Source organism: Fringilla coelebs (genome assembly GCF_963513975.1).
Source record: "Fringilla coelebs genome assembly, chromosome: 24".
In the NCBI taxonomy this organism is placed as follows: domain Eukaryota; kingdom Metazoa; phylum Chordata; class Aves; order Passeriformes; family Fringillidae; genus Fringilla; species Fringilla coelebs.
The window spans coordinates 1,018,153-1,161,802 of NC_140050.1; positions in this window are offsets into that span (position 1 = coordinate 1,018,153).

A 143,650-nucleotide genomic window follows, 5' to 3' on the forward strand; every position below is an offset into this window, starting at 1 on the left:
TTCCCTGGGAAAGAAAACTCACAAGCCACTGTTCTGGGTTTCAGTTTGCAGGAGCCACGTGGCACTCTCAAACCAGACCAAGTTGGCACTGGTGCCACCTTGCGTCTGGGAGGCATCCTGCGAGAGGCGCAATTCCAGGAGGCACCCGGCAGTTTAAGGCTGCAGGACCCTGAACCATTCTACAGGCTTTTTCCCTGGGAAACAAAACTCACAAGCCACTGTTCTGGGTGTCAGTTTTCAGGACCCACTTGAAACTCTCAAAGCAGACCAAGTTGGCACTGGTGCCACCTTGCGTCTGGGAGGCATCCTGGGAGAGGCCGAATTCCAGGAGGCACCCGGAAATTTAAGGCCGCAGGACCCTGAACCATTGTACAGGCTTTTTCCCTGGGAAACAAAACTCACAAGCCACTGTTCTGGGTGTCAGTTTTCAGGAGCCACCTGGCACTCTGAAACCACACCAAGTTGGCACTGGTGCCACCTTGTGTCTTGGAGGCATCCTGCGAGAGGCGGAATTCCAGGAGGCACCCGGCAATTTTAAGGCCTCAGGCCCCTGAACCATTGTACAGGCTTTTTCCTTGGGAAACAAAACTCACAAGCCACTGTTCTGGGTGTCAGTTTTCAGGACCCACTTGGCACTCTCAAACCAGACCAAGTGTGCACTAGTGACACCTTGCGTCTGGGAGGCATCCTGCGAGATGCGGTATTCCAGGAGGCACCCCGCAATTTAAGGCCGCAGGACCCTGAACCATTGTACAGGATTTTTCCCTGGGAAACAAAACTCACAAGCCACTGTTCTGGGTGTCAGTTTTCAGGACCCACTTCACACTCTCAAAGCAGACCAAGTTGGCACTGGTGCCACCTTGCGTCTGGGAGGCATCCTGCGAGAGGCGGATCTCCAGGTGGCACCCGGCTATTAAAGGCGACATTAACCTAAACCATTTTACAGGCTTTTTCCCTGGGAAAGAAAACTCACAAGCCACTGTTCTGGGTGTCAGTTTTCAGGACCCACTTGGCACTCTCACACCAGACCAAGTTGGCACTGGTGCCACCTTGCGTCTGGGAGGCATCCTGCGAGAGGCCGAATTCTAGGAGGCACCCGGCAATTTAAGGCCGCAGGCCCCTGAACCATTGTGCAGGCTTTTTCCCTGGGAAACAAAACTCAGAAGCCACTGTTCTGGGTGTCAGTTTTCAGGACCCACTTGGCACTCTCAAACCAGACCAGGTTAACCCTGGTGCCACTTTGCGTCTGGGAGGCATCCTGCGAGAGGCCGAATTCAAGGAGGCACCCGGCAATTTAAGGCCTCAAGCCCCTGAACCACTCTACAGGCTTTTTCCCTGGGAAACAAAACTCACAAGCCACTGTTCTGGGTGTCAGTTTTCAGGACACACTTGGCACTCTTAAACCAGAGCAAGTTGGCACTGGTGCCTTGTCACCCTGGGTTTTTGAGATTTCTAGAAAAGCCTTCTGATATTGACATTCTTGTAAAGAACTTTCCCACACACTTTGCTGTAAACAACTCATAATTTACATTCTTGTGAAAATGGACACTGTTGACGGACTGTTGGTTAAGCCAGTGTCTGTGGAGAGGTAGCACTGTCATCCTCCAATCCACTGTTACCTTTGTAAAACTATAAATAATAGAGTCAGAGAATAAACGCCCTCTTTTCCTTCTCACCTGGAGAACGGTGCGTGTGTGCGTTCTTTCGTGTCCTACAGCGACAGTGCCTCCTTGTGTCTGGGAGGCATCCGGCGAGAGGCCGAATTCCAGGAGGCACCCGGCAATTTAAGGCCTCAGGCCCCTGAACCATTGTACAGGCTTTTTCCCTGGGAAGCAAAACTCACAAGCCACTGTTCTGGGTGTCACTTTGCAGGACCCACTTGGCACTCTTAAACCAGACCAAGTTGGCACTGGTGTTGCTTAGCGTCTGGGAAAAATCTGGCGAGATGCAGAATTCCAGGAGTCACCCGGCAATTTAAGGCCGCAGGACCCTGAACCATTGTACAGGCTTTTTCCCTGGGAAACAAAACTCACAAGCCACTGTTCTGGGTGTCAGTTTGCAGGACACACTTGGCACTCTCAAAGCAGACCAAGTTGGCACTGGTGCCACCTTGCGTCTGGGAGGCATCCTGCGAGAGGCGCAATTCCAGGAGGCACCCGGCAATTAAAGTCCGCAGGACCCTGAACAATTGTACAGGCTTTTTCCCTGGGAAACAAACTCACAAGCCACTGTTCTGGGTGTCAGTTTTCAGGACCCACTTGACACTCTCAAACCAGACCAAGTTGGGACTGGTGCCACCTTGCGTCTGGGAGGCATCCTGCGAGAGGCGGATCTCCAGGTGGCACCCGGCTATTAAAGGCGACATTAACTTAAACCATTTTACAGGCTTTTTCCCTGGGAAAGAAAACTCACAAGCCACTGTTCTGGGTGTCAGTTTGCAGGAGACACCTGGCACTCTCAAACCAGACCAAGTAGGCACTGGTGCCACCTTGCGTCTGGGAGGCATCCTGCGAGAGGCCGAATTCCAGGAGGCACCCGGCAATTTAAGGCCGCAGGCCCCTGAACCATTGTACAGGCTTTTTCCCTGGGAAACAAAACTCACAAGCCACTGTTCTGGGTGTCAGTTTGCAGGACCCACTTGGCACTCTCAAACCAGACCAAGTGTGCACTGGTGCCACCTTGCGTCTGGGAGGCATCCTGCGAGATGCGGTATTCCAGGCGGCACCCGGCAATTTAAAGCCGCAGGACCCTGAACCATTGTACAGGCTTTTTCCCTGGGAAACAAAACTCACAAGCCAGTGTTCTGGGTGTCAGTTTGCAGGACCAAATTGGCACACTTAAACCAGACTAAGTTGGAACTGGTGCCACCTTGCGTCTGGGAGGCATCCTGCGAGAGGTCGAATTCCAGGAGGCACCCGGCAATTTGAGGCCTCAGGCCCCTGAACCATTGTACAGGATTTTTCCCTGGGAAACAAAACTCACAAGCCACTGTTCTGGGTGTCAGTTTACAGGACCCACTTGGCACTCTCAAACCAGACCAAGTTGGCACTGGTGCCACCTTGCGTCTGGGAGGCATCCTGCGAGAGGCGCAATTCCAGGAGGCACTCGGCAATTTAAGGCCGCAGGCCCCTGAACCATTGTACAGGCTTTTTCCCTGGGAAACAAAACTCAGAAGCCACTGTTCTGGGTGTCAGTTTTGAGCACCCACTTGACACTCTTAAACCAGACCAAGTTGGCACTGGTGTTGCTTAGCGTCTGGGAAACATCTGGCGAGATGCGGAATTCCAGGAGGCACCCGGCAATTTAAGGCCTAAGGCCCCTGAACCATTGTACAGGCTTTTTCCCTGGGAAGCAAAACTCACAAGCCACTGTTCTGGGTGTAAGTTTTCAGGACACACTTGGCACTCTCAAACCAGACCAAGTGTGCACTGGTGCCACCTTGCGTCTGGGAGGCATCCTGCGAGAGGCGGAATTCCAGGAGGCACCCGGCAATTTAAGGCCGCAGGCCCCTGAACCATTGTACAGGCTTTTTCCCTGGGAAACAAAACTCACAAGCCACTGTTCTGGGTGTCAGTTTTAAGGACACACTTGACACTCTCAAAGCAGACCAAGTTTGCAGTGGTGACACCTTGCGTCTGGGCGGCATCCTGCGAGAGGCCGAATTCAAGGAGGCACCCGGCAATTTAAGGCCTCAAGCCCCTGAACCACTCTACAGGCTCTTTTCCTGGGAAACAAAACTCACAAGCCACTGTTCCGGGTGTCAGTTTTCAGGACACACTTGGCACTCTTAAACCAGACCAAGTTGGCACTGGTGCCTCCTTGTGTCTGTGAGGCATCCTGCAAGAGGACGAATTCTAGGAGGCACCCGACAATTTAAGGCCTCAGGCCCCTGAACCTTTCTACAGGTTTTTCCCTGGGAAACAAAACTCACAAGCCACTGTTCTGGGTGTCTCTTTGCAGGACCCACTTGGCACTCTTAAACCAGGCCAAGTTTGCACTAGTGTTGCTTAGCGTTTGAGAATAATCTGGCGAGATGCAGAATTCCAGGAGGCACCCGGCAATTTAAGGCCGCAGGACCCTGAACCATTGTACAGGCTTTTTCCCTGGGAAACAAAACTCACAAGCCACTGTTCTGGGTGTCAGTTTGCAGGACACACTTGGCACTCTCAAAGCAGACCAAGTTGGCACTGGTTCCACCTTGCGTCTGGGAGGCATCCTGCGAGAGGCGCAATTCCAGGAGGCACCCGGCAATTTAAGTCCGCAGGAGCCTGAACAATTGTACAGGCTTTTTCCCTGGGAAACAAAACTCACAAGCCACTATTCTGGGTGTCAGTTTGCAGGAGCCACCTGGCACTCTCAAACCAGACCAAGTTGGCACTGGTGTCATGTTGCGCCTGGGAGGCATCCTGCGAGAGGCAGATCTCCAGGAGGCACCTGGCAATTTAAGGCCGCAGGACCCTGAACCATTTTACAGGCTTTTTCCCTGGGAAACAGAACTCACAAGCCACTGTTCTGGGTGTCAGTTTGCAGGAGCCACCTGGCACTCTCAAACCAGACCAAGTTGGCACTGGTGCCACCTTGCGTCTGGGAGGCATCCTGCGAGAGGCCGAATTCCAGGAGGCACCCGGCAATTTAAGGCCTCAGGCCCCTGAACCATTGTACAGGCTTTTTCCCTGGGAAACAAAACTCACAAGCCACTGTTCTGGGTGTCAGTTTTCAGGACCCACTTGGCACTCTTAAACCAGACCAAGTTGGCACTGGTGTTGCTTAGCGTTTGGGAAAAATCTGGCGAGATGCAGAATTCCAGGAGGCACCCGGCAATTTAAGGCCGCAGGACCCTGAACCATTGTACAGGCTTTTTCCCTGGGAAACAAAACTCACAAGCCACTGTTCTGGGTGTCAGTTTTCAGGACCCACTTGACACTCTAAAACCAGACCAAGTTGGCACTGGTGCCACCTTGCGTCTGGGAGGCATCCTGCGAGAGGCGGATCTCCAGGAGGAACCCGGCTATTAAAGGCGACATTAACCTAAACCATTTTACAGGCTTTTTCCCTGGGAAAAAAAACTCACAAGCCACTGTTCTGGGTGTCAGTTTGCATGAGCCACCTGGCACTCTCAAACCAGACCAAGTTGGCACTGGTGCCACCTTGCGTCTGGGAGGCATCCTGCGAGAGGCCGAATTCCAGGAGGCACCCGGCAATTTAAGGCCGCAGGACCCTGAACCATTGTACAGGCTTTTTCCCTGGGAAACAAAACTCACAAGCCACTGTTCTGGGTGTCAGTTTTAAGGACCCACTTGGCACTCTTAAACCAGACCAAGTTGGAACGGGTGCCACCTGGCGTCTGGGAGGCATCCTGCGAGAGGCGGAATTCCAGGAGGCACGTGGCATTTTAAGGCCTCAGGCCCCTGAACCATTGTACAGGCTTTTTCCCTGGGAAACAAAGCTCACAAGCCACTATTCTGGGTGTCAGTTTGCAGGAGCCACCTGGCACTCTCAAACCAGACCAAGTTGGCACTGGTGTCATGTTGCGCCTGGGAGGCATCCTGTGAGAGGCGGATCTCCAGGAGGCACCTGGCAATTTAAGGCCGCAGGACCCTGAACCATTTTATAGGCTTTTTCCCTGGGAAACAAAACTCACAAGCCACTGTTCTGGGTGTCAGTTTGCAGGAGACACCTGGCACTCTCAAACCAGACCAAGTAGGCACTGGTGCCACCTTGCGTCTGGGAGGCATCCTGCGAGAGGCCGAATTCCAGGAGGCACCCGGCAATTTAAGGCCGCAGGCCCCTGAACCATTGTGCAGGCTTTTTCCCTGGGAAACAAAACTCAGAAGCCACTGTTCTGGGTGTCAGTTTTCAGGACCCACTTGGCACTCTCAAACCAGACCAGGTTAACCCTGGTGCCACTTTGCGTCTGGGAGGCATCCTGCGAGAGGCCGAATTCAAGGAGGCACCCGGCAATTTAAGGCCTCAAGCCCCTGAACCACTCTACAGGCTTTTTCCCTGGGAAACAAAACTCACAAGCCACTGTTCTGGGTGTCAGTTTTCAGGACACACTTGGCACTCTTAAACCAGAGCAAGTTGGCACTGGTGCCTTGTCACCCTGGGTTTTTGAGATTTCTAGAAAAGCCTTCTGATATTGACATTCTTGTAAAGAACTTTCCCACACACTTTGCTGTAAACAACTCATAATTTACATTCTTGTGAAAATGGACACTGTTGACGGACTGTTGGTTAAGCCAGTGTCTGTGGAGAGGTAGCACTGTCATCCTCCAATCCACTGTTACCTTTGTAAAACTATAAATAATAGAGTCAGAGAATAAACGCCCTCTTTTCCTTCTCACCTGGAGAACGGTGCGTGTGTGCGTTCTTTCGTGTCCTACAGCGACAGTGCCTCCTTGTGTCTGGGAGGCATCCGGCGAGAGGCCGAATTCCAGGAGGCACCCGGCAATTTAAGGCCTCAGGCCCCTGAACCATTGTACAGGCTTTTTCCCTGGGAAGCAAAACTCACAAGCCACTGTTCTGGGTGTCACTTTGCAGGACCCACTTGGCACTCTTAAACCAGACCAAGTTGGCACTGGTGTTGCTTAGCGTCTGGGAAAAATCTGGCGAGATGCAGAATTCCAGGAGTCACCCGGCAATTTAAGGCCGCAGGACCCTGAACCATTGTACAGGCTTTTTCCCTGGGAAACAAAACTCACAAGCCACTGTTCTGGGTGTCAGTTTGCAGGACACACTTGGCACTCTCAAAGCAGACCAAGTTGGCACTGGTGCCACCTTGCGTCTGGGAGGCATCCTGCGAGAGGCGGAATTCCAGGAGGCACCCGGCAATTAAAGTCCGCAGGACCCTGAACAATTGTACAGGCTTTTTCCCTGGGAAACAAACTCACAAGCCACTGTTCTGGGTGTCAGTTTTCAGGACCCACTTGACACTCTCAAACCAGACCAAGTTGGGACTGGTGCCACCTTGCGTCTGGGAGGCATCCTGCGAGAGGCGGATCTCCAGGTGGCACCCGGCTATTAAAGGCGACATTAACCTAAACCATTTTACAGGCTTTTTCCCTGGGAAAGAAAACTCACAAGCCACTGTTCTGGGTGTCAGTTTGCAGGAGACACCTGGCACTCTCAAACCAGACCAAGTAGGCACTGGTGCCACCTTGCGTCTGGGAGGCATCCTGCGAGAGGCCGAATTCCAGGAGGCACCCGGCAATTTAAAGCCGCAGGACCCTGAACCATTGTACAGGCTTTTTCCCTGGGAAACAAAACTCACAAGCCAGTGTTCTGGGTGTCAGTTTGCAGGACCAAATTGGCACACTTAAACCAGACTAAGTTGGAACTGGTGCCACCTTGCGTCTGGGAGGCATCCTGCGAGAGGTCGAATTCCAGGAGGCACCCGGCAATTTGAGGCCTCAGGCCCCTGAACCATTGTACAGGATTTTTCCCTGGGAAACAAAACTCACAAGCCACTGTTCTGGGTGTCAGTTTACAGGACCCACTTGGCACTCTCAAACCAGACCAAGTTGGCACTGGTGCCACCTTGCGTCTGGGAGGCATCCTGCGAGAGGCGCAATTCCAGGAGGCACTCGGCAATTTAAGGCCGCAGGCCCCTGAACCATTGTACAGGCTTTTTCCCTGGGAAACAAAACTCAGAAGCCACTGTTCTGGGTGTCAGTTTTGAGCACCCACTTGACACTCTTAAACCAGACCAAGTTGGCACTGGTGTTGCTTAGCGTCTGGGAAACATCTGGCGAGATGCGGAATTCCAGGAGGCACCCGGCAATTTAAGGCCTAAGGCCCCTGAACCATTGTACAGGCTTTTTCCCTGGGAAGCAAAACTCACAAGCCACTGTTCTGGGTGTAAGTTTTCAGGACACACTTGGCACTCTCAAACCAGACCAAGTGTGCACTGGTGCCACCTTGCGTCTGGGAGGCATCCTGCGAGAGGCGGAATTCCAGGAGGCACCCGGCAATTTAAGGCCGCAGGCCCCTGAACCATTGTACAGGCTTTTTCCCTGGGAAACAAAACTCACAAGCCACTGTTCTGGGTGTCAGTTTTAAGGACACACTTGACACTCTCAAAGCAGACCAAGTTTGCAGTGGTGACACCTTGCGTCTGGGCGGCATCCTGCGAGAGGCCGAATTCAAGGAGGCACCCGGCAATTTAAGGCCTCAAGCCCCTGAACCACTCTACAGGCTCTTTTCCTGGGAAACAAAACTCACAAGCCACTGTTCCGGGTGTCAGTTTTCAGGACACACTTGGCACTCTTAAACCAGACCAAGTTGGCACTGGTGCCTCCTTGTGTCTGTGAGGCATCCTGCAAGAGGACGAATTCTAGGAGGCACCCGACAATTTAAGGCCTCAGGCCCCTGAACCTTTCTACAGGTTTTTCCCTGGGAAACAAAACTCACAAGCCACTGTTCTGGGTGTCTCTTTGCAGGACCCACTTGGCACTCTTAAACCAGGCCAAGTTTGCACTAGTGTTGCTTAGCGTTTGAGAATAATCTGGCGAGATGCAGAATTCCAGGAGGCACCCGGCAATTTAAGGCCGCAGGACCCTGAACCATTGTACAGGCTTTTTCCCTGGGAAACAAAACTCACAAGCCACTGTTCTGGGTGTCAGTTTGCAGGACACACTTGGCACTCTCAAAGCAGACCAAGTTGGCACTGGTTCCACCTTGCGTCTGGGAGGCATCCTGCGAGAGGCGCAATTCCAGGAGGCACCCGGCAATTTAAGTCCGCAGGAGCCTGAACAATTGTACAGGCTTTTTCCCTGGGAAACAAAACTCACAAGCCACTATTCTGGGTGTCAGTTTGCAGGAGCCACCTGGCACTCTCAAACCAGACCAAGTTGGCACTGGTGTCATGTTGCGCCTGGGAGGCATCCTGCGAGAGGCAGATCTCCAGGAGGCACCTGGCAATTTAAGGCCGCAGGACCCTGAACCATTTTACAGGCTTTTTCCCTGGGAAACAGAACTCACAAGCCACTGTTCTGGGTGTCAGTTTGCAGGAGCCACCTGGCACTCTCAAACCAGACCAAGTTGGCACTGGTGCCACCTTGCGTCTGGGAGGCATCCTGCGAGAGGCCGAATTCCAGGAGGCACCCGGCAATTTAAGGCCTCAGGCCCCTGAACCATTGTACAGGCTTTTTCCCTGGGAAACAAAACTCACAAGCCACTGTTCTGGGTGTCAGTTTTCAGGACCCACTTGGCACTCTTAAACCAGACCAAGTTGGCACTGGTGTTGCTTAGCGTTTGGGAAAAATCTGGCGAGATGCAGAATTCCAGGAGGCACCCGGCAATTTAAGGCCGCAGGACCCTGAACCATTGTACAGGCTTTTTCCCTGGGAAACAAAACTCACAAGCCACTGTTCTGGGTGTCAGTTTTCAGGACCCACTTGACACTCTAAAACCAGACCAAGTTGGCACTGGTGCCACCTTGCGTCTGGGAGGCATCCTGCGAGAGGCGGATCTCCAGGAGGAACCCGGCTATTAAAGGCGACATTAACCTAAACCATTTTACAGGCTTTTTCCCTGGGAAAAAAAACTCACAAGCCACTGTTCTGGGTGTCAGTTTGCATGAGCCACCTGGCACTCTCAAACCAGACCAAGTTGGCACTGGTGCCACCTTGCGTCTGGGAGGCATCCTGCGAGAGGCCGAATTCCAGGAGGCACCCGGCAATTTAAGGCCGCAGGACCCTGAACCATTGTACAGGCTTTTTCCCTGGGAAACAAAACTCACAAGCCACTGTTCTGGGTGTCAGTTTTAAGGACCCACTTGGCACTCTTAAACCAGACCAAGTTGGAACGGGTGCCACCTGGCGTCTGGGAGGCATCCTGCGAGAGGCGGAATTCCAGGAGGCACGTGGCATTTTAAGGCCTCAGGCCCCTGAACCATTGTACAGGCTTTTTCCCTGGGAAACAAAGCTCACAAGCCACTATTCTGGGTGTCAGTTTGCAGGAGCCACCTGGCACTCTCAAACCAGACCAAGTTGGCACTGGTGTCATGTTGCGCCTGGGAGGCATCCTGTGAGAGGCGGATCTCCAGGAGGCACCTGGCAATTTAAGGCCGCAGGACCCTGAACCATTTTATAGGCTTTTTCCCTGGGAAACAAAACTCACAAGCCACTGTTCTGGGTGTCAGTTTGCAGGAGACACCTGGCACTCTCAAACCAGACCAAGTAGGCACTGGTGCCACCTTGCGTCTGGGAGGCATCCTGCGAGAGGCCGAATTCCAGGAGGCACCCGGCAATTTAAGGCCGCAGGCCCCTGAACCATTGTGCAGGCTTTTTCCCTGGGAAACAAAACTCAGAAGCCACTGTTCTGGGTGTCAGTTTTCAGGACCCACTTGGCACTCTCAAACCAGACCAGGTTAACCCTGGTGCCACTTTGCGTCTGGGAGGCATCCTGCGAGAGGCCGAATTCAAGGAGGCACCCGGCAATTTAAGGCCTCAAGCCCCTGAACCACTCTACAGGCTTTTTCCCTGGGAAACAAAACTCACAAGCCACTGTTCTGGGTGTCAGTTTTCAGGACACACTTGGCACTCTTAAACCAGAGCAAGTTGGCACTGGTGCCTTGTCACCCTGGGTTTTTGAGATTTCTAGAAAAGCCTTCTGATATTGACATTCTTGTAAAGAACTTTCCCACACACTTTGCTGTAAACAACTCATAATTTACATTCTTGTGAAAATGGACACTGTTGACGGACTGTTGGTTAAGCCAGTGTCTGTGGAGAGGTAGCACTGTCATCCTCCAATCCACTGTTACCTTTGTAAAACTATAAATAATAGAGTCAGAGAATAAACGCCCTCTTTTCCTTCTCACCTGGAGAACGGTGCGTGTGTGCGTTCTTTCGTGTCCTACAGCGACAGTGCCTCCTTGTGTCTGGGAGGCATCCGGCGAGAGGCCGAATTCCAGGAGGCACCCGGCAATTTAAGGCCTCAGGCCCCTGAACCATTGTACAGGCTTTTTCCCTGGGAAGCAAAACTCACAAGCCACTGTTCTGGGTGTCACTTTGCAGGACCCACTTGGCACTCTTAAACCAGACCAAGTTGGCACTGGTGTTGCTTAGCGTCTGGGAAAAATCTGGCGAGATGCAGAATTCCAGGAGTCACCCGGCAATTTAAGGCCGCAGGACCCTGAACCATTGTACAGGCTTTTTCCCTGGGAAACAAAACTCACAAGCCACTGTTCTGGGTGTCAGTTTGCAGGACACACTTGGCACTCTCAAAGCAGACCAAGTTGGCACTGGTGCCACCTTGCGTCTGGGAGGCATCCTGCGAGAGGCGGAATTCCAGGAGGCACCCGGCAATTAAAGTCCGCAGGACCCTGAACAATTGTACAGGCTTTTTCCCTGGGAAACAAACTCACAAGCCACTGTTCTGGGTGTCAGTTTTCAGGACCCACTTGACACTCTCAAACCAGACCAAGTTGGGACTGGTGCCACCTTGCGTCTGGGAGGCATCCTGCGAGAGGCGGATCTCCAGGTGGCACCCGGCTATTAAAGGCGACATTAACCTAAACCATTTTACAGGCTTTTTCCCTGGGAAAGAAAACTCACAAGCCACTGTTCTGGGTGTCAGTTTGCAGGAGACACCTGGCACTCTCAAACCAGACCAAGTAGGCACTGGTGCCACCTTGCGTCTGGGAGGCATCCTGCGAGAGGCCGAATTCCAGGAGGCACCCGGCAATTTAAGGCCGCAGGCCCCTGAACCATTGTACAGGCTTTTTCCCTGGGAAACAAAACTCACAAGCCACTGTTCTGGGTGTCAGTTTGCAGGACCCACTTGGCACTCTCAAACCAGACCAAGTGTGCACTGGTGCCACCTTGCGTCTGGGAGGCATCCTGCGAGATGCGGTATTCCAGGCGGCACCCGGCAATTTAAAGCCGCAGGACCCTGAACCATTGTACAGGCTTTTTCCCTGGGAAACAAAACTCACAAGCCAGTGTTCTGGGTGTCAGTTTGCAGGACCAAATTGGCACACTTAAACCAGACTAAGTTGGAACTGGTGCCACCTTGCGTCTGGGAGGCATCCTGCGAGAGGTCGAATTCCAGGAGGCACCCGGCAATTTGAGGCCTCAGGCCCCTGAACCATTGTACAGGATTTTTCCCTGGGAAACAAAACTCACAAGCCACTGTTCTGGGTGTCAGTTTACAGGACCCACTTGGCACTCTCAAACCAGACCAAGTTGGCACTGGTGCCACCTTGCGTCTGGGAGGCATCCTGCGAGAGGCGCAATTCCAGGAGGCACTCGGCAATTTAAGGCCGCAGGCCCCTGAACCATTGTACAGGCTTTTTCCCTGGGAAACAAAACTCAGAAGCCACTGTTCTGGGTGTCAGTTTTGAGCACCCACTTGACACTCTTAAACCAGACCAAGTTGGCACTGGTGTTGCTTAGCGTCTGGGAAACATCTGGCGAGATGCGGAATTCCAGGAGGCACCCGGCAATTTAAGGCCTAAGGCCCCTGAACCATTGTACAGGCTTTTTCCCTGGGAAGCAAAACTCACAAGCCACTGTTCTGGGTGTAAGTTTTCAGGACACACTTGGCACTCTCAAACCAGACCAAGTGTGCACTGGTGCCACCTTGCGTCTGGGAGGCATCCTGCGAGAGGCGGAATTCCAGGAGGCACCCGGCAATTTAAGGCCGCAGGCCCCTGAACCATTGTACAGGCTTTTTCCCTGGGAAACAAAACTCACAAGCCACTGTTCTGGGTGTCAGTTTTAAGGACACACTTGACACTCTCAAAGCAGACCAAGTTTGCAGTGGTGACACCTTGCGTCTGGGCGGCATCCTGCGAGAGGCCGAATTCAAGGAGGCACCCGGCAATTTAAGGCCTCAAGCCCCTAAACCACTCTACAGGCTCTTTTCCTGGGAAACAAAACTCACAAGCCACTGTTCCGGGTGTCAGTTTTCAGGACACACTTGGCACTCTTAAACCAGACCAAGTTGGCACTGGTGCCTCCTTGTGTCTGTGAGGCATCCTGCAAGAGGACGAATTCTAGGAGGCACCCGACAATTTAAGGCCTCAGGCCCCTGAACCTTTCTACAGGTTTTTCCCTGGGAAACAAAACTCACAAGCCACTGTTCTGGGTGTCTCTTTGCAGGACCCACTTGGCACTCTTAAACCAGGCCAAGTTTGCACTAGTGTTGCTTAGCGTTTGAGAATAATCTGGCGAGATGCAGAATTCCAGGAGGCACCCGGCAATTTAAGGCCGCAGGACCCTGAACCATTGTACAGGCTTTTTCCCTGGGAAACAAAACTCACAAGCCACTGTTCTGGGTGTCAGTTTGCAGGACACACTTGGCACTCTCAAAGCAGACCAAGTTGGCACTGGTTCCACCTTGCGTCTGGGAGGCATCCTGCGAGAGGCGCAATTCCAGGAGGCACCCGGCAATTTAAGTCCGCAGGAGCCTGAACAATTGTACAGGCTTTTTCCCTGGGAAACAAAACTCACAAGCCACTATTCTGGGTGTCAGTTTGCAGGAGCCACCTGGCACTCTCAAACCAGACCAAGTTGGCACTGGTGTCATGTTGCGCCTGGGAGGCATCCTGCGAGAGGCGGATCTCCAGGAGGCACCTGGCAATTTAAGGCCGCAGGACCCTGAACCATTTTACAGGCTTTTTCCCTGGGAAACAGAACTCACAAGCCACTGTTCTGGGTGTCAGTTTGCAGGAGCCACCTGGCACTCTCAAACCAGACCAAGTTGGCACTGGTGCCACCTTGCGTCTGGGAGGCATCCTGCGAGAGGCCGAATTCCAGGAGGCACCCGGCAATTTAAGGCCTCAGGCCCCTGAACCATTGTACAGGCTTTTTCCCTGGGAAACAAAACTCACAAGCCACTGTTCTGGGTGTCAGTTTTCAGGACCCACTTGGCACTCTTAAACCAGACCAAGTTGGCACTGGTGTTGCTTAGCGTTTGGGAAAAATCTGGCGAGATGCAGAATTCCAGGAGGCACCCGGCAATTTAAGGCCGCAGGACCCTGAACCATTGTACAGGCTTTTTCCCTGGGAAACAAAACTCACAAGCCACTGTTCTGGGTGTCAGTTTTCAGGACCCACTTGACACTCTAAAACCAGACCAAGTTGGCACTGGTGCCACCTTGCGTCTGGGAGGCATCCTGCGAGAGGCGGATCTCCAGGAGGAACCCGGCTATTAAAGGCGACATTAACCTAAACCATTTTACAGGCTTTTTCCCTGGGAAAAAAAACTCACAAGCCACTGTTCTGGGTGTCAGTTTGCATGAGCCACCTGGCACTCTCAAACCAGACCAAGTTGGCACTGGTGCCACCTTGCGTCTGGGAGGCATCCTGCGAGAGGCCGAATTCCAGGAGGCACCCGGCAATTTAAGGCCGCAGGACCCTGAACCATTGTACAGGCTTTTTCCCTGGGAAACAAAACTCACAAGCCACTGTTCTGGGTGTCAGTTTTAAGGACCCACTTGGCACTCTTAAACCAGACCAAGTTGGAACGGGTGCCACCTGGCGTCTGGGAGGCATCCTGCGAGAGGCGGAATTCCAGGAGGCACGTGGCATTTTAAGGCCTCAGGCCCCTGAACCATTGTACAGGCTTTTTCCCTGGGAAACAAAGCTCACAAGCCACTATTCTGGGTGTCAGTTTGCAGGAGCCACCTGGCACTCTCAAACCAGACCAAGTGTGCACTGGTGCCACCTTGCGTCTGGGAGGCATCCTGCGAGAGGCGGAATTCCAGGAGGCACCCGGCAATTTAAGGCCGCAGGCCCCTGAACCATTGTGCAGGCTTTTTCCCTGGGAAACAAAACTCAGAAGCCACTGTTCTGGGTGTCAGTTTTCAGGACCCACTTGGCACTCTCAAACCAGACCAGGTTAACCCTGGTGCCACTTTGCGTCTGGGAGGCATCCTGCGAGAGGCCGAATTCAAGGAGGCACCCGGCAATTTAAGGCCTCAAGCCCCTGAACCACTCTACAGGCTTTTTCCCTGGGAAACAAAACTCACAAGCCACTGTTCTGGGTGTCAGTTTTCAGGACACACTTGGCACTCTTAAACCAGAGCAAGTTGGCACTGGTGCCTTGTCACCCTGGGTTTTTGAGATTTCTAGAAAAGCCTTCTGATATTGACATTCTTGTAAAGAACTTTCCCACACACTTTGCTGTAAACAACTCATAATTTACATTCTTGTGAAAATGGACACTGTTGACGGACTGTTGGTTAAGCCAGTGTCTGTGGAGAGGTAGCACTGTCATCCTCCAATCCACTGTTACCTTTGTAAAACTATAAATAATAGAGTCAGAGAATAAACGCCCTCTTTTCCTTCTCACCTGGAGAACGGTGCGTGTGTGCGTTCTTTCGTGTCCTACAGCGACAGTGCCTCCTTGTGTCTGGGAGGCATCCGGCGAGAGGCCGAATTCCAGGAGGCACCCGGCAATTTAAGGCCTCAGGCCCCTGAACCATTGTACAGGCTTTTTCCCTGGGAAGCAAAACTCACAAGCCACTGTTCTGGGTGTCACTTTGCAGGACCCACTTGGCACTCTTAAACCAGACCAAGTTGGCACTGGTGTTGCTTAGCGTCTGGGAAAAATCTGGCGAGATGCAGAATTCCAGGAGTCACCCGGCAATTTAAGGCCGCAGGACCCTGAACCATTGTACAGGCTTTTTCCCTGGGAAACAAAACTCACAAGCCACTGTTCTGGGTGTCAGTTTGCAGGACACACTTGGCACTCTTAAACAAGACCAAGTTGGCACTGGTGGCACCTTGCGTCTGGGAGGCATCCTGCGAGAGGCGGAATTCCAGGAGGCACCCGGCAATTAAAGTCCGCAGGACCCTGAACAATTGTACAGGCTTTTTCCCTGGGAAACAAACTCACAAGCCACTGTTCTGGGTGTCAGTTTTCAGGACCCACTTGACACTCTCAAACCAGACCAAGTTGGGACTGGTGCCACCTTGCGTCTGGGAGGCATCCTGCGAGAGGCGGATCTCCAGGTGGCACCCGGCTATTAAAGGCGACATTAACCTAAACCATTTTACAGGCTTTTTCCCTGGGAAAGAAAACTCACAAGCCACTGTTCTGGGTGTCAGTTTGCAGGAGACACCTGGCACTCTCAAACCAGACCAAGTAGGCACTGGTGCCACCTTGCGTCTGGGAGGCATCCTGCGAGAGGCCGAATTCCAGGAGGCACCCGGCAATTTAAGGCCGCAGGCCCCTGAACCATTGTACAGGCTTTTTCCCTGGGAAACAAAACTCACAAGCCACTGTTCTGGGTGTCAGTTTGCAGGACCCACTTGGCACTCTCAAACCAGACCAAGTGTGCACTGGTGCCACCTTGCGTCTGGGAGGCATCCTGCGAGATGCGGTATTCCAGGCGGCACCCGGCAATTTAAAGCCGCAGGACCCTGAACCATTGTACAGGCTTTTTCCCTGGGAAACAAAACTCACAAGCCAGTGTTCTGGGTGTCAGTTTGCAGGACCAACTTGGCACACTTAAACCAGACTAAGTTGGAACTGGTGCCACCTTGCGTCTGGGAGGCATCCTGCGAGAGGCGGATCTCCAGGTGGCACCCGGGTATTAAAGGCGGCATTAACCTAAACCATTGTACAGGCTTTTTCCCTGGGAAACAAAACTCACAAGCCACTGTTCTGGGTGTCAGTTTGCAGGCCCCACTTGGCACTCTCAAACCAGACCAAGATGGCACTGGTGCCACCTTGCGTCTGGGAGGCATCCTGCGAGAGGCGCAATTCCAGGAGGCACTCGGCAATTTAAGGCCGCAGGCCCCTGAACCATTGTACAGGCTTTTTCCCTGGGAAACAAAACTCACAAGCCAGTATTCTGGGTGTCAGTTTGCAGGAGCCACCTGGCACTCTCAAAGCTGACCAAGTTGAGACTTTTGCCACCTTGCGTCTGGGAGGCATCCTGCGGGAGGCCAAGTTCCAGGAGGCACCCCGCAATTTAAGGCCGCAGGCCCCTGAACCATTGTACAGGGTTTTTCCCTGGGAAACAAAACTCACAAGCCACTTTTCTGGGTGTCCGTTTTCAGGACCCACTTCACACTCTCAAAGCAGACCAAGTTGGCACTGGTGCCACCTTGCGTCTGGGAGGCATCCTGCGAGAGGCGGATCTCCAGGTGGCACCCGCCTATTAAAGGCGGCATTAACCTAAACCATTTTACAGGCTTTTTCCCTGGGAAACAAAACTCACAAGCCACTGTTCTGGGTGTCAGTTTGCAGGACCCACTTGGCACTCTTAAACCAGACCAAGTTGGAACTGGTGCCTCCTTGTGTCTGGGAGGCATCCTGCGAGAGGCCGAATTCCAGGAGGCACCCGGCAATTTAATGCCTCAGGCCCCTGAACCATTCTACAGGCTTTTTCCCTGGGAAACAAAACTCACAAGCCACTGTTCTGGGTGTCACTTTGCAGGACCCACTTGGCACTCTCAAACCAGACCAAGTCGGAACGGGTGTTGCTTAGCGTCTGGTAAAAATCTGGCGAGATGCAGAATTCCAGGAGGCACCCGGCAATTTAAGGCCGCAGGACCCTGAACCATTGTACAGGCTTTTTCCCTGGGAAACAAAACTCACAAGCCACTGTTCTGGGTGTCAGTTTGCAGGACACACTTGGCACTCTCAAAGCAGACCAAGTTGGCACTGGTGCCACCTTGCGTCTGGGAGGCATCCTGCGAGAGGCGGAATTCCAGGAGGCACCCGGCAATTTAAGTCCGCAGGACCCTGAACTATTGTACAGGCTTTTTCCCTGGGAAACAAAACTCACAAGCCACTATTCTGGGTGTCAGTTTGCAGGAGCCACCTGGCACTCTCAAACCAGACCAAGTTGGCACTGGTGCCACCTTGCTTCTGGGAGGCATCCTGCGAGAGGCGCAATTCAAGGTGGCACCCGGCAATTTAAGGCCGCAGGACCCTGAACCATTGTACAGGCTTTTTCCCTGGGAAACAAAACTCACAAGCCACTGTTCTGGGTGTCAGTTTTCAGGACCCACTTGGCACTCTTAAACCAGACCAAGTTGGAACTGGTGCCACCATGCGTCTGGGAGGCATCCTGGGAGTGGCCGATTTCCAGGAGGCACCTGGCAATTTAAGGCCGCAGGACCCTGAACCATTGTACAGGCTTTTTCCCTGGGAAACAAAACTCACAAGCCACTGTTCTGGGTGTCAGTTTGCAGGACCCACTTGGCACTCTCAAACCAGACCAAGTTGGCACTGGTGCCACCTTGCGTCTGGGAGGCATCCTGCGAGAGGCGCAATTCCAGGAGGCACCCGGATATTTAAAGCCGCAGGACCCTGAACCATTGTACAGGCTTTTTCCCTGGGAAACAAAACTCACAAGCCACTGTTCTGGGTGTCAGTTTTCAGGACCCACATGGCACTCTTAAACCAGACCAAGTTGACACTGGTGCCACCTTGTGTCTTGGAGGCATCCTGCGAGAGGCGGAATTCCAGGAGGCACCCGGCAATTTAAGGCCTCAGGCCCCTGAACCATTGTACAGGCTTTTTCCCTGGGAAACAAAACTCACAAGCCACTGTTCTAGGTGTCAGTTTTCAGGACCCACTTTGCACTCTCAAACCAGACCAAGTTGGCACTGGTGTTGCTTAGCGTCTGGGTAACATCTGGCGTGATGCGGAATTCCAGGAGTCACCCGGCAATTTAAGGCCACAGGACCCTGAACTATTGTACAGGCTTTTTCCCTGGGAAACAAAACTCACAAGCCACTGTTCTGGGTGTCTCTTTGCAGGACCCACTTGGCACTCCTAAACCAGACCAAGTTGGCACTGGTGTTGCTTAGCGTCTGGGAAAAATCTGGCGAGATGCAGAATTCCAGGAGGCACCCGGCAATTTAAGGCCGCAGGACCCTGAACCATTGTACAGGCTTTTTCCCTGGGAAACAAAACTCACAAGCCACTGTTCTGGGTGTCAGTTTGCAGGACACACTTGGCACTCTCAAACCAGACCAAGTTGGCTCTGGTTCCACCTTGCGTCTGGGAGGCATCCTGCGAGAGGCCGAATTCCAGGAGGCACCTGGCAATTTAAGGCCTCAGGCCCCTGAACCATTGTACAGGGTTTTTCCCTGGGAAACAAAACTCAATAGCCACTATTCTGGGTGTCAGTTTGCAGGAGCCACCTGGCACTCTCAAACCAGACCAAGTTGGCACTGTTGTCATGTTGCGCCTGGGAGGCATCCTGTGAGAGGCGGATCTCCAGGAGGCACCTGGCAATTTAAGGCCGCTGGACCCTGAACCATTGTACAGGCTTTTTCCCTGGGAAACAAAACTCACAAGCCACTGTTCTGGGTGTCAGTTTGCAGGAGCCACCTGGCACTCTAAAAGCAGACCAAGTTGGCACTGGTGCCACCTTGCGTCTGGGAGGCATCCTGCGAGAGGCGCAATTCCAGGAGGCACCCGGCAATTTAAGGCCGCAGGCCCCTGAACCATTGTACAGGCTTTTTCCCTGGGAAACAAAACTCACAAGCCACTGTTCTGGGTTGTCAGTTTTCAGGACTCACTTGACACTTTTAAACCAGACCAAGTTGGCACTGGTGTTGCTTAGCGTCTGGGAAACATCTGGCGAGATGCGGAATTCCAGGAGGCACCCGGCAATTTAAGGCCGCAGGACCCTGAACCATTGTACAGGCTTTTTCCCTGGGAAGCAAAACTCACAAGCCACTGTTCTGGGTGTAAGTTTTCAGGACACACTTGGCACTCTCAAACCAGACCAAGTTGGCACTGGTGCCACCTTGCGTCTGGGAGGCATCCTTCGAGAGGCGGAATTCCAGGAGGCACCCGGCAATTTAAGGCCGCAGGCCCCTGAACCATTGTACAGGCTTTTCCCTGGGAAACAAAACTCACAAGCCACTGTTCTGGGTGTCAGTTTGCAGGACACACTTGACACTCTCAAAGCAGACCAAGTTGGCACTGGTGCCACCTTGCGTCTGGGCGGCATCCTGCGAGAGGCCGAATTCAAGGAGGCACCCGGCAATTTAAGTCCGCAGGACCCTGAACAATTGTACAGGCTTTTTCCCTGGGAAACAAAACTCACAAGCCACTGTTCTGGGTGTCAGTTTTCAGGACACACTTAGGACTCTTAAACCAGACCAAGTTGGCACTGGTGCCTCTTTGTTTCTGGGAGGCATCCTGCGAGAGGCCGAATTCCAGGAGGCACCCGGCTATTTAAGGCCTCAGGCCCCTGAACCATTGTACAGGCTTTTTCCCTGGGAAACAAAACTCACAAGCCACTGTTCTGGGTGTCACTTTGCAGGACCCACTTGGCACTCTTAAACCAGACCAAGTTGGCACTGGTGTTGCTTAGCGTCTGAGAAAAATCTGGCGAGATGCAGAATTCCAGGAGGCACCCGGCAATTTAAGGCCTCAGGACCCTGAACCATTGTACAGGCTTTTTCCCTGGGAAACAAAACTCACAAGCCACTGTTCTGGGTGTCAGTTTGCAGGACACCCTTGGCACTCTCAAACCAGACCAAGTTGGCACTGGTGCCACCTTGCGTCTGGGAGGCATCCTGCGAGAGGCCGAATTCCAGGAGGCACCCGGCAATTTAAGTCCGCAGGACCCTGAACAATTGTACAGGCTTTTTCCCTGGGAAACAAACTCACAAGCAACTGTTCCGGGTGTCAGTTTTCAGGACCCACTTGGCACTCTCAAACCAGACCAAGTTGGCACTGGTGCCACCTTGCGTCTTGCAGGCATCCTGCGAGAGGCGGATCTCCAGGTGGCACCCGGCTATTAAAGGCGACATAAACCTAAACCATTTTACAGGCTTTTTCCCTGGGAAACAAAACTCACAAGCCACTGTTCTGGGAGTCAGTTTCCAGGAGCCACCTGGCACTCTCAAACCAGACCAAGTTGGCACTGGTGCCACCTTGCGTCTGGGAGGCATCCTGCGAGAGGCGCAATTCAAGGAGGCACCCTGCAATTTAAGGCCGCAGGACCCTGAACCATTGTACAGGCTTTTTCCCTGGGAAACAAAACTCACAAGCCACTGTTCTGGGTGTCAGTTTGCAGGACCCACTTGGCACTCTTAAACCAGACCAAGTGTGAACTGGTGCCACCATGCGTCTGGGAGGCATCCTGGGAGAGGCCGAATTCCAGGAGGCACCTGGCAATTTAAGGCCTCAGGCCACTGAACCACTGTACAGGCTTTTTCCCTGGAAAACAAAACTCACAAGCCACTCTTCTGGTTGTCAGGTTTCAGGAACCACTTGGCACTCTCAAACCAGACCAAGTTGGCACTGGTGCCTCCTTGCGTCTGGGAGGCATCCTGCGAGAGGCGCAATTCCAGGAGGCACCCGGATATTTAAGGCCGCAGGCCCCTGAACCATTGTACAGGCTTTTTCCCTGGGAAACAAAACTCACAAGCCACTGTTCTGGGTGTCAGTTTTCAGGACCCACTTGACACTCTCAAAGCAGACCAAGTTGGCACTGGTGCCACGTTGCGTCTGGGAGGCATCCTGCGAGAGGCGCAGTTCCAGGAGGCACCCCGCAATTTAAGGCCGCAGGACCCTGAACCATTGTACAGGCTTTTTCCCTGGGAAACAAAACTCACAAGCCACTGTTCTGGGTCTAAGTTTTCACGACACACTTGGCACTCTCAAACCAGACCAAGTTGGCACTGGTGCCACCTTGTGTCTTGGAGGCATCCTTCGAGACGCGGAATTCCAGGAGGCACCCGGCAATTTAAGGCCGCAGGCCCCTGAACCATTGTACAGGCTTTTCCCTGGGAAACAAAACTCACAAGCCACTGTTCTGGGTGTCAGTTTGCAGGACACACTTGACACTCTCAAAGCAGACCAAGTTGGCACTGGTGCCACCTTCCGTCTGGGCGGCATCCTGCCAGAGGCCGAATTCAAGGAGGCACCCGGCAATTTAAGGGCTCAAGCCCCTGAACCACTCTACAGGCTTTTTCCCTGGGAAACAAAACTCACAAGCCACTGTTCTGGGTGTCAGTTTTCAGGACACACTTAGGACTCTTAAACCAGACCAAGTTGGCACTGGTGCCTCTTTGTTTCTGGGAGGCATCCTGCGAGAGGCCGAATTCCAGGAGGCACCCGGCAATTTAAGGCCTCAGGCCCCTGAACCATTGTACAGGCTTTTTCCCTGGGAAACAAACCTCACAAGCCACTGTTCTGGGTGTCACTTTGCAGGACCCACTTGGCACTCTTAAACCAGACCAAGTTGGCACTGGTGTTGCTTAGCGTCTGAGAAAAATCTGGCGAGATGCAGAATTCCAGGAGGCACCCGGCAATTTAAGGCCTCAGGACCCTGAACCATTGTACAGGCTTTTTCCCTGGGAAACAAAACTCACAAGCCACTGTTCTGGGTGTCAGTTTGCAGGACACCCTTGGCACTCTCAAACCAGACCAAGTTGGCACTGGTGCCACCTTGCGTCTGGGAGGCATCCTGCGAGAGGCCGAATTCCAGGAGGCACCCGGCAATTTAAGTCCACAGGACCCTGAACAATTGTACAGGCTTTTTCCCTGGGAAACAAACTCACAAGCCACTGTTCCGGTTGTCAGTTTTCAGGACCCACTTGGCACTCTCAAACCAGACCAAGTTGGCACTGGTGCCACCTTGCGTCTGGGAGGCATCCTGCGAGAGGCGGATCTCCAGGTGGCACCCGGCTATTATAGGCGACATTAACCTAAACCATTTTACAGGCTTTTTCCCTGGGAAACAAAACTCACAAGCCACTGTTCTGGGTGTCAGTTTCCAGGAGCCACCTGGCACTCTCAAACCAGACCAAGTTGGCACTGGTGCCACCTTGCGTCTGGGAGGCATCCTGCGAGAGGCGCAATTCCAGGAGGCACCCGGATATTTAAAGCCGCAGGCCCCTGAACCATTGTACAGGCTTTTTCCCTGGGAAACAAAACTCACAAGCCACTGTTCTGGGTGTCAGTTTTCAGGACCCACTTGACACTCTCAAAGCAGACCAAGTTGGCACTGGTGCCACGTTGCGTCTGGGAGGCATCCTGCGAGAGGCGCAGTTCCAGGAGGCACCCCGCAATTTAAGGCCGCAGGACCCTGAACCATTGTACAGGCTTTTTCCCTGGGAAACAAAACTCACAAGCCACTGTTCTGGGTGTCAGTTTGCAGGACCCACTTGGCACTCTTAAACCAGACCAAGTTGGCACTGGTGCCACCTTGTGTCTTGGAGGCATCCTGCGAGAGGCGGAATTCCAGGAGGCACCCGGCAATTTAAGGCCTCAGGCCCCTGAACCATTGTACAGGCTTTTTCCCTGGGAAACAAAACTCACAAGCCACTGTTCTGGGTGTCAGTTTTCAGGACCCACTTGACACTCTCAAAGCAGACCAAGTTGGCACTGGTGCCACCTTGCGTCTGGGAGGCATCCTGCGAGAGGCGGATCTCCAGGTGGCACCCGCCCATTAAAGGCGGCATTAACCTGAACCACTTTACAGGCTTTTTCCCTGGGAAAGAAAACTCACAAGCTACTGTTCTGGGTGTCAGTTTGCAGGAGCCACCTGGCACACTCAAACCAGTCCTAGTTGGCACTGGTGCCACCTTGCGTCTGGGAGACATCCCGCGAGAGCCTGAATTCCAGGAGGCACCCTGAAATATAAGGCCGCAGGACCCTGAACCATTGTACAGGCTTTTTCCCTGGGAAACAAAACTCACAAGCCACTGTTCTAGGTGTCAGTTTGCAGGACTCACTTGGCACTCTTAAACCAGACCAAGTTGGCACTGGTGTTGCTTAGCGTCTGGGAAAAATCTGGCGAGATGCGGAATTCCAGGAGGCACCCGGCAATTTAAGGCCGCAGGACCCTAAACCATTTTACAGGCATTTTCCCTGGGAAAATAAAACTCACAAGCCACTGTTCTGGTTGTCAGTTTTCAGGACACACTTGGAACTCTCAAACCAGACCAAGTTGGCACTGGTGCCTCCTTGTGTCTGGGAGGCATCCTGCGAGAGGCCGAATTCCAGGAGGCACCTGGCAATTTAAGGCCTCAGGCCCCTGAACCATTGTACAGGCTTTTTCCCTGGGAAACAAAACTCACAAGCCACTGTTCTGGGTGTCAGTTTGCAGGACCCACTTGGCACTCTTAAACCAGACAAAGTTGGCTCTGGTGCCACCTTGCGTCTGGGAGGCATCCTGCGAGAGGCGGAATTCCAGGAGGCACCCGGCAATTTAAGGCCGCAGGACCCTGAACCATTGTACAGGCTTTTTCCCTGGGAAGCAAAACTCACAAGCCACTGTTCTGGGTGTCAGTTTTCAGGACCCACTTGGCACTCTCAAAGCAGACCAAGTTGGCACTGGTGCCACCTGGTGTCTGGGAGGCATCCTGCGAGAGGCCGAATTCCAGGAGGCACCCGGCAATTTAAGGCCTCAGGCCCCTGAACCATTGTACAGGCTTTTTCCCTGGGAAAAAAAACTCACAAGCCACTGTTCTGGGTGTCAGTTTGCAGGACACACTTGGCACTCTTAAACCAGACCAAGTTGGCATAGGTGTCATTTTGCGCCTGTGAGGCATCCTGTGCGAGGCGGATCTCCAGGAGGCACTCGGCAATTTAAGGCCTCAGGCCCCTGAACCATTGTACAGGCTTTTTCCCTGGGAAACAAAACTCACAAGCCACTGTTCTGGGTGTCAGTTTTCAGGACCCACTTGGCACTCTTAAACCAGACCACGTTGAAACTGGTGCCACCTTGCGTCTGGGAGGCATCCTGTGAGAGGCCAAATTCCAGGAGTCACCCGGAAATTAAAGGCCGCAGGACCCTGAACCATTGTACAGGCGTTTTCCCTGGGAAACAAAACTCACAAGCCACTGTTCTGGGTGTCAGTTTGCAGGACCCACTTGGCCCTCTCAAACCAGACCAAGTGTTCACTGGTGACACCTTGCATCTGGGAGGCATCCTGCGAGATGCGGTATTCCAGGAGGCACCCCGCAATTTAAGGCCGCAGGACCGTGAACCATTGTACAGGCTTTTTCCCTGGGAAACAAAACTCACAAGCCACTGTTCTGGGTGTCAGTTTGCAGGACCAACTTGGCACTCTTAAACCAGACTGAGTGAACTGGTGCCACCTTGCGTCTAGGAGGCATCCTGCGAGAGGTCGAATTCCAGGAGTTACCTGGCAATTTAAGGCCTCAGGCCCCTGAACCATTGTACAGGATTTTTCCCTGGGAAACAAAACTCACAAGCCACTGTTCTGGGTGTCAGTTTTCAGGACCCACTTGACACTCTCAAACCAGACCAAGTTGGCACTGGTGCCACCTTGCGTCTGGGAGGCATCCTGCGAGAGGCGGATCTCCAGGTGGCACCCGGGTATTAAAGGCGGCATTACCTAAACCATTGTACAGGCTTTTTCCCTGGGAAACAAAACTCACAAGCCACTGTTCTGGGTGTCAGTTTGCAGGAGCCACCTGGCACTCTCAAACCAGACCAAGTTGGCACTGGTGCCACCTTGCGTCTTAGAGGCATCCTGCGAGAGGCGCAATTCCAGGAGGCACCCGGCAATTTAAGGCCTCAGGCCCCTGAACCATTGTACAGGCTTTTTCCCTGGGAAACAAAACTCACAAGCCACTGTTCTGGGTTGTCAGTTTGCAGGACCCACTTGACACTCTTAAACCAGACCAAGTTGGCACTGGTGTTGCTTAGCGTCTGGGAAACATCTGGCGAGATGCGGAATTCCAGGAGGCACCCGGCAATTTAAGGCCGCAGGACCCTGAACCATTGTACAGGCTTTTTCCCTGGGAAGCAAAACTCACAAGCCACTGTTATTGGTGTAAGTTTTCAGGACACACTTGGCACTCTCAAACCAGACCAAGTTGGCACTGGTGCCACCTTGCGTCTGGGAGGCATCCTGCGAGAGGCGGAATTCCAGGAGGCACCCGGCAATTTAAGGCCTCAGGCCCCTGAACCATTGTACAGGCTTTTTCCCTGGAGAAACAAAACTCACAAGCCACTGTTCTGGGTGTCAGTTTTAAGCACACACTTGACACTCTCAAAGCAGACCAAGTTGGCACTGGTGCCACCTTGCGTCTGGGCGGCATCTTGCGAGAGGCCGAATTCCAGGAGGCACCCGGCAATTTAAGGCCTCAAGCCCCTGAACCACTGTACAGGCTTTTTCCCTGGGAAACAAAACTCACAAGCCACTGTTCTGGGTTGTCAGTTTTCAGGACACACTTGGCACTCTTAAACCAGACCAAGTTGGCACTGGTGCCTCCTTGTCTCTGGGAGGCATCCTGCGAGAGGCCGAATTCCAGGAGGCACCCGGCAATTTAAGGCCTCAGGCCCCTGAACCATTGTACAGGCTTTTATCCTGGGAAACAAAACTCACAAGCCACTGTTCTGAGTGTCAGTTTGCAGGAGCCACCTGGCACTCTCAAACCACACCATGTTGGCACTGGTGTCATGTTGCGCCTGGGAGGCATCCTGTGCGAGGCGGACCTTTAGGAGGCACCCAGCAATTTAAGGCCTCAGGCCCCTGAACCATTGTACAGGCTTTTTCCCTGGGAAACAAAACTCACAAGCCACTGTTCTGGGTGTCAGTTTTCAGGACCCACTTGGCACTCTTAAACCAGACCAAGTTGGCACTGGTGCCACGTTGCGTCTGGGAGGCATCCTGCGAGAGGCGCAGTTCCAGGAGGCACCCGGCAATTTAAGGCCGCAGGACCCTGAACCATTGTACAGGCTTTTTCCCTGGGAAACAAAACTCACAAGCCACTGTTCTGGGTGTCAGTTTTCAGGACCCACTTGGCACTCTTAAACCAGACCAAGTGTGCACTGGTGCCACCTTGTGTCTTGGAGGCATCCTGCGAGATGCGGAATTCCAGGAGGCACCCCGCAATTTAAGGCCGCAGGACCCTGAACCATTGTACAGGCTTTTTCCCTGGGAAACAAAACTCACAAGCCACTGTTCTGGGTTGTCAGTTTGCAGGACCAACTTGGCACTCTTAAACCAGACTAAGTTGGCACTGGTGCCACCTTGCGTCTAGGAGGCATCCTGCGAGAGGTCGAATTCCAGGAGTTACCCGGCAATTTAAGGCCTCAGGCCCCTGAACCATTGTAAAGGATTTTTCCCTGGGAAACAAAACTCACAAGCCACTGTTCTGGGTGTCAGTTTTCAGGACCCACTTGACACTCTCAAACCAGACCAAGTTGGCACTGGTGCCACCTTGCGTCTGGGAGGCATCCTGCGAGAGGCGGATCTCCAGGTGGCACCCGGGTATTAAAGGCGGCATTAACCTAAACCATTGTACAGGCTTTTTCCCTGGGAAACAAAACTCACAAGCCACTGTTCTGGGTGTCAGTTTGCAGGAGCCACCTGGCACTCTCAAACCAGACCAAGTTGGCACTGGTGCCACCTTGCGTCTTAGAGGCATCCTGCGAGAGGCGCAATTCCAGGAGGCACCCGGCAATTTAAGGCCTCAGGCCCCTGAACCATTGTACAGGCTTTTTCCCTGGGAAACAAAACTCACAAGCCACTGTTCTGGGTTGTCAGTTTGCAGGACCCACTTGACACTCTTAAACCAGACCAAGTTGGCACTGGTGTTGCTTAGCGTCTGGGAAACATCTGGCGAGATGCGGAATTCCAGGAGGCACCCGGCAATTTAAGGCCGCAGGACCCTGAACCATTGTACAGGCTTTTTCCCTGGGAAGCAAAACTCACAAGCCACTGTTATTGGTGTAAGTTTTCAGGACACACTTGGCACTCTCAAACCAGACCAAGTTGGCACTGGTGCCACCTTGCGTCTGGGAGGCATCCTGCGAGAGGCGGAATTCCAGTAGGCACCCGGCAATTTAAGGCCTCAGGCCCCTGAACCATTGTACAGGCTTTTTCCCTGGAGAAACAAAACTCACAAGCCACTGTTCTGGGTGTCAGTTTTAAGGACACACTTGACACTCTCAAAGCAGACCAAGTTGGCACTGGTGCCACCTTGCGTCTGGGCGGCATCCTGCGAGAGGCCGAATTCCAGGAGGCACCCGGCAATTTAAGGCCTCAAGCCCCTGAACCACTGTACAGGCTTTTTCCCTGGGAAACAAAACTCACAAGCCACTGTTCTGGGTTGTCAGTTTTCAGGACACACTTGGCACTCTTAAACCAGACCAAGTTGGCACTGGTGCCTCCTTGTCTCTGGGAGGCATCCTGCGAGAGGCCGAATTCCAGGAGGCACCCGGCAATTTAAGGCCTCAGGCCCCTGAACCATTGTACAGGCTTTTTCCCTGGGAAACAAAACTCACAAGCCACTGTTCTGAGTGTCAGTTTGCAGGAGCCACCTGGCACTCTCAAACCAGACCAAGTTGGCACTGGTGTCATGTTGCGCCTGGGAGGCATCCTGTGCAAGGCGGACCTTTAGGAGGCACCCGGCAATTTAAGGCCGCAGGACCCTGAACCATTGTACAGGCTTTTTCCCTGGGAAACAAAACTCACAAGCCACTGTTCTGGGTGTCAGTTTTCAGGACCCACTTGGCACTCTTAAACCAGACCAAGTTTCAACTGGTGCCACCTTGCGTCTGGGAGGCATCCTGTGAGAGGGCAAATTCCAGGAGTCACCCGGCAATTTAAGGCCGCAGGACCCTGAACCATTGTACAGGCTTTTTCCCTGGGAAACAAAACTCACAAGCCACTGTTCTGGGTGTCAGTTTGCCGGACCCACTTGGCACTCTCAAACCAGACCAAGTGTGCACTGGTGCCACCTTGCGTCTGGGAGGCATCCTGCGAGATGCGGTATTCCAGGAGGCACCCCGCAATTTAAGGCCGCAGGACCCTGAACCATTGTACAGGCTTTTTCCCTGGGAAACAAAACTCACAAGCCACTGTTCTGGGTTGTCAGTTTGCAGGACCAACTTGGCACTCTTAAACCAGACTAAGTTGGCACTGGTGCCACCTTGCGTCTAGGAGGCATCCTGCGAGAGATCGAATTCCAGGAGTTACCCGGCAATTTAAGGCCTCAGGCCCCTGAACCATTGTTCAGGACTTTTCCCTGGGAAACAAAACTCACAAGCCACTGTTCTGGGTGTCAGTTTTCAGGACCCACTTGACACTCTCAAAGCAGACCAAGTTGGCACTGGTGCCACCTTGCGTCTGGGAGGCATCCTGCGAGAGGCGGATCTCCAGGTGGCACCCGGGTATTAAAGGCGGCATTAACCTAAACCATTGTACAGGCTTTTTCCCTGGGAAACAAAACTCACAAGCCACTGTTCTGGGTGTCAGTTTGCAGGAGCCACCTGGCACTCTCAAACCAGACCAAGTCGGCACTGGTGCCACCTTGCGTCTTAGAGGCATCCTGCGAGAGGCGCAATTCCAGGAGGCACCCGGCAATTTAAGGCCTCAGGCCCCTGAACCATTGTACAGGCTTTTTCCCTGGGAAACAAAACTCACAAGCCACTGTTCTGGGTTGTCAGTTTGCAGGACCCACTTGACACTCTCAAACCAGACCAAGTTGGCACTGGTGTTGCTTAGCGTCTGGGAAAAATCTGGCGAGATGCGGAATTCCAGGCGGCACCCGGCAATTTAAGGCCGCAGGACCCTGAACCATTGTACAGGCTTTTTCCCTGGGAAGCAAAACTCACAAGCCACTGTTATTGGTGTAAGTTTTCAGGACACACTTGGCACTCTCAAACCAGACCAAGTTGGCACTGGTGCCACCTTGCGTCTGGGAGGCATCCTGCGAGAGGCGGAATTCCAGGAGGCACCCGGCAATTTAAGGCCTCAGGCCCCTGAACCATTGTACAGGCTTTTTCCCTGGAGAAACAAAACTCACAAGCCACTGTTCTGGGTGTCAGTTTTAAGGACACACTTGACACTCTCAAAGCAGACCAAGTTGGCACTGGTGCCACCTTGCGTCTGGGCGGCATCCTGCGAGAGGCCGAATTCCAGGAGGCACCCGGCAATTTAAGGCCTCAAGCCCCTGAACCACTGTACAGGCTTTTTCCCTGGGAAACAAAACTCACAAGCCACTGTTCTGGGTTGTCAGTTTTCAGGACACACTTGGCACTCTTAAACCAGACCAAGTTTGCACTGGTGCCTCCTTGTCTCTGGGAGGCATCCTGCGAGAGGCCGAATTCCAGGAGGCACCCGGCAATTTAAGGCCTCAGGCCCCTGAACCATTGTACAGGCTTTTTCCCTGGGAAACAAAACTCACAAGCCACTGTTCTGAGTGTCAGTTTGCAGGAGCCACCTGGCACTCTCAAACCAGACCAAGTTGGCACTGGTGTCATGTTGCGCCTGGGAGGCATCCTGTGCGAGGCGGACCTTTAGGAGGCACCCGGCAATTTAAGGCCTCAGGCCCCTGAACCATTGTACAGGCTTTTTCCCTGGGAAGCAAAACTCACAAGCCACTGTTCTGGGTGTAAGTTTTCAGGACACACTTGGCACTCTCAAACCAGACCAAGTTGGCACTGGTGCCACCTTGCGTCTGGGAGGCATCCTTCGAGAGGCGGAATTCCAGGAGGCACCCGGCAATTTAAGGCCGCAGGCCCCTGAACCATTGTACAGGCTTTTCCCTGGGAAACAAAACTCACAAGCCACTGTTCTGGGTGTCAGTTTGCAGGACACACTTGACACTCTCAAAGCAGACCAAGTTGGCACTGGTGCCACCTTGCGTCTGGGCGGCATCCTGCGAGAGGCCGAATTCAAGGAGGCACCCGGCAATTTAAGTCCGCAGGACCCTGAACAATTGTACAGGCTTTTTCCCTGGGAAACAAAACTCACAAGCCACTGTTCTGGGTGTCAGTTTTCAGGACACACTTAGGACTCTTAAACCAGACCAAGTTGGCACTGGTGCCTCTTTGTTTCTGGGAGGCATCCTGCGAGAGGCCGAATTCCAGGAGGCACCCGGCTATTTAAGGCCTCAGGCCCCTGAACCATTGTACAGGCTTTTTCCCTGGGAAACAAAACTCACAAGCCACTGTTCTGGGTGTCACTTTGCAGGACCCACTTGGCACTCTTAAACCAGACCAAGTTGGCACTGGTGTTGCTTAGCGTCTGAGAAAAATCTGGCGAGATGCAGAATTCCAGGAGGCACCCGGCAATTTAAGGCCTCAGGACCCTGAACCATTGTACAGGCTTTTTCCCTGGGAAACAAAACTCACAAGCCACTGTTCTGGGTGTCAGTTTGCAGGACACCCTTGGCACTCTCAAACCAGACCAAGTTGGCACTGGTGCCACCTTGCGTCTGGGAGGCATCCTGCGAGAGGCCGAATTCCAGGAGGCACCCGGCAATTTAAGTCCGCAGGACCCTGAACAATTGTACAGGCTTTTTCCCTGGGAAACAAACTCACAAGCAACTGTTCCGGGTGTCAGTTTTCAGGACCCACTTGGCACTCTCAAACCAGACCAAGTTGGCACTGGTGCCACCTTGCGTCTTGCAGGCATCCTGCGAGAGGCGGATCTCCAGGTGGCACCCGGCTATTAAAGGCGACATAAACCTAAACCATTTTACAGGCTTTTTCCCTGGGAAACAAAACTCACAAGCCACTGTTCTGGGAGTCAGTTTCCAGGAGCCACCTGGCACTCTCAAACCAGACCAAGTTGGCACTGGTGCCACCTTGCGTCTGGGAGGCATCCTGCGAGAGGCGCAATTCAAGGAGGCACCCTGCAATTTAAGGCCGCAGGACCCTGAACCATTGTACAGGCTTTTTCCCTGGGAAACAAAACTCACAAGCCACTGTTCTGGGTGTCAGTTTGCAGGACCCACTTGGCACTCTTAAACCAGACCAAGTGTGAACTGGTGCCACCATGCGTCTGGGAGGCATCCTGGGAGAGGCCGAATTCCAGGAGGCACCTGGCAATTTAAGGCCTCAGGCCACTGAACCACTGTACAGGCTTTTTCCCTGGAAAACAAAACTCACAAGCCACTCTTCTGGTTGTCAGGTTTCAGGAACCACTTGGCACTCTCAAACCAGACCAAGTTGGCACTGGTGCCTCCTTGCGTCTGGGAGGCATCCTGCGAGAGGCGCAATTCCAGGAGGCACCCGGATATTTAAAGCCGCAGGCCCCTGAACCATTGTACAGGCTTTTTCCCTGGGAAACAAAACTCACAAGCCACTGTTCTGGGTGTCAGTTTTCAGGACCCACTTGACACTCTCAAAGCAGACCAAGTTGGCACTGGTGCCACGTTGCGTCTGGGAGGCATCCTGCGAGAGGCGCAGTTCCAGGAGGCACCCCGCAATTTAAGGCCGCAGGACCCTGAACCATTGTACAGGCTTTTTCCCTGGGAAACAAAACTCACAAGCCACTGTTCTGGGTCTAAGTTTTCACGACACACTTGGCACTCTCAAACCAGACCAAGTTGGCACTGGTGCCACCTTGTGTCTTGGAGGCATCCTTCGAGACGCGGAATTCCAGGAGGCACCCGGCAATTTAAGGCCGCAGGCCCCTGAACCATTGTACAGGCTTTTCCCTGGGAAACAAAACTCACAAGCCACTGTTCTGGGTGTCAGTTTGCAGGACACACTTGACACTCTCAAAGCAGACCAAGTTGGCACTGGTGCCACCTTCCGTCTGGGCGGCATCCTGCCAGAGGCCGAATTCAAGGAGGCACCCGGCAATTTAAGGGCTCAAGCCCCTGAACCACTCTACAGGCTTTTTCCCTGGGAAACAAAACTCACAAGCCACTGTTCTGGGTGTCAGTTTTCAGGACACACTTAGGACTCTTAAACCAGACCAAGTTGGCACTGGTGCCTCTTTGTTTCTGGGAGGCATCCTGCGAGAGGCCGAATTCCAGGAGGCACCCGGCAATTTAAGGCCTCAGGCCCCTGAACCATTGTACAGGCTTTTTCCCTGGGAAACAAACCTCACAAGCCACTGTTCTGGGTGTCACTTTGCAGGACCCACTTGGCACTCTTAAACCAGACCAAGTTGGCACTGGTGTTGCTTAGCGTCTGAGAAAAATCTGGCGAGATGCAGAATTCCAGGAGGCACCCGGCAATTTAAGGCCTCAGGACCCTGAACCATTGTACAGGCTTTTTCCCTGGGAAACAAAACTCACAAGCCACTGTTCTGGGTGTCAGTTTGCAGGACACCCTTGGCACTCTCAAACCAGACCAAGTTGGCACTGGTGCCACCTTGCGTCTGGGAGGCATCCTGCGAGAGGCCGAATTCCAGGAGGCACCCGGCAATTTAAGTCCACAGGACCCTGAACAATTGTACAGGCTTTTTCCCTGGGAAACAAACTCACAAGCCACTGTTCCGGTTGTCAGTTTTCAGGACCCACTTGGCACTCTCAAACCAGACCAAGTTGGCACTGGTGCCACCTTGCGTCTGGGAGGCATCCTGCGAGAGGCGGATCTCCAGGTGGCACCCGGCTATTATAGGCGACATTAACCTAAACCATTTTACAGGCTTTTTCCCTGGGAAACAAAACTCACAAGCCACTGTTCTGGGTGTCAGTTTCCAGGAGCCACCTGGCACTCTCAAACCAGACCAAGTTGGCACTGGTGCCACCTTGCGTCTGGGAGGCATCCTGCGAGAGGCGCAATTCCAGGAGGCACCCGGATATTTAAAGCCGCAGGCCCCTGAACCATTGTACAGGCTTTTTCCCTGGGAAACAAAACTCACAAGCCACTGTTCTGGGTGTCAGTTTTCAGGACCCACTTGACACTCTCAAAGCAGACCAAGTTGGCACTGGTGCCACGTTGCGTCTGGGAGGCATCCTGCGAGAGGCGCAGTTCCAGGAGGCACCCCGCAATTTAAGGCCGCAGGACCCTGAACCATTGTACAGGCTTTTTCCCTGGGAAACAAAACTCACAAGCCACTGTTCTGGGTGTCAGTTTGCAGGACCCACTTGGCACTCTTAAACCAGACCAAGTTGGCACTGGTGCCACCTTGTGTCTTGGAGGCATCCTGCGAGAGGCGGAATTCCAGGAGGCACCCGGCAATTTAAGGCCTCAGGCCCCTGAACCATTGTACAGGCTTTTTCCCTGGGAAACAAAACTCACAAGCCACTGTTCTGGGTGTCAGTTTTCAGGACCCACTTGACACTCTCAAAGCAGACCAAGTTGGCACTGGTGCCACCTTGCGTCTGGGAGGCATCCTGCGAGAGGCGGATCTCCAGGTGGCACCCGCCCATTAAAGGCGGCATTAACCTAAACCACTTTACAGGCTTTTTCCCTGGGAAAGAAAACTCACAAGCTACTGTTCTGGGTGTCAGTTTGCAGGAGCCACCTGGCACACTCAAACCAGTCCTAGTTGGCCCTGGTGCCACCTTGCGTCTGGGAGACATCCCGCGAGAGCCTGAATTCCAGGAGGCACCCTGAAATATAAGGCCGCAGGACCCTGAACCATTGTACAGGCTTTTTCCCTGGGAAACAAAACTCACAAGCCACTGTTCTAGGTGTCAGTTTGCAGGACTCACTTGGCACTCTTAAACCAGACCAAGTTGGCACTGGTGTTGCTTAGCGTCTGGGAAAAATCTGGCGAGATGCGGAATTCCAGGAGGCACCCGGCAATTTAAGGCCGCAGGACCCTAAACCATTTTACAGGCATTTTCCCTGGGAAAATAAAACTCACAAGCCACTGTTCTGGTTGTCAGTTTTCAGGACACACTTGGCACTCTTAAACCAGACCAAGTTGGCACTGGTGCCTCCTTGTCTCTGGGAGGCATCCTGCGAGAGGCCGAATTCCAGGAGGCACCCGGCAATTTAAGGCCTCAGGCCCCTGAACCATTGTACAGGCTTTTTCCCTGGGAAACAAAACTCACAAGCCACTGTTCTGAGTGTCAGTTTGCAGGAGCCACCTGGCACTCTCAAACCAGACCAAGTTGGCACTGGTGTCATGTTGCGCCTGGGAGGCATCCTGTGCAAGGCGGACCTTTAGGAGGCACCCGGCAATTTAAGGCCGCAGGACCCTGAACCATTGTACAGGCTTTTTCCCTGGGAAACAAAACTCACAAGCCACTGTTCTGGGTGTCAGTTTTCAGGACCCACTTGGCACTCTTAAACCAGACCAAGTTTCAACTGGTGCCACCTTGCGTCTGGGAGGCATCCTGTGAGAGGGCAAATTCCAGGAGTCACCCGGCAATTTAAGGCCGCAGGACCCTGAACCATTGTACAGGCTTTTTCCCTGGGAAACAAAACTCACAAGCCACTGTTCTGGGTGTCAGTTTGCCGGACCCACTTGGCACTCTCAAACCAGACCAAGTGTGCACTGGTGCCACCTTGCGTCTGGGAGGCATCCTGCGAGATGCGGTATTCCAGGAGGCACCCCGCAATTTAAGGCCGCAGGACCCTGAACCATTGTACAGGCTTTTTCCCTGGGAAACAAAACTCACAAGCCACTGTTCTGGGTTGTCAGTTTGCAGGACCAACTTGGCACTCTTAAACCAGACTAAGTTGGCACTGGTGCCACCTTGCGTCTAGGAGGCATCCTGCGAGAGATCGAATTCCAGGAGTTACCCGGCAATTTAAGGCCTCAGGCCCCTGAACCATTGTTCAGGACTTTTCCCTGGGAAACAAAACTCACAAGCCACTGTTCTGGGTGTCAGTTTTCAGGACCCACTTGACACTCTCAAAGCAGACCAAGTTGGCACTGGTGCCACCTTGCGTCTGGGAGGCATCCTGCGAGAGGCGGATCTCCAGGTGGCACCCGGGTATTAAAGGCGGCATTAACCTAAACCATTGTACAGGCTTTTTCCCTGGGAAACAAAACTCACAAGCCACTGTTCTGGGTGTCAGTTTGCAGGAGCCACCTGGCACTCTCAAACCAGACCAAGTCGGCACTGGTGCCACCTTGCGTCTTAGAGGCATCCTGCGAGAGGCGCAATTCCAGGAGGCACCCGGCAATTTAAGGCCTCAGGCCCCTGAACCATTGTACAGGCTTTTTCCCTGGGAAACAAAACTCACAAGCCACTGTTCTGGGTTGTCAGTTTGCAGGACCCACTTGACACTCTCAAACCAGACCAAGTTGGCACTGGTGTTGCTTAGCGTCTGGGAAAAATCTGGCGAGATGCGGAATTCCAGGCGGCACCCGGCAATTTAAGGCCGCAGGACCCTGAACCATTGTACAGGCTTTTTCCCTGGGAAGCAAAACTCACAAGCCACTGTTATTGGTGTAAGTTTTCAGGACACACTTGGCACTCTCAAACCAGACCAAGTTGGCACTGGTGCCACCTTGCGTCTGGGAGGCATCCTGCGAGAGGCGGAATTCCAGGAGGCACCCGGCAATTTAAGGCCTCAGGCCCCTGAACCATTGTACAGGCTTTTTCCCTGGAGAAACAAAACTCACAAGCCACTGTTCTGGGTGTCAGTTTTAAGGACACACTTGACACTCTCAAAGCAGACCAAGTTGGCACTGGTGCCACCTTGCGTCTGGGCGGCATCCTGCGAGAGGCCGAATTCCAGGAGGCACCCGGCAATTTAAGGCCTCAAGCCCCTGAACCACTGTACAGGCTTTTTCCCTGGGAAACAAAACTCACAAGCCACTGTTCTGGGTTGTCAGTTTTCAGGACACACTTGGCACTCTTAAACCAGACCAAGTTTGCACTGGTGCCTCCTTGTCTCTGGGAGGCATCCTGCGAGAGGCCGAATTCCAGGAGGCACCCGGCAATTTAAGGCCTCAGGCCCCTGAACCATTGTACAGGCTTTTTCCCTGGGAAACAAAACTCACAAGCCACTGTTCTGAGTGTCAGTTTGCAGGAGCCACCTGGCACTCTCAAACCAGACCAAGTTGGCACTGGTGTCATGTTGCGCCTGGGAGGCATCCTGTGCGAGGCGGACCTTTAGGAGGCACCCGGCAATTTAAGGCCTCAGGCCCCTGAACCATTGTACAGGCTTTTTCCCTGGGAAGCAAAACTCACAAGCCACTGTTCTGGGTGTAAGTTTTCAGGACACACTTGGCACTCTCAAACCAGACCAAGTTGGCACTGGTGCCACCTTGCGTCTGGGAGGCATCCTTCGAGAGGCGGAATTCCAGGAGGCACCCGGCAATTTAAGGCCGCAGGCCCCTGAACCATTGTACAGGCTTTTCCCTGGGAAACAAAACTCACAAGCCACTGTTCTGGGTGTCAGTTTGCAGGACACACTTGACACTCTCAAAGCAGACCAAGTTGGCACTGGTGCCACCTTGCGTCTGGGCGGCATCCTGCGAGAGGCCGAATTCAAGGAGGCACCCGGCAATTTAAGTCCGCAGGACCCTGAACAATTGTACAGGCTTTTTCCCTGGGAAACAAAACTCACAAGCCACTGTTCTGGGTGTCAGTTTTCAGGACACACTTAGGACTCTTAAACCAGACCAAGTTGGCACTGGTGCCTCTTTGTTTCTGGGAGGCATCCTGCGAGAGGCCGAATTCCAGGAGGCACCCGGCTATTTAAGGCCTCAGGCCCCTGAACCATTGTACAGGCTTTTTCCCTGGGAAACAAAACTCACAAGCCACTGTTCTGGGTGTCACTTTGCAGGACCCACTTGGCACTCTTAAACCAGACCAAGTTGGCACTGGTGTTGCTTAGCGTCTGAGAAAAATCTGGCGAGATGCAGAATTCCAGGAGGCACCCGGCAATTTAAGGCCTCAGGACCCTGAACCATTGTACAGGCTTTTTCCCTGGGAAACAAAACTCACAAGCCACTGTTCTGGGTGTCAGTTTGCAGGACACCCTTGGCACTCTCAAACCAGACCAAGTTGGCACTGGTGCCACCTTGCGTCTGGGAGGCATCCTGCGAGAGGCCGAATTCCAGGAGGCACCCGGCAATTTAAGTCCGCAGGACCCTGAACAATTGTACAGGCTTTTTCCCTGGGAAACAAACTCACAAGCAACTGTTCCGGGTGTCAGTTTTCAGGACCCACTTGGCACTCTCAAACCAGACCAAGTTGGCACTGGTGCCACCTTGCGTCTTGCAGGCATCCTGCGAGAGGCGGATCTCCAGGTGGCACCCGGCTATTAAAGGCGACATAAACCTAAACCATTTTACAGGCTTTTTCCCTGGGAAACAAAACTCACAAGCCACTGTTCTGGGAGTCAGTTTCCAGGAGCCACCTGGCACTCTCAAACCAGACCAAGTTGGCACTGGTGCCACCTTGCGTCTGGGAGGCATCCTGCGAGAGGCGCAATTCAAGGAGGCACCCTGCAATTTAAGGCCGCAGGACCCTGAACCATTGTACAGGCTTTTTCCCTGGGAAACAAAACTCACAAGCCACTGTTCTGGGTGTCAGTTTGCAGGACCCACTTGGCACTCTTAAACCAGACCAAGTGTGAACTGGTGCCACCATGCGTCTGGGAGGCATCCTGGGAGAGGCCGAATTCCAGGAGGCACCTGGCAATTTAAGGCCTCAGGCCACTGAACCACTGTACAGGCTTTTTCCCTGGAAAACAAAACTCACAAGCCACTCTTCTGGTTGTCAGGTTTCAGGAACCACTTGGCACTCTCAAACCAGACCAAGTTGGCACTGGTGCCTCCTTGCGTCTGGGAGGCATCCTGCGAGAGGCGCAATTCCAGGAGGCACCCGGATATTTAAAGCCGCAGGCCCCTGAACCATTGTACAGGCTTTTTCCCTGGGAAACAAAACTCACAAGCCACTGTTCTGGGTGTCAGTTTTCAGGACCCACTTGACACTCTCAAAGCAGACCAAGTTGGCACTGGTGCCACGTTGCGTCTGGGAGGCATCCTGCGAGAGGCGCAGTTCCAGGAGGCACCCCGCAATTTAAGGCCGCAGGACCCTGAACCATTGTACAGGCTTTTTCCCTGGGAAACAAAACTCACAAGCCACTGTTCTGGGTCTAAGTTTTCACGACACACTTGGCACTCTCAAACCAGACCAAGTTGGCACTGGTGCCACCTTGTGTCTTGGAGGCATCCTTCGAGACGCGGAATTCCAGGAGGCACCCGGCAATTTAAGGCCGCAGGCCCCTGAACCATTGTACAGGCTTTTCCCTGGGAAACAAAACTCACAAGCCACTGTTCTGGGTGTCAGTTTGCAGGACACACTTGACACTCTCAAAGCAGACCAAGTTGGCACTGGTGCCACCTTCCGTCTGGGCGGCATCCTGCCAGAGGCCGAATTCAAGGAGGCACCCGGCAATTTAAGGGCTCAAGCCCCTGAACCACTCTACAGGCTTTTTCCCTGGGAAACAAAACTCACAAGCCACTGTTCTGGGTGTCAGTTTTCAGGACACACTTAGGACTCTTAAACCAGACCAAGTTGGCACTGGTGCCTCTTTGTTTCTGGGAGGCATCCTGCGAGAGGCCGAATTCCAGGAGGCACCCGGCAATTTAAGGCCTCAGGCCCCTGAACCATTGTACAGGCTTTTTCCCTGGGAAACAAACCTCACAAGCCACTGTTCTGGGTGTCACTTTGCAGGACCCACTTGGCACTCTTAAACCAGACCAAGTTGGCACTGGTGTTGCTTAGCGTCTGAGAAAAATCTGGCGAGATGCAGAATTCCAGGAGGCACCCGGCAATTTAAGGCCTCAGGACCCTGAACCATTGTACAGGCTTTTTCCCTGGGAAACAAAACTCACAAGCCACTGTTCTGGGTGTCAGTTTGCAGGACACCCTTGGCACTCTCAAACCAGACCAAGTTGGCACTGGTGCCACCTTGCGTCTGGGAGGCATCCTGCGAGAGGCCGAATTCCAGGAGGCACCCGGCAATTTAAGTCCACAGGACCCTGAACAATTGTACAGGCTTTTTCCCTGGGAAACAAACTCACAAGCCACTGTTCCGGTTGTCAGTTTTCAGGACCCACTTGGCACTCTCAAACCAGACCAAGTTGGCACTGGTGCCACCTTGCGTCTGGGAGGCATCCTGCGAGAGGCGGATCTCCAGGTGGCACCCGGCTATTATAGGCGACATTAACCTAAACCATTTTACAGGCTTTTTCCCTGGGAAACAAAACTCACAAGCCACTGTTCTGGGTGTCAGTTTCCAGGAGCCACCTGGCACTCTCAAACCAGACCAAGTTGGCACTGGTGCCACCTTGCGTCTGGGAGGCATCCTGCGAGAGGCGCAATTCCAGGAGGCACCCGGATATTTAAAGCCGCAGGCCCCTGAACCATTGTACAGGCTTTTTCCCTGGGAAACAAAACTCACAAGCCACTGTTCTGGGTGTCAGTTTTCAGGACCCACTTGACACTCTCAAAGCAGACCAAGTTGGCACTGGTGCCACGTTGCGTCTGGGAGGCATCCTGCGAGAGGCGCAGTTCCAGGAGGCACCCCGCAATTTAAGGCCGCAGGACCCTGAACCATTGTACAGGCTTTTTCCCTGGGAAACAAAACTCACAAGCCACTGTTCTGGGTGTCAGTTTGCAGGACCCACTTGGCACTCTTAAACCAGACCAAGTTGGCACTGGTGCCACCTTGTGTCTTGGAGGCATCCTGCGAGAGGCGGAATTCCAGGAGGCACCCGGCAATTTAAGGCCTCAGGCCCCTGAACCATTGTACAGGCTTTTTCCCTGGGAAACAAAACTCACAAGCCACTGTTCTGGGTGTCAGTTTTCAGGACCCACTTGACACTCTCAAAGCAGACCAAGTTGGCACTGGTGCCACCTTGCGTCTGGGAGGCATCCTGCGAGAGGCGGATCTCCAGGTGGCACCCGCCCATTAAAGGCGGCATTAACCTAAACCACTTTACAGGCTTTTTCCCTGGGAAAGAAAACTCACAAGCTACTGTTCTGGGTGTCAGTTTGCAGGAGCCACCTGGCACACTCAAACCAGTCCTAGTTGGCCCTGGTGCCACCTTGCGTCTGGGAGACATCCCGCGAGAGCCTGAATTCCAGGAGGCACCCTGAAATATAAGGCCGCAGGACCCTGAACCATTGTACAGGCTTTTTCCCTGGGAAACAAAACTCACAAGCCACTGTTCTAGGTGTCAGTTTGCAGGACTCACTTGGCACTCTTAAACCAGACCAAGTTGGCACTGGTGTTGCTTAGCGTCTGGGAAAAATCTGGCGAGATGCGGAATTCCAGGAGGCACCCGGCAATTTAAGGCCGCAGGACCCTAAACCATTTTACAGGCATTTTCCCTGGGAAAATAAAACTCACAAGCCACTGTTCTGGTTGTCAGTTTTCAGGACACACTTGGAACTCTCAAACCAGACCAAGTTGGCACTGGTGCCTCCTTGTGTCTGGGAGGCATCCTGCGAGAGGCCGAATTCCAGGAGGCACCTGGCAATTTAAGGCCTCAGGCCCCTGAACCATTGTACAGGCTTTTTCCCTGGGAAACAAAACTCACAAGCCACTGTTCTGGGTGTCAGTTTGCAGGACCCACTTGGCACTCTTAAACCAGACAAAGTTGGCTCTGGTGCCACCTTGCGTCTGGGAGGCATCCTGCGAGAGGCGGAATTCCAGGAGGCACCCGGCAATTTAAGGCCGCAGGACCCTGAACCATTGTACAGGCTTTTTCCCTGGGAAGCAAAACTCACAAGCCACTGTTCTGGGTGTCAGTTTTCAGGACCCACTTGGCACTCTCAAAGCAGACCAAGTTGGCACTGGTGCCACCTGGTGTCTGGGAGGCATCCTGCGAGAGGCCGAATTCCAGGAGGCACCCGGCAATTTAAGGCCTCAGGCCCCTGAACCATTGTACAGGCTTTTTCCCTGGGAAAAAAAACTCACAAGCCACTGTTCTGGGTGTCAGTTTGCAGGACACACTTGGCACTCTTAAACCAGACCAAGTTGGCATAGGTGTCATTTTGCGCCTGTGAGGCATCCTGTGCGAGGCGGATCTCCAGGAGGCACTCGGCAATTTAAGGCCTCAGGCCCCTGAACCATTGTACAGGCTTTTTCCCTGGGAAACAAAACTCACAAGCCACTGTTCTGGGTGTCAGTTTTCAGGACCCACTTGGCACTCTTAAACCAGACCACGTTGAAACTGGTGCCACCTTGCGTCTGGGAGGCATCCTGTGAGAGGCCAAATTCCAGGAGTCACCCGGAAATTAAAGGCCGCAGGACCCTGAACCATTGTACAGGCGTTTTCCCTGGGAAACAAAACTCACAAGCCACTGTTCTGGGTGTCAGTTTGCAGGACCCACTTGGCCCTCTCAAACCAGACCAAGTGTTCACTGGTGACACCTTGCATCTGGGAGGCATCCTGCGAGATGCGGTATTCCAGGAGGCACCCCGCAATTTAAGGCCGCAGGACCGTGAACCATTGTACAGGCTTTTTCCCTGGGAAACAAAACTCACAAGCCACTGTTCTGGGTGTCAGTTTGCAGGACCAACTTGGCACTCTTAAACCAGACTGAGTGAACTGGTGCCACCTTGCGTCTAGGAGGCATCCTGCGAGAGGTCGAATTCCAGGAGTTACCTGGCAATTTAAGGCCTCAGGCCCCTGAACCATTGTACAGGATTTTTCCCTGGGAAACAAAACTCACAAGCCACTGTTCTGGGTGTCAGTTTTCAGGACCCACTTGACACTCTCAAACCAGACCAAGTTGGCACTGGTGCCACCTTGCGTCTGGGAGGCATCCTGCGAGAGGCGGATCTCCAGGTGGCACCCGGGTATTAAAGGCGGCATTACCTAAACCATTGTACAGGCTTTTTCCCTGGGAAACAAAACTCACAAGCCACTGTTCTGGGTGTCAGTTTGCAGGAGCCACCTGGCACTCTCAAACCAGACCAAGTTGGCACTGGTGCCACCTTGCGTCTTAGAGGCATCCTGCGAGAGGCGCAATTCCAGGAGGCACCCGGCAATTTAAGGCCTCAGGCCCCTGAACCATTGTACAGGCTTTTTCCCTGGGAAACAAAACTCACAAGCCACTGTTCTGGGTTGTCAGTTTGCAGGACCCACTTGACACTCTTAAACCAGACCAAGTTGGCACTGGTGTTGCTTAGCGTCTGGGAAACATCTGGCGAGATGCGGAATTCCAGGAGGCACCCGGCAATTTAAGGCCGCAGGACCCTGAACCATTGTACAGGCTTTTTCCCTGGGAAGCAAAACTCACAAGCCACTGTTATTGGTGTAAGTTTTCAGGACACACTTGGCACTCTCAAACCAGACCAAGTTGGCACTGGTGCCACCTTGCGTCTGGGAGGCATCCTGCGAGAGGCGGAATTCCAGTAGGCACCCGGCAATTTAAGGCCTCAGGCCCCTGAACCATTGTACAGGCTTTTTCCCTGGAGAAACAAAACTCACAAGCCACTGTTCTGGGTGTCAGTTTTAAGGACACACTTGACACTCTCAAAGCAGACCAAGTTGGCACTGGTGCCACCTTGCGTCTGGGCGGCATCCTGCGAGAGGCCGAATTCCAGGAGGCACCCGGCAATTTAAGGCCTCAAGCCCCTGAACCACTGTACAGGCTTTTTCCCTGGGAAACAAAACTCACAAGCCACTGTTCTGGGTTGTCAGTTTTCAGGACACACTTGGCACTCTTAAACCAGACCAAGTTGGCACTGGTGCCTCCTTGTCTCTGGGAGGCATCCTGCGAGAGGCCGAATTCCAGGAGGCACCCGGCAATTTAAGGCCTCAGGCCCCTGAACCATTGTACAGGCTTTTTCCCTGGGAAACAAAACTCACAAGCCACTGTTCTGAGTGTCAGTTTGCAGGAGCCACCTGGCACTCTCAAACCAGACCAAGTTGGCACTGGTGTCATGTTGCGCCTGGGAGGCATCCTGTGCAAGGCGGACCTTTAGGAGGCACCCGGCAATTTAAGGCCGCAGGACCCTGAACCATTGTACAGGCTTTTTCCCTGGGAAACAAAACTCACAAGCCACTGTTCTGGGTGTCAGTTTTCAGGACCCACTTGGCACTCTTAAACCAGACCAAGTTTCAACTGGTGCCACCTTGCGTCTGGGAGGCATCCTGTGAGAGGGCAAATTCCAGGAGTCACCCGGCAATTTAAGGCCGCAGGACCCTGAACCATTGTACAGGCTTTTTCCCTGGGAAACAAAACTCACAAGCCACTGTTCTGGGTGTCAGTTTGCCGGACCCACTTGGCACTCTCAAACCAGACCAAGTGTGCACTGGTGCCACCTTGCGTCTGGGAGGCATCCTGCGAGATGCGGTATTCCAGGAGGCACCCCGCAATTTAAGGCCGCAGGACCCTGAACCATTGTACAGGCTTTTTCCCTGGGAAACAAAACTCACAAGCCACTGTTCTGGGTGTCAGTTTTCAGGACCCACTTGGCACTCTTAAACCAGACCAAGTGTGCACTGGTGCCACCTTGTGTCTTGGAGGCATCCTGCGAGATGCGGAATTCCAGGAGGCACCCCGCAATTTAAGGCCGCAGGACCCTGAACCATTGTACAGGCTTTTTCCCTGGGAAACAAAACTCACAAGCCACTGTTCTGGGTTGTCAGTTTGCAGGACCAACTTGGCACTCTTAAACCAGACTAAGTTGGCACTGGTGCCACCTTGCGTCTAGGAGGCATCCTGCGAGAGGTCGAATTCCAGGAGTTACCCGGCAATTTAAGGCCTCAGGCCCCTGAACCATTGTAAAGGATTTTTCCCTGGGAAACAAAACTCACAAGCCACTGTTCTGGGTGTCAGTTTTCAGGACCCACTTGACACTCTCAAACCAGACCAAGTTGGCACTGGTGCCACCTTGCGTCTGGGAGGCATCCTGCGAGAGGCGGATCTCCAGGTGGCACCCGGGTATTAAAGGCGGCATTAACCTAAACCATTGTACAGGCTTTTTCCCTGGGAAACAAAACTCACAAGCCACTGTTCTGGGTGTCAGTTTGCAGGAGCCACCTGGCACTCTCAAACCAGACCAAGTTGGCACTGGTGCCACCTTGCGTCTTAGAGGCATCCTGCGAGAGGCGCAATTCCAGGAGGCACCCGGCAATTTAAGGCCTCAGGCCCCTGAACCATTGTACAGGCTTTTTCCCTGGGAAACAAAACTCACAAGCCACTGTTCTGGGTTGTCAGTTTGCAGGACCCACTTGACACTCTTAAACCAGACCAAGTTGGCACTGGTGTTGCTTAGCGTCTGGGAAACATCTGGCGAGATGCGGAATTCCAGGAGGCACCCGGCAATTTAAGGCCGCAGGACCCTGAACCATTGTACAGGCTTTTTCCCTGGGAAGCAAAACTCACAAGCCACTGTTATTGGTGTAAGTTTTCAGGACACACTTGGCACTCTCAAACCAGACCAAGTTGGCACTGGTGCCACCTTGCGTCTGGGAGGCATCCTGCGAGAGGCGGAATTCCAGTAGGCACCCGGCAATTTAAGGCCTCAGGCCCCTGAACCATTGTACAGGCTTTTTCCCTGGAGAAACAAAACTCACAAGCCACTGTTCTGGGTGTCAGTTTTAAGGACACACTTGACACTCTCAAAGCAGACCAAGTTGGCACTGGTGCCACCTTGCGTCTGGGCGGCATCCTGCGAGAGGCCGAATTCCAGGAGGCACCCGGCAATTTAAGGCCTCAAGCCCCTGAACCACTGTACAGGCTTTTTCCCTGGGAAACAAAACTCACAAGCCACTGTTCTGGGTTGTCAGTTTTCAGGACACACTTGGCACTCTTAAACCAGACCAAGTTGGCACTGGTGCCTCCTTGTCTCTGGGAGGCATCCTGCGAGAGGCCGAATTCCAGGAGGCACCCGGCAATTTAAGGCCTCAGGCCCCTGAACCATTGTACAGGCTTTTTCCCTGGGAAACAAAACTCACAAGCCACTGTTCTGAGTGTCAGTTTGCAGGAGCCACCTGGCACTCTCAAACCAGACCAAGTTGGCACTGGTGTCATGTTGCGCCTGGGAGGCATCCTGTGCAAGGCGGACCTTTAGGAGGCACCCGGCAATTTAAGGCCGCAGGACCCTGAACCATTGTACAGGCTTTTTCCCTGGGAAACAAAACTCACAAGCCACTGTTCTGGGTGTCAGTTTTCAGGACCCACTTGGCACTCTTAAACCAGACCAAGTTTCAACTGGTGCCACCTTGCGTCTGGGAGGCATCCTGTGAGAGGGCAAATTCCAGGAGTCACCCGGCAATTTAAGGCCGCAGGACCCTGAACCATTGTACAGGCTTTTTCCCTGGGAAACAAAACTCACAAGCCACTGTTCTGGGTGTCAGTTTGCCGGACCCACTTGGCACTCTCAAACCAGACCAAGTGTGCACTGGTGCCACCTTGCGTCTGGGAGGCATCCTGCGAGATGCGGTATTCCAGGAGGCACCCCGCAATTTAAGGCCGCAGGACCCTGAACCATTGTACAGGCTTTTTCCCTGGGAAACAAAACTCACAAGCCACTGTTCTGGGTTGTCAGTTTGCAGGACCAACTTGGCACTCTTAAACCAGACTAAGTTGGCACTGGTGCCACCTTGCGTCTAGGAGGCATCCTGCGAGAGATCGAATTCCAGGAGTTACCCGGCAATTTAAGGCCTCAGGCCCCTGAACCATTGTTCAGGACTTTTCCCTGGGAAACAAAACTCACAAGCCACTGTTCTGGGTGTCAGTTTTCAGGACCCACTTGACACTCTCAAAGCAGACCAAGTTGGCACTGGTGCCACCTTGCGTCTGGGAGGCATCCTGCGAGAGGCGGATCTCCAGGTGGCACCCGGGTATTAAAGGCGGCATTAACCTAAACCATTGTACAGGCTTTTTCCCTGGGAAACAAAACTCACAAGCCACTGTTCTGGGTGTCAGTTTGCAGGAGCCACCTGGCACTCTCAAACCAGACCAAGTCGGCACTGGTGCCACCTTGCGTCTTAGAGGCATCCTGCGAGAGGCGCAATTCCAGGAGGCACCCGGCAATTTAAGGCCTCAGGCCCCTGAACCATTGTACAGGCTTTTTCCCTGGGAAACAAAACTCACAAGCCACTGTTCTGGGTTGTCAGTTTGCAGGACCCACTTGACACTCTCAAACCAGACCAAGTTGGCACTGGTGTTGCTTAGCGTCTGGGAAAAATCTGGCGAGATGCGGAATTCCAGGCGGCACCCGGCAATTTAAGGCCGCAGGACCCTGAACCATTGTACAGGCTTTTTCCCTGGGAAGCAAAACTCACAAGCCACTGTTATTGGTGTAAGTTTTCAGGACACACTTGGCACTCTCAAACCAGACCAAGTTGGCACTGGTGCCACCTTGCGTCTGGGAGGCATCCTGCGAGAGGCGGAATTCCAGGAGGCACCCGGCAATTTAAGGCCTCAGGCCCCTGAACCATTGTACAGGCTTTTTCCCTGGAGAAACAAAACTCACAAGCCACTGTTCTGGGTGTCAGTTTTAAGGACACACTTGACACTCTCAAAGCAGACCAAGTTGGCACTGGTGCCACCTTGCGTCTGGGCGGCATCCTGCGAGAGGCCGAATTCCAGGAGGCACCCGGCAATTTAAGGCCTCAAGCCCCTGAACCACTGTACAGGCTTTTTCCCTGGGAAACAAAACTCACAAGCCACTGTTCTGGGTTGTCAGTTTTCAGGACACACTTGGCACTCTTAAACCAGACCAAGTTTGCACTGGTGCCTCCTTGTCTCTGGGAGGCATCCTGCGAGAGGCCGAATTCCAGGAGGCACCCGGCAATTTAAGGCCTCAGGCCCCTGAACCATTGTACAGGCTTTTTCCCTGGGAAACAAAACTCACAAGCCACTGTTCTGAGTGTCAGTTTGCAGGAGCCACCTGGCACTCTCAAACCAGACCAAGTTGGCACTGGTGTCATGTTGCGCCTGGGAGGCATCCTGTGCGAGGCGGACCTTTAGGAGGCACCCGGCAATTTAAGGCCTCAGGCCCCTGAACCATTGTACAGGCTTTTTCCCTGGGAAGCAAAACTCACAAGCCACTGTTCTGGGTGTAAGTTTTCAGGACACACTTGGCACTCTCAAACCAGACCAAGTTGGCACTGGTGCCACCTTGCGTCTGGGAGGCATCCTTCGAGAGGCGGAATTCCAGGAGGCACCCGGCAATTTAAGGCCGCAGGCCCCTGAACCATTGTACAGGCTTTTCCCTGGGAAACAAAACTCACAAGCCACTGTTCTGGGTGTCAGTTTGCAGGACACACTTGACACTCTCAAAGCAGACCAAGTTGGCACTGGTGCCACCTTGCGTCTGGGCGGCATCCTGCGAGAGGCCGAATTCAAGGAGGCACCCGGCAATTTAAGTCCGCAGGACCCTGAACAATTGTACAGGCTTTTTCCCTGGGAAACAAAACTCACAAGCCACTGTTCTGGGTGTCAGTTTTCAGGACACACTTAGGACTCTTAAACCAGACCAAGTTGGCACTGGTGCCTCTTTGTTTCTGGGAGGCATCCTGCGAGAGGCCGAATTCCAGGAGGCACCCGGCTATTTAAGGCCTCAGGCCCCTGAACCATTGTACAGGCTTTTTCCCTGGGAAACAAAACTCACAAGCCACTGTTCTGGGTGTCACTTTGCAGGACCCACTTGGCACTCTTAAACCAGACCAAGTTGGCACTGGTGTTGCTTAGCGTCTGAGAAAAATCTGGCGAGATGCAGAATTCCAGGAGGCACCCGGCAATTTAAGGCCTCAGGACCCTGAACCATTGTACAGGCTTTTTCCCTGGGAAACAAAACTCACAAGCCACTGTTCTGGGTGTCAGTTTGCAGGACACCCTTGGCACTCTCAAACCAGACCAAGTTGGCACTGGTGCCACCTTGCGTCTGGGAGGCATCCTGCGAGAGGCCGAATTCCAGGAGGCACCCGGCAATTTAAGTCCGCAGGACCCTGAACAATTGTACAGGCTTTTTCCCTGGGAAACAAACTCACAAGCAACTGTTCCGGGTGTCAGTTTTCAGGACCCACTTGGCACTCTCAAACCAGACCAAGTTGGCACTGGTGCCACCTTGCGTCTTGCAGGCATCCTGCGAGAGGCGGATCTCCAGGTGGCACCCGGCTATTAAAGGCGACATAAACCTAAACCATTTTACAGGCTTTTTCCCTGGGAAACAAAACTCACAAGCCACTGTTCTGGGAGTCAGTTTCCAGGAGCCACCTGGCACTCTCAAACCAGACCAAGTTGGCACTGGTGCCACCTTGCGTCTGGGAGGCATCCTGCGAGAGGCGCAATTCAAGGAGGCACCCTGCAATTTAAGGCCGCAGGACCCTGAACCATTGTACAGGCTTTTTCCCTGGGAAACAAAACTCACAAGCCACTGTTCTGGGTGTCAGTTTGCAGGACCCACTTGGCACTCTTAAACCAGACCAAGTGTGAACTGGTGCCACCATGCGTCTGGGAGGCATCCTGGGAGAGGCCGAATTCCAGGAGGCACCTGGCAATTTAAGGCCTCAGGCCACTGAACCACTGTACAGGCTTTTTCCCTGGAAAACAAAACTCACAAGCCACTCTTCTGGTTGTCAGGTTTCAGGAACCACTTGGCACTCTCAAACCAGACCAAGTTGGCACTGGTGCCTCCTTGCGTCTGGGAGGCATCCTGCGAGAGGCGCAATTCCAGGAGGCACCCGGATATTTAAAGCCGCAGGCCCCTGAACCATTGTACAGGCTTTTTCCCTGGGAAACAAAACTCACAAGCCACTGTTCTGGGTGTCAGTTTTCAGGACCCACTTGACACTCTCAAAGCAGACCAAGTTGGCACTGGTGCCACGTTGCGTCTGGGAGGCATCCTGCGAGAGGCGCAGTTCCAGGAGGCACCCCGCAATTTAAGGCCGCAGGACCCTGAACCATTGTACAGGCTTTTTCCCTGGGAAACAAAACTCACAAGCCACTGTTCTGGGTCTAAGTTTTCACGACACACTTGGCACTCTCAAACCAGACCAAGTTGGCACTGGTGCCACCTTGTGTCTTGGAGGCATCCTTCGAGACGCGGAATTCCAGGAGGCACCCGGCAATTTAAGGCCGCAGGCCCCTGAACCATTGTACAGGCTTTTCCCTGGGAAACAAAACTCACAAGCCACTGTTCTGGGTGTCAGTTTGCAGGACACACTTGACACTCTCAAAGCAGACCAAGTTGGCACTGGTGCCACCTTCCGTCTGGGCGGCATCCTGCCAGAGGCCGAATTCAAGGAGGCACCCGGCAATTTAAGGGCTCAAGCCCCTGAACCACTCTACAGGCTTTTTCCCTGGGAAACAAAACTCACAAGCCACTGTTCTGGGTGTCAGTTTTCAGGACACACTTAGGACTCTTAAACCAGACCAAGTTGGCACTGGTGCCTCTTTGTTTCTGGGAGGCATCCTGCGAGAGGCCGAATTCCAGGAGGCACCCGGCAATTTAAGGCCTCAGGCCCCTGAACCATTGTACAGGCTTTTTCCCTGGGAAACAAACCTCACAAGCCACTGTTCTGGGTGTCACTTTGCAGGACCCACTTGGCACTCTTAAACCAGACCAAGTTGGCACTGGTGTTGCTTAGCGTCTGAGAAAAATCTGGCGAGATGCAGAATTCCAGGAGGCACCCGGCAATTTAAGGCCTCAGGACCCTGAACCATTGTACAGGCTTTTTCCCTGGGAAACAAAACTCACAAGCCACTGTTCTGGGTGTCAGTTTGCAGGACACCCTTGGCACTCTCAAACCAGACCAAGTTGGCACTGGTGCCACCTTGCGTCTGGGAGGCATCCTGCGAGAGGCCGAATTCCAGGAGGCACCCGGCAATTTAAGTCCACAGGACCCTGAACAATTGTACAGGCTTTTTCCCTGGGAAACAAACTCACAAGCCACTGTTCCGGTTGTCAGTTTTCAGGACCCACTTGGCACTCTCAAACCAGACCAAGTTGGCACTGGTGCCACCTTGCGTCTGGGAGGCATCCTGCGAGAGGCGGATCTCCAGGTGGCACCCGGCTATTATAGGCGACATTAACCTAAACCATTTTACAGGCTTTTTCCCTGGGAAACAAAACTCACAAGCCACTGTTCTGGGTGTCAGTTTCCAGGAGCCACCTGGCACTCTCAAACCAGACCAAGTTGGCACTGGTGCCACCTTGCGTCTGGGAGGCATCCTGCGAGAGGCGCAATTCCAGGAGGCACCCGGATATTTAAAGCCGCAGGCCCCTGAACCATTGTACAGGCTTTTTCCCTGGGAAACAAAACTCACAAGCCACTGTTCTGGGTGTCAGTTTTCAGGACCCACTTGACACTCTCAAAGCAGACCAAGTTGGCACTGGTGCCACGTTGCGTCTGGGAGGCATCCTGCGAGAGGCGCAGTTCCAGGAGGCACCCCGCAATTTAAGGCCGCAGGACCCTGAACCATTGTACAGGCTTTTTCCCTGGGAAACAAAACTCACAAGCCACTGTTCTGGGTGTCAGTTTGCAGGACCCACTTGGCACTCTTAAACCAGACCAAGTTGGCACTGGTGCCACCTTGTGTCTTGGAGGCATCCTGCGAGAGGCGGAATTCCAGGAGGCACCCGGCAATTTAAGGCCTCAGGCCCCTGAACCATTGTACAGGCTTTTTCCCTGGGAAACAAAACTCACAAGCCACTGTTCTGGGTGTCAGTTTTCAGGACCCACTTGACACTCTCAAAGCAGACCAAGTTGGCACTGGTGCCACCTTGCGTCTGGGAGGCATCCTGCGAGAGGCGGATCTCCAGGTGGCACCCGCCCATTAAAGGCGGCATTAACCTAAACCACTTTACAGGCTTTTTCCCTGGGAAAGAAAACTCACAAGCTACTGTTCTGGGTGTCAGTTTGCAGGAGCCACCTGGCACACTCAAACCAGTCCTAGTTGGCACTGGTGCCACCTTGCGTCTGGGAGACATCCCGCGAGAGCCTGAATTCCAGGAGGCACCCTGAAATATAAGGCCGCAGGACCCTGAACCATTGTACAGGCTTTTTCCCTGGGAAACAAAACTCACAAGCCACTGTTCTAGGTGTCAGTTTGCAGGACTCACTTGGCACTCTTAAACCAGACCAAGTTGGCACTGGTGTTGCTTAGCGTCTGGGAAAAATCTGGCGAGATGCGGAATTCCAGGAGGCACCCGGCAATTTAAGGCCGCAGGACCCTAAACCATTTTACAGGCATTTTCCCTGGGAAAATAAAACTCACAAGCCACTGTTCTGGTTGTCAGTTTTCAGGACACACTTGGAACTCTCAAACCAGACCAAGTTGGCACTGGTGCCTCCTTGTGTCTGGGAGGCATCCTGCGAGAGGCCGAATTCCAGGAGGCACCTGGCAATTTAAGGCCTCAGGCCCCTGAACCATTGTACAGGCTTTTTCCCTGGGAAACAAAACTCACAAGCCACTGTTCTGGGTGTCAGTTTGCAGGACCCACTTGGCACTCTTAAACCAGACAAAGTTGGCTCTGGTGCCACCTTGCGTCTGGGAGGCATCCTGCGAGAGGCGGAATTCCAGGAGGCACCCGGCAATTTAAGGCCGCAGGACCCTGAACCATTGTACAGGCTTTTTCCCTGGGAAGCAAAACTCACAAGCCACTGTTCTGGGTGTCAGTTTTCAGGACCCACTTGGCACTCTCAAAGCAGACCAAGTTGGCACTGGTGCCACCTGGTGTCTGGGAGGCATCCTGCGAGAGGCCGAATTCCAGGAGGCACCCGGCAATTTAAGGCCTCAGGCCCCTGAACCATTGTACAGGCTTTTTCCCTGGGAAAAAAAACTCACAAGCCACTGTTCTGGGTGTCAGTTTGCAGGACACACTTGGCACTCTTAAACCAGACCAAGTTGGCATAGGTGTCATTTTGCGCCTGTGAGGCATCCTGTGCGAGGCGGATCTCCAGGAGGCACTCGGCAATTTAAGGCCTCAGGCCCCTGAACCATTGTACAGGCTTTTTCCCTGGGAAACAAAACTCACAAGCCACTGTTCTGGGTGTCAGTTTTCAGGACCCACTTGGCACTCTTAAACCAGACCACGTTGAAACTGGTGCCACCTTGCGTCTGGGAGGCATCCTGTGAGAGGCCAAATTCCAGGAGTCACCCGGAAATTAAAGGCCGCAGGACCCTGAACCATTGTACAGGCGTTTTCCCTGGGAAACAAAACTCACAAGCCACTGTTCTGGGTGTCAGTTTGCAGGACCCACTTGGCCCTCTCAAACCAGACCAAGTGTTCACTGGTGACACCTTGCATCTGGGAGGCATCCTGCGAGATGCGGTATTCCAGGAGGCACCCCGCAATTTAAGGCCGCAGGACCGTGAACCATTGTACAGGCTTTTTCCCTGGGAAACAAAACTCACAAGCCACTGTTCTGGGTGTCAGTTTGCAGGACCAACTTGGCACTCTTAAACCAGACTGAGTGAACTGGTGCCACCTTGCGTCTAGGAGGCATCCTGCGAGAGGTCGAATTCCAGGAGTTACCTGGCAATTTAAGGCCTCAGGCCCCTGAACCATTGTACAGGATTTTTCCCTGGGAAACAAAACTCACAAGCCACTGTTCTGGGTGTCAGTTTTCAGGACCCACTTGACACTCTCAAACCAGACCAAGTTGGCACTGGTGCCACCTTGCGTCTGGGAGGCATCCTGCGAGAGGCGGATCTCCAGGTGGCACCCGGGTATTAAAGGCGGCATTACCTAAACCATTGTACAGGCTTTTTCCCTGGGAAACAAAACTCACAAGCCACTGTTCTGGGTGTCAGTTTGCAGGAGCCACCTGGCACTCTCAAACCAGACCAAGTTGGCACTGGTGCCACCTTGCGTCTTAGAGGCATCCTGCGAGAGGCGCAATTCCAGGAGGCACCCGGCAATTTAAGGCCTCAGGCCCCTGAACCATTGTACAGGCTTTTTCCCTGGGAAACAAAACTCACAAGCCACTGTTCTGGGTTGTCAGTTTGCAGGACCCACTTGACACTCTTAAACCAGACCAAGTTGGCACTGGTGTTGCTTAGCGTCTGGGAAACATCTGGCGAGATGCGGAATTCCAGGAGGCACCCGGCAATTTAAGGCCGCAGGACCCTGAACCATTGTACAGGCTTTTTCCCTGGGAAGCAAAACTCACAAGCCACTGTTATTGGTGTAAGTTTTCAGGACACACTTGGCACTCTCAAACCAGACCAAGTTGGCACTGGTGCCACCTTGCGTCTGGGAGGCATCCTGCGAGAGGCGGAATTCCAGGAGGCACCCGGCAATTTAAGGCCTCAGGCCCCTGAACCATTGTACAGGCTTTTTCCCTGGAGAAACAAAACTCACAAGCCACTGTTCTGGGTGTCAGTTTTAAGCACACACTTGACACTCTCAAAGCAGACCAAGTTGGCACTGGTGCCACCTTGCGTCTGGGCGGCATCTTGCGAGAGGCCGAATTCCAGGAGGCACCCGGCAATTTAAGGCCTCAAGCCCCTGAACCACTGTACAGGCTTTTTCCCTGGGAAACAAAACTCACAAGCCACTGTTCTGGGTTGTCAGTTTTCAGGACACACTTGGCACTCTTAAACCAGACCAAGTTGGCACTGGTGCCTCCTTGTCTCTGGGAGGCATCCTGCGAGAGGCCGAATTCCAGGAGGCACCCGGCAATTTAAGGCCTCAGGCCCCTGAACCATTGTACAGGCTTTTATCCTGGGAAACAAAACTCACAAGCCACTGTTCTGAGTGTCAGTTTGCAGGAGCCACCTGGCACTCTCAAACCACACCATGTTGGCACTGGTGTCATGTTGCGCCTGGGAGGCATCCTGTGCGAGGCGGACCTTTAGGAGGCACCCAGCAATTTAAGGCCTCAGGCCCCTGAACCATTGTACAGGCTTTTTCCCTGGGAAACAAAACTCACAAGCCACTGTTCTGGGTGTCAGTTTTCAGGACCCACTTGGCACTCTTAAACCAGACCAAGTTGGCACTGGTGCCACGTTGCGTCTGGGAGGCATCCTGCGAGAGGCGCAGTTCCAGGAGGCACCCGGCAATTTAAGGCCGCAGGACCCTGAACCATTGTACAGGCTTTTTCCCTGGGAAACAAAACTCACAAGCCACTGTTCTGGGTGTCAGTTTTCAGGACCCACTTGGCACTCTTAAACCAGACCAAGTGTGCACTGGTGCCACCTTGTGTCTTGGAGGCATCCTGCGAGATGCGGAATTCCAGGAGGCACCCCGCAATTTAAGGCCGCAGGACCCTGAACCATTGTACAGGCTTTTTCCCTGGGAAACAAAACTCACAAGCCACTGTTCTGGGTTGTCAGTTTGCAGGACCAACTTGGCACTCTTAAACCAGACTAAGTTGGCACTGGTGCCACCTTGCGTCTAGGAGGCATCCTGCGAGAGGTCGAATTCCAGGAGTTACCCGGCAATTTAAGGCCTCAGGCCCCTGAACCATTGTAAAGGATTTTTCCCTGGGAAACAAAACTCACAAGCCACTGTTCTGGGTGTCAGTTTTCAGGACCCACTTGACACTCTCAAACCAGACCAAGTTGGCACTGGTGCCACCTTGCGTCTGGGAGGCATCCTGCGAGAGGCGGATCTCCAGGTGGCACCCGGGTATTAAAGGCGGCATTAACCTAAACCATTGTACAGGCTTTTTCCCTGGGAAACAAAACTCACAAGCCACTGTTCTGGGTGTCAGTTTGCAGGAGCCACCTGGCACTCTCAAACCAGACCAAGTTGGCACTGGTGCCACCTTGCGTCTTAGAGGCATCCTGCGAGAGGCGCAATTCCAGGAGGCACCCGGCAATTTAAGGCCTCAGGCCCCTGAACCATTGTACAGGCTTTTTCCCTGGGAAACAAAACTCACAAGCCACTGTTCTGGGTTGTCAGTTTGCAGGACCCACTTGACACTCTTAAACCAGACCAAGTTGGCACTGGTGTTGCTTAGCGTCTGGGAAACATCTGGCGAGATGCGGAATTCCAGGAGGCACCCGGCAATTTAAGGCCGCAGGACCCTGAACCATTGTACAGGCTTTTTCCCTGGGAAGCAAAACTCACAAGCCACTGTTATTGGTGTAAGTTTTCAGGACACACTTGGCACTCTCAAACCAGACCAAGTTGGCACTGGTGCCACCTTGCGTCTGGGAGGCATCCTGCGAGAGGCGGAATTCCAGTAGGCACCCGGCAATTTAAGGCCTCAGGCCCCTGAACCATTGTACAGGCTTTTTCCCTGGAGAAACAAAACTCACAAGCCACTGTTCTGGGTGTCAGTTTTAAGGACACACTTGACACTCTCAAAGCAGACCAAGTTGGCACTGGTGCCACCTTGCGTCTGGGCGGCATCCTGCGAGAGGCCGAATTCCAGGAGGCACCCGGCAATTTAAGGCCTCAAGCCCCTGAACCACTGTACAGGCTTTTTCCCTGGGAAACAAAACTCACAAGCCACTGTTCTGGGTTGTCAGTTTTCAGGACACACTTGGCACTCTTAAACCAGACCAAGTTGGCACTGGTGCCTCCTTGTCTCTGGGAGGCATCCTGCGAGAGGCCGAATTCCAGGAGGCACCCGGCAATTTAAGGCCTCAGGCCCCTGAACCATTGTACAGGCTTTTTCCCTGGGAAACAAAACTCACAAGCCACTGTTCTGAGTGTCAGTTTGCAGGAGCCACCTGGCACTCTCAAACCAGACCAAGTTGGCACTGGTGTCATGTTGCGCCTGGGAGGCATCCTGTGCAAGGCGGACCTTTAGGAGGCACCCGGCAATTTAAGGCCGCAGGACCCTGAACCATTGTACAGGCTTTTTCCCTGGGAAACAAAACTCACAAGCCACTGTTCTGGGTGTCAGTTTTCAGGACCCACTTGGCACTCTTAAACCAGACCAAGTTTCAACTGGTGCCACCTTGCGTCTGGGAGGCATCCTGTGAGAGGGCAAATTCCAGGAGTCACCCGGCAATTTAAGGCCGCAGGACCCTGAACCATTGTACAGGCTTTTTCCCTGGGAAACAAAACTCACAAGCCACTGTTCTGGGTGTCAGTTTGCCGGACCCACTTGGCACTCTCAAACCAGACCAAGTGTGCACTGGTGCCACCTTGCGTCTGGGAGGCATCCTGCGAGATGCGGTATTCCAGGAGGCACCCCGCAATTTAAGGCCGCAGGACCCTGAACCATTGTACAGGCTTTTTCCCTGGGAAACAAAACTCACAAGCCACTGTTCTGGGTTGTCAGTTTGCAGGACCAACTTGGCACTCTTAAACCAGACTAAGTTGGCACTGGTGCCACCTTGCGTCTAGGAGGCATCCTGCGAGAGATCGAATTCCAGGAGTTACCCGGCAATTTAAGGCCTCAGGCCCCTGAACCATTGTTCAGGACTTTTCCCTGGGAAACAAAACTCACAAGCCACTGTTCTGGGTGTCAGTTTTCAGGACCCACTTGACACTCTCAAAGCAGACCAAGTTGGCACTGGTGCCACCTTGCGTCTGGGAGGCATCCTGCGAGAGGCGGATCTCCAGGTGGCACCCGGGTATTAAAGGCGGCATTAACCTAAACCATTGTACAGGCTTTTTCCCTGGGAAACAAAACTCACAAGCCACTGTTCTGGGTGTCAGTTTGCAGGAGCCACCTGGCACTCTCAAACCAGACCAAGTCGGCACTGGTGCCACCTTGCGTCTTAGAGGCATCCTGCGAGAGGCGCAATTCCAGGAGGCACCCGGCAATTTAAGGCCTCAGGCCCCTGAACCATTGTACAGGCTTTTTCCCTGGGAAACAAAACTCACAAGCCACTGTTCTGGGTTGTCAGTTTGCAGGACCCACTTGACACTCTCAAACCAGACCAAGTTGGCACTGGTGTTGCTTAGCGTCTGGGAAAAATCTGGCGAGATGCGGAATTCCAGGCGGCACCCGGCAATTTAAGGCCGCAGGACCCTGAACCATTGTACAGGCTTTTTCCCTGGGAAGCAAAACTCACAAGCCACTGTTATTGGTGTAAGTTTTCAGGACACGCTTGGCACTCTCAAACCAGACCAAGTTGGCACTGGTGCCACCTTGCGTCTGGGAGGCATCCTGCGAGAGGCGGAATTCCAGGAGGCACCCGGCAATTTAAGGCCTCAGGCCCCTGAACCATTGTACAGGCTTTTTCCCTGGAGAAACAAAACTCACAAGCCACTGTTCTGGGTGTCAGTTTTAAGGACACACTTGACACTCTCAAAGCAGACCAAGTTGGCACTGGTGCCACCTTGCGTCTGGGCGGCATCCTGCGAGAGGCCGAATTCCAGGAGGCACCCGGCAATTTAAGGCCTCAAGCCCCTGAACCACTGTACAGGCTTTTTCCCTGGGAAACAAAACTCACAAGCCACTGTTCTGGGTTGTCAGTTTTCAGGACACACTTGGCACTCTTAAACCAGACCAAGTTTGCACTGGTGCCTCCTTGTCTCTGGGAGGCATCCTGCGAGAGGCCGAATTCCAGGAGGCACCCGGCAATTTAAGGCCTCAGGCCCCTGAACCATTGTACAGGCTTTTTCCCTGGGAAACAAAACTCACAAGCCACTGTTCTGAGTGTCAGTTTGCAGGAGCCACCTGGCACTCTCAAACCAGACCAAGTTGGCACTGGTGTCATGTTGCGCCTGGGAGGCATCCTGTGCGAGGCGGACCTTTAGGAGGCACCCGGCAATTTAAGGCCTCAGGCCCCTGAACCATTGTACAGGCTTTTTCCCTGGGAAACAAAACTCACAAGCCACTGTTCTGGGTTGTCAGTTTGCAGGACACACTTGGCACTCTCAAACCAGACCAAGTTGGCACTGGTGTTGCTTAGCGTCTGGGAAACATCTGGCGAGATGCGGAATTCCAGGAGGCACCTGGCAATTTAAGGCCGCAGGCCCCTGAACCATTGTACAGGCTTTTTCCCTGGGAAACAAAACTCACAAGCCACTGTTCGGGTTGTCAGTTTTCAGGACACACTTGGCACTCTCAAAGCAGACCAAGTTGGCACTGGTGCCACCTTGCGTCTGGGAGGCATCCTGGGAGAGGCCGAATTCCAGGAGGCACCCGGCAATTTAAGGCCTCAGGCCCCTGAACCATTGTACAGGCTTTTTCCCTGGGAAACAAAACTCACAAGCCACTGTTCTGGGTTGTCAGTTTGCAGGAGCCACCTGGCACTCTCAAACCAGACCAAGTCGGCACTGGTGTCATGTTGCGCTTGGGAGGCATCCTGTGAGAGGCGGATCTCCAGGAGGCACCCGGCAATTTAAGGCCTCAGGACGCTGAACCATTTTAGAGGCTTTTTCCCTGGGCAACAAAACTCACAAGCCACTGTTCTGGGTGTCAGTTTTCAGGACACACTTGGCACTCTCAAACCAGACCAAGTTGGCACTGGTGCCACCTTGTGTCTGGGAGGCATCCTGCGAGAGGCGGAATTCCAGGAGGCACCCGGCAATTTAAGGCCTCAGGCCCCTGAACCATTGTACAGGCTTTTTCCCTGGGAAACAAAACTCACAAGCCACTGTTCTGGGTGTCAGTTTGCAGGACACACTTGGCACTCTTAAACCAGACCAAGTTGGCATAGGTGTCATGTTGCGCCTGGGAGGCATCCTGTGCGAGGCGGACCTCCAGGAGGCACCCGGCAATTTAAGGCCTCAGGCCCCTGAACCATTGTACAGGCTTTTTCCCTGGGAAACAAAACTCACAAGCCACTGTTCTGGGTGTCAGTTTGCAGGACCCACTTGGCACTCTCAAACCAGACCAAGTGTGCACTGGTGCCACCTTGCGTCTGGGAGGCATCCTGCGAGATGCGGTATTCCAGGAGGCACCCGGCAATTTAAGGCCTCAGGCCCCTGAACCATTCTACAGGCTTTTTCCCTGGGAAACAAAACTCACAAGCCACTGTTCTGGGTTGTCAGTTTGCAGGACCAACTTGGCACTCTTAAACCAGACTAAGTTGGCACTGGTGCCACCTTGCGTCTGGGAGGCATCCTGCGAGAGGCCGAATTCCAGGAGGCACCCGGCAATTTAAGGCCTCAGGCCCCTGAACCATTGTACAGGCTTTTTCCCTGGGAAACAAAACTCACAAGCCACTGTTCTGGGTGTCAGTTTTCAGGAGCCACCTGGCACTGTCAAAGCAGATCAAGTTGGCACGGGTGCCACCTTGCGTCTGGGAGGCATCCTGCGAGAGGCGTAATTCCAGGAGGCACCCGGCAATTTAAGGCCGCAGGCCCCTGAACCATTGTACAGGCTTTTTCCCTGGGAAACAAAACTCACAAGCCACTGTTCTGGGTGTCAGTTTTCAGGACCCACTTGACACTCTCAAAGCAGACCAAGTTGGCACTGGTGCCACCTTGCGTCTGGGAGGCATCCTGCGAGAGGCCGAATTCCAGGAGGCACCCGGCAATTTAAGGCCTCAGGCCCCTGAACCATTGTACAGGCTTTTTCCCTGGGAAACAAAACTCACAAGACACTGTTCTGGGTGTCAGTTTTCAGGACCCACTTGACACTCTCAAAGCAGACCAAGTGTGCACTGGTGACACCTTGCATCTGGGAGGCATCCTGCGAGATGCGGTATTCCAGAAGGCACCCCGCAATTTAAGTCCGCAGGACCGTGAACCATTGTACAGGCTTTTTCCCTGGGAAACAAAACTCACAAGCCACTGTTCTAGGTGTCAGTTTTCAGGACCCACTTGGCACTCTCAAACCAGACCAAGTTGGCACTGGTGTCATTTTGCGTCTGGGAGGCACCCTGCGAGAGGCACAATTCCAGGAGGCACCCGGCAATTTAAGGCCGCAGGCCCCTGAACGATTGTACAGGCTTTTTCCCTGGGAAACAAAACTCACAAGCCACTGTTCTGGGTGTCAGTTTGCAGGACCCACTTGGCACTCTCAAACCAGACCAAGTGTGCACTGGTGACACCTTGCATCTGGGAGGCATCCTGCGAGGTGCGGTATTCCAGGAGGCACCCTGCAATTTAAGGCCGCAGGACCGTGAACCATTGTACAGGCTTTTTCCCTGGGAAACAGAACTCACAAGCCACTGTTCTGGGTGTCAGTTTGCAGGACCAACTTGGCACTCTTAAACCACACTAAGTTGGAACTGGTGCCACCTTGCGTCTGGGAGGCATCCTGCGAGAGGCGGAATTCCAGGAGGCACCCGGCAGTTTAAGGCCTCAGGCCACTGAACCATTGTACAGGCTTTTTCCCTGGGAAACAAAACTCACAAGCCACTGTTCTGGGTGTCAGTTTTAAGGACACACTTGACACTCTTAAACCAGACCAAGTTGGCACTGGTGCCACCTTGCGTCTGGGAGGCATCCTGCGAGAGGCGGATCTCCAGGTGGCACCCGGCTATTAAAGGCGGCATTAATCTAAACCATTGTACAGGCTTTTTCCCTGGGAAACAAAACTCACAAGCCACTGTTCTGGGTGTAAGTTTTCAGGACACACTTGGCACTCTCAAACCAGACCAAGTTGGCACTGGTGCCACCTTGCGTCTGGGAGGCATCCTGCGAGAGGCGGAATTCCAGGAGGCACCCGGCAATTTAAGGCCTCAGGCCCCTGAACCATTGTACAGGCTTTTTCCCTGGGAAACAAAACTCACAAGCCACTGTTCTGGGTGTCAGTTTTAAGGACACACTTGACACTCTTAAACCAGACCAAGTTGGCACTGGTGCCACCTTGCGTCTGGGCGACATCCTGTGAGAGGCCGAATTCAAGGAGGCACCCGGCAATTTAAGGCCTCAAGCCCCTGAACCACTGTACAGGCTTTTTCCCTGGGAAACAAAACTCACAAGCCACTGTTCTGGGTTGTCAGTTTTCAGGACACACTTGGCACTCTCAAACCAGACCAAGTTGGCACTGGTGCCACCTTGCGTCTGGGAGGCATCCTGCGAGAGGCCGAATTCCAGGAGGCACCCGGCAATTTAAGGCCTCAGGCCCCTGAACCATTGTACAGGCTTTTTCCCTGGGAAACAAAACTCACAAGCCACTGTTCTGGGTGTCAGTTTTCAGGACCCACTTGGCACTCTTAAACCAGACCAAGTTGGAACGGGTGCCACCTTGCGTCTGGGAGGCATCCTGCGAGAGGCCGAATTCCAGGAGGCACCCGGCAATTTAAGGCCTCAGGCCCCTGAACCATTGTACAGGCTTTTTCCCTGGGAAACAGAACTCACAAGCCACTGTTCTGGGTGTCAGTTTTCAGGACACACTTTGCACTCTTAAACCAGACCAAGTTGGCACTGGTGCCACCTTGCATCTGGGAGGCATCCGGTTACAGGCCAAATTCCAGGAGTCACCCGGCAATTTAAGGCCGCAGGACCCTGAACCATTGTACAGGCTTTTTCCCTGGGAAACAAAACTCACAAGCCACTGTTCTGGGTGTCAGTTTGCAGGACCAACTTGGCACTCTTAAACCACACTAAGTTTGAACTGGTGCCACCTTGCGTCTGGGAGGCATCCTGTGAGAGGGCAAATTCCAGGAGGCACCCTGAAATTTAAGGCCGCAGGCCCCTGAACCATTGTACAGGCTTTTTCCCTGGGAAACAAAACTCACAAGCCACTGTTCTGGGTGTCAGTTTGCAGGACCCACTTGACACTCTCAAACCAGACCAAGTGTGCACTGGTGACACCTTGCATCTGGGAGGCAACCTGCGAGGTGCGGTATTCCAGGAGGCACCCCGCAATTTAAGGCCGCAGGACCGTGAACCATTGTACAGGCTTTTTCCCTGGGAAACAAAACTCACAAGCAACTGTTCTGGGTGTCAGTTTGCAGGACCAACTTGGCACTCTTAAACCACACTAAGTTGGAACTGGTGCCACCTTGCGTCTGGGAGGCATCCTGCGAGAGGCGGAATTCCAGGAGGCACCCGGCAATTTAAGGCCGCAGGACCCTGAACCATTGTACAGGCTTTTTCCCTGGGAAACAAAACTCACAAGCCACTGTTCTGGGTGTCAGTTTTAAGGACACACTTGACACTCTCAAAGCAGACCAAGTTGGCACTGGTGCCTCCTTGTGTCTGGGAGGCATCCTCTGAGAGGCCGAATTCCAGGAGGCACCCGGCAATTTAAGGCCTCAGGCCCCTGAACCATTGTACAGGCTTTTTCCCTGGGAAACAAAACTCACAAGCCAACGTTCTGGGTTGTCAGTTTGCAGGAGCCACCTGGCACTCTCAAACCAGACCAAGTCGGCACTGGTGTCATGTTGCGCTTGGGAGGCATCCTGTGAGAGGCGGATCTCCAGGAGGCACCCGGCAATTTAAGGCCTCAGGACCCTGAACCATTTTACAGGCTTTTTCCCTGGGAAACAAAACTCACAAGCCACTGTTCTGGGTGTCAGTTTGCAGGAGCCACTTGGCACTCTCAAACCAGACCAAGTTGGCACTGGTGCCACCTTGTGTCTGGGAGGCATCCTGCGAGAGGCCGAATTCAAGGAGGCACCCGGCAATTTAAGGCCTCAGGCCCCTGAACCATTGTACAGGCTTTTTCCCTGGGAAACAAAACTCACAAGCCACTGTTCTGGGTGTCAGTTTGCAGGACACACTTGGCACTCTTAAACCAGACCAAGTTGGCATAGAGGTCATGTTGCGCCTGGGAGGCATCCTGTGCGAGGCGGACCTTTAGGAGGCACCCGGCAATTTAAGGCCTCAGGCCCCTGAACCATTGTACGGGCTTTTTCCCTGGGAAACAAAACTCACAAGCCACTGTTCTGGGTGTCAGTTTGCAGGACCCACTTGGCACTCTCAAACCAGACCAAGTGTGCACTGGTGCCACCTTGCGTCTGGGAGGCATCCTGCGAGATGCGGTATTCCAGGAGGCACCCCGCAATTTAAGGCCGCAGGACCCTGAACCATTGTACAGGCTTTTTCCTTGGGAAACAAAACTCACAAGCCACTGTTCTGGGTTGTCAGTTTGCAGGACCAACTTGGCACTCTTAAACCAGACTAAGTTGGCACTGGTGCCACCTTGCGTCTGGGAGGCATCCTGCGAGAGGCCGAATTCCAGGAGGCACCCGGCAATTTAAGGCCTCAGGCCCCTGAACCATTGTACAGGCTTTTTCCCTGGGAAACAAAACTCACAAGCCACTGTTCTGGGTTGTCAGTTTGCAGGACCCAATTGACACTCTTAAACCAGACCAAGTTGGCACTGGTGTTGCTTAGTGTCTGGGAAACATCTGGCGAGATGCGGAATTCCAGGAGGCACCCGGCAATTTAAGGCCGCAGGACATTGAACCATTGTACAGGCTTTTTCCCTGGGAAGCAAAACTCACAAGCCACTGTTCTGGGTGTCAGTTTTCAGGACACACTTGGCACTCTCAAAGCAGACAAAGTTGGCACTGGTGCCACCTTGCGTCTGGGAGGCATCCTGCGAGAGGCGCAATTCCAGGAGGCACCCGGCAATTTAAGTCCGCAGGACCCTGAACAATTGTACAGGCTTTTTCCCTGGGAAACAAAACTCACAAGCCACTGTTCTGGGTGTCAGTTTTCAGGACCCACTTGACACTCTCAAAGCAGACCAAGTTGGCACTGGTGCCACCTTGCGTCTGGGAGGCATCCTGCGAGAGGCCGAATTCCAGGAGGCACCCGGCAATTTAAGGCCTCAGGCCCCTGAACCATTGTACAGGCTTTTTCCCTGGGAAACAAAACTCACAAGCCACTGTTCTGGGTGTCAGTTTTCAGGACACACTTGGCACTCTTAAACCAGACCAAGTTGGCATAGGTGTCATGTTGCGCCTGGGAGGCATCCTGTGCGAGGCGGATCTCCAGGAGGCACCCGGCAATTTAAGGCCTCAGGCCCCTGAACCATTGTACAGGCTTTTTCCCTGGGAAACAAAACTCACAAGCCACTGTTCTGGGTGTCAGTTTGCAGGACACACTTGGCACTCTCAAACCAGACCAAGTGTGCACTGGTGACACCTTGCATCTGGGAGGCATCCTGCGAGATGCGGTATTCCAGGAGGCACCCCGCAATTTAAGGCCGCAGGACCGTGAACCATTGTACAGGCTTTTTCCCTGGGAAACAAAACTCACAAGCCACTGTTCTGGGTGTCAGTTTGCAGGACCAACTTGGCAGTCTTAAACCAGACTAAGTTGGAACTGGTGCCACCTTGCGTCTGGGAGGCATCCTGCGAGAGGTCGAATTCGAGGAGGCACCCGGCAATTTAAGGCCTCAGGCACCTGAACCATTGTACAGGATTTTTCCCTGGGAAACAAAACTCACAAGCCACTGTTCTGGGTGTCAGTTTGCAGGAGCCACCTGGCACTCTCAAACCAGACCAAGTTGGCACTGGTGCCACCTTGCGTCTGGGAGGCATCCTGCGAGAGGCGGATCTCCAGGTGGCACCCAGCTATTAAAGGCGGCATTAACCTAAACCATTTTACAGGCTTTTTCCCTGGGAAACAAAACTCACAAGCCACTGTTCTGGGTGTCAGTTTGCAGGAGCCACCTGGCACTCTCAAACCAGACCAAGTTGGCACTGGTGCCATGTTGCGTCTGAGAGGCATCCTGCGAGAGGCGCAATTCCAGGAGGCACCCGGCAATTTAAGGCCTCAGGCCCCTGAACCATTGTACAGGCTTTTTCCCTGGGAAACAAAACTCACAAGCCACTGTTCTGGGTGTCAGTTTTCAGGACCCACTTGGCACTCTTAAACCAGACCAAGTTTCAACTGGTGCCACCTTGCATCTGGGAGGCATCCTGTGAGAGGCCAAATTCCAGGAGTCACCCGGCAATTTAAGGCCGCAGGACCCTGAACCATTTTACAGGCTTTTTCCCTGGGAAACAAAACTCACAAGCCACTGTTCTGGGTGTCAGTTTTCAGGACACACTTGGCACTCTCAAACCAGACCAAGTGTGCACAGGTGCCACCTTGCGTCTGGGAGGCATCCTGCGAGATGCAGTATTCCAGGAGGCACCCTGCAATTTAACGCCGCAGGACCCTGAACCATTGTACAGGCTTTTTCCCTGGGAAACAAAACTCACAAGCCACTGTTCTGGGTTGTCAGTTTGCAGGAGCAACTTGGCTCTCTTAAACCAGACTAAGTTGACACTGGTGCCACCTTGTGTCTGGGAGGCATCCTGCGAGAGGCCGAATTCCAGGAGGCACCCGGCAATTTAAGGCCTCAGGCCCCTGAACCATTATACAGGCTTTTTCCCTTGGAAACAAAACTCACAAGCCACTGTTCTGGGTGTCAGTTTTCAGGACCCACCTGGCACTGTCAAAGCAGACCAAGTTGGCACGGGTGCCACCTTGCGTCTGGGAGGCATCCTGCGAGAGGCGTAATTCCAGGAGGCACCCGGCAATTTAAGGCCGCAGGCCCCTGAACCATTGTATAGGCTTTTTCCCTGGGAAACAAAGCTCACAAGCCACTGTTCTGGGTTGTCAGTTTGCAGGACCCACTTGACACTCTTAAACCAGACCAAGTTGGCACTGGTGTTGCTTAGCGTCTGGGAAACATCTGGCGAGATGCGGAATTCCAGGAGGCACCCGGCAATTTAAGGCCGCAGGACCCTGAACCATTGTACAGGCTTTTTCCCTGGGAAGCAAAACTCACAAGCCACTGTTCTGGGTGTCAGTTTTCAGGACACACTTGGCACTCTCAAAGCAGACAAAGTTGGCACTGGTGCCACCTTGCGTCTGGGAGGCATCCTGCGAGAGGCGCAATTCCAGGAGGCACCCAGCAATTTAAGGCCTCAGGCCCCTGAACCATTGTACAGGCTTTTTCCCTGGGAAACAAAACTCACAAGCCACTGTTCTGGGTGTCAGTTTTCAGGACACACTTGGCACTCTTAAACCAGACCAAGTTGGCATAGGTGTCATGTTGCGCCTGGGAGGCATCCTGTGCGAGGCGGATCTCCAGGAGGCACCCGGCAATTTAAGGCCTCAGGACCCAGAACCATTTTACAGGCTTTTTCCCTGGGAAACAAAACTCACAAGCCACTGTTCTGGGTGTCAGTTTGCAGGAGCCACCTGGCACCCTCAAACCAGACCAAGTTGGCACTGGTGCCACCTTGTGTCTGGTTTGAGGCATCCTGCGAGAGGCCGAATTCCAGGAGGCACCTGGCAATTTAAAACCTCAGGCCCCTGAACCATTGTACAGGCTTTTTCCCTGGGAAACAAAACTCACAAGCCACTGTTCTGGGTGTCAGTTTGCAGGACACACTTGGCACTCTTAAACCAGACCAAGTTGGCACTGGTGTCATGTTGCGCCTGGGAGGCATCCTGTGCGAGGCGGACCTTTAGGAGGCACCCGGCAATTTAAGGCCTCAGGCCCCTGAACCATTGTACAGGCTTTTTCCCTGGGAAACAAAACTCACAAGCCACTGTTCTGGGTGTCAGTTTTCAGGACCCACTTGGCACTCTCAAACCAGCCCAAGTTTCAACTGGTGCCACCTTGCGTCTGGGAGGCATCCTGCGAGATGCGGTATTCCAGGAGGCACCCCGCAATTTAAGGCCGCAGGACCCTGAACCATTGTACAGGCTTTTTCCCTGGGAAACAAAACTCACAAGCCACTGTTCTGGGTTGTCAGTTTGCAGGACCAACTTGGCACTCTTAAACCAGACTAAGTTGGCACTGGTGCCACCTTGCGTCTGGGAGGCATCCTGCGAGAGGCGGAATTCCAGGAGGCACCCGGCAATTTAAGGCCTCAGGCCCCTGAACCATTGTACAGGCTTTTTCCCTTGGAAACAAAACTCACAAGCCACTGTTCTGGGTGTCAGTTTTCAGGACCCACCTGGCACTGTCAAAGCAGACCAAGTTGGCACAGGTGCCACCTTGCGTCTGGGAGGCATCCTGCGAGAGGCGTAATTCCAGGAGGCACCCGGCAATTTAAGGCCGCAGGCCCCTGAACCATTGTATAGGCTTTTTCCCTGGGAAACAAAACTCACAAGCCACTGTTCTGGGTTGTCAGTTTTCAGGACCCTCTTGACACTCTTAAACCAGACCAAGTTGGCACTGGTGTTGCTTAGCGTCTGGGAAACATCTGGCGAGATGCGGAATTCCAGGAGGCACCCGGCAATTTAAGGCCGCAGGACCCTGAACCATTGTACAGGCTTTTTCCCTGGGAAGCAAAACTCACAAGCCACTGTTCTGGGTGTCAGTTTTCAGGACACACTTGGCACTCTTAAACCAGACCAAGTTGGCATAAGTGTCATGTTGCGCCTGGGAGGCATCCTGTGCGAGGCAGATCTCCAGAAGTCACCCGGCAATTTAAGGCCTCAGGCCCCTGAACCATTTTACAGGCTTTTTCCCTGGGAAACAAAACTCACAAGCCACTGTTCTGGGTGTCAGTTTTCAGGACCCACTTGGCACTCTTAAACCAGACCAAGTTGGAACGGGTGCCACCTTGCGTCTGGGAGGCATCCTGCGAGAGGCCGAATTCCAGGAGGCACCCGGCAATTTAAGGCCTCAGGCCCCTGAACCATTGTACAGGCTTTTTCCCTGGAGAAACAAAACTCACAAGCCACTGTTCTGGGTGTCAGTTTGCAGGAGCCACCTGGCACTCTCAAACCAGACCAAGTTGGCACTGGTGTCATGTTGCGCCTGGGAGGCATCCTGTGAGAGGCGGATCTCCAGGAGGCACCCGGCAATTTAAGGCCTCAGGACCCTGAACCATTTTACAGGCTTTTTCCCTGGGAAACAAAACTCACAAGCCACTGTTCTGGGTGTCAGTTTGCAGGAGCCACCTGGCACTCTCAAACCAGACCAAGTTGGCACTGGTGCCATCTTGTGTCTGGTTTGAGGCATCCTGCGAGAGGCCGAATTCCAGGAGGCACCCGGCAATTTAAGGCCTCAGGCCCCTGAACCATTGTACAGGCTTTTTCCCTGGGAAACAAAACTCACAAGCCACTGTTCTGGGTGTCAGTTTTCAGGACACACTTGGCACTCTTAAACCAGACCAAGTTTGCATAGGTGTCATGTTGCGCCTGGGAGGCATCCTTTGCGAGGCGGTCCTTTAGGAGGCACCCGGCAATTTAAGGCCTCAGGCCCCTGAACCATTGTACAGGCTTTTTCCCTGGGAAACAAAACTCACAAGCCACTGTTCTGGGTGTCAGTTTTCAGGACCCACTTGGCACTCTTAAACCAGACCAAGTTGGCACTGGTGCCACCTTGCGTCTGGGAGGCATCCTGTGAGAGGCCAAATTCCAGGAGTCACCCGGCAATTTAAGGCCGCAGGACCCTGAACCATTGTACAGGCTTTTTCCCTGGGAAACAAAACTCACAAGCCACTGTTCTGGGTGTCAGTTTGCAGGACCCACTTGGCACTCTCAAACCAGACCAAGTGTGCACTGGTGCCACCTTGCGTCTGGGAGGCATCCTGCGAGATGCGGTATTCCAGGAGGCACCCCGCAATTTAAGGCCGCAGGACCCTGAACCATTTTACAGGCTTTTTCCCTGGGAAACAAAACTCACAAGCCACTGTTCTGGGTGTCAGTTTGCAGGACCAACTTGGCACTCTTAAACCAGACTAAGTTGGCACTGGTGCCACCTTGCGTCTGGGAGGCATCCTGCGAGAGGCCGAATTCCAGGAGGCACCCGGCAATTTAAGGCCTCAGGCCCCTGAACCATTGTACAGGCTTTTTCCCTGGGAAACAAAACTCACAAGCCACTGTTCTGGGTTGTCAGTTTGCAGGACCCACTTGACACTCTTAAACCAGACCAAGTTGGCACTGGTGTTGCTTAGCGTCTGGGAAACATCTGGCGAGATGCAGAATTCCAGGAGGCACCCGGCAATTTAAGGCCGCAGGACCCTGAACCACTGTACAGGCTTTTTCCCTGGGAAGCAAAACTCACAAGCCACTTTTCTGGGTGTCAGTTTTCAGGACACACTTGGCACTCTCAAAGCAGACAAAGTTGGCACTGGTGCCACCTTGCGTCTGGGAGGCATCCTGCGAGAGGCGCAATTCCAGGAGGCACCCGGCAATTAAGTCCGCAGGACCCTGAACAATTGTACAGGCTTTTTCCCTGGGAAACAAAACTCACAAGCCACTGTTCTGGGTGTCAGTTTTCAGGACCCACTTGACACTCTCAAACCAGACCAAGTTGGCACTGGTGCCACCTTGCGTCTGGGAGGCATCCTGCGAGAGGCCGAATTCCAGGAGTCACCCGGCAATTTAAGGCCTCAGGCCCCTGAACCATTGTACAGGCTTTTTCCCTGGGAAACAAAACTCACAAGCCACTGTTCTGGGTGTCACTTTGCAGGACACACTTGGCACTCTTAAACCAGACCAAGTTGGCATAGAGGTAATGTTGCGCCTGGCAGACATCCTGTGCGAGGCGGACCTTTAGGAGGCACCCGGCAATTTAAGGCCTCAGGCCCCTGAACCATTGTACAGGCTTTTTCCCTGGGAAACAAAACTCACAAGCCACTGTTCTGGGTGTCACTTTGCAGGACCCACTTGGCACTCTTAAACCAGACCAAGTTTCAACTGGTGCCACCTTGCGTCTGGGAGGCATCCTGTGAGAGGCCAAATTCCAGGAGTCACCCGGCAATTTAAGGCCGCAGGACCCTGAACCATTGTACAGGCTTTTTCCCTGGGAAACAAAACTCACAAGCCACTGTTCTGGGTGTCAGTTTGCAGGACCCACTTGGCACTCTCAAACCAGACCAAGTGTGCACTGGTGCCACCTTGCGTCTGGGAGGCATCCTGCGAGATGCCGTATTCCAGGAGGCACCGCGCAATTTAAGGCCGCAGGACCCTGAACCATTTTACAGGCTTTTTCCCTGGGAAACAAAACTCACAAGCCACTGTTCTGGGTGTCAGTTTGCAGGACCAACTTGGCACTCTTAAACCAGACTAAGTTGGCACTGGTGCCACCTTGCGTCTGGGAGGCATCCTGCGAGAGGCGGAATTCCAGGAGGCACCCGGCAATTTAAGGCCTCAGGCCCCTGAACCATTGTACAGGCTTTTTCCCTGGGAAACAAAACTCACAAGCCACTGTTCTGGTTGTCAGTTTGCAGGACCCACTTGACACTCTTAAACCAGACCAAGTTGGCACTGGTGTTGCTTAGCGTCTGGGAAACATCTGGCGAGATGCAGAATTCCAGGAGGCACCCGGCAATTTAAGGCCGCAAGACCCTGAACCATTGTACAGGCTTTTTCCCTGGGAAGCAAAACTCACAAGCCACTGTTCTGGGTGTCAGTTTTCAGGACACACTTGGCACTCTCAAAGCAGACAAAGTTGGCACTGGTGCCACCTTGCGTCTGGGAGGCATCCTGCGAGAGGCGCAATTCCAGGAGGCACCCGGCAATTTGAGTCCGCAGGAACCTGAACAATTGTAAAGGCTTTTTCCCTGGGAAACAAAACTCACAAGCCACTGTTCTGGGTGTCAGTTTTCAGGACCCACTTGACACTCTCAAACCAGACCAAGTTTGCACTGGTGGCACCTTGCGTCTGGGAGGCATCCTGCGAGAGGCCGAATTCCAGGAGGCACCCGGCAATTTAAGGCCTCAGGCCCCTGAACCATTGTACAGGCTTTTTCCCTGAAAAACAAAACTCACAAGCCACTGTTCTGGGTGTCAGTTTGCGGGACACACTTGGCACTCTTAAACCAGACTAAGTTGGCACTGGTGCCACCTTGCGTCTGGGAGGCATCCTGCGAGAGGCCGAATTCCAGGAGGCACCCGGCAATTTAAGGCCTCAGGCCCCTGAACCATTGTACAGGCTTTTTCCCTGGGAAACAAAACTCACAAGCCACTGTTCTGGGTGTCAGTTTTCAGGACCCACCTGGCACTGTCAAAGCAGACCAAGTTGGCACGGGTGCCACCTTGCGTCTGGGAGGCATCCTGCGAGAGGCGCAATTCCAGGAGGCACCCGGCAATTTAAGGCCTCAGGCCCCTGAACCATTGTACAGGCTTTTTCCCTGGGAAACAAAACTCACAAGCCACTGTTCTGGGTTGTCAGTTTGCAGGACACACTTGGCACTCTCAAACCAGACCAAGTTGGCACTGGTGTTGCTTAGCGTCTGGGAAACATCTGGCGAGATGCGGAATTCCAGGAGGCACCTGGCAATTTAAGGCCGCAGGCCCCTGAACCATTGTACAGGCTTTTTCCCTGGGAAACAAAACTCACAAGCCACTGTTCGGGTTGTCAGTTTTCAGGACACACTTGGCACTCTCAAAGCAGACCAAGTTGGCACTGGTGCCACCTTGCGTCTGGGAGGCATCCTGGGAGAGGCCGAATTCCAGGAGGCACCCGGCAATTTAAGGCCTCAGGCCCCTGAACCATTGTACAGGCTTTTTCCCTGGGAAACAAAACTCACAAGCCACTGTTCTGGGTTGTCAGTTTGCAGGAGCCACCTGGCACTCTCAAACCAGACCAAGTCGGCACTGGTGTCATGTTGCGCTTGGGAGGCATCCTGTGAGAGGCGGATCTCCAGGAGGCACCCGGCAATTTAAGGCCTCAGGACCCTGAACCATTTTAGAGGCTTTTTCCCTGGGCAACAAAACTCACAAGCCACTGTTCTGGGTGTCAGTTTTCAGGACACACTTGGCACTCTCAAACCAGACCAAGTTGGCACTGGTGCCACCTTGTGTCTGGGAGGCATCCTGCGAGAGGCCGAATTCCAGGAGGCACCTGGCAATTTAAAACCTCAGGCCCCTGAACCATTGTACAGGCTTTTTCCCTGGGAAACAAAACTCACAAGCCACTGTTCTGGGTGTCAGTTTGCAGGACACACTTGGCACTCTTAAACCAGACCAAGTTGGCACTGGTGTCATGTTGCGCCTGGGAGGCATCCTGTGCGAGGCGGACCTTTAGGAGGCACCCGGCAATTTAAGGCCTCAGGCCCCTGAACCATTGTACAGGCTTTTTCCCTGGGAAACAAAACTCACAAGCCACTGTTCTGGGTGTCATTTTTCAGGACCCACTTGGCACTCTCAAACCAGCCCAAGTTTCAACTGGTGCCACCTTGCGTCTGGGAGGCATCCTGCGAGATGCGGTATTCCAGGAGGCACCCCGCAATTTAAGGCCGCAGGACCCTGAACCATTGTACAGGCTTTTTCCCTGGGAAACAAAACTCACAAGCCACTGTTCTGGGTTGTCAGTTTGCAGGACCAACTTGGCACTCTTAAACCAGACTAAGTTGCACGGGTGCCACCTTGCGTCTGGGAGGCATCCTGCGAGAGGCGTAATTCCAGGAGGCACCCGGCAATTTAAGGCCGCAGGCCCCTGAACCATTGTATAGGCTTTTTCCCTGGGAAACAAAACTCACAAGCCACTGTTCTGGGTGTCAGTTTTCAGGACCCACTTGACACTCTTAAACCAGACCAAGTTGGCACTGGTGTTGCTTAGCGTCTGGGAAACATCTGGCGAGATGCGGAATTCCAGGAGGCACCCGGCAATTTAAGGCCGCAGGACCCTGAACCATTGTACAGGCTTTTTCCCTGGGAAGCAAAACTCACAAGCCACTGTTCTGGGTGTCAGTTTTCAGGACACACTTGGCACTCTTAAACCAGACCAAGTTGGCATAAGTGTCATGTTGCGCCTGGGAGGCATCCTGTGCGAGGCAGATCTCCAGAAGTCACCCGGCAATTTAAGACCTCAGGCCCCTGAACCATTGTACAGGCTTTTTCCCTGGGAAACAAAACTCACAAGCCACTGTTCTGGGTGTCAGTTTTCAGGACCCACTTGGCACTCTTAAACCAGACCAAGTTGGAACGGGTGCCACCTTGCGTCTGGGAGGCATCCTGCGAGAGGCCGAATTCCAGGAGGCACCCGGCAATTTAAGGCCTCAGGCCCCTGAACCATTGTACAGGCTTTTTCCCTGGGAAACAAAACTCACAAGCCACTGTTCTGGGTGTCAGTTTGCAGGAGCCACCTGGCACTCTCAAACCAGACCAAGTTGGCACTGGTGTCATGTTGCGCCTGGGAGGCATCCTGTGAGAGGCGGATCTCCAGGAGGCACCCAGCAATTTAAGGCCTCAGGACCCTGAACCATTTTACAGGCTTTTTCCCTGGGAAACAAAACTCACAAGCCACTGTTCTGGGTGTCAGTTTGCAGGAGCCACCTGGCACTCTCAAACCAGACCAAGTTGGCACTGGTGCCACCTTGTGTCTGGTTTGAGGCATCCTGCGAGAGGCCGAATTCCAGGAGGCACCCGGCAATTTAAGGCCTCAGGCCCCTGAACCATTGTACAGGCTTTTTCCCTGGGAAACAAAACTCACAAGCCACTGTTCTGGGTGTCAGTTTTCAGGACCCACTTGACACTCTTAAACCAGACCAAGTTGGCACTGGTGTTGCTTAGCGTCTGGGAAACATCTGGCGAGATGCGGAATTCCAGGAGGCACCCGGCAATTTAAGGCCGCAGGACCCTGAACCATTGTACAGGCTTTTTCCCTGGGAAGCAAAACTCACAAGCCACTGTTCTGGGTGTCAGTTTTCAGGACACACTTGGCACTCTTAAACCAGACCAAGTTGGCATAAGTGTCATGTTGCGCCTGGGAGGCATCCTGTGCGAGGCAGATCTCCAGAAGTCACCCGGCAATTTAAGACCTCAGGCCCCTGAACCATTGTACAGGCTTTTTCCCTGGGAAACAAAACTCACAAGCCACTGTTCTGGGTGTCAGTTTTCAGGACCCACTTGGCACTCTTAAACCAGACCAAGTTGGAACGGGTGCCACCTTGCGTCTGGGAGGCATCCTGCGAGAGGCCGAATTCCAGGAGGCACCCGGCAATTTAAGGCCTCAGGCCCCTGAACCATTGTACAGGCTTTTTCCCTGGGAAACAAAACTCACAAGCCACTGTTCTGGGTGTCAGTTTGCAGGAGCCACCTGGCACTCTCAAACCAGACCAAGTTGGCACTGGTGTCATGTTGCGCCTGGGAGGCATCCTGTGAGAGGCGGATCTCCAGGAGGCACCCAGCAATTTAAGGCCTCAGGACCCTGAACCATTTTACAGGCTTTTTCCCTGGGAAACAAAACTCACAAGCCACTGTTCTGGGTGTCAGTTTGCAGGAGCCACCTGGCACTCTCAAACCAGACCAAGTTGGCACTGGTGCCACCTTGTGTCTGGTTTGAGGCATCCTGCGAGAGGCCGAATTCCAGGAGGCACCCGGCAATTTAAGGCCTCAGGCCCCTGAACCATTGTACAGGCTTTTTCCCTGGGAAACAAAACTCACAAGCCACTGTTCTGGGTGTCACTTTGCAGGACACACTTGGCACTCTTAAACCAGACCAAGTTGGCATAGAGGTAATGTTGCGCCTGGCAGACATCCTGTGCGAGGCGGACCTTTAGGAGGCACCCGGCAATTTAAGGCCTCAGGCCCCTGAACCATTGTACAGGCTTTTTCCCTGGGAAACAAAACTCACAAGCCACTGTTCTGGGTGTCACTTTGCAGGACCCACTTGGCACTCTTAAACCAGACCAAGTTTCAACTGGTGCCACCTTGCGTCTGGGAGGCATCCTGTGAGAGGCCAAATTCCAGGAGTCACCCGGCAATTTAAGGCCGCAGGACCCTGAACCATTGTACAGGCTTTTTCCCTGGGAAACAAAACTCACAAGCCACTGTTCTGGGTGTCAGTTTGCAGGACCCACTTGGCACTCTCAAACCAGACCAAGTGTGCACTGGTGCCACCTTGCGTCTGGGAGGCATCCTGCGAGATGCGGTATTCCAGGAGGCACCGCGCAATTTAAGGCCGCAGGACCCTGAACCATTTTACAGGCTTTTTCCCTGGGAAAGAAAACTCACAAGCCACTGTTCTGGGTGTCAGTTTGCAGGACCAACTTGGCACTCTTAAACCAGACTAAGTTGGCACTGGTGCCACCTTGCGTCTGGGAGGCATCCTGCGAGAGGCGGAATTCCAGGAGGCACCCGGCAATTTAAGGCCTCAGGCCCCTGAACCATTGTACAGGCTTTTTCCCTGGGAAACAAAACTCACAAGCCACTGTTCTGGTTGTCAGTTTGCAGGACCCACTTGACACTCTTAAACCAGACCAAGTTGGCACTGGTGTTGCTTAGCGTCTGGGAAACATCTGGCGAGATGCAGAATTCCAGGAGGCACCCGGCAATTTAAGGCCGCAGGACCCTGAACCATTGTACAGGCTTTTTCCCTGGGAAGCAAAACTCACAAGCCACTGTTCTGGGTGTCAGTTTTCAGGACACACTTGGCACTCTCAAAGCAGACAAAGTTGGCACTGGTGCCACCTTGCGTCTGGGAGGCATCCTGCGAGAGGCGCAATTCCAGGAGGCACCCGGCAATTTAAGTCCGCAGGAACCTGAACAATTGTAAAGGCTTTTTCCCTGGGAAACAAAACTCACAAGCCACTGTTCTGGGTGTCAGTTTTCAGGACCCACTTGACACTCTCAAACCAGACCAAGTTTGCACTGGTGGCACCTTGCGTCTGGGAGGCATCCTGCGAGAGGCCGAATTCCAGGAGGCACCCGGCAATTTAAGGCCTCAGGCCCCTGAACCATTGTACAGGCTTTTTCCCTGAAAAACAAAACTCACAAGCCACTGTTCTGGGTGTCAGTTTGCGGGACACACTTGGCACTCTTAAACCAGACTAAGTTGGCACTGGTGCCACCTTGCGTCTGGGAGGCATCCTGCGAGAGGCCGAATTCCAGGAGGCACCTGGCAATTTAAGGCCTCAGGCCCCTGAACCATTGTACAGGCTTTTTCCCTGGGAAACAAAACTCACAAGCCACTGTTCTGGGTGTCAGTTTTCAGGACCCACCTGGCACTGTCAAAGCAGACCAAGTTGGCACGGGTGCCACCTTGCGTCTGGGAGGCATCCTGCGAGAGGCGCAATTCCAGGAGGCACCCGGCAATTTAAGGCCTCAGGCCCCTGAACCATTGTACAGGCTTTTTCCCTGGGAAACAAAACTCACAAGCCACTGTTCTGGGTTGTCAGTTTGCAGGACACACTTGGCACTCTCAAACCAGACCAAGTTGGCACTGGTGTTGCTTAGCGTCTGGGAAACATCTGGCGAGATGCGGAATTCCAGGAGGCACCTGGCAATTTAAGGCCGCAGGCCCCTGAACCATTGTACAGGCTTTTTCCCTGGGAAACAAAACTCACAAGCCACTGTTCGGGTTGTCAGTTTTCAGGACACACTTGGCACTCTCAAAGCAGACCAAGTTGGCACTGGTGCCACCTTGCGTCTGGGAGGCATCCTGGGAGAGGCCGAATTCCAGGAGGCACCCGGCAATTTAAGGCCTCAGGCCCCTGAACCATTGTACAGGCTTTTTCCCTGGGAAACAAAACTCACAAGCCACTGTTCTGGGTTGTCAGTTTGCAGGAGCCACCTGGCACTCTCAAACCAGACCAAGTCGGCACTGGTGTCATGTTGCGCTTGGGAGGCATCCTGTGAGAGGCGGATCTCCAGGAGGCACCCAGCAATTTAAGGCCTCAGGACCCTGAACCATTTTAGAGGCTTTTTCCCTGGGCAACAAAACTCACAAGCCACTGTTCTGGGTGTCAGTTTTCAGGACACACTTGGCACTCTCAAACCAGACCAAGTTGGCACTGGTGCCACCTTGTGTCTGGGAGGCATCCTGCGAGAGGCCGAATTCCAGGAGGCACCTGGCAATTTAAAACCTCAGGCCCCTGAACCATTGTACAGGCTTTTTCCCTGGGAAACAAAACTCACAAGCCACTGTTCTGGGTGTCAGTTTGCAGGACACACTTGGCACTCTTAAACCAGACCAAGTTGGCACTGGTGTCATGTTGCGCCTGGGAGGCATCCTGTGCGAGGCGGACCTTTAGGAGGCACCCGGCAATTTAAGGCCTCAGGCCCCTGAACCATTGTACAGGCTTTTTCCCTGGGAAACAAAACTCACAAGCCACTGTTCTGGGTGTCAGTTTTCAGGACCCACTTGGCACTCTCAAACCAGCCCAAGTTTCAACTGGTGCCACCTTGCGTCTGGGAGGCATCCTGCGAGAGGCCGAATTCCAGGAGGCACCCCGCAATTTAAGGCCGCAGGACCCTGAACCATTGTATAGGCTTTTTCCCTGGGAAACAAAACTCACAAGCCACTGTTCTGGGTGTCAGTTTTCAGGACCCACTTGACACTCTTAAACCAGACCAAGTTGGCACTGGTGTTGCTTAGCGTCTGGGAAACATCTGGCGAGATGCGGAATTCCAGGAGGCACCCGGCAATTTAAGGCCGCAGGACCCTGAACCATTGTACAGGCTTTTTCCCTGGGAAGCAAAACTCACAAGCCACTGTTCTGGGTGTCAGTTTTCAGGACACACTTGGCACTCTTAAACCAGACCAAGTTGGCATAAGTGTCATGTTGCGCCTGGGAGGCATCCTGTGCGAGGCAGATCTCCAGAAGTCACCCGGCAATTTAAGACCTCAGGCCCCTGAACCATTGTACAGGCTTTTTCCCTGGGAAACAAAACTCACAAGCCACTGTTCTGGGTGTCAGTTTTCAGGACCCACTTGGCACTCTTAAACCAGACCAAGTTGGAACGGGTGCCACCTTGCGTCTGGGAGGCATCCTGCGAGAGGCCGAATTCCAGGAGGCACCCGGCAATTTAAGGCCTCAGGCCCCTGAACCATTGTACAGGCTTTTTCCCTGGGAAACAAAACTCACAAGCCACTGTTCTGGGTGTCAGTTTGCAGGAGCCACCTGGCACTCTCAAACCAGACCAAGTTGGCACTGGTGTCATGTTGCGCCTGGGAGGCATCCTGTGAGAGGCGGATCTCCAGGAGGCACCCGGCAATTTAAGGCCTCAGGACCCTGAACCATTTTACAGGCTTTTTCCCTGGGAAACAAAACTCACAAGCCACTGTTCTGGGTGTCAGTTTGCAGGAGCCACCTGGCACTCTCAAACCAGACCAAGTTGGCACTGGTGCCACCTTGTGTCTGGTTTGAGGCATCCTGCGAGAGGCCGAATTCCAGGAGGCACCCGGCAATTTAAGGCCTCAGGCCCCTGAACCATTGTACAGGCTTTTTCCCTGGGAAACAAAACTCACAAGCCACTGTTCTGGGTGTCAGTTTTCAGGACACACTTGGCACTCTTAAACCAGACCAAGTTGGCATAGGTGTCATGTTGCGCCTGGGAGGCATCCTGTGCGAGGCGGTCCTTTAGGAGGCACCCGGCAATTTAAGGCCTCAGGCCCCTGAACCATTGTACAGGCTTTTTCCCTGGGAAACAAAACTCACAAGCCACTGTTCTGGGTGTCACTTTGCAGGACCCACTTGGCACTCTTAAACCAGACCAAGTTGGCACTGGTGCCACCTTGCGTCTGGGAGGCATCCTGTGAGAGGCCAAATTCCAGGAGTCACCCGGCAATTTAAGGCCGCAGGACCCTGAACCATTGTACAGGCTTTTTCCCTGGGAAACAAAACTCACAAGCCACTGTTCTGGGTGTCAGTTTGCAGGACCCACTTGGCACTCTCAAACCAGACCAAGTGTGCACTGGTGCCACCTTGCGTCTGGGAGGCATCCTGCGAGATGCGGTATTCCAGGAGGCACCCCGCAATTTAAGGCCGCAGGACCCTGAACCATTTTACAGGCTTTTTCCCTGGGAAACAAAACTCACAAGCCACTGTTCTGGGTGTCAGTTTGCAGGACCAACTTGGCACTCTTAAACCAGACTAAGTTGGCACTGGTGCCACCTTGCGTCTGGGAGGCATCCTGCGAGAGGCCGAATTCCAGGAGGCACCCGGCAATTTAAGGCCTCAGGCCCCTGAACCATTGTACAGGCTTTTTCCCTGGGAAACAAAACTCACAAGCCACTGTTCTGGGTTGTCAGTTTGCAGGACCCACTTGACACTCTTAAACCAGACCAAGTTGGCACTGGTGTTGCTTAGCGTCTGGGAAACATCTGGCGAGATGCAGAATTCCAGGAGGCACCCGGCAATTTAAGGCCGCAGGACCCTGAACCACTGTACAGGCTTTTTCCCTGGGAAGCAAAACTCACAAGCCACTTTTCTGGGTGTCAGTTTTCAGGACACACTTGGCACTCTCAAAGCAGACAAAGTTGGCACTGGTGCCACCTTGCGTCTGGGAGGCATCCTGCGAGAGGCGCAATTCCAGGAGGCACCCGGCAATTAAGTCCGCAGGACCCTGAACAATTGTACAGGCTTTTTCCCTGGGAAACAAAACTCACAAGCCACTGTTCTGGGTGTCAGTTTTCAGGACCCACTTGACACTCTCAAACCAGACCAAGTTGGCACTGGTGCCACCTTGCGTCTGGGAGGCATCCTGCGAGAGGCCGAATTCCAGGAGTCACCCGGCAATTTAAGGCCTCAGGCCCCTGAACCATTGTACAGGCTTTTTCCCTGGGAAACAAAACTCACAAGCCACTGTTCTGGGTGTCACTTTGCAGGACACACTTGGCACTCTTAAACCAGACCAAGTTGGCATAGAGGTAATGTTGCGCCTGGCAGACATCCTGTGCGAGGCGGACCTTTAGGAGGCACCCGGCAATTTAAGGCCTCAGGCCCCTGAACCATTGTACAGGCTTTTTCCCTGGGAAACAAAACTCACAAGCCACTGTTCTGGGTGTCACTTTGCAGGACCCACTTGGCACTCTTAAACCAGACCAAGTTTCAACTGGTGCCACCTTGCGTCTGGGAGGCATCCTGTGAGAGGCCAAATTCCAGGAGTCACCCGGCAATTTAAGGCCGCAGGACCCTGAACCATTGTACAGGCTTTTTCCCTGGGAAACAAAACTCACAAGCCACTGTTCTGGGTGTCAGTTTGCAGGACCCACTTGGCACTCTCAAACCAGACCAAGTGTGCACTGGTGCCACCTTGCGTCTGGGAGGCATCCTGCGAGATGCCGTATTCCAGGAGGCACCGCGCAATTTAAGGCCGCAGGACCCTGAACCATTTTACAGGCTTTTTCCCTGGGAAACAAAACTCACAAGCCACTGTTCTGGGTGTCAGTTTGCAGGACCAACTTGGCACTCTTAAACCAGACTAAGTTGGCACTGGTGCCACCTTGCGTCTGGGAGGCATCCTGCGAGAGGCGGAATTCCAGGAGGCACCCGGCAATTTAAGGCCTCAGGCCCCTGAACCATTGTACAGGCTTTTTCCCTGGGAAACAAAACTCACAAGCCACTGTTCTGGTTGTCAGTTTGCAGGACCCACTTGACACTCTTAAACCAGACCAAGTTGGCACTGGTGTTGCTTAGCGTCTGGGAAACATCTGGCGAGATGCAGAATTCCAGGAGGCACCCGGCAATTTAAGGCCGCAGGACCCTGAACCATTGTACAGGCTTTTTCCCTGGGAAGCAAAACTCACAAGCCACTGTTCTGGGTGTCAGTTTTCAGGACACACTTGGCACTCTCAAAGCAGACAAAGTTGGCACTGGTGCCACCTTGCGTCTGGGAGGCATCCTGCGAGAGGCCGAATTCCAGGAGGCACCCGGCAATTTGAGTCCGCAGGAACCTGAACAATTGTAAAGGCTTTTTCCCTGGGAAACAAAACTCACAAGCCACTGTTCTGGGTGTCAGTTTTCAGGACCCACTTGACACTCTCAAACCAGACCAAGTTTGCACTGGTGGCACCTTGCGTCTGGGAGGCATCCTGCGAGAGGCCGAATTCCAGGAGGCACCCGGCAATTTAAGGCCTCAGGCCCCTGAACCATTGTACAGGCTTTTTCCCTGAAAAACAAAACTCACAAGCCACTGTTCTGGGTGTCAGTTTGCGGGACACACTTGGCACTCTTAAACCAGACTAAGTTGGCACTGGTGCCACCTTGCGTCTGGGAGGCATCCTGCGAGAGGCCGAATTCCAGGAGGCACCCGGCAATTTAAGGCCTCAGGCCCCTGAACCATTGTACAGGCTTTTTCCCTGGGAAACAAAACTCACAAGCCACTGTTCTGGGTGTCAGTTTTCAGGACCCACCTGGCACTGTCAAAGCAGACCAAGTTGGCACGGGTGCCACCTTGCGTCTGGGAGGCATCCTGCGAGAGGCGCAATTCCAGGAGGCACCCGGCAATTTAAGGCCTCAGGCCCCTGAACCATTGTACAGGCTTTTTCCCTGGGAAACAAAACTCACAAGCCACTGTTCTGGGTTGTCAGTTTGCAGGACACACTTGGCACTCTCAAACCAGACCAAGTTGGCACTGGTGTTGCTTAGCGTCTGGGAAACATCTGGCGAGATGCGGAATTCCAGGAGGCACCTGGCAATTTAAGGCCGCAGGCCCCTGAACCATTGTACAGGCTTTTTCCCTGGGAAACAAAACTCACAAGCCACTGTTCGGGTTGTCAGTTTTCAGGACACACTTGGCACTCTCAAAGCAGACCAAGTTGGCACTGGTGCCACCTTGCGTCTGGGAGGCATCCTGGGAGAGGCCGAATTCCAGGAGGCACCCGGCAATTTAAGGCCTCAGGCCCCTGAACCATTGTACAGGCTTTTTCCCTGGGAAACAAAACTCACAAGCCACTGTTCTGGGTTGTCAGTTTGCAGGAGCCACCTGGCACTCTCAAACCAGACCAAGTCGGCACTGGTGTCATGTTGCGCTTGGGAGGCATCCTGTGAGAGGCGGATCTCCAGGAGGCACCCGGCAATTTAAGGCCTCAGGACCCTGAACCATTTTAGAGGCTTTTTCCCTGGGCAACAAAACTCACAAGCCACTGTTCTGGGTGTCAGTTTTCAGGACACACTTGGCACTCTCAAACCAGACCAAGTTGGCACTGGTGCCACCTTGTGTCTGGGAGGCATCCTGCGAGAGGCCGAATTCCAGGAGGCACCTGGCAATTTAAAACCTCAGGCCCCTGAACCATTGTACAGGCTTTTTCCCTGGGAAACAAAACTCACAAGCCACTGTTCTGGGTGTCAGTTTGCAGGACACACTTGGCACTCTTAAACCAGACCAAGTTGGCACTGGTGTCATGTTGCGCCTGGGAGGCATCCTGTGCGAGGCGGACCTTTAGGAGGCACCCGGCAATTTAAGGCCTCAGGCCCCTGAACCATTGTACAGGCTTTTTCCCTGGGAAACAAAACTCACAAGCCACTGTTCTGGGTGTCATTTTTCAGGACCCACTTGGCACTCTCAAACCAGCCCAAGTTTCAACTGGTGCCACCTTGCGTCTGGGAGGCATCCTGCGAGATGCGGTATTCCAGGAGGCACCCCGCAATTTAAGGCCGCAGGACCCTGAACCATTGTACAGGCTTTTTCCCTGGGAAACAAAACTCACAAGCCACTGTTCTGGGTTGTCAGTTTGCAGGACCAACTTGGCACTCTTAAACCAGACTAAGTTGCACGGGTGCCACCTTGCGTCTGGGAGGCATCCTGCGAGAGGCGTAATTCCAGGAGGCACCCGGCAATTTAAGGCCGCAGGCCCCTGAACCATTGTATAGGCTTTTTCCCTGGGAAACAAAACTCACAAGCCACTGTTCTGGGTGTCAGTTTTCAGGACCCACTTGACACTCTTAAACCAGACCAAGTTGGCACTGGTGTTGCTTAGCGTCTGGGAAACATCTGGCGAGATGCGGAATTCCAGGAGGCACCCGGCAATTTAAGGCCGCAGGACCCTGAACCATTGTACAGGCTTTTTCCCTGGGAAGCAAAACTCACAAGCCACTGTTCTGGGTGTCAGTTTTCAGGACACACTTGGCACTCTTAAACCAGACCAAGTTGGCATAAGTGTCATGTTGCGCCTGGGAGGCATCCTGTGCGAGGCAGATCTCCAGAAGTCACCCGGCAATTTAAGACCTCAGGCCCCTGAACCATTGTACAGGCTTTTTCCCTGGGAAACAAAACTCACAAGCCACTGTTCTGGGTGTCAGTTTTCAGGACCCACTTGGCACTCTTAAACCAGACCAAGTTGGAACGGGTGCCACCTTGCGTCTGGGAGGCATCCTGCGAGAGGCCGAATTCCAGGAGGCACCCGGCAATTTAAGGCCTCAGGCCCCTGAACCATTGTACAGGCTTTTTCCCTGGGAAACAAAACTCACAAGCCACTGTTCTGGGTGTCAGTTTGCAGGAGCCACCTGGCACTCTCAAACCAGACCAAGTTGGCACTGGTGTCATGTTGCGCCTGGGAGGCATCCTGTGAGAGGCGGATCTCCAGGAGGCACCCAGCAATTTAAGGCCTCAGGACCCTGAACCATTTTACAGGCTTTTTCCCTGGGAAACAAAACTCACAAGCCACTGTTCTGGGTGTCAGTTTGCAGGAGCCACCTGGCACTCTCAAACCAGACCAAGTTGGCACTGGTGCCACCTTGTGTCTGGTTTGAGGCATCCTGCGAGAGGCCGAATTCCAGGAGGCACCCGGCAATTTAAGGCCTCAGGCCCCTGAACCATTGTACAGGCTTTTTCCCTGGGAAACAAAACTCACAAGCCACTGTTCTGGGTGTCAGTTTTCAGGACCCACTTGACACTCTTAAACCAGACCAAGTTGGCACTGGTGTTGCTTAGCGTCTGGGAAACATCTGGCGAGATGCGGAATTCCAGGAGGCACCCGGCAATTTAAGGCCGCAGGACCCTGAACCATTGTACAGGCTTTTTCCCTGGGAAGCAAAACTCACAAGCCACTGTTCTGGGTGTCAGTTTTCAGGACACACTTGGCACTCTTAAACCAGACCAAGTTGGCATAAGTGTCATGTTGCGCCTGGGAGGCATCCTGTGCGAGGCAGATCTCCAGAAGTCACCCGGCAATTTAAGACCTCAGGCCCCTGAACCATTGTACAGGCTTTTTCCCTGGGAAACAAAACTCACAAGCCACTGTTCTGGGTGTCAGTTTTCAGGACCCACTTGGCACTCTTAAACCAGACCAAGTTGGAACGGGTGCCACCTTGCGTCTGGGAGGCATCCTGCGAGAGGCCGAATTCCAGGAGGCACCCGGCAATTTAAGGCCTCAGGCCCCTGAACCATTGTACAGGCTTTTTCCCTGGGAAACAAAACTCACAAGCCACTGTTCTGGGTGTCAGTTTGCAGGAGCCACCTGGCACTCTCAAACCAGACCAAGTTGGCACTGGTGTCATGTTGCGCCTGGGAGGCATCCTGTGAGAGGCGGATCTCCAGGAGGCACCCAGCAATTTAAGGCCTCAGGACCCTGAACCATTTTACAGGCTTTTTCCCTGGGAAACAAAACTCACAAGCCACTGTTCTGGGTGTCAGTTTGCAGGAGCCACCTGGCACTCTCAAACCAGACCAAGTTGGCACTGGTGCCACCTTGTGTCTGGTTTGAGGCATCCTGCGAGAGGCCGAATTCCAGGAGGCACCCGGCAATTTAAGGCCTCAGGCCCCTGAACCATTGTACAGGCTTTTTCCCTGGGAAACAAAACTCACAAGCCACTGTTCTGGGTGTCACTTTGCAGGACACACTTGGCACTCTTAAACCAGACCAAGTTGGCATAGAGGTAATGTTGCGCCTGGCAGACATCCTGTGCGAGGCGGACCTTTAGGAGGCACCCGGCAATTTAAGGCCTCAGGCCCCTGAACCATTGTACAGGCTTTTTCCCTGGGAAACAAAACTCACAAGCCACTGTTCTGGGTGTCACTTTGCAGGACCCACTTGGCACTCTTAAACCAGACCAAGTTTCAACTGGTGCCACCTTGCGTCTGGGAGGCATCCTGTGAGAGGCCAAATTCCAGGAGTCACCCGGCAATTTAAGGCCGCAGGACCCTGAACCATTGTACAGGCTTTTTCCCTGGGAAACAAAACTCACAAGCCACTGTTCTGGGTGTCAGTTTGCAGGACCCACTTGGCACTCTCAAACCAGACCAAGTGTGCACTGGTGCCACCTTGCGTCTGGGAGGCATCCTGCGAGATGCGGTATTCCAGGAGGCACCGCGCAATTTAAGGCCGCAGGACCCTGAACCATTTTACAGGCTTTTTCCCTGGGAAAGAAAACTCACAAGCCACTGTTCTGGGTGTCAGTTTGCAGGACCAACTTGGCACTCTTAAACCAGACTAAGTTGGCACTGGTGCCACCTTGCGTCTGGGAGGCATCCTGCGAGAGGCGGAATTCCAGGAGGCACCCGGCAATTTAAGGCCTCAGGCCCCTGAACCATTGTACAGGCTTTTTCCCTGGGAAACAAAACTCACAAGCCACTGTTCTGGTTGTCAGTTTGCAGGACCCACTTGACACTCTTAAACCAGACCAAGTTGGCACTGGTGTTGCTTAGCGTCTGGGAAACATCTGGCGAGATGCAGAATTCCAGGAGGCACCCGGCAATTTAAGGCCGCAGGACCCTGAACCATTGTACAGGCTTTTTCCCTGGGAAGCAAAACTCACAAGCCACTGTTCTGGGTGTCAGTTTTCAGGACACACTTGGCACTCTCAAAGCAGACAAAGTTGGCACTGGTGCCACCTTGCGTCTGGGAGGCATCCTGCGAGAGGCGCAATTCCAGGAGGCACCCGGCAATTTAAGTCCGCAGGAACCTGAACAATTGTAAAGGCTTTTTCCCTGGGAAACAAAACTCACAAGCCACTGTTCTGGGTGTCAGTTTTCAGGACCCACTTGACACTCTCAAACCAGACCAAGTTTGCACTGGTGGCACCTTGCGTCTGGGAGGCATCCTGCGAGAGGCCGAATTCCAGGAGGCACCCGGCAATTTAAGGCCTCAGGCCCCTGAACCATTGTACAGGCTTTTTCCCTGAAAAACAAAACTCACAAGCCACTGTTCTGGGTGTCAGTTTGCGGGACACACTTGGCACTCTTAAACCAGACTAAGTTGGCACTGGTGCCACCTTGCGTCTGGGAGGCATCCTGCGAGAGGCCGAATTCCAGGAGGCACCTGGCAATTTAAGGCCTCAGGCCCCTGAACCATTGTACAGGCTTTTTCCCTGGGAAACAAAACTCACAAGCCACTGTTCTGGGTGTCAGTTTTCAGGACCCACCTGGCACTGTCAAAGCAGACCAAGTTGGCACGGGTGCCACCTTGCGTCTGGGAGGCATCCTGCGAGAGGCGCAATTCCAGGAGGCACCCGGCAATTTAAGGCCTCAGGCCCCTGAACCATTGTACAGGCTTTTTCCCTGGGAAACAAAACTCACAAGCCACTGTTCTGGGTTGTCAGTTTGCAGGACACACTTGGCACTCTCAAACCAGACCAAGTTGGCACTGGTGTTGCTTAGCGTCTGGGAAACATCTGGCGAGATGCGGAATTCCAGGAGGCACCTGGCAATTTAAGGCCGCAGGCCCCTGAACCATTGTACAGGCTTTTTCCCTGGGAAACAAAACTCACAAGCCACTGTTCGGGTTGTCAGTTTTCAGGACACACTTGGCACTCTCAAAGCAGACCAAGTTGGCACTGGTGCCACCTTGCGTCTGGGAGGCATCCTGGGAGAGGCCGAATTCCAGGAGGCACCCGGCAATTTAAGGCCTCAGGCCCCTGAACCATTGTACAGGCTTTTTCCCTGGGAAACAAAACTCACAAGCCACTGTTCTGGGTTGTCAGTTTGCAGGAGCCACCTGGCACTCTCAAACCAGACCAAGTCGGCACTGGTGTCATGTTGCGCTTGGGAGGCATCCTGTGAGAGGCGGATCTCCAGGAGGCACCCAGCAATTTAAGGCCTCAGGACCCTGAACCATTTTAGAGGCTTTTTCCCTGGGCAACAAAACTCACAAGCCACTGTTCTGGGTGTCAGTTTTCAGGACACACTTGGCACTCTCAAACCAGACCAAGTTGGCACTGGTGCCACCTTGTGTCTGGGAGGCATCCTGCGAGAGGCCGAATTCCAGGAGGCACCTGGCAATTTAAAACCTCAGGCCCCTGAACCATTGTACAGGCTTTTTCCCTGGGAAACAAAACTCACAAGCCACTGTTCTGGGTGTCAGTTTGCAGGACACACTTGGCACTCTTAAACCAGACCAAGTTGGCACTGGTGTCATGTTGCGCCTGGGAGGCATCCTGTGCGAGGCGGACCTTTAGGAGGCACCCGGCAATTTAAGGCCTCAGGCCCCTGAACCATTGTACAGGCTTTTTCCCTGGGAAACAAAACTCACAAGCCACTGTTCTGGGTGTCAGTTTTCAGGACCCACTTGGCACTCTCAAACCAGCCCAAGTTTCAACTGGTGCCACCTTGCGTCTGGGAGGCATCCTGCGAGAGGCCGAATTCCAGGAGGCACCCCGCAATTTAAGGCCGCAGGACCCTGAACCATTGTATAGGCTTTTTCCCTGGGAAACAAAACTCACAAGCCACTGTTCTGGGTGTCAGTTTTCAGGACCCACTTGACACTCTTAAACCAGACCAAGTTGGCACTGGTGTTGCTTAGCGTCTGGGAAACATCTGGCGAGATGCGGAATTCCAGGAGGCACCCGGCAATTTAAGGCCGCAGGACCCTGAACCATTGTACAGGCTTTTTCCCTGGGAAGCAAAACTCACAAGCCACTGTTCTGGGTGTCAGTTTTCAGGACACACTTGGCACTCTTAAACCAGACCAAGTTGGCATAAGTGTCATGTTGCGCCTGGGAGGCATCCTGTGCGAGGCAGATCTCCAGAAGTCACCCGGCAATTTAAGACCTCAGGCCCCTGAACCATTGTACAGGCTTTTTCCCTGGGAAACAAAACTCACAAGCCACTGTTCTGGGTGTCAGTTTTCAGGACCCACTTGGCACTCTTAAACCAGACCAAGTTGGAACGGGTGCCACCTTGCGTCTGGGAGGCATCCTGCGAGAGGCCGAATTCCAGGAGGCACCCGGCAATTTAAGGCCTCAGGCCCCTGAACCATTGTACAGGCTTTTTCCCTGGGAAACAAAACTCACAAGCCACTGTTCTGGGTGTCAGTTTGCAGGAGCCACCTGGCACTCTCAAACCAGACCAAGTTGGCACTGGTGTCATGTTGCGCCTGGGAGGCATCCTGTGAGAGGCGGATCTCCAGGAGGCACCCGGCAATTTAAGGCCTCAGGACCCTGAACCATTTTACAGGCTTTTTCCCTGGGAAACAAAACTCACAAGCCACTGTTCTGGGTGTCAGTTTGCAGGAGCCACCTGGCACTCTCAAACCAGACCAAGTTGGCACTGGTGCCACCTTGTGTCTGGTTTGAGGCATCCTGCGAGAGGCCGAATTCCAGGAGGCACCCGGCAATTTAAGGCCTCAGGCCCCTGAACCATTGTACAGGCTTTTTCCCTGGGAAACAAAACTCACAAGCCACTGTTCTGGGTGTCAGTTTTCAGGACACACTTGGCACTCTTAAACCAGACCAAGTTGGCATAGGTGTCATGTTGCGCCTGGGAGGCATCCTGTGCGAGGCGGTCCTTTAGGAGGCACCCGGCAATTTAAGGCCTCAGGCCCCTGAACCATTGTACAGGCTTTTTCCCTGGGAAACAAAACTCACAAGCCACTGTTCTGGGTGTCACTTTGCAGGACCCACTTGGCACTCTTAAACCAGACCAAGTTGGCACTGGTGCCACCTTGCGTCTGGGAGGCATCCTGTGAGAGGCCAAATTCCAGGAGTCACCCGGCAATTTAAGGCCGCAGGACCCTGAACCATTGTACAGGCTTTTTCCCTGGGAAACAAAACTCACAAGCCACTGTTCTGGGTGTCAGTTTGCAGGACCCACTTGGCACTCTCAAACCAGACCAAGTGTGCACTGGTGCCACCTTGCGTCTGGGAGGCATCCTGCGAGATGCGGTATTCCAGGAGGCACCCCGCAATTTAAGGCCGCAGGACCCTGAACCATTTTACAGGCTTTTTCCCTGGGAAACAAAACTCACAAGCCACTGTTCTGGGTGTCAGTTTGCAGGACCAACTTGGCACTCTTAAACCAGACTAAGTTGGCACTGGTGCCACCTTGCGTCTGGGAGGCATCCTGCGAGAGGCCGAATTCCAGGAGGCACCCGGCAATTTAAGGCCTCAGGCCCCTGAACCATTGTACAGGCTTTTTCCCTGGGAAACAAAACTCACAAGCCACTGTTCTGGGTTGTCAGTTTGCAGGACCCACTTGACACTCTTAAACCAGACCAAGTTGGCACTGGTGTTGCTTAGCGTCTGGGAAACATCTGGCGAGATGCAGAATTCCAGGAGGCACCCGGCAATTTAAGGCCGCAGGACCCTGAACCATTGTACAGGCTTTTTCCCTGGGAAGCAAAACTCACAAGCCACTTTTCTGGGTGTCAGTTTTCAGGACACACTTGGCACTCTCAAAGCAGACAAAGTTGGCACTGGTGCCACCTTGCGTCTGGGAGGCATCCTGCGAGAGGCGCAATTCCAGGAGGCACCCGGCAATTTAAGTCCGCAGGACCCTGAACAATTGTACAGGCTTTTTCCCTGGGAAACAAAACTCACAAGCCACTGTTCTGGGTGTCAGTTTTCAGGACCCACTTGACACTCTCAAACCAGACCAAGTTGGCACTGGTGCCACCTTGCGTCTGGGAGGCATCCTGCGAGAGGCCGAATTCCAGGAGTCACCCGGCAATTTAAGGCCGCAGGCCCCTGAACCATTGTACAGGCTTTTTCCCTGGGAAACAAAACTCACAAGCCACTGTTCTGGGTGTCACTTTGCAGGACACACTTGGCACTCTTAAACCAGACCAAGTTGGCATAGAGGTAATGTTGCGCCTGGCAGACATCCTGTGCGAGGCGGACCTTTAGGAGGCACCCGGCAATTTAAGGCCTCAGGCCCCTGAACCATTGTACAGGCTTTTTCCCTGGGAAACAAAACTCACAAGCCACTGTTCTGGGTGTCACTTTGCAGGACCCACTTGGCACTCTTAAACCAGACCAAGTTTCAACTGGTGCCACCTTGCGTCTGGGAGGCATCCTGTGAGAGGCCAAATTCCAGGAGTCACCCGGCAATTTAAGGCCGCAGGACCCTGAACCATTGTACAGGCTTTTTCCCTGGGAAACAAAACTCACAAGCCACTGTTCTGGGTGTCAGTTTGCAGGACACACTTGGCACTCTCAAACCAGACCAAGTGTGCACTGGTGCCACCTTGCGTCTGGGAGGCATCCTGCGAGATGCGGTATTCCAGGAGGCACCCCGCAATTTAAGGCCGCAGGACCCTGAACCATTTAACAGGCTTTTTCCCTGGGAAACAAAACTCACAAGCCACTGTTCTGGGTGTCAGTTTGCAGGACCAACTTGGCACTCTTAAACCAGACTAAGTTGGCACTGGTGCCACCTTGCGTCTGGGAGGCATCCTGCGAGAGGCAGAATTCCAGGAGGCACCCGGCAATTTAAGGCCTCAGGCCCCTGAACCATTGTACAGGCTTTTTCCCTGGGAAACAAAACTCACAAGCCACTGTTCTGGTTGTCAGTTTGCAGGACCCACTTGACACTCTTAAACCAGACCAAGTTGGCACTGGTGTTGCTTAGCGTCTGGGAAACATCTGGCGAGATGCAGAATTCCAGGAGGCACCCGACAATTTAAGGCCGCAGGACCCTGAACCATTGTACAGGCTTTTTCCCTGGGAAGCAAAACTCACAAGCCACTGTTCTGGGTGTCAGTTTTCAGGACACACTTGGCACTCTCAAAGCAGACAAAGTTGGCACTGGTGCCACCTTGCGTCTGGGAGGCATCCTGCGAGAGGCGCAATTCCAGGAGGCACCCGGCAATTTAAGTCCGCAGGAACCTGAACAATTGTAAAGGCTTTTTCCCTGGGAAACAAAACTCACAAGCCACTGTTCTGGGTGTCAGTTTTCAGGACCCACTTGACACTCTCAAACCAGACCAAGTTTGCACTCGTGGCACCTTGCGTCTGGGAGGCATCCTGCGAGAGGCCGAATTCCAGGAGGCACCCGGCAATTTAAGGCCTCAGGCCCCTGAACCATTGTACAGGCTTTTTCCCTGAAAAACAAAACTCACAAGCCACTGTTCTGGGTGTCAGTTTGCGGGACACCCTTGGCACTCTTAAACCAGACTAAGTTGGCACTGGTGCCACCTTGCGTCTGGGAGGCATCCTGCGAGAGGCCGAATTCCAGGAGGCACCCGGCAATTTAAGGCCTCAGGCCCCTGAACCATTGTACAGGCTTTTTCCCTGGGAAACAAAACTCACAAGCCACTGTTCTGGGTGTCAGTTTTCAGGACCCACCTGGCACTGTCAAAGCAGACCAAGTTGGCACGGGTGCCACCTTGCGTCTGGGAGGCATCCTGCGAGAGGCGCAATTCCAGGAGGCACCCGGCAATTTAAGGCCTCAGGCCCCTGAACCATTGTACAGGCTTTTTCCCTGGGAAACAAAACTCACAAGCCACTGTTCTGGGTTGTCAGTTTGCAGGACACACTTGGCACTCTCAAACCAGACCAAGTTGGCACTGGTGTTGCTTAGCGTCTGGGAGGCATCCTGTGCGAGATGCGGAATTCCAGGAGGCACCTGGCAATTTAAGGCCGCAGGCCCCTGAACCATTGTACAGGCTTTTTCCCTGGGAAACAAAACTCACAAGCCACTGTTCGGGTTGTCAGTTTTCAGGACACACTTGGCACTCTCAAAGCAGACCAAGTTGGCACTGGTGCCACCTTGCGTCTGGGAGGCATCCTGGGAGAGGCCGAATTCCAGGAGGCACCCGGCAATTTAAGGCCTCAGGCCCCTGAACCATTGTACAGGCTTTTTCCCTGGGAAACAAAACTCACAAGCCACTGTTCTGGGTTGTCAGTTTGCAGGAGCCACCTGGCACTCTCAAACCAGACCAAGTCGGCACTGGTGTCATGTTGCGCTTGGGAGGCATCCTGTGAGAGGCGGATCTCCAGGAGGCACCCGGCAATTTAAGGCCTCAGGACCCTGAACCATTTTAGAGGCTTTTTCCCTGGGCAACAAAACTCACAAGCCACTGTTCTGGGTGTCAGTTTTCAGGACACACTTGGCACTCTCAAACCAGACCAAGTTGGCACTGGTGCCACCTTGTGTCTGGGAGACATCCTGCGAGAGGCCGAATTCCAGGAGGCACCCGGCAATTTAAGGCCTCAGGCCCCTGAACCATTGTACAGGCTTTTTCCCTGGGAAACAAAACTCACAAGCCACTGTTCTGGGTGTCAGTTTGCAGGACCCACTTGGCACTCTCAAACCAGACCAAGTGTGCACTGGTGCCACCTTGCGTCTGGGAGGCATCCTGCGAGATGCGGTATTCCAGGAGGCACCCCGCAATTTAAGGCCGCAGGACCCTGAACCATTCTACAGGCTTTTTCCCTGGGAAACAAAACTCACAAGCCACTGTTCTGGGTTGTCAGTTTGCAGGACCAACTTGGCACTCTTAAACCAGATCAAGTTGGCACGGGTGCCACCTTGCGTCTGGGAGGCATCCTGCGAGAGGCGTAATTCCAGGAGGCACCCGGCAATTTAAGGCCGCAGGCCCCTGAACCATTGTACAGGCTTTTTCCCTGGGAAACAAAACTCACAAGCCACTGTTCTGGGTTGTCAGTTTGCAGGACCCAATTGACACTCTTAAACCAGACCAAGTTGGCACTGGTGTTGCTTAGCGTCTGGGAAACATCTGGCGAGATGCGGAATTCCAGGAGGCACCCGGCAATTTAAGGCCGCAGGACATTGAACCATTGTACAGGCATTTTCCCTGGGAAGCAAAACTCACAGGCCACTGTTCTGGGTGTCAGTTTTCAGGACACACTTGGCACTCTCAAAGCAGACAAAGTTGGCACTGGTGCCACCTTGCGTCTGGGAGGCATCCTGCGAGAGGCGCAATTCCAGGAGGCACTTGGCAATTTAAGTCCGCAGGACCCTGAACCATTGTACAGGCTTTTTCCCTGGGAAACAAAACTCACAAGCCACTGTTCTGGGTGTCAGTTTTCAGGACCCACTTGACACTCTCAAAGCAGACCAAGTTGGCACTGGTGCCACCTTGCGTCTGGGAGGCATCCTGCGAGAGGCCGAATTCCAGGAGGCACCCGGCAATTTAAGGCCTCAGGCCCCTGAACCATTGTACAGGCTTTTTCCCTGGGAAACAAAACTCACAAGCCACTGTTCTGGGTGTCAGTTTTCAGGACCCACTTGACACTCTCAAAGCAGACCAAGTGTGCACTGGTGACACCTTGCATCTGGGAGGCATCCTGCGAGATGCGGTATTCCAGAAGGCACCCCGCAATTTAAGTCCGCAGGACCGTGAACCATTGTACAGGCTTTTTCCCTGGGAAACAAAACTCACAAGCCACTGTTCTAGGTGTCAGTTTTCAGGACCCACTTGGCACTCTCAAACCAGACCAAGTTGGCACTGGTGTCATTTTGCGTCTGGGAGGCACCCTGCGAGAGGCACAATTCCAGGAGGCACCCGGCAATTTAAGGCCGCAGGCCCCTGAACGATTGTACAGGCTTTTTCCCTGGGAAACAAAACTCACAAGCCACTGTTCTGGGTGTCAGTTTGCAGCACCCACTTGGCACTCTCAAACCAGACCAAGTGTGCACTGGTGACACCTTGCATCTGGGAGGCATCCTGCGAGGTGCGGTATTCCAGGAGGCACCCTGCAATTTAAGGCCGCAGGACCGTGAACCATTGTACAGGCTTTTTCCCTGGGAAACAGAACTCACAAGCCACTGTTCTGGGTGTCAGTTTGCAGGACCAACTTGGCACTTTTAAACCACACTAAGTTGGAACTGGTGCCACCTTGCGTCTGGGAGGCATCCTGCGAGAGGTCGAATTCCAGGAGGCACCCGGCAATTTAAGGCCTCAGGCCCCTGAACCATTGTACAGGCTTTTTCCCTGGGAAACAAAACTCACAAGCCACTGTTCTGGGTGTCAGTTTTAAGGACACAATTGACACTCTTAAACCAGACCAAGTTGGCACTGGTGCCACCTTGCGTCTGGGAGGCATCCTGCGAGAGGCGGATCTCCAGGTGGCACCCGGCTATTAAAGGCGGCATTAACCTAAACCATTGTACAGGCTTTTTCCCTGGGAAACAAAACTCACAAGCCACTGTTCTGGGTGTAAGTTTTCAGGACACACTTGGCACTCTCAAACCAGACCAAGTTGGCACTGGTGCCACCTTGCGTCTGGGAGGCATCCTGCGAGAGGCCGAATTCCAGGAGGCACCCGGCAATTTAAGGCCTCAGGCCCCTGAACCATTGTACAGGCTTTTTCCCTGGGAAACAAAACTCACAAGCCACTGTTCTGGGTGTCAGTTTTAAGGACACACTTGACACTCTTAAACCAGACCAAGTTGGCACTGGTGCCACCTTGCGTCTGGGCGACATCCTGTGAGAGGCCGAATTCAAGGAGGCACCCGGCAATTTAAGGCCTCAAGCCCCTGAACCACTGTACAGGCTTTTTCCCTGGGAAACAAAACTCACAAGCCACTGTTCTGGGTTGTCAGTTTTCAGGACACACTTGGCACTCTCAAACCAGACCAAGTTGGCACTGGTGCCACCTTGCGTCTGGGAGGCATCCTGCGAGAGGCCGAATTCCAGGAGGCACCCGGCAATTTAAGGCCTCAGGCCCCTGAACCATTGTACAGGCTTTTTCCCTGGGAAACAAAACTCACAAGCCACTGTTCTGGGTGTCAGTTTTCAGGACCCACTTGGCACTCTTAAACCAGACCAAGTTGGAACGGGTGCCACCTTGCGTCTGGGAGGCATCCTGTGCGAGAGGCCGAATTCCAGGAGGCACCCGGCAATTTAAGGCCTCAGGCCCCTGAACCATTGTACAGGCTTTTTCCCTGGGAAACAAAACTCACAAGCCACTGTTCTGGGTGTCAGTTTTCAGGACACACTTTGCACTCTTAAACCAGACCAAGTTGGCACTGGTGCCACCTTGCGTCTGGGAGGCATCCTGGGAGAGGCCAAATTCCAGGAGTCACCCGGCAATTTAAGGCCGCAGGACCCTGAACCATTGTACAGGCTTTTTCCCTGGGAAACAAAACTCACAAGCCACTGTTCTGGGTGTCAGTTTGCAGGACCAACTTGGCACTCTTAAACCACACTAAGTTTGAACTGGTGCCACCTTGCGTCTGGGAGGCATCCTGCGAGAGGCCGAATTCCAGGAGGCACCCTGCAATTTAAGGCCGCAGGCCCCTGAACCATTGTACAGGCTTTTTCCCTGGGAAACAAAACTCACAAGCCACTGTTCTGGGTGTCAGTTTGCAGGACCCACTTGACACTCTCAAACCAGACCAAGTGTGCACTGGTGACACCTTGCATCGGGGAGGCAACCTGCGAGGTGCGGTATTCCAGGAGGCACCCCGCAATTTAAGGCCGCAGGACCGTGAACCATTGTACAGGCTTTTTCCCTGGGAAACAAAACTCACAAGCCACTGTTCTGGGTGTCAGTTTGCAGGACCAACTTGGCACTCTTAAACCACACTAAGTTGGAACTGGTGCCACCTTGCGTCTGGGAGGCATCCTGCGAGTGGCGGAATTCCAGGAGGCACCCGGCAATTTAAGGCCGCAGGACCCTGAACCATTGTACAGGCTTTTTCCCTGGGAAACAAAACTCACAAGCCACTGTTCTGGGTGTAAGTTTTCAGGACACACTTGGCACTCTCAAACCAGACCAAGTTGGCACTGGTGCCACCTTGCGTCTGGGAGGCATCCTGCGAGAGGCGGAATTCCAGGAGGCACCCGGCAATTTAAGGCCTCAGGCCCCTGAACCATTGTACAGGCTTTTTCCCTGGGAAACAAAACTCACAAGCCACTGTTCTGGGTGTCAGTTTTAAGGACACACTTGACACTCTCAAAGCAGACCAAGTTGGCACTGGTGCCTCCTTGTGTCTGGGAGGCATCCTCTGAGAGGCCGAATTCCAGGAGGCACCCGGCAATTTAAGGCCTCAGGCCCCTGAACCATTGTACAGGCTTTTTCCCTGGGAAACAAAACTCACAAGCCACTGTTCTGGGTTGTCAGTTTGCAGGAGCCACCTGGCACTCTCAAACCAGACCAAGTCGGCACTGGTGTCATGTTGCGCTTGGGAGGCATCCTGTGAGAGGCGGATCTCCAGGAGGCACCCGGCAATTTAAGGCCTCAGGACCCTGAACCATTTTACAGGCTTTTTCCCTGGGAAACAAAACTCACAAGCCACTGTTCTGGGTGTCAGTTTGCAGGAGCCACTTGGCACTCTCAAACCAGACCAAGTTGGCACTGGTGCCACCTTGTGTCTGGGAGGCATCCTGCGAGAGGCCGAATTCAAGGAGGCACCCGGCAATTTAAGGCCTCAGGCCCCTGAACCATTGTACAGGCTTTTTCCCTGGGAAACAAAACTCACAAGCCACTGTTCTGGGTGTCAGTTTGCAGGACACACTTGGCACTCTTAAACCAGACCAAGTTGGCATAGAGGTCATGTTGCGCCTGGGAGGCATCCTGTGCGAGGCGGACCTTTAGGAGGCACCCGGCAATTTAAGGCCTCAGGCCCCTGAACCATTGTACAGGCTTTTTCCCTGGGAAACAAAACTCACAAGCCACTGTTCTGGGTGTCAGTTTGCAGGACCCACTTGGCACTCTCAAACCAGACCAAGTGTGCACTGGTGCCACCTTGCGTCTGGGAGGCATCCTGCGATATGCGGTATTCCAGGAGGCACCCCGCAATTTAAGGCCGCAGGACCCTGAACCATTCTACAGGCTTTTTCCTTGGGAAACAAAACTCACAAGCCACTGTTCTGGGTTGTCAGTTTGCAGGACCAACTTGGCACTCTTAAACCAGACTAAGTTGGCACTGGTGCCACCTTGCGTCTGGGAGGCATCCTGCGAGAGGCCGAATTCCAGGAGGCACCCGGCAATTTAAGGCCTCAGGCCCCTGAACCATTGTACAGGCTTTTTCCCTGGGAAACAAAACTCACAAGCCACTGTTCTGGGTTGTCAGCTTGCAGGACCCAATTGACACTCTTAAACCAGACCAAGTTGGCACTGGTGTTGCTTAGTGTCTGGGAAACATCTGGCGAGATGCGGAATTCCAGGAGGCACCCGGCAATTTAAGGCCGCAGGACATTGAACCATTGTACAGGCTTTTTCCCTGGGAAGCAAAACTCACAAGCCACTGTTCTGGGTGTCAGTTTTCAGGACACACTTGGCACTCTCAAAGCAGACAAAGTTGGCACTGGTGCCACCTTGCGTCTGGGAGGCATCCTGCGAGAGGCGCAATTCCAGGAGGCACCCGGCAATTTAAGTCCGCAGGACCCTGAACAATTGTACAGGCTTTTTCCCTGGGAAACAAAACTCACAAGCCACTGTTCTGGGTGTCAGTTTTCAGGACCCACTTGACACTCTCAAAGCAGACCAAGTTGGCACTGGTGCCACCTTGCGTCTGGGAGGCATCCTGCGAGAGGCCGAATTCCAGGAGGCACCCGGCAATTTAAGGCCTCAGGCCCCTGAACCATTGTACAGGCTTTTTCCCTGGGAAACAAAACTCACAAGCCACTGTTCTGGGTGTCAGTTTTCAGGACACACTTGGCACTCTTTAACCAGACCAAGTTGGCATAGGTGTCATGTTGCGCCTGGGAGGCATCCTGTGCGAGGCGGATCTCCAGGAGGCACCCGGCAATTTAAGGCCTCAGGCCCCTGAACCATTGTACAGGCTTTTTCCCTGGGAAACAAAACTCACAAGCCACTGTTCTGGGTGTCAGTTTGCAGGACACACTTGGCACTCTCAAACCAGACCAAGTGTGCACTGGTGACACCTTGCATCTGGGAGGCATCCTGCGAGATGCGGTATTCCAGGAGGCACCCCGCAATTTAAGGCCGCAGGACCGTGAACCATTGTACAGGCTTTTTCCCTGGGAAACAAAACTCACAAGCCACTGTTCTGGGTTGTCAGTTTGCAGGACCAACTTGGCACTCTTAAACCAGACTAAGTTGGCACTGGTGCCACCTTGTGTCTGGGAGGCATCCTGCGAGAGGCCGAATTCCAGGAGGCACCCGGCAATTTAAGGCCTCAGGCCCCTGAACCATTATACAGGCTTTTTCCCTTGGAAACAAAACTCACAAGCCACTGTTCTGGGTGTCAGTTTTCAGGACCCACCTGGCACTGTCAAAGCAGACCAAGTTGGCACGGGTGCCACCTTGCGTCTGGGAGGCATCCTGCGAGAGGCGTAATTCCTGGAGGCACCCGGCAATTTAAGGCCTCAGGCCCCTGAACAATTGTACAGGCTTTTTCCCTGGGAAACAAAACTCACAAGCCACTGTTCTGGGTTGTCAGTTTGCAGGAGCCACCTGGCACTCTCAAACCAGACCAAGTCGGCACTGGTGTCATGTTGCGCTTGGGAGGCATCCTGTGAGAGGCGGATCTCCAGGAGGCACCCGGCAATTTAAGGCCTCAGGACCCTGAACCATTTTACAGGCTTTTTCCCTGGGAAACAAAACTCACAAGCCACTGTTCTGGGTGTCAGTTTGCAGGAGCCACTTGGCACTCTCAAACCAGACCAAGTTGGCACTGGTGCCACCTTGTGTCTGGGAGGCATCCTGCGAGAGGCCGAATTCAAGGAGGCACCCGGCAATTTAAGGCCTCAGGCCCCTGAACCATTGTACAGGCTTTTTCCCTGGGAAACAAAACTCACAAGCCACTGTTCTGGGTGTCAGTTTGCAGGACACACTTGGCACTCTTAAACCAGACCAAGTTGGCATAGAGGTCATGTTGCGCCTGGGAGGCATCCTGTGCGAGGCGGACCTTTAGGAGGCACCCGGCAATTTAAGGCCTCAGGCCCCTGAACCATTGTACAGGCTTTTTCCCTGGGAAACAAAACTCACAAGCCACTGTTCTGGGTGTCAGTTTGCAGGACCCACTTGGCACTCTCAAACCAGACCAAGTGTGCACTGGTGCCACCTTGCGTCTGGGAGGCATCCTGCGAGATGCGGTATTCCAGGAGGCACCCCGCAATTTAAGGCCGCAGGACCCTGAACCATTCTACAGGCTTTTTCCTTGGGAAACAAAACTCACAAGCCACTGTTCTGGGTTGTCAGTTTGCAGGACCAACTTGGCACTCTTAAACCAGACTAAGTTGGCACTGGTGCCACCTTGCGTCTGGGAGGCATCCTGCGAGAGGCCGAATTCCAGGAGGCACCCGGCAATTTAAGGCCTCAGGCCCCTGAACCATTGTACAGGCTTTTTCCCTGGGAAACAAAACTCACAAGCCACTGTTCTGGGTTGTCAGCTTGCAGGACCCAATTGACACTCTTAAACCAGACCAAGTTGGCACTGGTGTTGCTTAGTGTCTGGGAAACATCTGGCGAGATGCGGAATTCCAGGAGGCACCCGGCAATTTAAGGCCGCAGGACATTGAACCATTGTACAGGCTTTTTCCCTGGGAAGCAAAACTCACAAGCCACTGTTCTGGGTGTCAGTTTTCAGGACACACTTGGCACTCTCAAAGCAGACAAAGTTGGCACTGGTGCCACCTTGCGTCTGGGAGGCATCCTGCGAGAGGCGCAATTCCAGGAGGCACCCGGCAATTTAAGTCCGTAGGACCCTGAACAATTGTACAGGCTTTTTCCCTGGGAAACAAAACTCACAAGCCACTGTTCTGGGTGTCAGTTTTCAGGACCCACTTGACACTCTCAAAGCAGACCAAGTTGGCACTGGTGCCACCTTGCGTCTGGGAGGCATCCTGCGAGAGGCCGAATTCCAGGAGGCACCCGGCAATTTAAGGCCTCAGGCCCCTGAACCATTGTACAGGCTTTTTCCCTGGGAAACAAAACTCACAAGCCACTGTTCTGGGTGTCAGTTTTCAGTACCCACTTGGCACTCTTAAACCAGACCAAGTTGGCATAGGTGTCATGTTGCGCCTGGGAGGCATCCTGTGCGAGGCGGATCTCCAGGAGGCACCCGGCAATTTAAGGCCTCAGGCCCCTGAACCATTGTACAGGCTTTTTCCCTGGGAAACAAAACTCACAAGCCACTGTTCTGGGTGTCAGTTTGCAGGACACACTTGGCACTCTCAAACCAGACCAAGTGTGCACTGGTGACACCTTGCATCTGGGAGGCATCCTGCGAGATGCGGTATTCCAGGAGGCACCCCGCAATTTAAGGCCGCAGGACCGTGAACCATTGTACAGGCTTTTTCCCTGGGAAACAAAACTCACAAGCCACTGTTCTGGGTGTCAGTTTGCAGGACCAACTTGGCACTCTTAAACCAGACTAAGTTGGAACTGGTGCCACCTTGCGTCTGGGAGGCATCCTGCGAGAGGTCGAATTCGAGGAGGCACCCGGCAATTTAAGGCCTCAGGCCCCTGAACCATTGTACAGGATTTTTCCCTGGGAAACAAAACTCACAAGCCACTGTTCTGGGTGTCAGTTTGCAGGAGCCACCTGGCACTCTCAAACCAGACCAAGTTGGCACTGGTGCCACCTTGCGTCTGGGAGGCATCCTGCGAGAGGCGGATCTCCAGGTGGCACCCAGCTATTAAAGGCGGCATTAACCTAAACCATTTTACAGGCTTTTTCCCTGGGAAACAAAACTCACAAGCCACTGTTCTGGGTGTCAGTTTGCAGGAGCCACCTGGCACTCTCAAACCAGACCAAGTTGGCACTGGTGCCATGTTGCGTCTGAGAGGCATCCTGCGAGAGGCGCAATTCCAGGAGGCACCCGGCAATTTAAGGCCTCAGGCCCCTGAACCATTGTACAGGCTTTTTCCCTGGGAAACAAAACTCACAAGCCACTGTTCTGGGTGTCAGTTTTCAGGACCCACTTGGCACTCTTAAACCAGACCAAGTTTCAACTGGTGCCACCTTGCATCTGGGAGGCATCCTGTGAGAGGCCAAATTCCAGGAGTCACCCGGCAATTTAAGGCCGCAGGACCCTGAACCATTGTACAGGCTTTTTCCCTGGGAAACAAAACTCACAAGCCACTGTTCTGGGTGTCAGTTTTCAGGACACACTTGGCACTCTCAAACCACACCAAGTGTGCACAGGTGCCACCTTGCGTCTGGGAGGCATCCTGCGAGATGCGGTATTCCAGGAGGCACCCTGCAATTTAACGCCGCAGGACCCTGAACCATTGTACAGGCTTTTTCCCTGGGAAACAAAACTCACAAGCCACTGTTCTGGGTTGTCAGTTTGCAGGACCAACTTGGCACTCTTAAACCAGACTAAGTTGGCACTGGTGCCACCTTGTGTCTGGGAGGCATCCTGCGAGAGGCCGAATTCCAGGAGGCACCCGGCAATTTAAGGCCTCAGGCCCCTGAACCATTATACAGGCTTTTTCCCTTGGAAACAAAACTCACAAGCCACTGTTCTGGGTGTCAGTTTTCAGGACCCACCTGGCACTGTCAAAGCAGACCAAGTTGGCACGGGTGCCACCTTGCGTCTGGGAGGCATCCTGCGAGAGGCGTAATTCCAGGAGGCACCCGGCAATTTAAGGCCGCAGGCCCCTGAACCATTGTATAGGCTTTTTCCCTGGGAAACAAAGCTCACAAGCCACTGTTCTGGGTTGTCAGTTTGCAGGACCCACTTGACACTCTTAAACCAGACCAAGTTGGCACTGGTGTTGCTTAGCGTCTGGGAAACATCTGGCGAGATGCGGAATTCCAGGAGGCACCCGGCAATTTAAGGCCGCAGGACCCTGAACCATTGTACAGGCTTTTTCCCTGGGAAGCAAAACTCACAAGCCACTGTTCTGGGTGTCAGTTTTCAGGACACACTTGGCACTCTCAAAGCAGACAAAGTTGGCACGGGTGCCACCTTGCGTCTGGGTTGCATCCTGCGAGAGGCGCAATTCCAGGAGGCACCCAGCAATTTAAGTCCGCAGGACCCTGAACAATTGTACAGGCTTTTTCCCTGGGAAACAAAACTCACAAGCCACTGTTCTGGGTGTCAGTTTTCAGGACCCACTTGACACTCTAAAACCAGACCAAGTTTGCACTGGTGCCACCTTGCGTCTGGGAGGCATCCTGGGAGAGGCCGAATTCCAGGAGGCACCCGGCAATTTAAGGCCTCAGGCCCCTGAACCATTGTACAGGCTTTTTCCCTGGGAAACAAAACTCACAAGCCACTGTTCTGGGTGTCAGTTTTCAGGACACACTTGGCACTCTTAAACCAGACCAAGTTGGCATAGGTGTCATGTTGCGCCTGGGAGGCATCCTGTGCGAGGCGGATCTCCAGGAGGCACCCGGCAATTTAAGGCCTCAGGACCCAGAACCATTTTACAGGCTTTTTCCCTGGGAAACAAAACTCACAAGCCACTGTTCTGGGTGTCAGTTTGCAGGAGCCACCTGGCACCCTCAAACCAGACCAAGTTGGCACTGGTGCCACCTTGTGTCTGGTTTGAGGCATCCTGCGAGAGGCCGAATTCCAGGAGGCACCTGGCAATTTAAAACCTCAGGCCCCTGAACCATTGTACAGGCTTTTTCCCTGGGAAACAAAACTCACAAGCCACTGTTCTGGGTGTCAGTTTTCAGGACACACTTGGCACTCTTAAACCAGACCAAGTTGGCACTGGTGTCATGTTGCGCCTGGGAGGCATCCTGTGCGAGGCGGACCTTTAGGAGGCACCCGGCAATTTAAGGCCTCAGGGCCCTGAACCATTGTACAGGCTTTTTCCCTGGGAAACAAAACTCACAAGCCACTGTTCTGGGTGTCAGTTTTCAGGACCCACTTGGCACTCTCAAACCAGCCCAAGTTTCAACTGGTGCCACCTTGCGTCTGGGAGGCATCCTGCGAGATGCGGTATTCCAGGAGGCACCCGGCAATTTAAGGCCGCAGGACCCTGAACCATTGTACAGGCTTTTTCCCTGGGAAGCAAAACTCACAAGCCACTGTTCGGGTTGTCAGTTTTCAGGACACACTTGGCACTCTTAAACCAGACCAAGTTGGCATAAGTGTCATGTTGCGCCTGGGAGGCATCCTGTGCGAGGCAGATCTCCAGAAGTCACCCGGCAATTTAAGACCTCAGGCCCCTGAACCATTTTACAGGCTTTTTCCCTGGGAAACAAAACTCACAAGCCACTGTTCTGGGTGTCAGTTTTCAGGACCCACTTGGCACTCTTAAACCAGACCAAGTTGGAACGGGTGCCACCTTGCGTCTGGGAGGCATCCTGCGAGAGGCCGAATTCCAGGAGGCACCCGGCAATTTAAGGCCTCAGGCCCCTGAACCATTGTACAGGCTTTTTCCCTGAAAAACAAAACTCACAAGCCACTGTTCTGGGTGTCAGTTTGCAGGAGCCACCTGGCACTCTCAAACCAGACCAAGTTGGCACTGGTGTCATGTTGCGCCTGGGAGGCATCCTGTGAGAGGCGGATCTCCAGGAGGCACCCGGCAATTTAAGGCCTCAGGACCCTGAACCATTTTACAGGCTTTTTCCCTGGGAAACAAAACTCACAAGCCACTGTTCTGGGTGTCAGTTTGCAGGAGCCACCTGGCACTCTCAAACCAGACCAAGTTGGCACTGGTGCCACCTTGTGTCTGGTTTGAGGCATCCTGCGAGAGGCCGAATTCCAGGAGGCACCCGGCAATTTAAGGCCTCAGGCCCCTGAACCATTGTACAGGCTTTTTCCCTGGGAAACAAAACTCACAAGCCACTGTTCTGGGTGTCAGTTTTCAGGACACACTTGGCACTCTTAAACCAGACCAAGTTGGCATAGGTTTCATGTTGCGCCTGGGAGGCATCCTGTGCGAGGCGGTCCTTTAGGAGGCACCCGGCAATTTAAGGCCTCAGGCCCCTGAACCATTGTACAGGCTTTTTCCCTGGGAAACAAAACTCACAAGCCACTGTTCTGGGTGTCAGTTTTCAGGACCCACTTGGCACTCTTAAAGCAGACCAAGTTGGCACTGGTGCCACCTTGCGTCTGGGAGGCATCCTGTGAGAGGCCAAATTCCAGGAGTCACCCGGCAATTTAAGGCCGCAGGACCCTGAACCATTTTACAGGCTTTTTCCCTGGGAAACAAAACTCACAAGCCACTGTTCTGGGTGTCAGTTTGCAGGACCCACTTGGCACTCTCAAACCAGACCAAGTGTGCACTGGTGCCACCTTGCGTCTGGGAGGCATCCTGCGAGATGCGGTATTCCAGGAGGCACCCCGCAATTTAAGGCCGCAGGACCCTGAACCATTTTACAGGCTTTTTCCCTGGGAAACAAAACTCACAAGCCACTGTTCTGGGTGTCAGTTTGCAGGACCAACTTGGCACTCTTAAACCAGACTAAGTTGGCACTGGTGCCACCTTGCGTCTGGGAGGCATCCTGCGAGAGGCCGAATTCCAGGAGGCACCCGGCAATTTAAGGCCTCAGGCCCCTGAACCATTGTACAGGCTTTTTCCCTGGGAAACAAAACTCACAAGCCACTGTTCTGGGTTGTCAGTTTGCAGGACCCACTTGACACTCTTAAACCAGACCAAGTTGGCACTGGTGTTGCTTAGCGTCTGGGAAACATCTGGCGAGATGCAGAATTCCAGGAGGCACCCGGCAATTTAAGTCCGCAGGACCCTGAACCACTGTACAGGCTTTTTCCCTGGGAAACAAAACTCACAAGCCACTGTTCTGGGTGTCAGTTTTCAGGACACACTTGGCACTCTCAAAGCAGACAAAGTTGGCACTGGTGCCACCTTGCGTCTGGGAGGCATCCTGCGAGAGGCGCAATTCCAGGAGGCACCCGGCAATTTAAGTCCGCAGGACCCTGAACAATTGTACAGGCTTTTTCCCTGGGAAACAAAACTCACAAGCCACTGTTCTGGGTGTCAGTTTTCAGGACCCACTTGACACTCTCAAACCAGACCAAGTTGGCACTGGTGCCACCTTGCGTCTGGGAGGCATCCTGCGAGAGGCCGAATTCCAGGAGTCACCCGGCAATTTAAGGCCTCAGGCCCCTGAACCATTGTACAGGCTTTTTCCCTGGGAAACAAAACTCACAAGCCACTGTTCTGGGTGTCAGTTTTCAGGACCCACTTGGCACTCTTAAACCAGACCAAGTTTCAACTGGTGCCACCTTGCGTCTGGGAGGCATCCTGTGAGAGGCCAAATTCCAGGAGTCACCCAGCAATTTAAGGCCGCAGGACCCTGAACCATTGTACAGGCTTTTTCCCTGGGAAACAAAACTCACAAGCCACTGTTCTGGGTGTCAGTTTGCAGGACCCACTTGGCACTCTCAAACCAGACCAAGTGTGCACTGGTGCCACCTTGCGTCTGGGAGGCATCCTGCGAGATGCGGTATTCCAGGAGGCACCCCGCAATTTAAGGCCGCAGGACCCTGAACCATTTTACAGGCTTTTTCCCTGGGAAACAAAACTCACAAGCCACTGTTCTGGGTGTCAGTTTGCAGGACCAACTTGGCACTCTTAAACCAGACTAAGTTGGCACTGGTGCCACCTTGCGTCTGGGAGGCATCCTGCGAGAGGCGGAATTCCAGGAGGCACCCGGCAATTTAAGGCCTCAGGCCCCTGAACCATTGTACAGGCTTTTTCCCTGGGAAACAAAACTCACAAGCCACTGTTCTGGTTGTCAGTTTGCAGGACCCACTTGACACTCTTAAACCAGACCAAGTTGGCACTGGTGTTGCTTAGCGTCTGGGAAACATCTGGCGAGATGCAGAATTCCAGGAGGCACCCGGCAATTTAAGGCCGCAGGACCCTGAACCATTGTACAGGCTTTTTCCCTGGGAAGCAAAACTCACAAGCCACTGTTCTGGGTGTCAGTTTTCAGGACACACTTGGCACTCTCAAAGCAGACAAAGTTGGCACTGGTGCCACCTTGCGTCTGGGAGGCATCCTGCGAGAGGCGCAATTCCAGGAGGCACCCGGCAATTTAAGTCCGCAGGAACCTGAACCATTGTACAGGCTTTTTCCCTGGGAAACAAAACTCACAAGCCACTGTTCTGGGTGTCAGTTTTCAGGACCCACTTGGCACTCTCAAACCAGCCCAAGTTTCAACTGGTGCCACCTTGCGTCTGGGAGGCATCCTGCGAGATGCGGTATTCCAGGAGGCACCCGGCAATTTAAGGCCGCAGGACCCTGAACCATTGTACAGGCTTTTTCCCTGGGAAGCAAAACTCACAAGCCACTGTTCGGGTTGTCAGTTTTCAGGACACACTTGGCACTCTTAAACCAGACCAAGTTGGCATAAGTGTCATGTTGCGCCTGGGAGGCATCCTGTGCGAGGCAGATCTCCAGAAGTCACCCGGCAATTTAAGACCTCAGGCCCCTGAACCATTTTACAGGCTTTTTCCCTGGGAAACAAAACTCACAAGCCACTGTTCTGGGTGTCAGTTTTCAGGACCCACTTGGCACTCTTAAACCAGACCAAGTTGGAACGGGTGCCACCTTGCGTCTGGGAGGCATCCTGCGAGAGGCCGAATTCCAGGAGGCACCCGGCAATTTAAGGCCTCAGGCCCCTGAACCATTGTACAGGCTTTTTCCCTGAAAAACAAAACTCACAAGCCACTGTTCTGGGTGTCAGTTTGCAGGAGCCACCTGGCACTCTCAAACCAGACCAAGTTGGCACTGGTGTCATGTTGCGCCTGGGAGGCATCCTGTGAGAGGCGGATCTCCAGGAGGCACCCGGCAATTTAAGGCCTCAGGACCCTGAACCATTTTACAGGCTTTTTCCCTGGGAAACAAAACTCACAAGCCACTGTTCTGGGTGTCAGTTTGCAGGAGCCACCTGGCACTCTCAAACCAGACCAAGTTGGCACTGGTGCCACCTTGTGTCTGGTTTGAGGCATCCTGCGAGAGGCCGAATTCCAGGAGGCACCCGGCAATTTAAGGCCTCAGGCCCCTGAACCATTGTACAGGCTTTTTCCCTGGGAAACAAAACTCACAAGCCACTGTTCTGGGTGTCAGTTTTCAGGACACACTTGGCACTCTTAAACCAGACCAAGTTGGCATAGGTTTCATGTTGCGCCTGGGAGGCATCCTGTGCGAGGCGGTCCTTTAGGAGGCACCCGGCAATTTAAGGCCTCAGGCCCCTGAACCATTGTACAGGCTTTTTCCCTGGGAAACAAAACTCACAAGCCACTGTTCTGGGTGTCAGTTTTCAGGACCCACTTGGCACTCTTAAAGCAGACCAAGTTGGCACTGGTGCCACCTTGCGTCTGGGAGGCATCCTGTGAGAGGCCAAATTCCAGGAGTCACCCGGCAATTTAAGGCCGCAGGACCCTGAACCATTTTACAGGCTTTTTCCCTGGGAAACAAAACTCACAAGCCACTGTTCTGGGTGTCAGTTTGCAGGACCCACTTGGCACTCTCAAACCAGACCAAGTGTGCACTGGTGCCACCTTGCGTCTGGGAGGCATCCTGCGAGATGCGGTATTCCAGGAGGCACCCCGCAATTTAAGGCCGCAGGACCCTGAACCATTTTACAGGCTTTTTCCCTGGGAAACAAAACTCACAAGCCACTGTTCTGGGTGTCAGTTTGCAGGACCAACTTGGCACTCTTAAACCAGACTAAGTTGGCACTGGTGCCACCTTGCGTCTGGGAGGCATCCTGCGAGAGGCCGAATTCCAGGAGGCACCCGGCAATTTAAGGCCTCAGGCCCCTGAACCATTGTACAGGCTTTTTCCCTGGGAAACAAAACTCACAAGCCACTGTTCTGGGTTGTCAGTTTGCAGGACCCACTTGACACTCTTAAACCAGACCAAGTTGGCACTGGTGTTGCTTAGCGTCTGGGAAACATCTGGCGAGATGCAGAATTCCAGGAGGCACCCGGCAATTTAAGTCCGCAGGACCCTGAACCACTGTACAGGCTTTTTCCCTGGGAAACAAAACTCACAAGCCACTGTTCTGGGTGTCAGTTTTCAGGACACACTTGGCACTCTCAAAGCAGACAAAGTTGGCACTGGTGCCACCTTGCGTCTGGGAGGCATCCTGCGAGAGGCGCAATTCCAGGAGGCACCCGGCAATTTAAGTCCGCAGGACCCTGAACAATTGTACAGGCTTTTTCCCTGGGAAACAAAACTCACAAGCCACTGTTCTGGGTGTCAGTTTTCAGGACCCACTTGACACTCTCAAACCAGACCAAGTTGGCACTGGTGCCACCTTGCGTCTGGGAGGCATCCTGCGAGAGGCCGAATTCCAGGAGTCACCCGGCAATTTAAGGCCTCAGGCCCCTGAACCATTGTACAGGCTTTTTCCCTGGGAAACAAAACTCACAAGCCACTGTTCTGGGTGTCAGTTTTCAGGACCCACTTGGCACTCTTAAACCAGACCAAGTTTCAACTGGTGCCACCTTGCGTCTGGGAGGCATCCTGTGAGAGGCCAAATTCCAGGAGTCACCCAGCAATTTAAGGCCGCAGGACCCTGAACCATTGTACAGGCTTTTTCCCTGGGAAACAAAACTCACAAGCCACTGTTCTGGGTGTCAGTTTGCAGGACCCACTTGGCACTCTCAAACCAGACCAAGTGTGCACTGGTGCCACCTTGCGTCTGGGAGGCATCCTGCGAGATGCGGTATTCCAGGAGGCACCCCGCAATTTAAGGCCGCAGGACCCTGAACCATTTTACAGGCTTTTTCCCTGGGAAACAAAACTCACAAGCCACTGTTCTGGGTGTCAGTTTGCAGGACCAACTTGGCACTCTTAAACCAGACTAAGTTGGCACTGGTGCCACCTTGCGTCTGGGAGGCATCCTGCGAGAGGCGGAATTCCAGGAGGCACCCGGCAATTTAAGGCCTCAGGCCCCTGAACCATTGTACAGGCTTTTTCCCTGGGAAACAAAACTCACAAGCCACTGTTCTGGTTGTCAGTTTGCAGGACCCACTTGACACTCTTAAACCAGACCAAGTTGGCACTGGTGTTGCTTAGCGTCTGGGAAACATCTGGCGAGATGCAGAATTCCAGGAGGCACCCGGCAATTTAAGGCCGCAGGACCCTGAACCATTGTACAGGCTTTTTCCCTGGGAAGCAAAACTCACAAGCCACTGTTCTGGGTGTCAGTTTTCAGGACACACTTGGCACTCTCAAAGCAGACAAAGTTGGCACTGGTGCCACCTTGCGTCTGGGAGGCATCCTGCGAGAGGCGCAATTCCAGGAGGCACCCGGCAATTTAAGTCCGCAGGAACCTGAACAATTGTAAAGGCTTTTTCCCTGGGAAACAAAACTCACAAGCCACTGTTCTGGGTGTCAGTTTTCAGGACCCACTTGACACTCTCAAACCAGACCATGTTTGCACTGGTGGCACCTTGCGTCTGGGAGGCATCCTGCGAGAGGCCGAATTCCAGGAGTCACCCGGCAATTTAAGGCCTCAGGCCCCTGAACCATTGTACAGGCTTTTTCCCTGAAAAACAAAACTCACAAGCCACTGTTCTGGGTGTCAGTTTGCGGGACACTCTTGGCACTCTTAAACCAGACCAAGTTGGCATAGGTGTCATGTTGCGCCTGGGAGGCATCCTGTGCGATGCGGACCTTTAGGAGGCACCCGGCAATTTAAGGCCTCAGGCCCCTGAACCATTGTACAGGCTTTTTCCCTGGGAAACAAAACTCACAAGCCACTGTTCTGGGTGTCAGTTTGCAGGACCCACTTGGCACTCTCAAACCAGACCAAGTTGGAAATGGTGCCACCTTGAGTCTGGGAGGCACCCTGCGTAAGGCCGAATTCCAGGAGGCACCCGGCAATTTAAGGCCGCAGGCCCCTGAACCATTGTACAGGCTTTTTCCCTGGGAAACAAAACTCACAAGCCACTGTTCTGGGTGTCAGTTTTAAGGACACACTTGACACTCTCAAAGCAGACCAAGTGTGCACTGGTGCCACCTTGCGTCTGGGAGGCATCCTGCGAGATGCGGTATTCCAGGAGGCACCCCGCAATTTAAGGCCGCAGGCCCCTGAACCATTGTACAGGCTTTTTCCCTGGGAAACAAAACTCACAAGCCACTGTTCTGGGTGTCAGTTTGCAGGAGCCACCTGGCACTCTCAAACCAGACCAAGTTGGCACTGGTGCCACCTTGTGTCTGGGAGGCATCCTGCGAGAGGCCGAATTCCAGGAGGCACCCGGCAATTTAAGGCCTCAGGCCCCTGAACCATTGTACAGGCTTTTTCCCTGGGAAACAAAACTCACAAGCCACTGTTCTGGGTGTCAGTTTTCAGGACCCACTTGGCACTCTTAAACAAGACCAAGTTTCAACTGGTGCCACCTTGCGTCTGGGAGGCATCCTGCGAGAGGCCGAATTCCAGGAGTCACCCGGCAATTTAAGGCCGCAGGACCCTGAACCATTGTACAGGCTTTTTCCCTGGGAAACAAAACTCACAAGCCACTGTTCTGGGTGTCAGTTTGCAGGACCCACTTGGCACTCTCAAACCAGACCAAGTGTGCACTGGTGCCACCTTGCGTCTGGGAGGCATCCTGCGAGATGCGGTATTCCAGGAGGCACCCCGCAATTTAAGGCCGCAGGACCCTGAACCATTGTACAGGCTTTTTCCCTGGGAAACAAAACTCACAAGCCACTGTTCTGGGTTGTCAGTTTTCAGGACTAACTTGGAACTCTTAAACCAGACTAAGTTGGCACTCGTGCCACCTTGCGTCTGGGAGGCATCCTGCGAGAGGCGCAATTCCAGGAGGCACCCGGCAATTTAAGGCCTCAAGCCCCTGAACCATTGTACAGGCTTTTTCCCTGGGAAACAAAACTCACAAGCCACTGTTCTGGGTGTCAGTTTTCAGGACCCACCTGGCACTGTCAAAGCAGACCAAGTTGGCACGGGTGCCACCTTGCGTCTGGGAGGCATCCTGCGAGAGGCGTAATTCCAGGAGGCACCCGGCAATTTAAGGCCGCAGGCCCCTGAACCATTGTACAGCCTGAACCATTGTACAGGCTTTTTCCCTGGGAAACAAAACTCACAAGCCACTGTTCTGGGTTGCCAGTTTGCAGGACCCACTTGACACTCTTAAACCAGACCAAGTTGGCACTGGTGTTGCTTAGCGTCTGGGAAACATCTGGCGAGATGCAGAATTCCAGGAGGCACCCGGCAATTTAAGTCCGCAGGACCCTGAACCATTGTATAGGCTTTTTCCCTGGGAAGCAAAACTCACAAGCCACTGTTCTGGGTGTCAGTTTTCAGGACACACTTGGCACTCTCAAAGCAGACAAAGTTGGCACTGGTGCCACCTTGCGTCTGGGAGGCATCCTGCGAGAGGCGGAATTCCAGGAGTCACCCCGCAATTTAAGTCCGCAGGACCCTGAACAATTGTACAGGCTTTTTCCCTGGGAAACAAAACTCACAAGACACTGTTCTGGGTGTCAGTTTTCAGGACCCACTTGGCACTCTTACACCAGACCAAGTTTCAACTGGTGCCACCTTGCGTCTGGGAGGCATCCTGTGAGAGGCCAATTTCCAGGAGTCACCCAACAATTTAAGGCCGCAAGACCCTGAACCATTGTACAGGCTTTTTCCCTGGGAAACAAAACTCACAAGCCACTGTTCTGGGTGTCAGTTTGCAGGACCCACTTGGCACTCTCAAACAAGACCAAGTGTGCACTGGTGCCTCCTTGCGTCTGGGAGGCATCCTGCGAGATGCGGTATTCCAGGAGGCACCCCGCAATTTAAGGCCGCAGGACCCTGAACCATTTTACAGGCTTTTTCCCTGGGAAACAAAACTCACAAGCCACTGTTCTGGGTGTCAGTTTGCAGGACCCACTTGGCACTCTCAAACCAGACCAAGTGTGCACTGGTGCCACCTTGCGTCTGGGAGGCATCCTGCGAGATGCGGTATTCCAGGAGGCACCCCGCAATTTAAGGCCGCAGGACCCTGAACCATTTTACAGGCTTTTTCCCTGGGAAACAAAACTCACAAGCCACTGTTCTGGGTGTCAGTTTGCAGGACCAACTTGGCACTCTTAAACCAGACTAAGTTGGCACTGGTGCCACCTTGCGTCTGGGAGGCATCCTGCGAGAGGCGGAATTCCAGGAGGCACCCGGCAATTTAAGGCCTCAGGCCCCTGAACCATTGTACAGGCTTTTTCCCTGGGAAACAAAACTCACAAGCCACTGTTCTGGTTGTCAGTTTGCAGGACCCACTTGACACTCTTAAACCAGACCAAGTTGGCACTGGTGTTGCTTAGCGTCTGGGAAACATCTGGCGAGATGCAGAATTCCAGGAGGCACCCGGCAATTTAAGGCCGCAGGACCCTGAACCATTGTACAGGCTTTTTCCCTGGGAAGCAAAACTCACAAGCCACTGTTCTGGGTGTCAGTTTTCAGGACACACTTGGCACTCTCAAAGCAGACAAAGTTGGCACTGGTGCCACCTTGCGTCTGGGAGGCATCCTGCGAGAGGCGCAATTCCAGGAGGCACCCGGCAATTTAAGTCCGCAGGAACCTGAACAATTGTAAAGGCTTTTTCCCTGGGAAACAAAACTCACAAGCCACTGTTCTGGGTGTCAGTTTTCAGGACCCACTTGACACTCTCAAACCAGACCATGTTTGCACTGGTGGCACCTTGCGTCTGGGAGGCATCCTGCGAGAGGCCGAATTCCAGGAGTCACCCGGCAATTTAAGGCCTCAGGCCCCTGAACCATTGTACAGGCTTTTTCCCTGAAAAACAAAACTCACAAGCCACTGTTCTGGGTGTCAGTTTGCGGGACACTCTTGGCACTCTTAAACCAGACCAAGTTGGCATAGGTGTCATGTTGCGCCTGGGAGGCATCCTGTGCGATGCGGACCTTTAGGAGGCACCCGGCAATTTAAGGCCTCAGGCCCCTGAACCATTGTACAGGCTTTTTCCCTGGGAAACAAAACTCACAAGCCACTGTTCTGGGTGTCAGTTTGCAGGACCCACTTGGCACTCTCAAACCAGACCAAGTTGGAAATGGTGCCACCTTGAGTCTGGGAGGCACCCTGCGTAAGGCCGAATTCCAGGAGGCACCCGGCAATTTAAGGCCGCAGGCCCCTGAACCATTGTACAGGCTTTTTCCCTGGGAAACAAAACTCACAAGCCACTGTTCTGGGTGTCAGTTTTAAGGACACACTTGACACTCTCAAAGCAGACCAAGTGTGCACTGGTGCCACCTTGCGTCTGGGAGGCATCCTGCGAGATGCGGTATTCCAGGAGGCACCCCGCAATTTAAGGCCGCAGGCCCCTGAACCATTGTACAGGCTTTTTCCCTGGGAAACAAAACTCACAAGCCACTGTTCTGGGTGTCAGTTTTCAGGAGCCACCTGACACTCTCAAACCAGACCAAGTTGGCACTGGTGTCATGTTGAGCCTGGGAGGCATCCTGTGAGAGGCGGATCTCCAGGAGGCACCCGGCAATTTAAGGCCTCAGGACCCTGAACCATTTTACGGGCTTTTTCCCTGGGAAACAAAACTCACAAGCCACTGTTCTGGGTGTCAGTTTGCAGGAGCCACCTGGCACTCTCAAACCAGACCAAGTTGGCACTGGTGCCACCTTGTGTCTGGGAGGCATCCTGCGAGAGGCCGAATTCCAGGAGGCACCCGGCAATTTAAGTCCTCAGGCCCCTGAACCATTGTACAGGCTTTTTCCCTGGGAAACAAAACTCACAAGCCACTGTTCTGGGTGTCAGTTTTCAGGACCCACTTGGCACTCTTAAACAAGACCAAGTTTCAACTGGTGCCACCTTGCGTCTGGGAGGCATCCTGTGAGAGGCCGAATTCCAGGAGTCACCCGGCAATTTAAGGCCGCAGGACCCTGAACCATTGTACAGGCTTTTTCCCTGGGAAACAAAACTCACAAGCCACTGTTCTGGGTGTCAGTTTGCAGGACCCACTTGGCACTCTCAAACCAGACCAAGTGTGCACTGGTGCCACCTTGCGTCTGGGAGGCATCCTGCGAGATGCGGTATTCCAGGAGGCACCCCGCAATTTAAGGCCGCAGGACCCTGAACCATTGTACAGGCTTTTTCCCTGGGAAACAAAACTCACAAGCCACTGTTCTGGGTTGTCAGTTTTCAGGACTAACTTGGAACTCTTAAACCAGACTAAGTTGGCACTCGTGCCACCTTGCGTCTGGGAGGCATCCTGCGAGAGGCGCAATTCCAGGAGGCACCCGGCAATTTAAGGCCTCAGGCCCCTGAACCATTGTACAGGCTTTTTCCCTGGGAAACAAAACTCACAAGCCACTGTTCTGGGTGTCAGTTTTCAGGACCCACCTGGCACTGTCAAAGCAGACCAAGTTGGCACGGGTGCCACCTTGCGTCTGGGAGGCATCCTGCGAGAGGCGTAATTCCAGGAGGCACCCGGCAATTTAAGGCCGCAGGCCCCTGAACCATTGTACAGCCTGAACCATTGTACAGGCTTTTTCCCTGGGAAACAAAACTCACAAGCCACTGTTCTGGGTTGCCAGTTTGCAGGACCCACTTGACACTCTTAAACCAGACCAAGTTGGCACTGGTGTTGCTTAGCGTCTGGGAAACATCTGGCGAGATGCAGAATTCCAGGAGGCACCCGGCAATTTAAGTCCGCAGGACCCTGAACCATTGTATAGGCTTTTTCCCTGGGAAGCAAAACTCACAAGCCACTGTTCTGGGTGTCAGTTTTCAGGACACACTTGGCACTCTCAAAGCAGACAAAGTTGGCACTGGTGCCACCTTGCGTCTGGGAGGCATCCTGCGAGAGGCGGAATTCCAGGAGGCACCCCGCAATTTAAGTCCGCAGGACCCTGAACAATTGTACAGGCTTTTTCCCTGGGAAACAAAACTCACAAGACACTGTTCTGGGTGTCAGTTTTCAGGACCCACTTGGCACTCTTACACCAGACCAAGTTTCAACTGGTGCCACCTTGCGTCTGGGAGGCATCCTGTGAGAGGCCAATTTCCAGGAGTCACCCAACAATTTAAGGCCGCAAGACCCTGAACCATTGTACAGGCTTTTTCCCTGGGAAACAAAACTCACAAGCCACTGTTCTGGGTGTCAGTTTGCAGGACCCACTTGGCACTCTCAAACCAGACCAAGTGTGCACTGGTGCCTCCTTGCGTCTGGGAGGCATCCTGCGAGATGCGGTATTCCAGGAGGCACCCCGCAATTTAAGGCCGCAGGACCCTGAACCATTTTACAGGCTTTTTCCCTGGGAAACAAAACTCACAAGCCACTGTTCTGGGTGTCAGTTTGCAGGACCAACTTGGCACTCTTAAACCAGACTAAGTTAGCACTGGTGCCACCTTGCGTCTGGGAGGCATCCTGCGAGAGGCCGAATTCCAGGAGGCACCCGGCAATTTAAGGCCTCAGGCCCCTGAACCATTGTACAGGCTTTTTCCCTGGGAAACAAAACTCACAAGCCACTGTTCTGGGTTGTCAGTTTGCAGGACCCACTTGACACTCTTAAACCAGACCAAGTTGGCACTGGTGTTGCTTAGCGTCTGGGAAACATCTGGCGAGATGCAGAATTCCAGGAAGCTCCCGGCAATTTAAGGCCGCAGGACCCTGAACCATTGTACAGGCTTTTTCCCTGGGAAGCAAAACTCACAAGCCACTGTTCTGGGTGTCAGTTTTCAGTACACACTTGGCACTCTCAAAGCAGACAAAGATGGCACTGGTGCCACCTTGCGTCTCGGAGGCATCCTGCGAGAGGCGCAATTCCAGGAGGCACCCGGCAATTTAAGGCCTCAGGCCCCTGAACCATTGTACAGGCTTTTTCCCTGGGAAACAAAACTCACAAGCCACTGTTCTGGGTGTCAGTTTGCAGGACACACTTGGCACTCTTAAACCAGACCAAGTTGGCATAGGTGTCATGTTGCGCCTGGGAGGCATCCTGTGCGAGGCGTATCTCCAGGAGGCACCCGGAAATTTAAGGCCTCAGGCCCCTGAACCATTGTACAGGCTTTTTCCCTGGGAAACAAAACTCACAAGCCACTGTTCTGGGTGTCAGTTTTCAGGACCCACTTGGCACTCTTAAACCAGACCAAGTTTCAACTGGTGCCACCTTGCGTCTGGGATTCATCCTGTGAGAGGCCAAATTCCAGGAGTCACCCAGCAATTTAAGGCCGCAGGACCCTGAACCATTGTACAGGCTTTTTCCCTGGGAAACAAAACTCACAAGCCACTGTTCTGGGTGTCAGTTTGCAGGACGCACTTGGCACTCTCAAACCAGACCAAGTTGGAAATGGTTCCACCTTGAGTCTGGGAGGCACCCTGCGTAAGGCCGAATTCCAGGAGGCACCCGGCAATTTAAGGCCGCAGGCCCCTGAATCATTGTACAGGGTTTTTCCCTGGGAAACAAAACTCACAAGCCACTGTTCTGGGTGTCAGTTTTAAGGACACACTTGACACTCTCAAAGCAGACCAAGTGTGCACTGGTGCCACCTTGCGTCTGGGAGGCATCCTGCGAGATGCGTTATTCCAGGAGGCACCCCGCAATTTAAGGCCGCAGGACCCTGAACCATTGTACAGGCTTTTTCCCTGGGAAACAAAACTCACAAGCCACTGTTCTGGGTGTCAGTTTGCAGGAGCCACCTGGCACTCTCAAACCAGACCAAGTTGGCACTGGTGTCATGTTGCGCCTGGGAGGCATCCTGTGAGAGGCGGATCTCCAGGAGGCACCCGGCAATTTAAGGCCTCAGGACCCTGAACCATTTTACAGGCTTTTTCCCTGGGAAACAAAACTCACAAGCCACTGTTCTGGGTGTCAGTTTGCAGGAGCCACCTGGCACTCTCAAACCAGACCAAGTTTGCACTGGTGCCACCTTGTGTCTGGGAGGCATCCTGCGAGAGGCCGAATTCCAGGAGGCACCCGGCAATTTAAGGCCTCAGGCCCCTGAACCATTGTACAGGCTTTTTCCCTGGGAAACAAAACTCACAAGCCACTGTTCTGGGTGTCAGTTTGCAGGACACACTTGGCACTCTTAAACGAGACCAAGTTGGCATAGAGGTCATGTTGCGCCTGGGAGGCATCCTGTGCGAGGCGGATCTTTAAAAGGCACCCGGCAATTTAAGGCCTCAGGCCCCTGAACCATTGTACAGGCTTTTTCCCTGGGAAACAAAACTCACAAGCCACTGTTCTGGGTGTCAGTTTTCAGGACACACTTGGCACTCTTAAACCAGACCAAGTTTCAACTGGTGCCACCTTGCGTCTGGGAGGCATCCTGTGAGAGGCCAAATTGCAGGAGTCACCCAACAATTTAAGGCCGCAGGACCCTGAACCATTGTACAGGCTTTTTCCCTGGGAAACAAAACTCACAAGCCACTGTTCTGGGTGTCAGTTTGCAGGACCCACTTGGCACTCTCAAACCAGACCAAGTGTGCACTGGTGCCACCTTGCGTCTGGGAGGCATCCTGCGAGATGCGGTATTCCAGGAGGCACCCGGCAATTTAAGGCCGCAGGACCCTCAACCATTGTACAGGCTTTTTCCCTGGGAAACAAAACTCACAAGCCACTGTTCTGGGTTGTCAGTTTGCAGGACCAACTTGGCACTCTTAAACCAGACTAAGTTGGCACTGGTGCCACCTTGCGTCTGGGAGGCATCCTGCGAGAGGCCGAATTCCAGGAGGCACCCGGCAATTTAAGGCCTCAGGCCCCTGAACCATTGTACAGGCTTTTTCCCTGGGAAACAAACTCACAAGCCACTGTTCTGGGTGTCAGTTTTCAGGACCCACCTGGCACTGCCAAAGCAGACCAAGTTGGCACGGGTGCCACCTTGCGTCTGGGAGGCATCCTGCGAGAGGCGTAATTCCAGGAGGCACCCGGCAATTTAAGGCCGCAGGCCCCTGAACCATTGTACAGCCTGAAGCATTGTACAGGCTTTTTCCCTGGGAAACAAAACTCACAAGCCACTGTTCTGGGTTGCCAGTTTGCAGGACCCACTTGACACTCTTAAACCAGACCAAGTTGGCACTGGTGTTGCTTAGCGTCTGGGAAACATCTGGCGAGATGCGGAATTCCAGGAGGCACCCGGCAATTTAAGGCCTCAGGACCCTGAACCATTGTATAGGCTTTTTCCCTGGGAAGCAAAACTCACAAGCCACTGTTCTGGGTGTCAGTTTTCAGGACACACTTGGCACTCTCAAAGCAGACAAAGTTGGCACTGGTGCCACCTTGCGTCTGGGAGGCATCCTGCGAGAGGCGCAATTCCAGGAGGCACCCGGCAATTTAAGTCCGCAGGACCTTGAACAATTGTACAGGCTTTTTCCCTGGGAAACAAAACTCACAAGCCACTGTTCTGGGTGTCAGTTTTCAGGACCCACTTGACACTCTCAAAGCAGACCAAGTTGGCACTGGTGCCACCTTGCGTCTGGGAGGCATCCTGCGAGAGGCCGAATTCCAGGAGGCACCCGGCAATTTAAGGCCTCAGGCCCCTGAACCATTGTACAGGCTTTTTCCCTGGGAAACAAAACTCACAAGCCACTGTTCTGGGTGTCAGTTTTCAGGACACACTTGGCACTCTTAAACCAGACCAAGTTGGCATAGGTGTCATGTTGAGCCTGGGAGGCATCCTGTGAGAGGCGGATCTCCAGGAGGCACCCGGCAATTTAAGGCCTCAGGACCCTGAACCATTTTACGGGCTTTTTCCCTGGGAAACAAAACTCACAAGCCACTGTTCTGGGTGTCAGTTTGCAGGAGCCACCTGGCACTCTCAAACCAGACCAAGTTGGCACTGGTGCCACCTTGTGTCTGGGAGGCATCCTGCGAGAGGCCGAATTCCAGGAGGCACCCGGCAATTTAAGTCCTCAGGCCCCTGAACCATTGTACAGGCTTTTTCCCTGGGAAACAAAACTCACAAGCCACTGTTCTGGGTGTCAGTTTTCAGGACCCACTTGGCACTCTTAAACAAGACCAAGTTTCAACTGGTGCCACCTTGCGTCTGGGAGGCATCCTGTGAGAGGCCGAATTCCAGGAGTCACCCGGCAATTTAAGGCCGCAGGACCCTGAACCATTGTACAGGCTTTTTCCCTGGGAAACAAAACTCACAAGCCACTGTTCTGGGTGTCAGTTTGCAGGACCCACTTGGCACTCTCAAACCAGACCAAGTGTGCACTGGTGCCACCTTGCGTCTGGGAGGCATCCTGCGAGATGCGGTATTCCAGGAGGCACCCCGCAATTTAAGGCCGCAGGACCCTGAACCATTGTACAGGCTTTTTCCCTGGGAAACAAAACTCACAAGCCACTGTTCTGGGTTGTCAGTTTTCAGGACTAACTTGGAACTCTTAAACCAGACTAAGTTGGCACTCGTGCCACCTTGCGTCTGGGAGGCATCCTGCGAGAGGCGCAATTCCAGGAGGCACCCGGCAATTTAAGGCCTCAGGCCCCTGAACCATTGTACAGGCTTTTTCCCTGGGAAACAAAACTCACAAGCCACTGTTCTGGGTGTCAGTTTTCAGGACCCACCTGGCACTGTCAAAGCAGACCAAGTTGGCACGGGTGCCACCTTGCGTCTGGGAGGCATCCTGCGAGAGGCGTAATTCCAGGAGGCACCCGGCAATTTAAGGCCGCAGGCCCCTGAACCATTGTACAGCCTGAACCATTGTACAGGCTTTTTCCCTGGGAAACAAAACTCACAAGCCACTGTTCTGGGTTGCCAGTTTGCAGGACCCACTTGACACTCTTAAACCAGACCAAGTTGGCACTGGTGTTGCTTAGCGTCTGGGAAACATCTGGCGAGATGCAGAATTCCAGGAGGCACCCGGCAATTTAAGTCCGCAGGACCCTGAACCATTGTATAGGCTTTTTCCCTGGGAAGCAAAACTCACAAGCCACTGTTCTGGGTGTCAGTTTTCAGGACACACTTGGCACTCTCAAAGCAGACAAAGTTGGCACTGGTGCCACCTTGCGTCTGGGAGGCATCCTGCGAGAGGCGGAATTCCAGGAGGCACCCCGCAATTTAAGTCCGCAGGACCCTGAACAATTGTACAGGCTTTTTCCCTGGGAAACAAAACTCACAAGACACTGTTCTGGGTGTCAGTTTTCAGGACCCACTTGGCACTCTTACACCAGACCAAGTTTCAACTGGTGCCACCTTGCGTCTGGGAGGCATCCTGTGAGAGGCCAATTTCCAGGAGTCACCCAACAATTTAAGGCCGCAAGACCCTGAACCATTGTACAGGCTTTTTCCCTGGGAAACAAAACTCACAAGCCACTGTTCTGGGTGTCAGTTTGCAGGACCCACTTGGCACTCTCAAACCAGACCAAGTGTGCACTGGTGCCTCCTTGCGTCTGGGAGGCATCCTGCGAGATGCGGTATTCCAGGAGGCACCCCGCAATTTAAGGCCGCAGGACCCTGAACCATTTTACAGGCTTTTTCCCTGGGAAACAAAACTCACAAGCCACTGTTCTGGGTGTCAGTTTGCAGGACCAACTTGGCACTCTTAAACCAGACTAAGTTAGCACTGGTGCCACCTTGCGTCTGGGAGGCATCCTGCGAGATGCGTTATTCCAGGAGGCACCCCGCAATTTAAGGCCGCAGGACCCTGAACCATTGTACAGGCTTTTTCCCTGGGAAACAAAACTCACAAGCCACTGTTCTGGGTGTCAGTTTGCAGGAGCCACCTGGCACTCTCAAACCAGACCAAGTTGGCACTGGTGTCATGTTGCGCCTGGGAGGCATCCTGTGAGAGGCGGATCTCCAGGAGGCACCCGGCAATTTAAGGCCTCAGGACCCTGAACCATTTTACAGGCTTTTTCCCTGGGAAACAAAACTCACAAGCCACTGTTCTGGGTGTCAGTTTGCAGGAGCCACCTGGCACTCTCAAACCAGACCAAGTTTGCACTGGTGCCACCTTGTGTCTGGGAGGCATCCTGCGAGAGGCCGAATTCCAGGAGGCACCCGGCAATTTAAGGCCTCAGGCCCCTGAACCATTGTACAGGCTTTTTCCCTGGGAAACAAAACTCACAAGCCACTGTTCTGGGTGTCAGTTTGCAGGACACACTTGGCACTCTTAAACGAGACCAAGTTGGCATAGAGGTCATGTTGCGCCTGGGAGGCATCCTGTGCGAGGCGGATCTTTAAAAGGCACCCGGCAATTTAAGGCCTCAGGCCCCTGAACCATTGTACAGGCTTTTTCCCTGGGAAACAAAACTCACAAGCCACTGTTCTGGGTGTCAGTTTTCAGGACACACTTGGCACTCTTAAACCAGACCAAGTTTCAACTGGTGCCACCTTGCGTCTGGGAGGCATCCTGTGAGAGGCCAAATTGCAGGAGTCACCCAACAATTTAAGGCCGCAGGACCCTGAACCATTGTACAGGCTTTTTCCCTGGGAAACAAAACTCACAAGCCACTGTTCTGGGTGTCAGTTTGCAGGACCCACTTGGCACTCTCAAACCAGACCAAGTGTGCACTGGTGCCACCTTGCGTCTGGGAGGCATCCTGCGAGATGCGGTATTCCAGGAGGCACCCGGCAATTTAAGGCCGCAGGACCCTCAACCATTGTACAGGCTTTTTCCCTGGGAAACAAAACTCACAAGCCACTGTTCTGGGTTGTCAGTTTGCAGGACCAACTTGGCACTCTTAAACCAGACTAAGTTGGCACTGGTGCCACCTTGCGTCTGGGAGGCATCCTGCGAGAGGCCGAATTCCAGGAGGCACCCGGCAATTTAAGGCCTCAGGCCCCTGAACCATTGTACAGGCTTTTTCCCTGGGAAACAAACTCACAAGCCACTGTTCTGGGTGTCAGTTTTCAGGACCCACCTGGCACTGCCAAAGCAGACCAAGTTGGCACGGGTGCCACCTTGCGTCTGGGAGGCATCCTGCGAGAGGCGTAATTCCAGGAGGCACCCGGCAATTTAAGGCCGCAGGCCCCTGAACCATTGTACAGCCTGAAGCATTGTACAGGCTTTTTCCCTGGGAAACAAAACTCACAAGCCACTGTTCTGGGTTGCCAGTTTGCAGGACCCACTTGACACTCTTAAACCAGACCAAGTTGGCACTGGTGTTGCTTAGCGTCTGGGAAACATCTGGCGAGATGCGGAATTCCAGGAGGCACCCGGCAATTTAAGGCCTCAGGACCCTGAACCATTGTATAGGCTTTTTCCCTGGGAAGCAAAACTCACAAGCCACTGTTCTGGGTGTCAGTTTTCAGGACACACTTGGCACTCTCAAAGCAGACAAAGTTGGCACTGGTGCCACCTTGCGTCTGGGAGGCATCCTGCGAGAGGCGCAATTCCAGGAGGCACCCGGCAATTTAAGTCCGCAGGACCTTGAACAATTGTACAGGCTTTTTCCCTGGGAAACAAAACTCACAAGCCACTGTTCTGGGTGTCAGTTTTCAGGACCCACTTGACACTCTCAAAGCAGACCAAGTTGGCACTGGTGCCACCTTGCGTCTGGGAGGCATCCTGCGAGAGGCCGAATTCCAGGAGGCACCCGGCAATTTAAGGCCTCAGGCCCCTGAACCATTGTACAGGCTTTTTCCCTGGGAAACAAAACTCACAAGCCACTGTTCTGGGTGTCAGTTTTCAGGACACACTTGGCACTCTTAAACCAGACCAAGTTGGCATAGGTGTCATGTTGCGCCTGGGAGGCATCCTGTGCGAGGCGGATCTCCAGGAGGCACCCGGCAATTTAAGGCCTCAGGCCCCTGAACCATTGTACAGGCTTTTTCCCTGGGAAACAAAACTCACAAGCCACTGTTCTGGGTGTCAGTTTTCAGGACCCACTTGGCACTCTTAAACCAGACCAAGTTGGAACGGGTGCCACCTTGCGTCTGGGAGGCATCCTGCGAGAGGCCGAATTCCAGGAGGCACCCGGCAATTTAAGGCCTCAGGCCCCTGAACCATTGTACAGGCTTTTTCCCTGGGAAACAAAACTCACAAGCCACTGTTCTGGGTGTCAGTTTGCAGGAGCCACCTGGCACTCTCAAACCAGACCAAGTTGGCACTGGTGTCATGTTGTGCCTGGGAGGCATCCTGTGAGAGGCGGATCTCCAGGAGGCACCCGGCAATTTAAGGCCGCAGGACGCTGAACCATTTTACAGGCTTTTTCCCTGGGAAACAAAACTCACAAGCCACTGTTCTGGGTGTCAGTTTTCAGGACCCACCTGGCACTCTTACACCAGACAAAGTTTCAACTGGTGCCACCTTGCGTCTGGAAGGCATCCTGTGAGAGGCCAAATTCCAGGAGTCACCCGGCAATTTAAGGCCGCAGGACCCTGAACCATTGTACAGGCTTTTTCCCTGGGAAACAAAACTCACAAGCCACTGTTCTGGGTGTCAGTTTGCAGGACACACTTGGCACTCTTAAACGAGACCAAGTTGGCATAGAGGTCATGTTGCGCCTGGGAGGCATCCTGTGCGAGGCGGACCTTTAGGAGGCACCCGGCAATTTAAGGCCTCAGGCCCGTGAACCATTGTACAGCCTTTTTCCCTGGGAAACAAAACTCACAAGCCACTGTTCTGGGTGTCAGTTTTCAGGACCCACTTGGCACTCTTAAACCAGACCAAGTTTCAACTGGTGCCACCTTGCGTCTGGGAGGCATCCTGTGAGAGGCGGATCTCCAGGAGGCACCCGGCAATTTAAGGCCTCAGGACCCTGAACCATTGTACAGGCTTTTTCCCTGGGAAACAAAACTCACAAGCCACTGTTCTGGGTGTCAGTTTGCAGGACCCACTTGGCACTCTCAAACCAGACCAAGTGTGCACTGGTGCCACCTTGCGTCTGGGAGGCATCCTGCGAGATGCGGTATTCCAGGAGGCACCCCGCAATTTAAGGCCGCAGGACCCTGAACCATTTTACAGGCTTTTTCCCTGGGAAACAAAACTCACAAGCCACTGTTCTGGGTGTCAGTTTGCAGGACCAACTTGACACTCTTAAACCAGACCAAGTTGGCACTGGTGTTGCTTAGCGTCTGGGAAACATCTGGCGAGATGCAGAATTCCAGGAGGCACCCGGCAATTTAAGGCCGCAGGACCCTGAACCATTGTACAGGCTTTTTCCCTGGGAAGCAAAACTCACAAGCCACTGTTCTGGGTGTCAGTTTTCAGGACACACTTGGCACTCTCAAAGCAGACAAAGTTGGCACTGGTGCCACCTTGCGTCTCAGAGGCATCCTGCGAGAGGCGCAATTCCAGGAGGCACCCGGCAATTTAAGTCCGCAGGACCCTGAACAATTGTACAGGCTTTTTCCCTGGGAAACAAAACTCACAAGCCACTGTTCTGGGTGTCAGTTTGCAGGACACACTTGGCACTCTTAAACCAGACCAAGCTGGCATAGAGGTCATGTTGCGCCTGGGAGGCATCCTGTGAGAGGCGGATCTCCAGGAGGCACCCGGCAATTTAAGGCCTCAGGACCCTGAACCATTTTACAGGCTTTTTCCCTGGGAAACAAAACTCACAAGCCACTGTTCTGGGTGTCAGTTTGCAGGAGCCACCTGGCACTCTTAAACCAGACCAAGTTGGCACTGGTGCCACCTTGTGTCTGGTTTGAGGCATCCTGCGAGAGGCCGAATTCCAGGAGGCACCCGGCAATTTAAGGCCTCAGGCCCCTGAACCATTGTACAGGCTTTTTCCCTGGGAAACAAAACTCACAAGCCACTGTTCTGGGTGTCAGTTTGCAGGACACACTTGGCACTCTTAAACCAGACCAAGTGGGCATAGAGGTCATGTTGCGCCTGGGAGGCATCCTGTGCGAGGCGGACCTTTAGGAGGCACCCGGCAATTTAAGGCCTCAGGCCCGTGAACCATTGTACAGCCTTTTTCCCTGGGAAACAAAACTCACAAGCCACTGTTCTGGGTGTCAGTTTTCAGGACCCACTTGGCACTCTTAAACCAGACCAAGTTTCAACTGGTGCCACCTTGCGTCTGGGAGGCATCCTGTGAGAGGCGGATCTCCAGGAGGCACCCGGCAATTTAAAGCCTCAGGACCCTGAACCATTTTACAGGCTTTTTCCCTGGGAAACAAAACTCACAAGCCACTGTTCTGGGTTGTCAGTTTTCAGGACTAACTTGGAACTCTTAAACCAGACTAAGTTGGCACTCGTGCCACCTTGCGTCTGGGAGGCATCCTGCGAGAGGCGCAATTCCAGGAGGCACCCGGCAATTTAAGGCCTCAGGCCCCTGAACCATTGTACAGGCTTTTTCCCTGGGAAACAAAACTCACAAGCCACTGTTCTGGGTGTCAGTTTTCAGGACCCACCTGGCACTGTCAAAGCAGACCAAGTTGGCACGGGTGCCACCTTGCGTCTGGGAGGCATCCTGCGAGAGGCGTAATTCCAGGAGGCACCCGGCAATTTAAGGCCGCAGGCCCCTGAACCATTGTACAGCCTGAACCATTGTACAGGCTTTTTCCCTGGGAAACAAAACTCACAAGCCACTGTTCTGGGTTGCCAGTTTGCAGGACCCACTTGACACTCTTAAACCAGACCAAGTTGGCACTGGTGTTGCTTAGCGTCTGGGAAACATCTGGCGAGATGCAGAATTCCAGGAGGCACCCGGCAATTTAAGTCCGCAGGACCCTGAACCATTGTATAGGCTTTTTCCCTGGGAAGCAAAACTCTCAAGCCACTGTTCTGGGTGTCAGTTTTCAGGACACACTTGGCACTCTCAAAGCAGACAAAGTTGGCACTGGTGCCACCTTGCGTCTGGGAGGCATCCTGCGAGAGGCGGAATTCCAGGAGGCACCCCGCAATTTAAGTCCGCAGGACCCTGAACAATTGTACAGGCTTTTTCCCTGGGAAACAAAACTCACAAGACACTGTTCTGGGTGTCAGTTTTCAGGACCCACTTGGCACTCTTACACCAGACCAAGTTTCAACTGGTGCCACCTTGCGTCTGGGAGGCATCCTGTGAGAGGCCAATTTCCAGGAGTCACCCAACAATTTAAGGCCGCAAGACCCTGAACCATTGTACAGGCTTTTTCCCTGGGAAACAAAACTCACAAGCCACTGTTCTGGGTGTCAGTTTGCAGGACCCACTTGGCACTCTCAAACCAGACCAAGTGTGCACTGGTGCCTCCTTGCGTCTGGGAGGCATCCTGCGAGATGCGGTATTCCAGGAGGCACCCCGCAATTTAAGGCCGCAGGACCCTGAACCATTTTACAGGCTTTTTCCCTGGGAAACAAAACTCACAAGCCACTGTTCTGGGTGTCAGTTTGCAGGACCAACTTGGCACTCTTAAACCAGACTAAGTTAGCACTGGTGCCACCTTGCGTCTGGGAGGCATCCTGCGAGAGGCCGAATTCCAGGAGGCACCCGGCAATTTAAGGCCTCAGGCCCCTGAACCATTGTACAGGCTTTTTCCCTGGGAAACAAAACTCACAAGCCACTGTTCTGGGTTGTCAGTTTGCAGGACCCACTTGACACTCTTAAACCAGACCAAGTTGGCACTGGTGTTGCTTAGCGTCTGGGAAACATCTGGCGAGATGCAGAATTCCAGGAAGCTCCCGGCAATTTAAGGCCGCAGGACCCTGAACCATTGTACAGGCTTTTTCCCTGGGAAGCAAAACTCACAAGCCACTGTTCTGGGTGTCAGTTTTCAGTACACACTTGGCACTCTCAAAGCAGACAAAGATGGCACTGGTGCCACCTTGCGTCTCGGAGGCATCCTGCGAGAGGCGCAATTCCAGGAGGCACCCGGCAATTTAAGGCCTCAGGCCCCTGAACCATTGTACAGGCTTTTTCCCTGGGAAACAAAACTCACAAGCCACTGTTCTGGGTGTCAGTTTGCAGGACACACTTGGCACTCTCAAACCAGACCATGTTGGCATAGGTGTCATGTTGTGCCTGGGAGGCATCCTGTGCGAGGCGTATCTCCAGGAGGCACCCGGAAATTTAAGGCCTCAGGCCCCTGAACCATTGTACAGGCTTTTTCCCTGGGAAACAAAACTCACAAGCCACTGTTCTGGGTGTCAGTTTTCAGGACCCACTTGGCACTCTTAAACCAGACCAAGTTTCAACTGGTGCCACCTTGCGTCTGGGATTCATCCTGTGAGAGGCCAAATTCCAGGAGTCACCCAGCAATTTAAGGCCGCAGGACCCTGAACCATTGTACAGGCTTTTTCCCTGGGAAACAAAACTCACAAGCCACTGTTCTGGGTGTCAGTTTGCAGGACGCACTTGGCACTCTCAAACCAGACCAAGTTGGAAATGGTTCCACCTTGAGTCTGGGAGGCACCCTGCGTAAGGCCGAATTCCAGGAGGCACCCGGCAATTTAAGGCCGCAGGCCCCTGAATCATTGTACAGGGTTTTTCCCTGGGAAACAAAACTCACAAGCCACTGTTCTGGGTGTCAGTTTGCAGGACACACTTGACACTCTCAAAGCAGACCAAGTGTGCACTGGTGCCACCTTGCGTCTGGGAGGCATCCTGCGAGATGCGTTATTCCAGGAGGCACCCCGCAATTTAAGGCCGCAGGACCCTGAACCATTGTACAGGCTTTTTCCCTGGGAAACAAAACTCACAAGCCACTGTTCTGGGTGTCAGTTTGCAGGAGCCACCTGGCACTCTCAAACCAGACCAAGTTGGCACTGGTGTCATGTTGCGCCTGGGAGGCATCCTGTGAGAGGCGGATCTCCAGGAGGCACCCGGCAATTTAAGGCCTCAGGACCCTGAACCATTTTACAGGCTTTTTCCCTGGGAAACAAAACTCACAAGCCACTGTTCTGGGTGTCAGTTTGCAGGAGCCACCTGGCACTCTCAAACCAGACCAAGTTTGCACTGGTGCCACCTTGTGTCTGGGAGGCATCCTGCGAGAGGCCGAATTCCAGGAGGCACCCGGCAATTTAAGGCCTCAGGCCCCTGAACCATTGTACAGGCTTTTTCCCTGGGAAACAAAACTCACAAGCCACTGTTCTGGGTGTCAGTTTGCAGGACACACTTGGCACTCTTAAACGAGAACAAGTTGGCATAGAGGTCATGTTGCGCCTGGGAGGCATCCTGTGCGAGGCGGATCTTTAAAAGGCACCCGGCAATTTAAGGCCTCAGGCCCCTGAACCATTGTACAGGCTTTTTCCCTGGGAAACAAAACTCACAAGCCACTGTTCTGGGTGTCAGTTTTCAGGACCCACTTGGCACTCTTAAACCAGACCAAGTTTCAACTGGTGCCACCTTGCGTCTGGGAGGCATCCTGTGAGAGGCCAAATTCCAGGAGTCACCAGGCAATTTAAGGCCGCAGGACCCTGAACCATTGTACAGGCTTTTTCCCTGGGAAACAAAACTCACAAGCCACTGTTCTGGGTGTCAGTTTGCAGGACCCACTTGGCACTCTCAAACCAGACCAAGTGTGCACTGGTGCCACCTTGCGTCTGGGAGGCATCCTGCGAGATGCGGTATTCCAGGAGGCACCCGGCAATTTAAGGCCGCAGGACCCTGAACCATTGTACAGGCTTTTTCCCTGGGAAACAAAACTCACAAGCCACTGTTCTGGGTTGTCAGTTTGCAGGACCAACTTGGCACTCTTAAACCAGACTAAGTTGGCACTGGTGCCACCTTGCGTCTGGGAGGCATCCTGCGAGAGGCCGAATTCCAGGAGGCACCCGGCAATTTAAGGCCTCAGGCCCCTGAACCATTGTACAGGCTTTTTCCCTGGGAAACAAAACTCACAAGCCACTGTTCTGGGTGTCAGTTTTCAGGACCCACCTGGCACTGTCAAAGCAGACCAAGTTGGCACGGGTGCCACCTTGCGTCTGGGAGGCATCCTGCGAGAGGCGTAATTCCAGGAGGCACCCGGCAATTTAAGGCCGCAGGCCCCTGAACCATTGTACAGCCTGAAGCATTGTACAGGCTTTTTCCCTGGGAAACAAAACTCACAAGCCACTGTTCTGGGTTGCCAGTTTGCAGGACCCACTTGACACTCTTAAACCAGACCAAGTTGGCACTGGTGTTGCTTAGCGTCTGGGAAACATCTGGCGAGATGCGGAATTCCAGGAGGCACCCGGCAATTTAAGGCCGCAGGACCCTGAACCATTGTATAGGCTTTTTCCCTGGGAAGCAAAACTCACAAGCCACTGTTCTGGGTGTCAGTTTTCAGGACACACTTGGCACTCTCAAAGCAGACAAAGTTGGCACTGGTGCCACCTTGCGTCTGGGAGGCATCCTGCGAGAGGCGCAATTCCAGGAGGCACCCGGCAATTTAAGTCCGCAGGACCTTGAACAATTGTACAGGCTTTTTCCCTGGGAAACAAAACTCACAAGCCACTGTTCTGGGTGTCAGTTTTCAGGACCCACTTGACACTCTCAAACCAGACCAAGTTGGCACTGGTGCCACCTTGCGTCTGGGAGGCATCCTGCGAGAGGCCGAATTCCAGGAGGCACCCGGCAATTTAAGGCCTCAGGCCCCTGAACCATTGTACAGGCTTTTTCCCTGGGAAACAAAACTCACAAGCCACTGTTCTGGGTGTCAGTTTTCAGGACACACTTGGCACTCTTAAACCAGACCAAGTTGGCATAGGTGTCATGTTGCGCCTGGGAGGCATCCTGTGCGAGGCGGATCTCCAGGAGGCACCCGGCAATTTAAGGCCTCAGGCCCCTGAACCATTGTACAGGCTTTTTCCCTGGGAAACAAAACTCACAAGCCACTGTTCTGGGTGTCAGTTTTCAGGACCCACTTGGCACTCTTAAACCAGACCAAGTGTGCACGGGTGCCACCTTGCGTCTGGGAGGCATCCTGCGAGAGGCCGAATTCCAGGAGGCACCCGGCAATTTAAGGCCTCAGGCCCCTGAACCATTGTACAGGCTTTTTCCCTGGGAAACAAAACTCACAAGCCACTGTTCTGGGTGTCAGTTTGCAGGAGCCACCTGGCACTCTCAAACCAGACCAAGTTGGCACTGGTGTCATGTTGCGCCTGGGAGGCATCCTGTGAGAGGCGGATCTCCAGGAGGCACCCGGCAATTTAAGGCCGCAGGACGCTGAACCATTTTACAGGCTTTTTCCCTGGGAAACAAAACTCACAAGCCACTGTTCTGGGTGTCAGTTTTCAGGACCCACCTGGCACTCTTACACCAGACAAAGTTTCAACTGGTGCCACCTTGCGTCTGGAAGGCATCCTGTGAGAGGCCAAATTCAAGGAGGCACCCGGCAATTTAAGGCCGCAGGACCCTGAACCATTGTACAGGCTTTTTCCCTGGGAAACAAAACTCACAAGCCACTGTTCTGGGTGTCAGTTTGCAGGACACACTTGGCACTCTTAAACGAGACCAAGTTGGCATAGAGGTCATGTTGCGCCTGGGAGGCATCCTGTGCGAGGCGGACCTTTAGGAGGCACCCGGCAATTTAAGGCCTCAGGCCCGTGAACCATTGTACAGCCTTTTTCCCTGGGAAACAAAACTCACAAGCCACTGTTCTGGGTGTCAGTTTTCAGGACCCACTTGGCACTCTTAAACCAGACCAAGTTTCAACTGGTGCCACCTTGCGTCTGGGAGGCATCCTGTGAGAGGCGGATCTCCAGGAGGCACCCGGCAATTTAAGGCCTCAGGACCCTGAACCATTGTACAGGCTTTTTCCCTGGGAAACAAAACTCACAAGCCACTGTTCTGGGTGTCAGTTTGCAGGACCCACTTGGCACTCTCAAACCAGACCAAGTGTGCACTGGTGCCACCTTGCGTCTGGGAGGCATCCTGCGAGATGCGGTATTCCAGGAGGCACCCCGCAATTTAAGGCCGCAGGACCCTGAACCATTTTACAGGCTTTTTCCCTGGGAAACAAAACTCACAAGCCACTGTTCTGGGTGTCAGTTTGCAGGACCAACTTGACACTCTTAAACCAGACCAAGTTGGCACTGGTGTTGCTTAGCGTCTGGGAAACATCTGGCGAGATGCAGAATTCCAGGAGGCACCCGGCAATTTAAGGCCGCAGGACCCTGAACCATTGTACAGGCTTTTTCCCTGGGAAGCAAAACTCACAAGCCACTGTTCTGGGTGTCAGTTTTCAGGACACACTTGGCACTCTCAAAGCAGACAAAGTTGGCACTGGTGCCACCTTGCGTCTCAGAGGCATCCTGCGAGAGGCGCAATTCCAGGAGGCACCCGGCAATTTAAGTCCGCAGGACCCTGAACAATTGTACAGGCTTTTTCCCTGGGAAACAAAACTCACAAGCCACTGTTCTGGGTGTCAGTTTGCAGGACACACTTGGCACTCTTAAACCAGACCAAGTTGGCATAGAGGTCATGTTGCGCCTGGGAGGCATCCTGTGAGAGGCGGATCTCCAGGAGGCACCCGGCAATTTAAGGCCTCAGGACCCTGAACCATTTTACAGGCTTTTTCCCTGGGAAACAAAACTCACAAGCCACTGTTCTGGGTGTCAGTTTGCAGGAGCCACCTGGCACTCTTAAACCAGACCAAGTTGGCACTGGTGCCACCTTGTGTCTGGTTTGAGGCATCCTGCGAGAGGCCGAATTCCAGGAGGCACCCGGCAATTTAAGGCCTCAGGCCCCTGAACCATTGTACAGGCTTTTTCCCTGGGAAACAAAACTCACAAGCCACTGTTCTGGGTGTCAGTTTGCAGGACACACTTGGCACTCTTAAACCAGACCAAGTTGGCATAGAGGTCATGTTGCGCCTGGGAGGCATCCTGTGCGAGGCGGACCTTTAGGAGGCACCCGGCAATTTAAGGCCGCAGGCCCGTGAACCATTGTACAGGCTTTTTCCCTGGGAAACAAAACTCACAAGCCACTGTTCTGGGTGTCAGTTTTCAGGACCCACTTGGCACTCTTAAACCAGACCAAGTTTCAACTGGTGCCACCTTGCGTCTGGGAGGCATCCTGTGAGAGGCGGATCTCCAGGAGGCACCCGGCAATTTAAGGCCTCAGGACCCTGAACCATTTTACAGGCTTTTTCCCTGGGAAACAAAACTCACAAGCCACTGTTCTGGGTGTCAGTTTGCAGGACCCACTTGGCACTCTCAAACCAGACCAAGTGTGCACTGGTGCCACCTTGCGTCTGGGAGGCATCCTGCGAGATGCGGTATTCCAGGAGGCACCCCGCAATTTAAGGCCGCAGGACCCTGAACCATTTTACAGGCTTTTTCCCTGGGAAACAAAACTCACAAGCCACTGTTCTGGGTGTCAGTTTGCAGGACCAACTTGGCACTCTTAAACCAGACTAAGTTGGCACTGGTGCCACCTTGCGTCTTGGAGGCATCCTGCGAGAGGCCGAATTCCAGGAGGCACCCGGCAATTTAAGGCCTCAGGCCCCTGAACCATTGTACAGGCTTTTTCCCTGGGAAACAAAACTCACAAGCCACTCTTCTGGGTTGCCAGTTTGCAGGACCCACTTGACACTCTTAAACCAGACCAAGTTGGCACTGGTGTTGCTTAGCGTCTGGGAAACATCTGGCGAGATGCGGAATTCCAGGAGGCACCCGGCAATTTAAGGCCGCAGGACCCTGAACCATTGTATAGGCTTTTTCCCTGGGAAGCAAAACTCACAAGCCACTGTTCTGGGTGTCAGTTTTCAGGACACACTTGGCACTCTTAAAGCAGACAAAGTTGGCACTGGTGCCACCTTGCGTCTGGGAGGCATCCTGCGAGAGGCGCAATTCCAGGAGGCACCCGGCAATTTAAGTCCGCAGGACCCTGAACAATTGTACAGGCTTTTTCCCTGGGAAACAAAACTCACAAGCCACTGTTCTGGGTGTCAGTTTTCAGGACCCACATGACACTCTCAAAGCAGACCAAGTTGGCACTGGTGCCACCTTGCGTCTGGGAGGCATCCTGCGAGAGGCCGAATTCTAGGAGGCACCCGGCAATTTAAGGCCTCAGGCTCCTGAACCATTGTACAGGCTTTTTCCCTGGGAAACAAAACTCACAAGCCACTGTTCTGGGTGTCAGTTTTCAGGACACACTTGGCACTCTTAAACCAGACCAAGTTGGCATAGGTGTCATGTTGCGCCTGGGAGGCATCCTGTGCGAGGCGGATCTCCAGGAGGCATCCGGCAATTTAAGGCCTCAGGCCCCTGAACCATTGTACAGGCTTTTTCCCTGGGAAACAAAACTCACAAGCCACTGTTCTGGGTGTCAGTTTTCAGGACCCACTTGGCACTCTTAAACCAGACCAAGTTGGAACGGGTGCCACCTTGCGTCTGGGAGGCATCCTGCGAGAGGCCGAATTCCAGGAGGCACTCGGCAATTTAAGGCCTCAGGCCCCTGAACCATTGTACAAGCTTTTTCCCTGGGAAACAAAACTCACAAGCCACTGTTCTGGGTGTCAGTTTGCAGGAGCCACCTGGCACTCTCAAACCAGACCAAGTTGGCACTGGTGTCATGTTGCGCCTGGGAGGCATCCTGTGAGAGGCGGATCTCCAGGAGGCACCCGGCAATTTAAGGCCTCAGGACCCTGAACCATTTTACAGGCTTTTTCCCTCGGAAACAAAACTCACAAGCCACTGTTCTGGGTGTCAGTTTGCAGGAGCCACCTGGCACTCTCAAACCAGACACAGTTGGCACTGGTGCCACCTTGTGTCTGGTTTGAGGCATCCTGCGAGAGGCCGAATTCCAGGAGGCACCCGGCAATTTAAGGCCTCAGGCCCCTGAACCATTGTACAGGCTTTTTCCCTGGGAAACAAAACTCACAAGCCACTGTTCTGGGTTGTCAGTTTGCAGGACACACTTGGCACTCTTAAACCAGACCAAGTTGGCATAGAGGTCATGTTGTGCCTGGGAGGCATCCTGTGCGAGGCGGACCTTTAGGAGGCACCCGGCAATTTAAGGCCTCAGGCCCCTGAACCATTGTACAGGCTTTTTCCCTGGGAAACAAAACTCACAAGCCACTGTTCTGGGTGTCAGTTTTCAGGACCCACTTGGCACTCTTAAACCAGACCAAGTTTCAACTGGTGCCACCTTGCGTCTGGGAGGCATCCTGTGAGAGGCGGATCTCCAGGAGGCACTCGGCATTTTAAGGCCTCAGGACCCTGAACCATTTTACAGGCTTTTTCCCTGGGAAACAAAACTCACAAGCCACTGTTCTGGGTGTCAGTTTGCAGGACCCACTTGGCACTCTCAAACCAGACCAAGTTGGCACTGGTGCCACCTTGCGTCTGGGAGGCATCCTGCGAGATGCGGTATTCCAGGAGGCACCCCGCAATTTAAGGCCGCAGGACCCTGAACCATTTTACAGGCTTTTTCCCTGGGAAACAAAACTCACAAGCCACTGTTCTGGGTGTCAGTTTGCAGGACCAACTTGGCACTCTTAAACCAGACTAAGTTGGCACTGGTGCCACCTTGCGTCTTGGAGGCATCCTGCGAGAGGCCGAATTCTAGGAGGCACCCGGCAATTTAAGGCCTCAGGCCCCTGAACCATTGTACAGGCTTTTTCCCTGGGAAACAAAACTCACAAGCCACTGTTCTGGGTTGTCAGTTTGCAGGACCCACTTGACACTCTTAAACCAGACCAAGTTGGCACTGGTGTTGCTTAGCGTCTGGGAAAAATCTGGCGAGATGCAGAATTCCAGGAGGCACCCGGCAATTTAAGGCCGCAGGACCCTGAACCATTGTACAGGCTTTTTCCCTGGGAAACAAAACTCACAAGCCACTGTTCTGGGTGTCAGTTTTCAGGACCCACTTGACACTCTCAAACCAGACCAAGTTGGCACTGGTGCCACCTTGCGTCTGGGAGGCATCCTGCGAGAGGCCGAATTCCAGGAGGCACCCGGCAATTTAAGGCCTCAGGCCCCTGAACCATTGTACAGGCTTTTTCCCTGGGAAACAAAACTCACAAGCCACTGTTCTGGATGTCAGTTTGCAGGACACACTTGGCACTCTTAAACCAGACCAAGTTGGCATAGGTGTCATGTTGCGCCTGGGAGGCATCCTGTGCGAGGCGGATCTCCAGGAGGCACCTGGCAATTTAAGGCCTCAGGCCCCTGAACCATTGTACAGGCTTTTTCCCTGGGAAACAAAACTCACAAGCCACTGTTCTGGGTGTCAGTTTTCAGGACCCACTTGGCACTCTTAAACCAGACCAAGTTTCAACTGGTGCCACCTTGCGTCTGGGAGGCATCCTGTGAGAGGCGGATCTCCAGGAGTCACCCGGCAATTTAAGGCCTCAGGACCCTGAACCATTTTACAGGCTTTTTCCCTGGGAAACAAAACTCACAAGCCACTGTTCTGGGTGTCAGTTTTCAGGACGCACTTGGAACTCTCAAACCAGACCAAGTGTGCACTGGTGCCACCTTGCGTCTGGGAGGCATCCTGCGAGATGCGGTATTCCAGGAGGCACCCCGCAATTTAAGGCCGCAGGACCCTGAACCATTGTACAGGCTTTTTCCCTGGGAAACAAAACTCACAAGCCACTGTTCTGGGTTGTCAGTTTGCAGGACCAACTTGGCACTCTTAAACCAGACTAAGTTGGCACTGGTGCCACCTTGCGTCTGGGAGGCATCCTGCGAGAGGCCGAATTCCAGGAGGCACCCGGCAATTTAAGGCCTCAGGCCCCTGAACCATTGTACAGGCTTTTTCCCTTGGAAACAAAACTCACAAGCCACTGTTCTGGGTGTCAGTTTTCAGGACCTACCTGGCACTGTCAAAGCAGACCAAGTTGGCACGGGTGCCACCTTGCGTCTGGGAGGCATCCTGCGAGAGGCGTAATTCCAGGAGGCACCCGGCAATTTAAGGCCGCAGGCCCCTGTACCATTGTACAGCCTGAACCATTGTACAGGCTTTTTCCCTGGGAAACAAAACTCACAAGCCACTCTTCTGGGGTTGCCAGTTTGCAGGAGCCACTTGACACTCTTAAACCAGACCAAGTTGGCACTGGTGTTGCTTAGCGTCTGGGAAACATCTGGCGAGATGCGGAATTCCAGGAGGCACCCGGCAATTTAAGGCCGCAGGACCCTGAACCATTGTATAGGCTTTTTCCCTGGGAAGCAAAACTCACAAGCCACTGTTCTGGGTGTCAGTTTTCAGGACACACTTGGCACTCTCAAAGCAGACAAAGTTGGCACTGGTGCCACCTTGCGTCTGGGAGGCATCCTGCGAGAGGCGCAATTCCAGGAGGCACCCGGCAATTTAAGTCCGCAGGACCCTGAACAATTGTACAGGCTTTTTCCCTGGGAAACAAAACTCACAAGCCACTGTTCTGGGTGTCAGTTTTCAGGACACACTTGGCACTCTTAAACCAGACCAAGTTGGCATAGGTGTCATGTTGCGCCTGGGAGGCATCCTGTGCGAGGCGGATCTCCAGGAGGCACCCGGCAATTTAAGGCCTCAGGCCCCTGAACCATTGTACAGGCTTTTTCCCTGGGAAACAAAACTCACAAGCCACTGTTCTGGGTGTCAGTTTTCAGGACCCACTTGGCACTCTTAAACCAGACCAAGTTTCAACTGGTGCCACCTTGCGTCTGGGAGGCATCCTGTGAGAGGCGGATCTCCAGGAGGCACCCGGCAATTTAAGGCCTCAGGACCCTGAACCATTTTACAGGCTTTTTCCCTGGGAAACAAAACTCACAAGCCACTGTTCTGGGTGTCAGTTTGCAGGACCCACTTGGCACTCTCAAACCAGACCAAGTGTGCACTGGTACCACCTTGCGTCTGGGAGGCATCCTGCGAGATGCGGTATTCCAGGAGGCACCCCGCAATTTAAGGCCGCAGGACCCTGAACCATTTTACAGGCTTTTTCCCTGGGAAACAAAACTCACAAGCCACTGTTCTGGGTGTCAGTTTGCAGGACCAACTTGGCACTCTTAAACCAGACTAAGTTGGCACTGGTGCCACCTTGCGTCTTGGAGGCATCCTGCGAGAGGCCGAATTCCAGGAGGCACCCGGCAATTTAAGGCCTCAGGCCCCTGAACCATTGTACAGGCTTTTTCCCTGGGAAACAAAACTCACAAGCCACTGTTCTGGGTTGTCAGTTTGCAGGACCCACTTGACACTCTTAAACCAGACCAAGTTGGCACTGGTGTTGCTTAGCGTCTGGGAAACATCTGGCGAGATGCAGAATTCCAGGAGGCACCCGGCAATTTATGGCCGCAGGACCCTGAACCATTGTACAGGCTTTTTCCCTGGGAAACAAAACTCACAAGCCACTGTTCTGGGTGTCAGTTTTCAGGACCCACTTGACACTCTCAAACCAGACCAAGTTGGCACTGGTGCCACCTTGCGTCTGGGAGGCATCCTGCGAGAGGCCGAATTCCAGGAGGCACCCGGCAATTTAAGGCCTCAGGCCCCTGAACCATTGTACAGGCTTTTTCCCTGGGAAACAAAACTCACAAGCCACTGTTCTGGGTGTCAGTTTGCAGGACCAACTTGGCACTCTTAAACCAGACCAAGTTGGCATAGGTGTCATGTTGCGCCTGGGAGGCATCCTGTGCGATGCGGATCTCCAGGAGGCACCTGGCAATTTAAGGCCTCAGGCCCCTAAACCATTGTACAGGCTTTTTCCCTGGGAAACAAAACTCACAAGCCACTGTTCTGGGTGTCAGTTTTCAGGACCCACTTGGCACTCTTAAACCAGACCAAGTTTCAACTGGTGCCACCTTGCGTCTGGGATTCATCCTGTGAAAGGCCAAATTCCAGGAGTCACCGGGCAATTTAAGGCCGCAGGACACTGAACCATTGTACAGGCTTTTTCCCTGGGAAACAAAACTTACAAGCCACTGTTCTGGGTGTCAGTTTTCAGGACGCACTTGGAACTCTCAAACCAGACCAAGTGTGCACTGGTGCCACCTTGCGTCTGGGAGGCATCCTGCGAGATGCGGTATTCCAGGAGGCACCTCGCAATTTAAGGCCGCAGGACCCTGAACCATTGTACAGGCTTTTTCCCTGGGAAACAAAACTCACAAGCCACTGTTCTGGGTTGTCAGTTTGCAGGACCAACTTGGCACTCTTAAACCAGACTAAGTTGGCACTGGTGCCACCTTGCGTCTGGGAGGCATCCTGCGAGAGGCCGAATTCCAGGAGGCACCCGGCAATTTAAGGCCTCAGGCCCCTGAACCATTGTACAGGCTTTTTCCCTTGGAAACAAAACTCACAAGCCACTGTTCTGGGTGTCAGTTTTCAGGACCCACCTGGCACTGTCAAAGCAGACCAAGTTGGCACGGGTGCCACCTTGCGTCTGGGAGGCATCCTGCAAGAGGCGTAATTCCAGGAGGCACCCGGCAATTTAAGGCCGCAGGCCCCGGAACCATTATACAGCCAGAAACATTGTACAGGCTATTTCCCTGGGAAACAAAACTCACAAGCCACTGTTCTGGGTTGCCAGTTTGCAGGACCCACTTGACACTCTTAAACCAGACCAAGTTGGCACTGGTGTTGCTTAGCGTCTGGGAAACATCTGGCGAGATGCGGAATTCCAGGAGGCACCCGGCAATTTAAGTCCGCAGGACCCTGAACCATTGTATAGGCTTTTTCCCTGGGAAGCAAAACTCACAAGCCACTGTTCTGGGTGTCAGTTTTCAGGACCCACTTGGCACTCTCAAAGCAGACAAAGTTGGCACTGGTGCCACCTTGCGTTTGGGAGGCATCCTGCGAGAGGCGCAATTCCAGGAGGCACACGGCAATTTAAGTCCGCAGGACCCTGAACAATTGTACAGGCTTTTTCCCTGGGAAACAAAACTCACAAGCCACTGTTCTGGGTGTCAGTTTTCAGGACTCACTTGACACTCTCAAACCAGACCAAGTTGGCACTGGTGCCACCTTGCGTCTGGGAGGCATCCTGCGAGAGGCCGAATTCTAGGAGGCACCCGGCAATATAAGGCCTCAGGCCCCTGAACCATTGTACAGGCTTTTTCCCTGGGAAACAAAACTCACAAGACACTGTTCTGGGTGTCAGTTTTCCGGACCCACCTGGCAATCTTACACCAGACCAAGTTTCAACTGGTGCCACCTTGCGTCTGGAAGGCATCCTGTGAGAGGCCAAATTCCAGGAGTCACCCGGCAATTTAAGGCCGCAGGACCCTGAACCATTGTACAGGCTTTTTCCCTGGGAAACAAAACTCACAAGCCACTGTTCTGGGTGTCAGTTTGCAGGACCCACTTGGCACTCTCAAACCAGACCAAGTGTGCACTGGTGCCACGTTGCGCCTGGGAGGCATCCTGCGAGATGCGGTATTCCAGGAGGCACCCCGCAATTTTAGGCCGCAGGACCCTGAACCATTTTACAGGCTTTTTCCCTGGGAAACAAAACTCACAAGCCACTGTTCTGGGTGTCAGTTTGCAGGACCAACTTGGCACTCTTAAACCAGACTAAGTTGGCACTGGTGCCACCTTGCGTCTGGGAGGCATCCTATGAGAGGGGAAATTCCAGGAGTCACCCGGCAATTTAAGGCCTCAGGCCCCTGAACCATTGTACAGGCTTTTTCCCTGGGAAACAAAACTCACAAGCCACTGTTCTGGGTTGCCAGTTTGCAGGACCCACTTGACACTCTTAAACCAGACCAAGTTGGCACTGGTGTTGCTTAGCGTCTGGGAAACATCTGGCGAGATGCAGAATTCCAGGAGGCACCCGGCAATTTAAGGCCGCAGGACCCAGAACCATTGTACAGGCTTTTTCCCTGGGAAACAAAACTCACAAGCCACTGTTCTGGGTGTCAGTTTTAAGGACACACTTGACACTCTCAAAGCAGACCAAGTGTGCACTGGTGCCACCTTGCGTCTGGGAGGCATCCTGCGAGATGCGGTATTCCAGGAGGCACCCCGCAATTTAAGGCCGCAGGACCCTGAACCTTTGTACAGGCTTTTTCCCTGGGAAACAAAACTCACAAGCCACTGTTCTGGGTGTCAGTTTGCAGGAGCCACCTGGCACTCTCAAACCAGACCAAGTTGGCACTGGTGCCACCTTGCGTCTGGGAGGCATCCTGCGAGAGGCCGAATTCCAGGAGGCACCCGGCAATTTAAGGCCTCAGGCCCCTGAACCATTGTACAGGCTTTTTCCCTGGGAAACAAAACTCACAAGCCACTGTTCTGGGTGTCAGTTTGCAGGACACACTTGGCACTCTTAAACCAGACCAAGTTGGCATAGGTGTCATGTTGCACCTGGGAGGCATCCTGTGCGAGGCGGATCTCCAGGAGGCACCCGGAAATTTAAGGCCACAGGCCCCTGAACCATTGTACAGGCTTTTTCCCTGGGAAACAAAACTCACAAGCCACTGTTCTGGGTGTCAGTTTTCAGGACCCACTTGGCACTCTTAAACCAGACCAAGTTTCAACTGGTGCCACCTTGCGTCTGGGATTCATCCTGCGTAAGGCCGAATTCCAGGAGGCACCCGGCAATTTAAGGCCGCAGGCCCCTGAACCATTGTACAGGCTTTTTCCCTGGGAAACAAAACTCACAAGCCACTGTTCTGGGTGTCAGTTTTAAGGACACACTTGACACTCTCAAACCAGACCAAGTGTGCACTGGTGCCACCTTGCGTCTGGGAGGCATCCTGCGAGATGCGGTATTCCAGGAGGCACCCCGCAATTTAAGGCCGCAGGCCCCTGAACCATTGTACAGGCTTTTTCCCTGGGAAACAAAACTCACAAGCCACTTTTCTGGGTGTCAGTTTGCAGGAGCCACCTGGCACTCTCAAACCAGACCAAGTTGGCACTGGTGTCATGTTGCGCCTGGGAGGCATCCTGTGAGAGGCGGATCTCCAGGAGGCACCCGGCAATTTAAGGCCTCAGGACCCTGAACCATTTTACAGGCTTTTTCCCTGGGAAACAAAACTCACAAGCCACTGTTCTGGGTGTCAGTTTGCAGGAGCCACCTGGCACTCTCAAACCAGACCAAGTTGGCACTGGTGCCACCTTGTGTCTGGGAGGCCTCCTTAGAGAGGCCGAATTCCAGGAGGCACCCGGCAATTTAAGGCCTCAGGCCCCTGAACCATTGTACAGGCTTTTTCCCTGGGAAACAAAACTCACAAGCCACTGTTCTGGGTGTCAGTTTGCAGGACACACTTGGCACTCTTAAACCAGACCAAGTTGGCAAAGAGGTCATGTTGCGCCTGGGAGGCATCCTGTGCGAGGCGGACCTTTAGGAGGCACCCGGCAATTTAAGGCCTCAGGCCCCTGAACCATTGTACAGGCTTTTTCCCTGGGAAACAAAACTCACAAGCCACTGTTCTGGGTGTCAGTTTTCAGGACCCACTTGGCACTCTTAAACCAGACCAAGTTGGAACGGGTGCCACCTTGCGTCTGGGAAACATCTGGCGAGATGCAGAATTCCAGGAGGCACCCGGCAATTTAAGGCCTCAGGCCCCTGAACCATTGTACAGGCTTTTTCCCTGGGAAACAAAACTCACAAGCCACTGTTCTGGGTGTCAGTTTGCAGGAGCCACCTGGCACTCTCAAACCAGACCAAGTTGGCACTGGTGTCATGTTGCGCCAGGGAGGCATCCTGTGAGAGGCGGATCTCCAGGAGGCACCCGGCAATTTAAGGCCTCAGGACCCTGAACATTTTACAGGCTTTTTCCCTGGGAAACAAAACTCACAAGCCACTGTTCTGGGTGTCAGTTTGCAGGAGCCACCTGGCACTCTCAAACCAGACCAAGTTGGCACTGGTGCCACCTTGTGTCTGGTTTGAGGCATCCTGCGAGAGGCCGAATTCCAGGAGGCACCCGGCAATTTAAGGCCTCAGGCCCCTGAACCATTGTACAGGCTTTTTCCCTGGGAAACAAAACTCACAAGCTACTGTTCTGGGTGTCAGTTTGCAGGACACACTTGGCACTCTTAAACCAGACCAAGTTGGCATAGAGGTCATGTTGCGCCTGGGAGGCATCCTGTGCGAGGCGGACCTTTAGGAGGCACCCGGCAATTTAAGGCCTCAGGCCCCTGAACCATTGTACAGGCTTTTTCCCTGGGAAACAAAACTCACAAGCCACTGTTCTGGGTTGCCAGTTTGCAGGACCCACTTGACACTCTTAAACCAGACCAAGTTGGCACTGGTGTTGCTTAGCGTCTGGGAAACATCTGGCGAGATGCGGAATTCCAGGAGGCACCCGGCAATTTAAGTCCGCAGGACCCTGAACCATTGTATAGGCTTTTTCCCTGGGAAGCAAAACTCACAAGCCACTGTTCTGGGTGTCAGTTTTCAGGACCCACTTGGCACTCTCAAAGCAGACAAAGTTGGCACTGGTGCCACCTTGCGTTTGGGAGGCATCCTGCGAGAGGCGCAATTCCAGGAGGCACACGGCAATTTAAGTCCGCAGGACCCTGAACAATTGTACAGGCTTTTTCCCTGGGAAACAAAACTCACAAGCCACTGTTCTGGGTGTCAGTTTTCAGGACTCACTTGACACTCTCAAACCAGACCAAGTTGGCACTGGTGCCACCTTGCGTCTGGGAGGCATCCTGCGAGAGGCCGAATTCTAGGAGGCACCCGGCAATATAAGGCCTCAGGCCCCTGAACCATTGTACAGGCTTTTTCCCTGGGAAACAAAACTCACAAGACACTGTTCTGGGTGTCAGTTTTCCGGACCCACCTGGCAATCTTACACCAGACCAAGTTTCAACTGGTGCCACCTTGCGTCTGGAAGGCATCCTGTGAGAGGCCAAATTCCAGGAGTCACCCGGCAATTTAAGGCCGCAGGACCCTGAACCATTGTACAGGCTTTTTCCCTGGGAAACAAAACTCACAAGCCACTGTTCTGGGTGTCAGTTTGCAGGACCCACTTGGCACTCTCAAACCAGACCAAGTGTGCACTGGTGCCACGTTGCGCCTGGGAGGCATCCTGCGAGATGCGGTATTCCAGGAGGCACCCCGCAATTTTAGGCCGCAGGACCCTGAACCATTTTACAGGCTTTTTCCCTGGGAAACAAAACTCACAAGCCACTGTTCTGGGTGTCAGTTTGCAGGACCAACTTGGCACTCTTAAACCAGACTAAGTTGGCACTGGTGCCACCTTGCGTCTGGGAGGCATCCTATGAGAGGGGAAATTCCAGGAGTCACCCGGCAATTTAAGGCCTCAGGCCCCTGAACCATTGTACAGGCTTTTTCCCTGGGAAACAAAACTCACAAGCCACTGTTCTGGGTTGCCAGTTTGCAGGACCCACTTGACACTCTTAAACCAGACCAAGTTGGCACTGGTGTTGCTTAGCGTCTGGGAAACATCTGGCGAGATGCAGAATTCCAGGAGGCACCCGGCAATTTAAGGCCGCAGGACCCAGAACCATTGTACAGGCTTTTTCCCTGGGAAACAAAACTCACAAGCCACTGTTCTGGGTGTCAGTTTTAAGGACACACTTGACACTCTCAAAGCAGACCAAGTGTGCACTGGTGCCACCTTGCGTCTGGGAGGCATCCTGCGAGATGCGGTATTCCAGGAGGCACCCCGCAATTTAAGGCCGCAGGACCCTGAACCTTTGTACAGGCTTTTTCCCTGGGAAACAAAACTCACAAGCCACTGTTCTGGGTGTCAGTTTGCAGGAGCCACCTGGCACTCTCAAACCAGACCAAGTTGGCACTGGTGCCACCTTGCGTCTGGGAGGCATCCTGCGAGAGGCCGAATTCCAGGAGGCACCCGGCAATTTAAGGCCTCAGGCCCCTGAACCATTGTACAGGCTTTTTCCCTGGGAAACAAAACTCACAAGCCACTGTTCTGGGTGTCAGTTTGCAGGACACACTTGGCACTCTTAAACCAGACCAAGTTGGCATAGGTGTCATGTTGCGCCTGGGAGGCATCCTGTGCGAGGCGGATCTCCAGGAGGCACCCGGAAATTTAAGGCCACAGGCCCCTGAACCATTGTACAGGCTTTTTCCCTGGGAAACAAAACTCACAAGCCACTGTTCTGGGTGTCAGTTTTCAGGACC